This window comes from Phocoena phocoena, chromosome 21 (assembly GCF_963924675.1).
Source record: "Phocoena phocoena chromosome 21, mPhoPho1.1, whole genome shotgun sequence".
Classification (NCBI taxonomy): domain Eukaryota; kingdom Metazoa; phylum Chordata; class Mammalia; order Artiodactyla; family Phocoenidae; genus Phocoena; species Phocoena phocoena.
This window is the reverse complement of record NC_089239.1, coordinates 24,034,926-24,179,104: the sequence shown is the minus strand read 5'-3', so window position 1 is coordinate 24,179,104 and position 144,179 is coordinate 24,034,926. Positions and strand designations below refer to the sequence as shown.

The 144,179-nt window shown below is 41.2% G+C and overlaps 2 protein-coding genes across 3 annotated transcripts; one reads left to right on the top strand and one right to left on the bottom strand.

Moving 5' to 3' along the window:
• Positions 1 to 48,085: 48,085 nt before the first annotated feature.
• RWDD4 (RWD domain containing 4) lies at positions 48,086 to 63,121 on the bottom strand. 2 transcript variants are annotated; one of them, XM_065899955.1, is made up of 8 exons: positions 62,919 to 63,121; positions 60,316 to 60,396; positions 56,158 to 56,263; positions 55,907 to 56,054; positions 54,449 to 54,566; positions 52,442 to 52,491; positions 52,304 to 52,306; positions 48,086 to 48,960 (listed from the first exon to the last, which is right to left on the bottom strand). In XM_065899955.1, the coding sequence occupies exons 3-8, from the start codon at positions 56,181 to 56,183 to the stop codon at positions 48,928 to 48,930; spliced, it is 378 nt and encodes a 125-aa protein (XP_065756027.1). In that variant the 5' UTR covers positions 56,184 to 56,263; positions 60,316 to 60,396; positions 62,919 to 63,121; the 3' UTR covers positions 48,086 to 48,927. The 2 variants fall into 2 exon arrangements, with proteins under 2 accessions (XP_065756027.1, XP_065756026.1); XM_065899954.1 differs by having other exon boundaries at positions 48,928 to 48,960; positions 56,158 to 56,267; positions 62,919 to 62,942.
• A 315-nt stretch (positions 63,122 to 63,436) lies between these two features.
• Positions 63,437 to 104,231, top strand: TRAPPC11 (trafficking protein particle complex subunit 11). Its single transcript, XM_065900063.1, has 30 exons — positions 63,437 to 63,558; positions 65,978 to 66,202; positions 68,044 to 68,213; positions 68,872 to 68,942; positions 69,755 to 69,869; positions 70,835 to 70,934; positions 71,306 to 71,379; positions 73,195 to 73,291; positions 74,972 to 75,105; positions 75,764 to 75,911; positions 77,798 to 77,891; positions 78,832 to 78,911; positions 79,010 to 79,088; positions 79,171 to 79,225; positions 79,570 to 79,715; positions 80,379 to 80,440; positions 80,532 to 80,664; positions 81,245 to 81,375; positions 84,771 to 84,926; positions 86,646 to 86,833; positions 86,938 to 87,086; positions 87,269 to 87,390; positions 87,908 to 88,027; positions 90,709 to 90,774; positions 90,884 to 91,040; positions 91,856 to 91,967; positions 95,425 to 95,516; positions 96,745 to 96,878; positions 98,566 to 98,733; positions 103,241 to 104,231. Exons 2-30 carry the CDS (start codon positions 65,999 to 66,001, stop codon positions 103,283 to 103,285), a joined length of 3,402 nt encoding a protein of 1,133 aa, XP_065756135.1. The 5' UTR covers positions 63,437 to 63,558; positions 65,978 to 65,998; the 3' UTR covers positions 103,286 to 104,231.
• Positions 104,232 to 144,179: the final 39,948 nt, after the last annotated feature.

Genomic DNA, 144,179 nt, shown 5'->3' with positions numbered 1-144,179 from the left:
GATCCCACATCCCGCGGAGCGGCTGGGCCCGTGAGCCATGGCCGCTGAGCCTGCGCGTCCGGAGCCTGTGCTCCACAACGGAAGAGGCCACAACAGTGAGAGGCCCGCGTAGCACAAAAAAAGAAAAAGAAAAAAAAAGTGCTCAACAACATTAATTATTAGAGAAATGCAAATCAAAACTACAATGAGGTATCACCTCACACCAGTTAGAATGGGCATCATCAGAAAACCTTCAAACAACAAATGCTGGAGAGGGTGTGGAGAAAAGGGAATCCTCTTGAACTGTTGGTGGGAATGTAAATTGATACAGCCTCTATGGAGAACAGTATGGAGATACCTTAAAAAAACTAAAAATAGAATTACTGTATGACCCAGCAATCCCACTCCTGGACATATACCCAGAGAAAACCATAATTCAAAAAGACACATGCACCCCAATGTTCATTGCAGCACTATTTACAATAGCCAGGTCATGGAAGCAACCTAAATGCCCATCGACAGACGAATGGATAAAGAAGATGTGGTACATATATACAATGGAATATTACTTAGCCATAAAAAGGAACAAAATTTGTAGAGACGTGGATGGATCTAGAGACTGTCATACAGAGTGAATTAAGTCAGAAAGACATAAACAAATATCGTATATTAATGCATGTATGTGGAACCTAGAAAAATGGTACAGATGAATCGGTTTGCAGGGCAGAAATAGAGACACAGATGTAGAGAACAAACATATGGACACCAAGGGGGGAAAGTGGTGGGGTGGTGGTGGTGGGATGAATTGGGAGATTGGGATTGACATATATGCACTAATATGTATAAAATAGATAACTAATAAGAACCTGCTGTATAAAAAATAAATAAAATAAAATTCAAAAAAAAACCCCAAAGATCCAGAGTCTTTACCTGGCAGGTGTTCCCTTCAGTTATGAAAGTGAGGGACTCAGGCAATTAGAGCCTTATGTTATAAACATTTGGATCATAACTTCCCTTTCTCTGAATCCATGTTAATCAAAAACTATTCTGTGATTTGGTTTCTCAAATCCACAGAGAAAATAAGAACTACATAAACTCTGGGCCTACTTGTCAGTAATATTTCTTATTGAAATGAATACATTGGAATTTTGATTAATATCATTCAATGACTCGTCAGGCTTTTCCCCAAATCTGATCAAACCCGGAACATTGACTCAATCTAGTTTCTAAGTTCCAAAAAGTTGTGGACTGCCTTGGGAATTCATTTGATCATTTCTTCATTCAGTTGAATATTTTGGAAGTGTCTTAAAGCCCAACTACTTTCCTTAGGAATATAGCATTGAGCAAAATAGATGTGATCCTGACAGAGAGCTTTCAAGACCATAGTTATAATAACATATGACAAGGGTTTCTTGGCATCAATGTTTTAAAAAAAGAAAAATTTTGAGTCTAGAAGAAATGATTAGGTTCAGGAAGTCTTTCTGGGGTAAACAGTACCTCAATAGAGACTAGAATTAGGAGTTAGTGCAGTGAATGGGGCAGGAAGAGGTAGAAGACAGCAGAGGAAATCAGGGGAAGGAGAAGCACGGTGAAGTCAACAGAGAGTTCAGTTAGGGTGGCCTTTTAGTTTTTTGATTTTTTTAATTTTTAATTTTTAAATTTTAACTTTTTTTATTGAAGTATAGTTGATTAAAAATGTGTTAATTTCTGGTGCACAGCAAAGTGAGTGAAATAATGCCATTTGCAGCTCCATGAATGGACCTAGAGATCATCATAGTAAGCGAAGTAAGTCAGAAAGAGAAAAACAAATACCATAGGATAGCAGTTATATGTGGAATCTAAAATATGATTCAAATGAACTTACCTAGGCTGGAATTTTAGATGCTTGCGGGAGGCTCAACGGATGCTTGCAGAGGGCCGAGAGATCAAGGCTTTGGGATGTGGGGCTTTATCCTTCGGGCAATAGGGAGACACTGCATGACTTAGCAGTAAATTAGCATGATTGGATTTGCATTTTGGGAAATTCTCTGGCCACAAAGAAACCGAACTAGAAAAGAGAGAGGGTGAAAATGGACGAAACCTGGGCAGGGAAGCCTATCTGGAGGTAATGGTTGTAATTTGTGTGAGTAGCGATGGTGGTCCAAGGTAGAAACAGTGGGATTGAGGGAGAGGCGTAGGGATCGGAAAGACATTTCAGAGGTAGAACTTGTGGCTGAGATGAGAGAGGGCCTGTAGATGGATGAAACCTGGGCAAGTGGTGGGGAGATAGTAATGTTGAGAACAGCAGGCTGCTGTCAGGGGCAGCCGAGTGGGTGGCCAGGGAACCTCCTGACCTAGACGCTGATCTCTTATTTAGACTTTTCTTGAACATACCCAAAAGGAGGAAGATATGCACATGTGAAGGGAAGGGTCATCTCCCAGCACAGGATACAGAGGACGGAGCAGAGCTCAACATGAAAATGGCCAGCTCGTGCTGGATGTTGCCTAGACGTCAACAGTGAAGGTTAGAATGGAAACCCTGGGTAGAAGATCCCTCACTGTTTCTCTGCCCAGGACCCCAGGAACTTCCTAATAGTGAGAGACCAAGTGGTACAATAAGTGTTGGTACATTTAAAATATTCTCTGTACTTCCTGCCTTTGTTTCTTTTTGTATTCATACCCCTCCCAGAATGTTTGCCTTCATTGTTCACCATCTCCCCTCCTTGTGGATTTCATTGCTTTTCTCACCCTATCAGCCTTCAGTCGCTCTCATGCTGCCCCTTACTGCATGCCTTGTAAGGTCCTTTTCAAGGCCACATAGCTTCTTTGCTTTCACACACTCAAATTCTTAGGTTTATTTAATTTTCTGGGTTTGGTTTTCCATACTATATCCTTAATTGCATCTTAATGACTTTTGTTATTCCTCATGAATTATTGAATTCTGCACACTTTTAGCTAATTCCTCTGGCAGCCCGTCTTGCTGTTTTTCTGATATGGTTTTATCTGTGAAGCCTCATCCACCTTCTAAAAATGAATTCTAAGATTGATATTTTTGGAGGTTTCAAGGATTAGCTTTTCAGCCACTCTGGTATGTAATTTTTTTTTTAATTGGAAAGAAAAAAAGAATGAGATTCAGGTACCTTAACTCTTTCTCATGGATTTGAAGTTGATGTTCAAGAATGACAAAAGACAAATATAGACAATAGAATATGTGTGGAAGAAAACAGTATGGTGCCCTTATTAAGAGTAATCATCAAGAAAGATACTAACTTCTTTTTTTTTTTTTTTTGGCCAGACCAAGTGGCATGCAGGATCTCAGTTCCCCGACCAGGGATTGAACCCGTGCTCCCTGCAATGGAAGCGCAGAGTCCTAACCACTGGACTGCCAGGGAATTCCTGATATTAACTTATTTAATGAGTTTCTGGCAGTCTTTTCACAAGGGCTGTGAAAAGGGGCGTTTATAAATTAATCATCACCGAATTCAAATGGACTCTCAGTGCTGCCTGGACGTCCTAATACGTTTCTCTGCTTTACTCATCTTCCCTGTCTACTCAGTGACTGTTTTGAAACTTTCCCACTTTCCTCCAGCCTCTAATCTTTTCACCTTCCTTCTTCAGACTTCTTAGAGTCAATTGAAGTCATCAGCCAAGAACTCTCTTGACACGCTGTGAATTAATCACCTGCCCCCATATCTAGCCTCTCCTGCTCTCCATTAGGAGGTATTCTTTCTTCCTGACCTGGAGACCTCCATCCCTATCCCTTTTGCAAGGATCCCTTTGCCCTTCTGTTGGCTCAGCCTCTTGCTTTCAACTGCAGCCTTTCCATGACATGCTCTGCCATCTTAAAACAAAGCAAAACCAAACCAAAAATCTCTGCTTTGATTTGCTCACTTTCCAATTGATTTGCACCCTTTCCAACAACCACCGCATTTCTCTTCTTGCCTTTATAGCTAGATTTCTAGACAGATGTGTATAGACCCGCTGCCATCACATCCATGTAGCTTACGTCAAGGTTTGCGGTGCCCTTGATATCATTCCATGCTCATTACCTCATTTTGAACGGCATTTAACACAATAGCTATTTCTTTTGACACTGTCATCTTTTGGTCATTAAATTTCAGGACTCCCTAAGGCTTTGTCCTAAGCGCTGTTCCCCTTCTCTACTCTTCTGGGTAAATCTCAGCTCTGCCAATATCTTCATTCACTATCTATGCTAATGACTCCCAAATTGACCGTCTTCAAGCTTCTCTTCTCAACTCGAGATCTTGCCTACTTTACTTCTCCACTTGAATATCTCGAAAGTTTCTCAAGCTCAACATGTTCCAGACTGAGTTTATCTTCCTGCTGAAAGCTCGTTCTTTTCCACAGTTTCTTAGCTTTGTGATTGGAACCACCAGGCAGGTATACAAGCGAGAACCTAGGTGTCATGCCCAACCTGTCACTTATCTTTATCTTCCAAATGTAATACAACAGAATTCTGCTGATTTAACCTCCTAAATAGTGGATTTTTCCTCTGTTTTTCCTCTAGCATGACTGTCACATGCTAGTCTAAACAACTTCTAAGGAACTTCAATGAAACCAGGTAGCATACAGGTTTTTTTGAGGTCCCGCTCTCTCAAAACTATCCTTCTACCCTCACATTTAGCTAGTACTAATGGTCATGGGTTTCCATAGGATCTAATAATGAACCCTGGGATAACAATAAAGTCATTGCATAATGACTTTATATTATGAACAAATTGAAAAATTATAAACCTGCAATAACTAAATCCTTGCATTATTCATTGGTTACATTTTACTTAAATTATATTCTGAATAAGGCTGACATTTGAAAAAACTAGTGTTTGATTGACAGCAATTAATTATCAGGTGGCACGTGATAAGGATTATAAAGCTTAAATAGGCTGAAAATCGTACACAGAGCAGGTTTTTTAAAAAGGGAAGCCACCAATAAACAGCACTTGAGTGCAATATCCTATTTTCCAAATCTTCAATTTTAAAGTAAATAGTAAGTGAAAACCTGATACAAAGCAGGCTCAAATGAGAAAAATATGTGTTTTCAAAGGGGCGTCATCAAGCAATGCTATCACAGTCTACAGTAGCACAGACAATTAAATCAGTCTTTTCATATCTCAAAGTGCTCTCTTGGAGGTAGGTTATCAAATGTGAGGGAGTGTTTTTAACATGAAAAAACCCTCTCTCTCCCTGCCGTACAGCCTGGCCACCAAAAGCTCTTCACTATTGCACTGCACGACCAGCCATGAGTAACCATGACAACAGCCTCTGTAAAGGTTAGCAGTGCGCCTCTTAGAAAAAAATATACTTCAAGGTCAAACTCTACGTTTGTGAAGAAGCCTTATCCTGGTCCTCTCACGAAGTTGTCATTGAACAGCGGCCAAAGTTTGAGCCTCCCTCAACCTTGGGGGCGTCAGCCAAATGCCCTGCTTAGCTTCCTTCCGTGGGTCCCACCAGGACTGCCTGTGTCTGTCCTTTCTATCTTGCATCAGCGGGGTTCCTCCATTCCCTGCAAAGTTCTCTGTTGGGGCCACTGCTGGGATGGCAGCCGTGAAACCCTTTCACTTCGTCCCTCCATCCTGGGGCCTGATGGCTCCTGGTGCGGGCCTCAGCTGTGAACAAGGCCCTGGTTACGGCCCTTCTTCCCAAAGGTAGGATCAAGTCTACTAGGGACTGAAAAGTAACAACATCCCGTGGATCCTTCCAGGTCATCTTCTGTATCCGTGGTCTCTAAATGTATTTGATGCTACATCCCTATCAGCGAAAATGTTTTGAGCAGGTACCCCCGATGTATACAGTTGACCCTTGAACAAATAGGTTTGAACTGTAAGGGTCCACTTATATGCGGAATCTTTTCAACAAATACGCACTACCTACCTGATCTATGGTGGAACCCCTGGATGCAGAATAGCGACTGTGAAGTTACCCAGAGATTTCTGACTGAGCAGAGGGTGGGCACTTTTAACCCTGAGTTGTTCAAGGATTAACTGTATTTATTTCTAAATTATGCATACATTATATGCTGAAACCTGTACGTATTAAACTTTAGGGAAGCTTAACGGTTTCCTTCTTTAGAAAAAGGAGATCTCATATTTTCTTCCCACTCTTCAGAAGACTGCTCTGCACACCTCGTAGGCTGCTTCTGCTGGCGCTTTAAAGATCATTGCGGTTCGCGTTCGCCAGAGTCAACATTCTGAGATACAAATAAATCTCTCCCTGCTTAAAATCCTTCAGCCGCACCACACTGCTGTCAGGATAAAGTCCAAATTCCTTGACACGGGTTTGAAAGCCGGTCTGGCTCTGCTCTTTACCCTCTCATAATTTAGAATCCCATCCCTTGCCTTCTCTCCACGTCCTACATTTTTTCCCTTCCGGGACATTGCACAGACTTTCGACTGAAATCCTTTCTCCCCACACGGTCTTCCCCAGTGACTGCCATTCCCAGGGAATTCCCCAGGCTGTCCTGCTCCACCTCCCACCTCATCAGAATGTGGGACCAGCCTGTGCTTCCGCAACACAGCAGGGTTTATTTTACTCTTTATGTGACGTCCCTCCGAGCCCGTTGCAGTTATGAACTCACCAGTGAGCTTGCTGAAGACCGGGACGGGTTTTTAAGCAAAGGGCTTGTGCTTAGCAAGATCAGAAAGGAGAAAATTCTCCTGGTTTGAGATGGTGCTTCACACCAGCGACAGATGGTGTGAAAGAGGTCCCCAGCCTCCTTGTTGATTTGCAGGACTTTCTAAAATAGTTAAGATATCAGTATTAATATTGTACACATTTTCTTCTAATTCGTGATCTGTCTGTGAGTTTTATTTTTGGTGTTCTTTGTTGAACCGAAACCTTTAATTCTGATGTCCCCAATTCCATCAATTTTTTGCCTTATGGCTTAAGCTCTTGGGGATTTGCTTAAGAAATTCTTTCTCATCTCGAAGTCACAAAGATATTGTAGATAGCTGTATAGCTTTTATCATTTACACCTAGGACTTCTTTCAATATGGAGTCTACCTTAGTATATGGTCTAAGGTTAGAACCCAATTTCATTTTTCTTCATAGATCCCTTTCATTTTCTATGCAATATTCTGCCACACACACCAATTTCTCAGCCCTCTGCTAGGTTCTTTCTGTCTTAAAAGTCTAAATACTGAAGGCTCCTTCTGTCTCAGGAGTAGAACCAGCAAAAAGAAGTCATCCACGGTCAAGCTTAGAGGCTATGAATTGGTCCCTGCCTTTCTGGGTGAGTCCCTGACCCTTAAAAATAAATAGCTGGGGTCAATGACAGTGATAACATCCACTTAGAACTTTTCCTCTCGTTTGGAACACTGGGAGGAGGGCCCACTTTATTTTCTAATAGAGGTAGTAAGTAAGACATGCTTACTTGTGCTTACAAAGTAGTACTTGGGCATGGCTAGGTGAAAAAGTTTTATAGAGATAAACCGTAATGGAAAAGAATATATGCATAAAAAATGAATGTGTGTATGTATATATATACATATATATAAATAACTGAATCACTTTGCTGTACAGCAGAAATTAACACAACATTATAAATCAACTATACTTCAGGAAATAAATCTAAGTTCTTTAGAATTAAAAAAAAGTTTTGCAGAACCTCGAATACTTTGTACACCTTCCTTCGTTAAAAATTCTGTTAATCATCTTTGGGAAGTGGTACAGCCCATGCCTGGCAACATCTTGTTCTCAGAACTTTAGCAACACTTTATCAAGCCAAGGTTTTCCCCGATGAAGGAGAGAGTCACAGAGGGCAAAAGGCTTAGGAGCCCCTAAAAGGGCTTTTCCTTGGGTTCCCTGGCCATATACTACCTTCACTATTTCCCATGCAATGGGACTAGTTGGGCGCACTTCTCTTAAGATATGGCCAGTTCTTGTACTTGGCATTTCCCACGAGGAAATGAAAGAAGGAGGCTTGTGCCTTTTTGTCTCAGCAACATCACAGGACTAGTAAAATAATGACACTCAATCCACTAATGACAATAGCGCCCAGCAAGCCACTATTCACAAATGTAAAGCAGATGTTTGTATTAAATTTTAACATAACACTGGGTAAGATTGTTCTAGTTCTGTTGGATCTTGATAAAAATGGTTTTCAAACTAAATTAGCTCCCAATTTGCCATAGTTCATTGAGTCCAAAGATGACACGTCCGGTCCTCGTGAATTTTACCTAAGCATTGTATTCTGATACATGCTAATTTTCTTCAGCCAAAAAAAAAAAAAAGTGTCACTACTTAGATTTTTCGTAGCTTGGTAGTCTGTGGCCCTCAGAGGGGCACTGTTGGCAACTTCATTAGGTTTAATTTAATTGGTGCAGATACTTTCTTGACCACAACTTGGAATTGCCTGGTCTTCTCAGACTGTCCGGCAATGGGCTGACATGGTACCCCACTACTCCTGCAGGAGAGGTAGATGTCTTCTCCTGAATCTCAATAAATAGGATGCCAGGCATGAGAGTACATCTTGTAAAACACACTCGTTCGAAACTAGTAGTGTACACACAGTGTCGCAGATGTGCTCAGTGGGCCAGTGGGAGGAGGGCACGGTTATGAATTTAATAAAACTAAAATAACAAGGATGAGCTGACCCTTGTGAGAGTATATCTGGGTATTGTAACTTTCCAGGTAGAACTTGGTTCTTAGCCAGAGGTCAGGCTCTGTAAATGTTATTAAACCATAAAGCTTGGGAAGAGTTTCCTTCTGATTCTCTCTTAATAATTCCCTAGCTATTACCAAAAAGCTATTCTTTTTCCTCCTAGGACTTACAAATTATATATTCAGCAGGACCCACGTTTATAAGCCTGTATGAACAAGTTTTGTCATTCCTGAGGTTATTTATATCCAGTGCACAGTCCTCTGACCTAAGAGGAGAAGGCTTAGCTCGCGTCTAACACTGACTAGAGTTTCCTTCCTCATCTCACTATCCACAAGACAGAAGTGAATGTGTATTTAATATTGAATGTTTTTCCTTGCTAATAAAAATATTTGATTTGTACTGATGGATTGCTGAAAGTTTTCTGGGTTTTATCTATACAATTCCACCATCAATCATTTAAAATGTGTCCAATATGGTAGCCAATATCTTCATGTGGTCGCTGAGCACGTGTAACGCGGCTGGTCCAAACTGAGATGTGCTTAAAGCATAAGGTACACACCAGATTGTGAAGATTCAGTATAAAAAAGAGCGTAAAAGATCTCGTAATGGTTTTTATATTCATTACTTGTACAAGAAGTAACATCTTGGATATATTGGATTAAATAAAATATATTATTATAATTAATCTTACCTATTCCTTTTTACTTTTTCAAGTATGCCTACTGGAAAATTTAGAATTACTTTTGTGGCTCCCATATTTCTAGTAGACAACACTGATCTAGAAGCTGGCTTTGGGTGTCTTGGCATCAATTCCTTGCCCGGTTACCTCAGTCAGAACACTTGATCTCGTCCACACTGGTGTGAGTTCTTTCATGTTGGCTTAATCACCTCTGTCAAACATTGTCCAAGCAAGCAACTGGGTGTTAGTAGAGATTAGAGCCCATGACTAGCTTCTGGTTCCAGCCTACCTGGCATGAGATGCCAGTTGCATAAGAGGTTACTGGACATGCTGTAAGTTATACAACCACCAGGGGAACAAAATTAAATTCCAGGGCTTGTGCATGCTGGAGTCCAAGGCATTCATTCTACTCACCTGAAAGTATAACTCTAGCCTAGAGCAGAAAGCTTCATTGTCAGAAGTAACAGGATTAGGGGATCAGTGTGAAAAACATCAACTAAAAACCATTTAATTTTATAATTCCAGGGTAAAAACGCTATTTCCCCTGTCTCCGTTTGGCTACACAGTTGGATTTCTTGGGCTTTCAGTCACAACACCTCCTTTTTTTTTTTTTTTGCGGTACGTGGGCCTCTCACTGTTGCGGCCTCTCCCGCTGCCGAGCACAGGCTCCAGACGCGCAGGCTCAGCGGCCATGGCTCATGGGCCCAGCCACTCTGCAGCATGTGGGATCTTCCCGGACTGGGGCATGAACCCGTGTCCCCTGCATCGGCAGGCAGACTCTCAACCACTGTGCCACCAGGGAAGCCCTACACCTCCTTTTCATGGCTTGATCATTGGGAGTTTTTCTATACTTTACCTTCCATTTAGTCGGAGGGACTTTTGTTTTACTTTAATCTTGCAGTGACTTGTAGAGTTATGAGTTCTTATAATATTTAAATCAGTGAGTTAACACCAAATTACCTCCCTGTAACAGTGCAAAAGAATAATGCATAGAGTGGGCTTCCCTGGTGGCGCAGTGGTTGAGAGTCTACCTACCGATGCAGGGGACACGGGTTCGTGCCCTGGTCCGGGAGGATCCCACATGCCGCGGAGCAGCTGGGCCCGTGGGCCATGGCCACTGGGCCTGCGCGTCCGGGGCCTGTGCTCCGCAACGGGAGAGGCCACAACAATGAGAGACCTGCGTACCACCAAAAAAAAAAAAAAAAAAGAATAATGCATAGAGAAATTTATTCCCCACTCCATGTTCACTTGTTTCCCTAATAAACCATGTACTTTAAAATTTGAATCTACATCTATTTCCTAGGAGGAAAGCTTATTTTATTTTATTATTTAACTTTTTATTATGAAATCTTTCAAACATACACAACAGAAAAGAGAATAGTATAATGAGTCCCCATATATCTGTCATGATGCAGTTCCAACTATTGTCACAACATTCCCAATCTTACGTCATCTATTTCCCCATATATTTCTCTTTTTCTTTTTTCTTGAGCATTTTGAAACAGATCTCAAACAATGTGTCCTTTTATAAATACTTCAATGTGCATGTCTAAGCGATAATTTAAAAGGACTTTTAAAAAAACATAACCACTCTGACATTTACCACATTTATTAATAACCATTCCTTAGGAAAAAAATTCTGTAATTATGTACGGTGACAGATGTTAACTAGATCTATTGTGGTGACCATTTCACAATCTATGCAAATGTCAAACCACTATGTTGTATACCTGAAACTAATATACTGATGTATGGCAGCTGTACCTCAATTAAAGAAAATAACCATTCCTTAAGATAATCTAAATTCAGAGCATACTGGAAATGCCCCACTTTATCTTAAAAATGCCTCTTTTTACAGGTTATTTTTTGAATCAGGATCCAAACGAGTATCACACATTACATTTGGTTGCTGTCTCTCTTTTATTCTATAGCCGACTCTTTTCTACATGCTATGTATGGTACGTAAAAGACAATGAGTCATTTGACTATAGACTCTCCTGCAATCTGTACTGGCTGACTGTTTCCTCATGACGTCATTTGATTTGCTCTGCAAACTCGTGTATTTCCTGTACATGAACTTAGGTTCAATTTTACGGTCAAGAATCCTTTATTCAAGGTGCTGTGTACTTCTTTTGGCATCACATTATGTGGTACATAATGGCTTATTGTTCCACTTTTAGAAAGGCCAAGACTGATCATTATGGGCCAGATTGTCAGACTGATCCCTCCATTATGAAGTTTCCTACCAACATTTCATCTAATGATTTTGGCCTCTGTCAACAAAGGACCATTTTGTACTCAGATTACGAGGATAAGCAGGGCCAGTGTTTTCAGCGCAGAGCTGTGTCAGGTAGTGTGGACACGGCTGTAGGAGTAGTCTTTGCTTGGGTGTAGGAAAAATCTCTTTCTCCGCAGCCTCTCTGTCCCCTCACCCCTTTGCCTGCCTCCAGATGGGTGTACTTGTCAAAAAAGGCACCGGCCTGCTAGAGTAGCAACAGCATTATTCTAATGTAAGTCCTCACCAGGGGTTTCATAGGAATCCATATGGGAAGCTAGCATTTTAGCGCTGGAGATGAAGGACAGTAGGGTGGTGTGTGTGTGTGTGCAGGTAAAATTGGAAAGACTATCTTTTAGCCTGAAGTATTTCTTCTACTGTTTTGAGGGTTAAATTGTCCTTTAATTGATGAAATTATGTTTACTGTATTTGATAATTGGCCAAATACAAAGTTGGCAAATTTGTTTTCCTGATCTTTGAAATCAGAAAGTCTCAGATATCAGATTAAGATGATCCTCAACCTAGGAGGTATATGAGAACCTTGGGGTGTCATGAGCTTTTATATTTTTCCAAGGGGGCATAGGTCAGGAAAAAAAAAAAAAAGATTGAGAAATGCTAGTCTAAAAGACGATGGAATCAGCACAGAGAACATAAACTCTACCAGATGACAAAGGTGATCATAATCGGCAAAGTCTCTTTTCTTTGTACTTGCTTTGGTCTGCTTATTTTTATCAACCCATTAAAAATAGTCACAATGTCGTACCCACTAGGATGGCTACAATGAAAAAGAAATAATAACAAGTGGTGGCAATGATGTGGAGAAATGGGAACACTCAACCACTGGTGGTAGGAATGTAAAATGGTGCAGACTTTGGAAAATAAACATAGAGTTTAACATAGGTTATAAACATAGAGTTGCCGTATCACCCAGTATTCCATTCCGAAGTATATACCTAAGAAAACTGAAAACATATGTGAACACAGAAACTTGTACACAAATGTTCACAGAAACATTATAATAATAGCCCAAAAGATTGAACAACCCAGTGTCCGTCAACTGATGAATGAATTAATAAGAGGAGATACAGCCATACAATGGCACATTATTCAATAGTAAAAAGTAATGAAGTACTGACACATACTACAACATGGATGAACCTTAAAAACATTATGCTCAGTGAAAGAAGCCAGTCACAAAGGGTCACATACAGTATGGCTTCATTTATATGAAATGCCCAGAATAGGCAAATCCATAGCAGTACAAAGTAAGTTGGTAGTTGTCTAGAGCTGGGCGGGGGGCCAGTGGGACGGTTCTGGGAGATGAGGCCAGGAGATGGGAACTGACTGCTAATATACATGGGGATTCTTTTGCGGTGAGGAAAAGTTCTTAACGTACTTAGTGATGATTGTACAACTCTGTGCCTATATTAAAACCCACTACATTATACACTTTAAGTGGGTGAATTATGTGGTATGTGAAATGCATCTTGATAACGCTATTGTAAGAAACAAATAACAACCAGCCTTTTGAATAAGCATTGCTTTAAAGACACGAAACGTTCCACTCGTCCACTCTTAGGGATTAGAGAATGTCAAGGTTAGACCGGATTTTTTAGTCAACTGGTCTTTTTATCTCTTTATTGTCCTTCACATCTTCTTTCTCCACTTTCTAAAGTTTAATTAACAAGACTCCCCATGTACTAACTAACAATGAAAGATAAGTCTAATGTGATGGCGTGAATAAACCCACTCAGAAGATCAAATTAGATTAGAAGTTTGTTTAATAAATAAAGGTTTGGAGTAAACAGTGTTTAATCAACCCATCTGCTGAATTAAGAATAGGGAACATGGGCTTCCCTGGTGGCGCAGTGGTTGAGAGTCCGCCTGCCGATGCAGGGGACACGGGTTCAAGCCCTGGTCCGGGAAGATCCCACATGCCGCGGAGCAACTAAGCCCGTGCGCCACGACTGCTGAGCCTGCATGCCACAACTACTGAAGCCCACACGCCTAGAGGCCGTGCTCCGTGACAAGAAAAGCCACAGCAATGAGAAGCCTGTGCACCGCAACAAATAGTAGCCCCTGCTCGCCGCAACTAGAGAAAGCCCATGTGCAGCAACGAAGACACAACACAGCCATAAATAAATAAATAACATAAATAAATTAAAAAAATAAAGAATAGGAACACAAAATCTCCTAGGGCATATATAAAATAGTGAGCTATATTTTAAATTTTATGACCAGTTTTAAAAAAAGAGGCAGAGGAAGAGAATGAGGGCTGTACGCATAGGAGACAGGGAGACAGAGGGAAGAAGAGGATTGTCGGAATCTTGGAATCCCAGTGTTCATCAGACCTGAAAACACCGCTTAAAATATAACCAAGTCAGGGCGGAAGGAACATGAATCTGTGAAAAACAGCTCTCAAATTTCTTGTCAGAGATAGTATATAAAGAAAGCAGACTGTCCTACTAAATAACTCAACCTCGTGATTGATAGCATAAGACCATAAACTAGTTTAAACTACAGAAAGTGAAAATTTGAAATGCAGGCTATCAAATCCTAAGACCTATGCCATGAATTCAGGATGCAGAAGGACTGCATGAACAAAATTAGATCTGAGGTCATTATTCAAAATACCAGAAGATTCAGAGGCAGAGGGCGGAAGGTTCCATGGAGGCCCTTTCTGATTTAAGCGGAGCTGCTGCTCATGTGACTCTTGCCTATCATGAGGGGAGGCCGGGCGTCACCAAGAGACGCAAAGGCACTCTATGGATGGGACGGAAGTCCCCCCAGAAGTGGGCCAGAAGCAAAGGCACTCTATGGATGGGACGGAAGTCCCCCCAGAAGTGGGCCAGAAGCAAAGGCACTCTATGGATGGGACGGAAGTCCCCCCAGAAGTGGGCCAGAAGCAAAGGCACTCTATGGATGGAACGGAAGTCCCCCCAGAAGTGGGCCAGAAGCAAAGACCAGAGGGTGTGGGCTCTTAGCCAGTTCTGAATGGCTCATCACAGAGAGAGTTCACGCCCTCTTGACCTAGGATTAGGAGAAAAGATCTGCTCAGAAAATGGGGATTCCTGAAAGATGGTTGGAACTCCAGCTATTTCAAGAAGGAATTTCAAACGCTGTAATTTCCATTAGAGAAACAGAAGGGGAAAAAAAGAGTGATAGAGAAAGACATTCACGATTCCTAATTTGTTCAACCGTCCTCATTTGTGATCCTTTCTCATCGTGTTCAAAAGATTTTCAAGCCAAGTTGTGCTTTCATAAGTAAAGGCATAGGGTGCCTTTACACTTGTCCTAAAGGGTTAAATGAAGTTAAATTTAAGGCCAAAATTTCTCATCGCTTTTTTATGGACTCCATGCATTAATTTTTTCAAATCCCTTCTGCTGTTTTGGCTGAAGGCATGTGTTGGAGGCTCTGTCCATCTCTTCTGCAAGCTGGTTGGAGATCATTTTGAGCTGCATCTGAAAGGCTCGTCAAGTCTCCAGACACTCCATTTCCATTGAACATGCTGCAGTAAATTCTCCCAAAGACCGCCTGACAGTTTAAGCGGTGTTATGTAAGAAGATGGAGCTCAGTTTGGTGTGGTATCAATTTGCAGTTGAGTTAGCATATTTTCACATGAGCTATAAATCTCGTGGATTCACCAGCTCTCAGCTTGATTTACAAGCTTCAGTTGCCAGGCACACGCCACACTACACCAGTCCACCTTCCCCAGTGTCCCCACAGCTTTCACGAGATCCTCACGCTGGAATTTGACAAGACGTCAGGGAAGAACAGTAGTAAAGTTCCAGAGAGGGAGGAGCCTGAGAACCAGCCTATTTATAACTTTGCCCTTTTTTTTGGGTCATGTTCTGTACTATGAACATGGCCTTAACCTAAGTTATTGGTCTAAAGAACCCAGTTCTGAAGTGAGAGTCTTCTAATATTTAGAGTTATACAAGCAGACCTCGGAGATATGGCAGGTTTACTTCCAGACCATCGCAATAAAGCCAATATGGCAATAAAGTGAGGCCCACAAATTTTTTGGCTTTCCAGTGCATATAAAAGTTATGTTCACACTATACTGTAGTCTATCAGGTGTGCAATAGCATTATGTCTAAAAAAACAATGTACAGGGGACTTCCCTGGTGGTCCAGTGGGTAAGACTCCACGCTCCCAGTGCAGGGGGCCTGGGTTCTATCCCTGGTGGGGGAACTAGATCCTACATGCATGCCACAACTAAGACCCAGCACAGCCAAAATAAATAAATTGATTTTTTAAAATGTGCATGCTTTCATTTAAAAATACTTTATTGCTTATAAACGCTCACCATCATCTGAGCCTTCAGCAAGTCATAATTTTTTGCTGGTGGAGGGTCTTGCCTTGACGTTGGTGGCTGCTGGCTGGTCAGGGTGGTGGTTGCTGAACGCTGGGGTAACTGTGACAATTTCCTAAAATAAGACAACAATGAAGTTTGTCCCATTGATTGACTCTTCCTTTCACTTGAACACTTAGAGGCCACAGTAGGGTTATTAGTTGGCTGAATTTCAATAGGGCTGTGTCTCAGGGAATAGGGAGGCCCAAAGAGAGGGAGAAAAATGGGGGAACAGCCAGTTAGAGGAGCAGTGAGAACACACACAATATTTATCAATTAAGTTTGCTGTCTTATACGGGTTCGGTTCATGGGACCCCAAAACAATTATATAGTACCATCAGAGGACTGATCACAGATCACCATCACACCTATAACAATAATGGTAAAGTTTGAAATATTGTGAGAATTACCAAAATGTGAGACAGAGATACAGAGTGAGCAAATGCTGTTGGAGGAGTGGTGCCCATAGGCTTGTGCCATGAAACTCCAACCTGTAAACATTGCAACGTCTCCAAAGTGCAATCAAATGAGGGCTGCCTGTAATTTGTAATAAACCATGAATACTTTAAAACCCAAATACAAAAAGTTGTATAGCTTTATTGCGATATGATTCACATATCATCCAATCCATCCATTTAAAGTCTACAATGCAATGTTTTTTTTGTACCTTCACCAGATTGGGCAACCATCACCACTATCAGATTTTTGAATATTTTCGCCCCTTCTAAAAGGAACCCTGTACCGATTCGATGTCATTCTCCACTCCCTCCACTCCCCCATCCGCCGCCCGCATACTCAAGCCCCCAGCAACCACGAATCTACTTTCTGTCTGTACAGATTTGCCCATTCTGGACATTTCACAGAAATGGCATCATACAATATGTGGTCTTTTGTGACTGGCTTCTTTCACTGAGCGTAATGTTTTCAAGGTTCATCCATGTTGTAGCATGCGTCAGTATTTCATTCATTTTTATCGCCAAAATAATAACTGTTCTGTTTTGTGGGTACACACATTTTATTTCTACATTCATCAGCTAGTGGACAGTCAATAAAAAACTCATATAAGAAAAATAGTGGCGCATATGTAATCATGAAATTTATCTTGGTCGTCTGTTGCACATGTTCTGCAAGAACTTCTAAATCCTAGTTGAAGTGTAACTTACCTGGAAGGCTGGTTATGAATTAGGATACAGAAAATGAGTTGTAGAATGCGTGGCGTTTTATCCAGGCATTTCTGAGTTAGTAGAGTCCTTCCTCTGACATTTGCACACCTCACTTGCAACGAGTCTCTGGTTCTAGTTTACAAAACGGGGTGATCGTGTTCTAAAGAGTACTGATGTGGGTTTGACAAGCCTGTCAGTAATGCTTCAGCTAAGTCCATGCAAGTTTTAACTGGTGATGCTTCATCAAGGTTGTTCTAAGTAGCCAGGAACTTCCAGACTCTCCAAAACTAAACCCATTCTCTAGATTCAAGCCTTTCAAATGCCTACCCTGCTCTGACCCTGGTGAGGGAAGATTTGCGTGGAATCTTAGGCTGCAGAGAGATGCAGGGTCTGAATGGGGCCCTTCCAGAAGTGATGACTCACTGTCTATCAAGGGCACTTTGGGGCTCATTTGCAAACATAACCTCAAACAATTTTTTGCAGAGAGGTGTAGCCTACCTGCCAATAATCATTTTCACAAATGATGCTACTTCATTGACTGAAGATTCGTACTTATGGCACTGGCTGTAGCGGCAGGCGGAGCAGGTGAATAGCCATCATTACAATCCCCAAGTGAATGGCATCACCTGCTGTATGAATGAAATGACACCCTCAAAGCAGTTAGAGGCTTCTTGGATTAATTTGAAAGACTTATGAATCAAATATTGTAGCCTAGGCTATAGAGGCAAGCACAGGGGGCTGCCCAGCAGCTCTCAGGCAATGAATGCCCTAGAAACTCGAGCGCTATGCTTTCATGCCTGTTCTGTTAATGACATGGTGACACCAAGCTGTCATGTCTGTTTACTCCGCTGTACACTTGGATGGTGTACTGATTGTCAGAGTGGTGAACTGAAATTATATATATAAAAGTGCCTGAAATCTGGCCAGCGTTCTGTAAACCATTAACTGAATCGGAGAAGAGCTACATGATTCCAATTTGGCTTATGCAAAGACCAATATGGCAATCTCTGTTTTACAAAATAATTTCTAAATCCTGATTATTGCAACAGTTTCCAGCAAAACAATTTCTACACAACATATCACATCATTTAGAGACACCCGTGAATTTCACTAGAAGTTAATTAGGATAAACAATCAGTTCAATCCAGTATGGAACCAAGGATACATAGTAAACAAAGCAGACAAAAATTCTATTCTCAAGAAGCTTATAGTCTCATAGAAAGTCAAGGTTATTCCTACTATGTGCACATTCTGGGCAAATACATTTTTCCAAGCTCCTTGTCTATATAAACAATTTGATTTTAAAAATGTATTAGATGGGCTTCCCTGGTGGCGCAGTGGTTGGGAGTCCGCCTGCCGATGCAGGGGATACGGGTTCGTGCCCCGGTCCAGGAAAATCCCACATGCCGCGGAGCGGCTGGGCCCGTGAGCCATGGCCGCTGAGCCTGCGCGTCCGGAGCCTATGCTCCGCGGTGGGAGAGGCCGCAGCGGTGAGAGGTCCGCGTACTGCAAAAAAAAAAAAAAAAAACATGTATTAGAAAATTTATGGACCCATATGAGCTACAGTGATTTATTAATGAAGATTCAGAATAATAGTTGGAGGAGAGATATTAAAGTATTTGCTTATTGCCCAATCAGTGCACATAAAAATTCTTAGTGTCCAAGCACCATCTCTTTCTGTTCATGTCCGGGAATCATCTTTTGTGTTCTTTATTGCCAGATGCCCCCTTCCTGACTACGTTCACATCTCTCATCGTGAGAAAAAGGTAACAACACTGTTCTTATTCACGATGCACGGCTCTTCAGAACCGGATGCACTGAAACCGCATAGATCTTCAGTCTCTGCTCGTCCCCACAGTGAACGCTGGCTACGTCATTACTCACGAGGCTGCCTAATCCACTGGGCTTCCAATGACCACCTTAAAGGTTGTCACTGTGCTTCATTGATGATGACCACAAATGCCAGTCTGATCCAGAATTTGCAGGAAAATATGAACAGTGATGTGTTCTCTGACCAGGTTGGCTTTTCTATTTGGAATGCTACAGCTTAAACATGGAACAACGCATCATCTGAACAGGTCTTCTCTTGCACTCCTTACACTGTAATCCCTGCGTTGTTAGAATGTGATCTCTTTGAATGTCGTCTGCACCCCTACCTTCCAGACACTGCCACCAGCAGGGAGGGGCCGTGGGCAGGAAGAGAAGAGCGGACCAGTTCATGCCAGGAATGTCAGTTCTTTATCTGGCAAAACCGGCAGGGTGTGGATTGCATGCACGAGAGAACATTGATGGGAAGGGTCGTCGTACTGGGGGGGCCCTTTGGCACCATGGAGTCATAGTCTTGAAAGCCCGTGGGGAAGATTGGGCACGAGAACTCTGGAGGACTGCCTGACACGTGGAGCCTATGGAGGAGACAGTGTGACTGCCCTGGGGGACAGAAGAAGTTTACACAGGGTAAAGGATGCCTGCCACCAACCCCGTGGCCCTCCGGTGCTATTGATGGGAGGTGGCACCACATTGGGAAACAGTCAAGCAAAAGCCACTGCTGCCTTCCTGAGTTCGCGACTTGGTTTCATACGATACGTGGTCTTTCACTTAGGGTGTGGGCTTTACGCTCTGCTGTTGCCACCTTGATATTTTTGATAATTGCATCTTTGAGCTTGTGTTTTGCGAGGAAGTCCTGTGGGACAATGGAATACGCGTGTCAGCAGCAGAGATATGCCGGGGGCCAGGCTCTGAGCCTCACGGCCAAGCACACATTCGTATGCCTTGTGGATAGTTGGGCTCCATGGGGTCCTAATTTGGCCAGGCCAAGACCTGGCCCTGATCGGTGGTGATGAACAGTTGTGACAGAAGCAGTGGTGGCAGTGGTGCCAGCGGCAGCCGTGGGGAAAAAATAGTGGCTCGGTATGCAGGCAGTGCCAGCACCTGGGGTGGGAAGCAGTAAAGTTTGTCAGCAAATTATTACAAAAGGAAATCATAGACATGGGAACTGCAGCAAAGCATATCAGGAAGTTATTAGAATTCTCAGAGTTTAGGATCTCCAGTTTTTAAAACTGCTGGAACATTTCAAAGCAAAGTAAACATCCACAGGCTTGAAAATTAAATTTAAAGGTCATTGCGTTCAGCGGAAAAGAACACTGCTTTCGTAAGAAGCTCCAAGTAAACCAATTATCAATAAGGGAGAAATTCTTAAAATTAAATTTTATTGTAATTGAAGATATAAGTATAGAATGCATAAATAAGTGCTTTAAGTTATATAAGAATCATGAAGGCAATTTCAAAAACCTCCACAATTTAGAGGAAATACCAGGGAAAACCTTAAAATGCCAGTGGGAAATTTAAAACTCAATAGAATTCAGACTTACACAAAATTGATTTTGTATTGAGTAAAATCTTTTTTAGAAAATTTATCCTGTGAAAATAATCTCTAGATGTGCTAAACTTTACATTTCAAAATAATGTATCAGAAATTTATCATGTTGTTACAGACTGCAAATTCTCTTAACAGCTCCAGAAATAATTTCTTCTTTCTCAAAATAAAAAACCATCAAAAATTATTAGTGATCTTGCCTCTGGTAGTAGTGACTGATGTTGCTTTCAATTATATCGATTGAAAGTGAAATTGCTAAAAGGATAGTTTTTGATGATCTAATCAATGAATTTACAGAAAAGCAAGCCAGAAAAATCTTAAGTCAACGTATCACAGTTTTAAAGTATCATTATTTACCATACTATATAAAATTATGATGACAGAATATTACTCAGGGCTAAAAAGAAATGAGCTCTTAAGCCGTGAGAAGACATGGAGGAAACTTAAATGTATTTTTACGAAGTGAACAAAGCCAATCTGAAAGGGCTACATACATACTGTGAATCTAAAACTGCTCTAAAAAATAAAGTCTATTTAAAAGGGGGAAAAGTGGGGAAAAGATCTGAACTCCTCATCAAAGAAGACGACGTACGGATGGCAAATAAGCATATGAAAAGATACTCAGCATCAGATGGCATTAGGGAATTGCAAATTAAAACGGCATTAGAGACCACCGCACATCTATTAGAATGGTAAAAATCCGAAACACTGATGACACCAGCTATTAATGAAGGTGTGGAGTAACAGGATCTCTCATTCATTGCTGGTGGGAACGCAAAACGGTCCAGAAACTTTGGAAGACAGTTCAGCAGTTTCTTACAAAGCTAAACATACGCTTAACATATGATACTCAACACACGATCATGTTCCTTGGTATTAACTCAAAGGATTTGAAAATTTATGTTCACGCACAGATCTGCACATGGATGTTTATGCAGTTTTATTCATAATTGCCCAAACTTGGAAGCAACCAAGATGTTCTTCAGTAAGTGAGTGGATAAATAAATTGTGGTACATCGAGACAATGGGATATTATTTAGTGCAAAAAAGAAATGAGCTATCAAGCCATGAAAAGACGTAAAGGAATCTTAAACGTATATTACTAAGTGAAAGAAGCTAATCCGAAAGGCTACATACAGTATGATTCTAACTATACGACATTCTGGAAGAAGCAAAACCATAGAATTTTAACATAAAACAATAAAGGGATCAGCGGTTGCCAGGGGTTGTAGGGAGGGAGAGATTATTAGAGGATCTTCAGAGTAGGACGCTATAATGGTGGATACATATCATTATACATCTGGCAAAACCCACAGAATGTACAACACCAAGAGTGAACCCTAATGCAAACCATGGTTTTTGGGTGATACTGGTGTGTCAGTGTAGGTTCCTCAGTTATAACAAATGCACCACTCCGCTGGGGCATGCTGATAGTGGGGAAAGCTGTGTATGTGTTGGGGCGGCTGGGGGTATGTGGGAACTCTCTTTACTTCTGTAAATCTAAAACTTCTCTTAAAAAAAATTAGCCTATTTTGGGGACTTCCCTGGTGGTGCAGTGGATAAGACTCCGCACTCCCAGTGCACGGGGCCCGGGTTCAATCCCTGGTCAGGGAACTAGATCCCATGTGCATGCCGCAACTAAGAGTTCTCATGCCACAACTAAGGAGCCCGTGTGCCTCAACTAAGGAGCTGGTGAGCTGCAACTAAGATGCGGTGCAACCAAATAAGTAAAATTAAAAAAAATTTTTTTAAAATAGTCTATTTTTAAAAAGCTGGTTAACAATGACAGACTATGAGATACACAAAAAAGCAAGAAAAAGCAATCTGTTAAGAGGTAAAGTTATGAGAAAAACCAGATCCAGATATAGCCCTGAGGTTGGAACTATCAAACAGGTCTTTAAAATAATTATGATTAATATGTTAAAGGAAAGGAACTAGAGGAAAATGTGGACAGAATGCATAAGCAAGTGGGAAATTTTTGCAGAGAGATAGAAACTATAAAAAAAGAGTGAAATGGGGGACTTACCTTGTGGTGCAGTGGTTAAGAATCCGGCTGCCAATGTAGCAGACTCAGGTTTGAGCCCTGGTCCAGGAAGATCCCACATGCCACAGAGCAACTAAGCCTGTGCACCACAACTACTGAGCCTGCACTCTAGAGCCTGCGAGCCACAACTACTGAGCCCTCGTGCCCACAACTACTGAAGCCTGCGTGGCTAGAGCCTGTGCTCCACAACAAGAGAAGCCACCGCAATGAGAAGCCTGTGCACCACAATGAAGAATAGCTCCCGCTCGCCTCAACTAGAGAAAGCCTGTGTGCAGCAACGAAGACCCAACGCAGCCACAAATAATAAAATAAAATAGATAAATAAATAAAAAAGAGTAAAATGGAAATCCGAGAAATAAAAAACCATGATATTAGAGATGAAGAATTCCTATAATGGGCTTATCAGCAGATTGGGAAGAGCTGAGGAAAGGATCAAGAAATATGAAGGGAATTTCACAAAAATTATCCAAACTGAAACATAAAGAGAAAACTTTTTTTTTTAAGCCTAGAGTAACAAGAGCTGTTGGACAATACCAAACAACTTAATACATGTGAAGTTGGAGTCCCAGAAGGAAAAGAAAGAGAATAACAACAAAAAACGTACTTGAAGAATAATTGTTGAGAAATTTTCAAAATTAATGCAAGACAACAAATCTCAGATTCAAGAAACTCAGAGAACTCCAAGCTGGAGAAAGAAAAAAAGATCACCCAGGCACTTCATGGTCAAATTGCTAAAAAACCAGGAGAAATATAAAATCTTGAAGGTGGCTGGAGGAAAAAAAACCCGAACTATTTTGTTATTGCTTTAATTTGCATTTCCCTGATGACACATGATGTGAAGCCATTTTTTTATATGCTTGTTTGCCATCTGTATACCTTCTTTGGTGAGGTGTCTCTTATTGTACTCTTATTGTTGAGTTTTAAGAATACTTAAGAATATTTTGTATATTTCAGAAACAGTCATTTATAAAATGTGTCTTTTGCAAATATTTTCTCCCAGAATGTGGCTTGTCTTCTCATTCTCTTGATACTATCTTACACATAGCAGAAGTTTTACTTTTTATTTTATTTTATTTTAATGAAAACCAGCTTATCATTTCTTTCATGGATGGTGCCTTTGATGTTGTATCTAAAAAGTCACAGCCAACCCAAGGTCATCTAGGTTTTCTCTTATGCTATCATCTAGAAGTTTATAGTTTTACATTTCGGTCTATGAACGATTTTCAGTTTTTGTGAAGGGTATGAAGTCTGTGTCTGGATTCATTGTTTTGCATGTGGATATCCAATTGTTCCAGCACCGTTTGTTGAAAAGACTATATTCTGACAAATTTTTAACCGTTTTCTCATTGCTTTTATAGAGGAAATAATTTTCAGAGGTCTTACTTTATTTTCCTGATGTCAACCCCCAATAAGAAAGCACTGGTTTAGATATCAACACATTCACCCCCATCTCATGTTCATGTCAATAAATTTAACATTTTGCATTATGATACCTCCGTTTTCCTGAAGGTTCTGATGAGACCTATACCATGCACCACGGGCAATACAACCCAACACATTTGCCACATACATTTCTGAGCAAGCTGTTCGGATTTCTTATTTATTTATTTAGCCATGCCGCGCAGCATGCGGGATCTTAGTTCCCCTACCAGGGATCGAACCTGTGCCCCCTGCAGTGGAAGCTCGGAGTCCTAACCACCGGACTGCCAGGGAAGTTCCTCAGATTTCTTTTTGCACTGTAGTTCTCACTGTTGTAAAGCATCTTGGGACAGTCTGTCCTCAAGGGACCAAAACAAATAAATAAAAAACAAAATGATCTCTTAGTAGCTTTAATTAATTTTGTTTCATTAGTTCTGCATTTTTCATGCCCCTGTCACATAATTATTTGTAAATTATATTCATAACAGTTTCTTAATTTGTTGTAATTTTATCACTCAGAGAATAACTGTTAATTATCTTCCCCTATGATTATCACAGAAGAAAAACAAGAGTTTCAAAAACTGTGAAATTAAATTGGAAGGGAATTTCAAGCAGTCACATTCTCCCTTGTTCTGACATCCCAGATGGTGTCTACGGTTTGTATTCATAGTTTTGCAAAATGACAGATGTCAGAAGCAAATATTTTCAGCGTATTAATAAGAGCAATGCACTGGCCCTTTCTGTAATAGCAGGGATGGCACTGATAAAAAATGCTGAGAACTCTCTCAGATAGAGCAAGAAAAAATAGGCTCATTCACGGTCTTCAGTTAGTTTAGTGTCTGGATCAGTAAATGGGAAATCAAAAAATCGAAGCAATACCCCCTACTCCACCAGAGACTTACGATGTGACCTCATAATTCTCAGCTATGTTCCTCCTGGAGTGAGACAGGGCTATGGGCCAATAAATAGGCTAATTAGCAGGTACTAACAGCTCATGGGGTCAGCTTCACAAACAGGCTATGATCTCCCGGATATCTGAAGCTTATCTCTGTAAGCTCTGACATGTTAATTTTATCCGTTTGAAGGAAATTTCTCTAAAACATCACATAGGTAACTGCTTTCATTTATTTATTCTGAGGTGTATTTGATTTATAATGCTTGTTAGTTTCAGGTACACAGCAGCAAAGTGATTCAGATGTATGTATATATATTCTTATTCAGGTTTTCCAGAGAAACAGAACCAAGAAGATGTGGATATATAGAGAAAGAGATAAGAGATTTATTATGAGGAACTGGCTCACAAGATTATGAAGACAGGCGGGTCCACATCTGCAGTGTGGATCAGCGGCCTGGAGACCCAGGTGAGCGACAGTGTAGATGAAATCCGAAGACAGTCTACCTGCTAATTCTCTCTCACTGGGAGAGGGTTGGTCTTTTGATCTATCCAGCCCTTCAACTGGTTGGGTGAGCCCATCCTACATTACGGAGGATGACCTGCTTTACTCTGTGGATTAAGATGCTAATCTCACCCAAAAGCACCCTCCCAGAAACCTTCCCAGAAAAATATTTGACCAGATACCTGGGCACCCTGCAGCCCAGTCAAACTGGCACATAAAATTAACCATCACAAAAATATACGAATTGGTGGGACAAATGGAAAGGTAGATTTAAACCCAAATATGTCGTCATTACATTACACTTAAGTGGGCTATATGTTATAGTTAAAGGACTTCTGTGGCCCAGAACTCTTTGCCCAACTTGACCACTATATCCTTTGGAGGTGAGCTAGCCTACTAACAGAGGCCTCCGGGCCTAACTTCTCTCCCACATGCGTGAAGTTTAGTGTGTGGATTCGCAGGTCTAGGAGTCAGAGTACTGCTCCCTCAGGTCCCCTCTGGAAGGTATTGTTGGATGAGTTAGGCTTTCTCAACCCAGGAAAGCAATACTTCAACTCTAGCACCTTATTTTGGCTACCACACTTCCCCTACTCCCTGTTCAAACCTCATTTCTAGTGGAATGGACTGGTTTTGAAATATTTTGTGCTTGGAAGCATTGGCTGATAGCAGCAACCTCAATTCATTAATTTTAGCTCCCTCTGCTGTTTCAGCAACATAGATCATTTAGGGAAAAAACAAAAACAAAAACAAAACCCCAAAACCAAAAAAAACACACCATGCACACACAGACACACACAGCAAGTAACACTTAAGGGGAGGAAAAAAAACAGAAACTAATTGGAGATTGCCATGGTCTGAACATGTCCCCCCAAATTCATGTGTTTAAATCCTAACAAAGGTGATGGTATTGGAGGTGGGGCCTCTGGGCGTGATTAATTCAGAGGGCAGAGCCCTCATGAATGGGATCAGTGGTTAGAAAAGAGACTTAAGCAAGACCCCTCACGTCTTCCACGTTAATACACAGTGAGAAGGTGCCACGGATGAGGAAGCGGGTTCTCACCAGACACCAAATCTGCCGGCACCACGAGCTTGCACTTGCAGCCTCCAGAGCTGCGAGGAATAAATTCCTGTTGTTTACAAGCCAGTCAGTCTATGGTGTCTGTTGCAGCAGCCCGAACGGACTAAGAGTGGGACAGTGGGGCATATCCCTTAGATTTAGATGTTTTAAAGAAGTAATCTTCGTATGAAAAACGAAACAAGAAGTTATGGAAGGTACTTTTGAAAAATGGCTACTCTGGGCTTCCCTGGTGGCGGAGTGGTTGAGAGCCTGCCTGCCGATGCAGGGGACGCGGGTTCCGTGCCCCGGTCCGGGAGGATCCCACATGCCGCGGAGCGGCTGGGCCCGTGAGCCATGGCCGCTGAGCCCGCGCGTCCGGAGACTGTGCTCCACAACGGGAGAGGCCACAGCAGTGAGAGCCCCACGTACTGCAAAAAAATAAAAAAAAAAAAGGCTACTTTTCTCTTTCACGACTTCTTCCTTTTCATCACGACAAAAAAGTATGTCAGCATCAATAAACATTACCAAGCAGATTATAATAATTTATGGCTTGGGGTTACTCATTTATTCTTCAGCAAGTATCTCTGGAATGCTCACTTTGCACATGGTGCTGGGTGCTGAGGATACAGCGGTGCCGAAGAGAGTTTTTTTAAAATAATGCTCTTTTACCTTATAAATCTGCAAGGCTTTCTCCCTAACGCTTCTCTTGATCATACCCCTTTCCTGGGTAATAGATTAAATCATGAATGAAGATTAATGCAATTTACTGTGGATTTATTTTTTAAAATAAGACCTTCTGGGCTTCCCTGGTGGCACAGTGGTTGAGAATCTGCCTGCTAATGCAGGGGACACGTGTTCGAGCCCTGGTCTGGGAGGATCCCACATGCCGCGGAGCAACTGGGCCCGTGAGCCACAACTACTGAGCCTGCGCGTCTGGAGCCTGTGCTCCGCCAAAAGAGAGGCCGTGATAGTGAGAGGCCTGCGCACCGTGATGAAGAGTGGCCCCCGCTTGCCCTCGCACAGAAACAAAGACCCAACACAATAAAAATAAATAAATTAATAAACCCCTACCCCCAATATCTTCAAAAAAAAAAAAAATAGGGGCTTCCCTGGTGGAGCAGTGGTTGAGAGTCTGCCTGTCGATGCAGGGGACACGGGTTCGTGCCCCGGTCCGGGAGGATCCCGCATGCCGTGGAGCGGCTGGGCCCGTGAGCCATGGCCGCTGGGCCTGAGCGTCCAGAGTTACCTGGAGTTAGCATCAGATTCCGCAGATTTAAGGACTCAGTCCAAGACTACTCTCACTTCAGACGCTAGTTGGAAGTCCTACCCACCTGTACTTCTGACTGACCAGCTATAAGTCAGGGCTCCCTATGACCCTCTCTTCAGGTTTAAGCATTTGGTAGAACAGCAGAACCCAGGGGAACACTTTCCTTAGGTTTACTGGTTTATTATAAAGGCTACAACTCAGAAACCGCCTGATGGAAAAAATACACAGGGCAAGGTGTCGAGATGGGGGATCCAGAGCGCCCTTGCCCTCCCTGGTGTGTCACCCTTCCGATGCCTCAGTATGTTTACCAACTGGAAAACTCACCAAATCTTGTTATTCCAGAGTTTGTATTGAGCTTGACCTCCAGCCACCATTCCCCTTCCCAGAGGTTGGTGGGTGGGATGAAAGTTCCAACCTTCTAATAACTTGGTCTTTCTGGTGACCAGCCCCATCCTGAGGCTATGTGGGGGCTCCACCCTATATCACCTCAGCAACATAAACTTAGATAAGGTGGCAGAAGGTTCATTACAAATAACAAAAGACATCCTTATCATTCAGGAAATTCCAAGGACCAGGGACAGAGACCAAACCTATTTCTTATTATACCACAGTCTCCAAGCCAGACTGCCTGAGTTTGAATCCAGGCACCACGATTTATGAACTGAGTGACTCCGGAGCATTAAGTCATTTCCATGTACCCCAGTTTCCTCATCTGTTAAATGGTCATAATAATAATAGAACCAACCTAACAGGTTTGTTGTGAGGTTTAAATGGGTGAACAAAAGCACTTAGAACAGTGCGAGCCGCACAGGAAGCAATCTGGAAGCGCTGAATTGCTATTCACACTCCCTGGTTCACCCCATGGTAAGATAAAATTCTAACCCCTCTGTTGCCCACAGATTAAATTCCAAAGGGCTTTTGTAAAAGCCTCAATTTCATATTATTCACAGCAAGTAGTTTAATAAGTGTTAGATAGAGGTGAGTTTGGTTAGCGTGTCCTTTCTTCTAAATGGGGAAATTGCATAGCGTAGGGTGTGTGTGTGTGTGTGTGCAGGTGTGTGTGTGACATTTAGAAAACCCCACCCTCCATTATGCAAATATTTAGATAGAGTATATCTAGGCTTTCAGTTATTACTATCAGTACAGTAATATGTACAGATAAGTTCTAAACCCTTGCTTTCCATAAGCATGAAGAAAAAATATCTTTCCAAATCAGAAATTGATGAATGATTTTTGGCCAAGATATTTAAGTGAATGATGTTCCTGGTTGCTGGCAGAGTGTCAGTATTTCCATTAGAAGATGTTATCAAATCCAGATGACATAGAGTAGAGATCACTGCGTCCCATTAATGCCTTTGAATTCAAGGGTACATGCACCTTGACTTCTCCCAGGGTGTGACACAACTCTCACTGAAGCAGGGATAGAATCGGCTGATTCATTACACTCATGATGATACTGTAACCGAAAGTGGGGTCTGGCTGCTCGCTGCTCAAAAGCCAATAACGAGGCCAGTTTGGTGCAAAGGAAAGTTTGCTTTATTTTGGATGCAAAAAAAAAATTATATTTGGGGGGGTGACGGAGGGCAGAAGCCTGTCTAAAGGCCAACTCCCTCCCCCATCCCCCTGACAATCAGGGGACAGGAGCTTTTATAGACGGAGGGAGGGGCTAAGTGCAGAAACAGCCCAGTCAGCTCTGACAGTCATCTTGAAACTGGTCATTGGTGCTCCGACCAGCATCATCTCCATTGTTTTAGGTACAGTTAGTCTTTAGTTCCAGGGTTGGTTTGTTTCCATTTCTTTGAGGCCGATTCTTGGAATTGTGGCAGCTTAGGTCATGGCTACAGCCTGGTCATCATGTAGTTAACTTCTTCCACCTGGTGTGGGTTTCAGTATCTACAAGACAGCTCACAGGATACGGTCCAGAATATTATCTATAGCCCTTGAGGAGAAACCAGAGGTCCTTGACTATGCTTAATGACTAAACTATTATTATTTGGTTTCCTTTGACTGTGTTCCTCTGTTTCCGCATTTTCTCACTTCTCTGATTAAACTTTGGCTAAAGTTTTTCCACAGACAAAAGGCGGGCTGAGGACACGGAGAGGCAAGGACCACAGGGTCCTGCTCCATTTCAGTATGACAGCACGCAGTCAATTCAAAGACGAACCCATGCAGGAAAGTCAGGTTGTAGACACGGATATGTCTTGCACGCCCATGTGTCTTTCCTGTGAAGCTATTTTTGGGTCCACACAGCAGTTTAATTTATGAGGACTCAGAGCATCTTTTTAAGGATGTTCGTGGAATTCCATCCTTCAGGCATCCTACGCTTCCTCTAAGGAAGTTCAAGTCACACTTATCAAGAATCTTCTGGGACTTCCCTGGGCGCAGTGGTTAAGAATCCGCCTGCCAATGCAGGGGACACGGGTTCGAGCCCTGGTCCGGGAAGATCCCACGTGCCTCGGAGCAACTAAGCCCGTGCGCCACAACTACTAAGCCTGCGCTCTAGAGCCCGAGAGCCACAACTACTGAGCCCGCATGCCACAACTACTGAAGCCCGCGCTCCGCAGCAAGAGAAGCCACCGCAACGAGAAGCCCATGCACCGCAACGAAGAGTAGCCCCCGCTCGCCGCAACTAGACCCAACACAGCCAAAAATAAATAAATTTATTTTTTAAAAAAGTCTTCTTCAACAACCTAATTTAGCCCTAGCCCACTGTTCCTACAGGCTCATCATCATAATCACCAAATGAGTTTGGGAGGAAAAAAAATCCCAGGGCATACTTGTTGAGACTCCCATAAGGAGATATTGGGGTGGAGCACAGTCATTCATAACTTTTAGAGTTTCTTAGGGGATTATGATCAGGCAGAATTAGAAGTCACTGGTCTTTCTCCATGATCTGTTACCTGACAGAAGTGTAGTAGGTGAGGTCTAGGAATATCCAGCCTTCCTGAGACCCCCTTTACTGAGGACTCTTCCCTTATCCAGAAGGGGTGGGTCTTGACTAGTATAGTTTCAGTACTGGACTTTTTTCTAGGCCATGGTGATTTGACCAAGGGAAGGACTGTGGCATAACTTGGGCCAGATTTTCTTCTCTCATTTTATTTAAATTGAGACACGGAGACTGAAAGAGCTGAAGCAGAAGACACAGAGGAGCGCGATCCCGAAGGTCCATGTGCCTGCTGCAGGGGCCCGGCTGAGGTGACCCTGGTTCCCACCTTTCCTGACGCCCATTCTGTTCAACTTTTCTTTGAATTCTGCAAAACACTCTGCATTAGTTTCCTACCAGCTGAGCAGCTTAAAACAATAGAAATTTATTGTCACACAGTTCTGGAGGCCAGAAGCCTGAAATCAGGGTGTTGGCAGGATTGGTTCTTTCCGGAGCTTCTGAGCAAGAAACCCTTCCTTGTGTCTCTCCCAGCTTCGCCAGCAATCCTTGGCGTTCCTTGGCATGCAAATGCAGCTTCCCGATCTTTGCTTCCATCGTTACATTACCTTCTTCTCTGTGCCTAACCTCTTCTTATTCGGACACCAGTCCCTGGATTTAGGGCCTCGTAAATCTGGTGATGGTTAATTTTATGTGTCAACTTGGTCAGACCACGGTATCCAGATATTTGTTCAAACGTGAGTCTAAATGTTGCTGTGAAGGTATTTTTTATATGAGATTAACATTTAACTCAGTAGATTTTGAGTAGAGAACATTAACCTCCATAATGTGGGTGGGCCTTGTCCAATCAGTTGAAGGCTTTAAGAGTCAACAGAATGAGGTCCCCTGAAGAAGAAGGAATTCTGCCAGCAGACTGCCTTTGGACTTGAGCTGCAACATTAACTCTTCCCTGGGCCTTCGGTCTGCTGGCCTGCCCTGCGGATTTTGGACTTGCCAGGCTTCACAATGGTGTGAACCAATTCCCTGAAATAAATTTGTCCCTCTATATATCTGGTTGGTTCTATTTCTCTGGAGAAACCGACTAATATGGGAGGGGTTGGGTGGCCTCGTTTCCTACAGCACATACGTGCACGCACTCCTCTGGCTGCCATGTGACACCTACATGTCCCCCACCCTCCTTTCATGGGTACCTTTGTTTCCCCGGCCACCACCGGAGTATGGGGTCTGCTGTATCTTCTCCACCTCAGTGAGGGCTGGTCCTGTGCATAAACAGGTCATTCTCACGTGTGCTGTCACTCTCTCACGTCTCTCTGTCCCCTGCTCCCATATCTTCTGCTACCTGGACAATGCCCCTTGTCCTAAACACCATCCAGCAGTGCTGACCTGCGCTTCGTCTTTCAGGGCCGTTAGCATCGGTCTTATGTCCTCTCCCCAGGCTTTGGAACACATTTCTAAGGGAAGCCGTTGTTTCTAATCACCTTCAGAGTTATCATAAAGACCACCTTTTGGAAAAAATCAGTACATTTTTATGTTCAAATAAATTCTCTTTCTAAGGCACAGATATAAAGACTTCATAGTATGAATTTTCGTTCTCCTCAAGTTATTTCCTGAACTCTTGTACAGACTTTCAGTCATGTGCCTTAGTTTTAATTTTTGATATTCTAATCTTGATGTCAAGTTGACCATCATTTGGAAATTTTAACATCGGACCCACTATTAGTATCCCAGGGATGTTCACATTTAATTAAAAACAACCGGAGAAGACATTTATTTAATAATGTATTAGTCTATTATTAACCACTTGAGCATATAGTAGCCTTTAGGATGAAATGACTTTTATCTTCCCTCTTTTCTGAAAAATCCACAAATTAGCTCTTCTTGGTATTTGAACTACTTTCCTTCTGGGGGTAACACTCCATTACTGTACTACACGACTTCAAAATGTGCTCTTGACCATGACTCAAGAGACTAGGGGGAAATGCAGAGATAAGGGCTACATCGCCAACCTCATTTCCACCTTTTATGAAGGAAGAAAGGTAAGGGTGACGTTCGAGGTGTCACCTGTATCAAGAAAACAAAAGCTTTTCCACAAAGCCTCAGGTTACATCTCATTGCCCAGAATTGAGGCTCACGCCCAGTCCCTGCTGCAAAGGAACCCAGGCTGCACGCAGGTCTCCACTCTAAACCCAACCAAGGTTCTTTTGGAAAGGAAGAGAAGGGAACAAATATGGGGGTACACAAACATGCTTCCTGCAGAAAGGAAGTGGAAGCATGTGACCAGGCAGAGGGCTTTCCCTGGGGAGGGGTATAGATTTCCCTTTTATTTGACACACTTCTTTTGCTGCTGATTTTAAAATAATGTCAAACATACAGAAAAGTTTCAAGAATAGAAGAAACTTTCCTGAACCACTTGAGAGTAAGATGCTGTTACGATACCCCATCACCCCTGAATTCTTTAGTTTGTAATTCCTACAAACAAGGACATTCTCCTACCTAAGCGAAATGACCACCATCAAAACCAGGAAATTAACAGTGAAATCTTCATACCATCTACTCCACGGATCTCATTCAAGTGCATTCTTTTCTCTATGATTCATATATTGAATTCTCATTGATGATTTTCCTTGATGTCAGCTACTTGGGAGAAAATACAGATTATTTTTATTAAAAATGTGTCCTTCACATTGTCCTTGAGCAAACAAGGTGAGAGTTTTTCAGAACACGTGGGAATGTGTGGGTAAATGGGGGCAGATGCGCGGTCTGTGATCTCAGCGCTCTGTGGAGGGATGCTTGGGCTGGGACCCCAGAAGAAGGACTCAAGTCTCCCACCCCCACTCAGTTGCGTTCCCTTTTTATAGAGCAGGCATGAGAGTGGCCTTGCCAACTGGGATGCAGTGTCTGCCTGGGCATCGGGCAGTCTGAAGTTAGATGGCAGCTGTTCAGGAAGTTAGTTGTCTGTAGCGCCTGCTGCCAGCACCTGTTGACCTGTGGGAAGTTGCCTTTGGGCACAGCCCCTCCTGCTGGGGGACGGGGAGGCTCTGGACCCATTCAGACTGTTGCCAGGCAACCTGAGTCTTCAGGGTCAGACAATCCTGTTTGTCTTTCCCCAAAGTATATAGACGATTCGTAAAGAAAGCCTATCTTAAGTAAAGTTGAGATTGTTGAGGGAACATTAAATAGGACTTTTTTGTTGCCTCTCTCCCTTCCATTACTGCTCGCAGAGGTTACAGATTTGAAAGAACTTTTAGATGATCTGCACTCACGGTCACTTGAAGAGAGGCCACAGCGGGTGGGGTGATGTGCATATAGGCTACACTACTGACTGCCTCATACCATGGTCTTTGGCCCTTGTGGTGTTTTTGATTCCTAATAGTTCGTGTTTTAATTTTAGTGTGTTTATAGTTTTTGAAGCTATACTAGAAGGTGTAAAACTGGTATGGGAAACAGTCTTACCTAAATGCAAAAGGAGGAATGAAACCAGACGTTTATCATTGTTAGAAATTCTAAAAAAAAAAAAAAAAAAAAAAATGGACCCCCTGAGCCTATGCTGTGATGATATGGTCCCAAATTAGGAGTAGCCTCAGTGGGGCACGGTGATTTTACTATCCACTACTTATAGGATGCATAAATAGAACTACTCAAGTGGTTTGAGTTGAATAACTTTGCAAAATTAACTATTTAATCATTTAGGGCCGCGTTTCATCATTTTGTCTGGAACATATTTAAATCCATCCTCTATCAATGCCATAGGAAACCTTCCCTCTAGACCTGCGTGTCCAATATGGTAGCCACTAGCCACATACGGTTCTATACACTAAAGTTACAATGAACTAATTTAAATTAAGAACTTAGTTTCTCAGTCACACGAGCCACATTTCAAGCGCTCAATAGTCACCTGTCTCTAGTGGCTACCTCACTGGATAACGTGGCTATAGAACATTTCCATCATCAGAAAGTTGGACAATTCAAAACCTTGAATTGTCCAATGTCCAGATCTTATCAAAAGCCTGTTTAGAGAAGCAATATTTACAGAAGGTTGGTGGAAGAGGATCCATTCCTATGGTTTCTTTCTTTTTTTTTGCGGTACGCGGACCTCTCACTGTTGTGGCCTCTCCCGTTGCGGAGCACAGGCCCCGGACGCGCAGGCTCAGCGGCCATGGCTCACGGGCCCAGCCGCTCCGCGGCATGTGGGATCTTCGCGGACTGGGGCCCGCGTCCCCTGCATCAGCAGGCGGACTCTCAACCGCTGCGCCACCAGGGAAGCCCCATTCGTATGGTTTCTTTGAGCTTTAGACTCGAATCAAGCAAGACCATCAACAGCATTTTTGGATGCCGTCGTCCTGGCTCTCTACAGAGCTGCTTGCATTGAGCCACGTTTTGGGATTTTGTCCAAGAACTCATTAAGCTATAAACACGTGTATTGCTGTGCCAGCAAGTGAAGAATCACTCAGGTATGATGAGTGCCAGTTTGAGGGCATTCACCAGCCAAATCTGGGAGAAACTGAGCAGTAAATTAAACAGGATAAAATGGATTAAAGAATAAATCCAGCATGGAAATGAGTCCACACTGAAGTGTGGAGGAAAATGCTGGACCATAAAATGCCAACAAATAAATGCAGAAGGAATGATGGAATGAGAACATCACCACTTGACACCCTCCATGGTCAGAGCTGTTTCAAGCAAGAATCAGCAGTAAAAACTAGAGGGGGAAAGTTGGAACAAAATATTTGCTTAATTTCAAGATATCTATTTACAAAATATTTCTCAATTATAAGAAACAGTGACTTCAGGGACTTCCCCGGCGGTCCAGTGTTTAAGACTCTGCGCTTCCACTGGAGGGGGGCACGGGTTCGATCCCTGGTCGGGGAGCTAATATCCTGCATCCCACGTGGCATGGACCAAAAAAAAAAAAAAAAGGAAAGAAAAGAAATACTGACTTCACAGTGGGGAAAACCTGGCAGACACTACCTTAAGCAAGTGTTCAGAGTTGACATCATCAGGGTGAGAAGAGTAGGTACGCTGTGTCTCCTGACGGGTCACACTGAGAACGCGATACTACCAAGATACTCGTGCCAGGGGCTTCCCCGGTGGCGCAGTGGTTGAGAATCTGCCTGCCAATGCAGGGGACACGGGTTCGAGCCCTGGTCTGGGAAGATCCCACATGCCGCAGAGCAACTGGACCTGTGAGCCACAATTACTGAGCCTGCGCGTCTGGAGCCTGTGCTCCGCAGCAAGAGAGGCCGCGACAGTGAGAGGCCAGTGCACCGCGATGAAGAGTGGCCCCCGCTTGCCACAACTAGAGAAAGCCCTCACACAGAAACGAAGACCCAACACAGCCATAAATAAATAAATAAAAATATTAAAAAAAAAAAAAAAAAAAAGATACTCGTGCCAAAACATGACCTGAATATAATCATGAAGAAACACTGGACAAACCAAAACCGAGGGCCATTTTACAAATATCTGGCCCGTACTGTTCAAAAATGTCAAGGTCGGGCTTCCCTGGTGGCGCAGTGGTTGAGCGTCTGCCTGCCGATGCAGGGGACAAGGGTTCGTGCCCTGGTCCGGGAGGATCCCACATGCCGCGGAGCGGCTGGGCCCGTGAGCCCTGGCCGCTGAGCCTGCGGCTCCGCAACGGGAGAGGCCACAACAGTGACAGGCCCGCGTACCGCAAAAAAAAAAAGAGAACATCCTTGTCCTTGAAAATACACACTGAAGTATTTAGGAGTAAAGGGGCATAATGTCTCCAATGGTTTAGAAATATGTATATATGTATGCATATATAGAGAGAAATAGAGAAATTGGGGTGAGGAGGGAGGGAGGAGTGGGGAGAGAGAGAGAGAGAGAATGATAAAGTATATATAGTAAAGTATAACACATGCAACATTCGGAGAGTCTGGGTGAAAGTGTAAAGGACTTTGTACTGTTTTTGCCATTTTTCTCTAGGTCTTTTCTCTAGGTCTCTAGGTCTCTATTTCCATGTCAAAATGGAAATAAACAAAAAAACGATCTCATGAAAATCCATTACTATTTTTGTTGTGGGAGGTTTAAGCTTCTCTGCATCTCTGCTGTGAAACTTAATATGAGAAAATTCTTCTAGAGTTAAAAGCTAGAAAAGCTTTGCGTCCCCCCAAAGACTTTTTTGTTTCTCTTTTTGCCTATTAAAAGTGTACCTGGGGCTTCCCTGGTGGCGCAGTGGTTGAGAGTCTGCCTGCCGATGCAGGGGACACAGGTTCGTGCCCCGGTCTGGGAAGGTCCCACATGCCGCGGAGTGGCTGGGCCCGTGAGCCATGGCCGCTGAGCCTGCACATCCAGAGTCTGTGCTCCACAACGGGAGAGGCCAAAACAGTGAGAAGCCCGCGTACCGCAAAAAAAAAAAAAAAAAAAAAGTGTACCTGTTTCTCTTTTCACTTTGAGCTGCAGAAAGCTCAGAGCTAAATTTCTGGCTAACTGTAGCCACGATATAAGACCCTATAGGAAATTCTCTGTGTTCTATTTATCCCCGTTGGTGCTGTGCTTTTTATATTTCCCTCATCTTGATGTCTTTTTGGTTGTCTGTGTGTTTATTCATCTGCCACGAATCCTCTGTGGACCGAAGCAGCAGGTACATAACAACTCCAATTTCAGCATCACTAGACTCTAGGCCCTGCTCTCCGTACTGCCCACCCTCTGTCTTATTTAATGTACACACAACTCCACCAGGTGGCTGCTAATACTTCTCTCCCCATTTTGCAGATGGGGAGACTGAAGCCCGGAGGTATTAAGGAGAACACAGGCTCACGAGTTTAGGAAGCGGGGGGACCACGGGTTGAACCTAGGCAGTTGGTCCCCTCAGCTGCAACTGTTAACAAAGTGGAACTGTATTGCTTCTTGAAAGGTGAGAATCAGAGGGAGGGAAGTCATTTCATTTATGCACAAAGGTCCTCTCCGCACAGAGTTTGTTCTCAGGCAAGGGTTAAACCGTCTGGGAAATAAATATAAAATTAGCATGTGGAAATACATCATAAGAGAGAGGGAACTTTAGCAAAATAAAGAGTATTTTCCCTGAAATTTTTATATAAATAGTTCAAGCCAATTACATTCACGGATGATGCACTCATGTATCATATTGGAGAAGAACTGGGTCAGGCTAGAAAAAATTTGTAGGGAGTCACAAATGCTGTAAAGATGTCAAAGTGGTAGAATGAGTGGTGATTTTTTTCCCCCCTCATTGTCCTTTGGGGAAAACAGACTGATACAAACTGCAAACTTAAAGCCAAGAGACTGAGTAGAGAAATGTGGTTTTGGGGTCAACCGTTGGAACCTATAATTGACAATTGAAACAGCCAATGCATTTACTAGTTCATCAGCTCCGGATGTCTCCCCCAGCACCCAGGCTGGCACATCTGGAGTCCCAGGGACCCACAGAAGAGGCTGCCTTCCCGGTGTAAAGATGTGTAATCCAAGGGCTGGGCAAAGCACCTATTTCTCTCTTCCTGGAGTGCAGTTACCCTGCCACCTGGCCATCGCCTAACAAGAGCGGGACCCTCTGGTCAATCTAGCTCATAAAACCCTGATTCTTCCTCTAAAATTTACTGTAAGTTATAATTATAAGCAAAAGCACTTCTATTCATTTCCAACATAAAAGCTTGTGCAGATATAAACTAAGCTATGCTCAGCACCAAAGAAATTAACACCAGGAACAGAGGCTGGCCACAGCTGTACGTAGGGTAACCAGTTTGTGAATTTTCCAGTTGTATCACTGAAGGTCCTGTGTCCCAAAGTAGCTTTACTATTCTGTTGTTTATCTTTGCTGCAGGATCACTGCTGATACATACAGGCACCTTTGTGCAAATGAGGAAAAGAGGATCCCTCCTTTTGGCAGACCGACCAGAAAAGCGTTTTCCTTCTCCCGCGCTGGCGGAAGGCAGTCTCAAGCCTGGGCATGCAGCTTGGCGATTAGTGTGTGACACGGATTTTAACCCCACTTGAGGCCCTGTGAAAAGCACAAACACACATGATGGCTCTGCTTTGCTGGGATCACAAACTCATGGCCCAGGCCCGAACCCATGGCTAGGTTTATTTGGTCTGTTTTAAATATATTTTACTTACTAATGTTTGAAATTCAGGAGACCCTACGTTAAAAATACAGACTTCTGCTTTTCTTCAAAGATCTAGTAATACTGCACCTTCCTTCTCCCCTGGCAGAAACAGGCTGGAGTCAAGCCGTGCTAATGTGTTGCTCTGCAGACCTCCGTGCTCCCCATCAGCCCAGTTGTAGAAGACTCAAAGGCCAAGTAGAGAGCGTCCTTCCTTAATGCTTTGTGTTGTTTTCCCTAAAGCCAATCAGCTTCATTCATATTGTGACCGCCTAGCCCCCGCAGGCTTTTAAGCATCCCGTCTGTGTTACAGTCTGTCTCTCTGATCACAAGGTGACACACAGCAGCAAGTTCGAACCTTACAGGCTCTTGGTTTTAAGCTAAAAAGCAAGAGCATCTCTGAGTCCTGCCGTATCTCGTTGCATGCTATTGGCTCTTAGTAGGGCCAGACCAAACCTTACAACAGCACGTGAAGGTCTTGAATGTTGCATTTCTGTACTTCCATTTGTTTGCAATCTCACATTTTTCATATCTTTAATGTATGGTGGCTTAAAGGAAGGATAATGGATTTACACTGTGTTTAGATTTCAGGGAGAGTAAAGTTTCTAGGAGGGCATTGTTCTTGAGCTATATTTAGGCGAAGGTGAAGGAACCTAGGAGCTGGATGATTATTTCAGACTGAGGGGCTGGGACGAGGAAGCACAATCTGTGCGCAGGGTGGGGAAGGAGAACAAGCGCCCGGCACTCCTGAAGACTTTCCTGGCTATGTCTTTCTCCCTCCCTCTACAGAGACTGAAGCTATTTGTGACGCACTTCTTCTGTAAGCCTCAGCCAGAAATATTTGCCGAAATAAAGGCCATCTGTCCCGATGGCTGAATGCCAAGTTGTAGGGATCTCCCGTGGAATATGAAACAAGAAAATGAATTTATTCTAGAGAAGGAAGACCTGACTTTGACCCTCTATGGGCTTTAACACTCCCTGGCCTTCAGGGGATATCCAGAAGCCAGTGAGGTCAGGCTCCCCAGTATTCCAGCGCTCTCAGTAGAGCACAAGCCTTCCAGGAGCCACTGTGTATGCAAATGTGTCTCTTTTTGAATCAAAGAAGATGTTTGCTGGTCAGCATGGTGCAGTGGGCACCCAGTGAAATGGCCCAAGGGAAGGATCTGGTAGATAGCAACTGATGACGCAGCGAGCAAGGGGTGACAGCAAAGTCCTGGAGACTGTGAGAGGCAACAGGATTTAGAACCCAAGTGGGGAGGTGAGCCTTGGCTAGAACGGAGGTCTTTTACTCAGTGAACATAGGTGAACCTGAGTATACTCGCAGCCCAGGGGGTAGTGTGATGGTGGGAAGATGAGTTACTTTAAGCAAGTGGTTTTCCCCCAAACTGAGGAGTGGCATTTAATCAGAGGCGTTAATGTGAGTTTTCATGGGGAATGTTGACACGGAACTTAGGATATGGGCAGGTATGAGGAGGGGGACGGGAAGTGGGAACTTTGGGGTTTCCCCAGTAGCATGTGGGCGCTGTCTATGGAACAGAGGAGGGAGACAGGGAAGGGGGGACCCCAGGGGGAAGTACAGTTCTCTCTCTGTGGTTTTACTTGGGCTGCCGATGCTAGGGCTGAGCTAATGAATATTCGCCAGAATCTTTGACCTAAGTGCCCACAGACTGCTTTTTCCTGACCTAAATCCTTGCAGAAACCAAATTCTACTGAGTTAATCAACAAGGTCAAGAAAGTATAGTCCTCTCAGGGGAGAGAAGATAAGACAAGAGCTGGGGAACATGCCTCAGCCCGATGGCCCAAGGAGGAGGGACCAGAGTCCATGTCACCAGGTATTGACACAGATTCAAGCGCTTCCTTTGCAGACAGGCCTGGGACAGCTGTCTGAGTGGAGATGCCCGACAGTCCTTTCCTACTAAAACACTGTCACTCAGCATTCCTTTCACTAATCAATAAAGCCAGTGAGTATGGAAAAAGCACACTGTTGAAGGCTGAGATTTAGAAAGACGGAGAAAGAAATGTTAAACTGATTATCAGATTGCTTTGGAACGACATTCTCCTTTTGCTTGCGGAATCACAATGTGGGTGGCAGAACGGAGTATATTTTTGTTTTTTAATCGCTGACTCAACCCAGTAGTAAAGTAACGGTTCTGCCATAAAGCATGATGTGGTTAGAATGACTCAGAGGGACAGCTCAGGTGGGAAACCGCGGGACACTAGCTAATTCTGCAGCTCATGAAGGACACAGGAAGCTTAAATAAAATGCATGATTCTGCTACAAATTTGAAGGAAACTAAAAATTCAAAGCAAGGATCCATTTGCTGACAATGAAAGTGGTAGAATGTTTCTTGCGATCTCTTAAACTGAACTCTCAGGACTCTGTTAGACGGACTGGTATCGGAATAAAGCACCCCAGACATGCTCTGGTCAGCTGGTTTGTTAGAATTCACTCCTGCAGACTTTCTGCCATCTTTGGTCCCAACTAAGCAGTGTTCTGGTTAAACACAGGATTATGTGATCGAATTCCATGGAAATCCTCACAGGCGTTTAAGGCAAGCAGCAATTTAGGATTTAGAAAAGTGGTTTTCAATTTCTAGAAAACAGAACTCACAGAACATCTTCCACCACAGCCCAGAATATAAACACACACTGGTTCTAAAAGCTGGAAACGTTTCACAGAACTTTATCTACTCTTACGATGTATATTGTATTCTGATCTATTCTATTCTGCTCTATTCTGTTCATTTAAAAAAACTTGCTGTTGGAAGCCCACAATTGAATTTATACCCACTCATGCGTTGGGTTGTGAACCAGTTAGGAAAACACAGGTTTGGAAAATGTATTTGTCAAAGTAAACCAAACCAAACACACAGATATTGAGATCAGAGTAGTGGTTACCAGAGGGGCAGGGGCCAGGGTGGGGAAGGCAAAATGGGTAAGGGGGGTCTACTGTATGGTGACGGATGGAAACCACATTTTTGGGGGTGAGCAGGCTGTAGGGTATACAGAAGTAGAACTTTAATGTTGGACGCATGAAACATAAACCAATGTCACCTCGATAAAAAATAAATTTAAAAAATGCATGTTTCTCTACTACATTTATCTATATAGGGGAGTGATAGACAGCCAAGATTATAAACTAGAAAACATTTGATATTGATCTTCAAGGACATCTGATTTGAAGAACCAAGTTGACGAAGTATTTGTTTTTAAAATAATAACTGCCACTTACCGCTTACTCTGTACCCATTACGATTTTAAGCTCTTCACAAATGTTTCCTCTCATCTTCATAACAACTTTTCAGTTCAAGGTACTATTTATTACTCCTGTCAAGGGAAGAGCCCCAGCCTCATAGAGGACGGCAAGAAGTAACGAGGCTCCAAAGGAAGTGACAAAGCAAGCCAGGCGATCGACTGGCCATAACGCCGTAGTTTTGGGAAGTAAACAAGACTCCGTGGACCGGAGTGAGGTAGTCTGTTACGCTCAGCACAGCAAGTGACAGCAGCTCAGCGTGATGGAACCAGTGTCCCTGACCCTACATCCCATGGGATGGGCCCGACGGCAGCTGTGGGTTGTGCTGTAGCTGAGGTCCAGGGCCAAGGGCCCAGCACCCTTTACAGCAAGAGAGGACAAGCCAGTCCCACGACCAGCAGGGCGAGCAGGGTGCACTGCAGTCATGCTGTGGTTGCCTGTATGACTCAGCTACACAAAGGGCTCGGGATGGAGGATGGGAAGGCCTTGTAGGTTGGCATCTCAGCAAAGACACGTGGGGTCCTCGGGCCTCATGGTGGTCTGCTTCTCCCAGTAAGTCCCCATCTTACAGTTGAAGTACTTGAGGCTGAGAGACATCATTTACTTAAATTCACACGAATAATGCAGAAGGGCATACCTTTAATACATCTGCTTGATTCTGATGCAAATGCCCTTTTCTCTCTGCCACTGAGTTGACCTTAAATTTATAGGATAATTTAAGGAGAATTAATATCTCTAACAATTGATTTTTTGCAGTTGCTAAGGTCAAAAGCTTAAGAGTCACTCTACCACGTTGGATTTGATCCCAAATCCAATCTGGTGCCTTTCATCCAGGATATACCTAAAGATACTGACACTGATTACGGACGAGTAATAATAAAGGACATTATCCATGCACACAGATCATTTCACACATAGACAAGCATAGAAGTGGGAACAATTCCTAGAAGTGGAATTTCTGGAATTTCTGGTATTTGTGATTTTGACAGGCACTGCTGAATTGTCTTTCATAAAGGTTGTATAATTTACACTCAAAAAACTTTGTAGGAGAAAGCCTGTTTCCTCACACCTTCCAAAATGGTATTAACAAACTTTTCAGTCTTTGCCAACCTCATAGGAGAAAAATGGAATCTCACTGCAGATTTCATTTCTCTTATTATGAGTGAACATCTTTTTCTTTAAGTCATTTACATTTCCTTTTCTAAAACTGTCACATTCTTTGCTCATTTTTCTATTGATAATTTCTTCTCTTGATAATTTCTAAGAGTTTTTTCTATGTATATATATTGAAAGTAATTTTTCTTTCAAAAAATAATTTTTTTTCAAAAAGAAAAATAAAGTTTGTTGTCTTATTTATGGAAATTATTTCTATGCAGAGCTTTTTCATTTTTACGTCATCCAACTTAGCATTTTCTTTATGGCTTCAGGGTTTTGTGTCCAACATAAGGAAGGTCGTCTCATTCTGAAATTATATACTTAAGAATCATTTTTTTTTCATTTTTTTTTCTTGACCTATGGAAATTACTATGATGTAAATAGTGAGACAGGAATGCCTTTCCTTTCCTCCCCCCAGGTGGCTATCCAGTCGTTCTAATACCAGTTATTGAAGAAACTGTATTTTCTACAGAGATATCATAAATTACTGTATATATTAGGTCCATTTCTGGATTCTATTTTATTTCATTGAACACAGAAGGTGCCAGTACCTTATCACTTTAATTCCTGTTGCTTGAAGTATGTTTTACTAATGGGTAGAACTAATCTTGCTTTATTACTCTTTTCAATATTTTTTTCTGGCTGTTTTAGTGTGCTTGGTTTTCCTTAAGAACTTCAGAATAAGCTTTTTTTTTTTCTTTTAAAAATCAAGTTGCAAAAAAATAAAAAATCAAGTTGTGAGTTCACTGCGATTACCTTAAATTTTTAGGATAATTTAGGGAGAATTAATGTCTCGGACAAAACCGACTTTTTGCAATTGCTCAGGTCAAAAGCTTAGGAGTCATTATTATATGATTTCTGGCTGGCGCCACACGGCTTGTGGGATCGTAGCTCCCCGACCGGGCCCTCAGCAGTGAAAGCGCAGACTCCTAACCACTGGACCGCCAGGGAATTAACTAGGAATCATTGTTGATACACATCTAGTTATTTCTCCCACATCCTTCATGTGATCTGTCAGCAAATCCCGTGAGCAGTTCTCTCAACACACATCCAGAAGCTGATCACTGCTCACCCACCTCCACCTCCCATCCTAGTTCAAGCCATCATTATTTTCACCTGCATTTCTGCAACAGCTTCCCCACTGGTCTCTCCCTGCCTCCCCTTCTGCTTCAGTCCATCCCCAACACAGAAGCCACAATAAACTGTTGAAACAAAAGTCAGATCGCCTCACTCCTCTGCTCAAAGCCCTCTATAGGATGGAATATTATTCAATCATGAGAAAGAGGAAATCCCGCCATCTGTGACAACATGGATGGAACTTGAGGGCCTTGTGCTAAGTGAAATAAGCCAGACAGAGGAAGACAAACACTGTATGATGTGTATGTGGAATCCGAAAAAAGCTCAACGCGTAGAAACAATGTGGATGGTGGCTGCCAGGGGCTGGAGGGTTGGGAGATGCTGGTCAAAGGGTACATACTTCCAGCTATAAGATGAATTAAGTTCTGGGGATCTAATGTCCAGCATGGTGACTATAGTTAACAATACTGTATTTTATGCTTAGCAAGGCAAATAGATATCCTAACTGTTCTCACCACACGCAAAAATAATTATCTGAAGAGATGGAGGCGTTAAATAATCAGTGTGATAAGTGTATCAAATCATCACATGGTACTTACACGATGTTATATGTCAATTACTGCTCATAAAGCTGGGGGAAAAAACCCTCTAGAGGCTGTCCACCTTACTCAGAGTAAAAAAAAAAAGACTTGGAGAAAAAGATACTAAGGGAAAAACTTAACAGATGGCATTTGTCAGCATGTAGTGGGAGTGAAGTTTTTCTCTTAGCAGATGGATGGCCATTCTTGTAACCACTCCATGATTTCTCCGTTATCATGAGAATTTTAAATAAATAGCATCCGCCAATTAAAATTTTATCTTTGAGCAGCCCCTGGAAGCCGAGCAATATTTAGTGTGTTCCGCATTTATCGAATGAAACGGCCAACTGACAAATCCTAGAGTTAGTCATCTTCAGAGAAATAGGACAGAAAAAGGAGGAAAAGTTTTCACTTTTAATTTTTCACATTTGTGTTAAAAAAAAATCACACTATTGGGTAGAATTTGAAAAAGGTGTGATTTTAAGAATTCAAAACAGTGAAAAGAATGTAGGAATTAATAAAGTGTTTGCATCCACTGAAACCTCAGAGGGATTCAGATTTTCCGAGGATACAAGGGTCCAAGTCTTAGTATGTTCCTTCGCAAATGAGGTGGGCGGTGATCCAGAGCACCTACTGCCCTCCGTAAAAACACATGCAGTGTCACCCTGCGGTAGCCGCAGAATGAAACTCTGGAGCATGTAAGGGCAAAGGATTCTTCAGTCTACACACAGTGAGGCTGCTGAAGCTTGTCCTCTGTAATTCCATACATGAAAACCTTTCTCATCTCCTTCTGCACTCTAAACACGGTCATAGATTAAAACTTTCAAGGCTAATTTCTAACCACTTAATTATGAAGCAAAATGATTTCATCTGCATCCTCCCCCCAACCCTGGGGACAGTTTCCTCCGTTTATAATTTGCATTCTCTTTTATGAATGAAATAAGAAAGAACTGATCATAGAGATGGTTTGTTGTTTAAAGCATCAAGAAGAGTGTCCCAACAGGCCAAATCTAAAAAGACCTCTTATAGCACCAGAAGGCTGCAGAGAAAACGAGGAAGGTCACTTCAAACTTCCCAGCTGCCAGCAGTAACAAATAGGGGAAAATGGGCAGGGGTGGGAGTGTTTCCTGTCTATCTTATCACCACCATCAGCAGGTTATAATTTATTTTGGAAACTGGATTGATACAGCAAACCCAGGAAGAAAATGCTCACACCTCTAGAAATGGTGGGAAAATTGAACTAATTTTCTTATTTTGGGTTCTTTTCAGTATGAAATTAAAGCTATTAAAATTATTTATTTATTTACTCGGGTATTAGCTCTTAGGTGTTCTCTTCAGTTCTTCATATAAGCAAAAACTGTAAATCTGTAATAGTGAAAATTCTTGCGGGACAAAGTCATTAAAAAAGTCCTACTCCAAATCCAACGTTTTGCTCCTTTCCCATTATACTATGCAATGTGGCTTTAACTTGTCTTCGGTAATAATGCAAAATTAATGACAAATGTTATTAGCACTCTGAAAGGCATATTTTGTCTTTTTAAAAATTAACAGTTTTCATATAAAATTTGTTCCATCTTTTGTATACTTTCATCAGCGGCTTTCAAACTTTTTTTCACCATTACTCACTTTAAGAAATAAATTTTATATAATACTTACACATACACACCCCAAAATACCCTTACAACATGTAGTATATACTGGTATTTTCTGTTTAATCCTATTCTAGTCCATTCCATTAGAAAAACTGCTGGTAAAGACACTCAATTAATTTCTTCACTAATGGATCACAAACTGCAGTTTGAAAAACACTTTAGACCATACATCACTTCCTGATTTTGTCAAATAATCAAAAACACTGAAATTCAGAATCATAGATTACCAGGTAATTCCTACCAGATAACACCTCCTGTTCTGTTTTCACTCCATGGGGCTTCTTTGGAGGTCTGGACTGAAGGTGGGCTCAACATTTCAGAGTGGATTTGTGGTCATTTCTACCACTTGTCCAGAGGTTCTACCCGCCTGGTACCATCCTGGCTTGAGGGTTTTTTTGAGATTGCCCACATGGGGGAGGAATTTGGGCTGAAACCCAAGTATGAGATGAATTGTTATGGGTGCAGGAGAGTACATGTATGTATACTGACATTTTCTGCTATAGCCAGAACCAAAGTTCAAGACCAGAACTCTTCCTTAGGGCCCCCACGGGGGACAGGTCTCAGCCTCACACATGCTGTACATGTGTGCGTGTGTTATGTCTCCCTACCCTGGGGTGACCCTGGACTTCATCTCCTGTCTCTGGGCCCCCTGAGGCTGTGAAAACTGAAGCTGTCCTTAACCTCCAACTTTCATTTAATTTTGTAGACTCTGGGTATATCTTACCCTCATCAGTTCATTTAAAAAACCTTTTTTAGTCCAACATTTGGAACAGTTTCTAGCTGGATGGTACATCTTGTACCATAAGTCTGTGCAGTTACAGAAGCAACAATTCTCTCTCCAAGTGATGTGAAATAAAACATGCAGAAACATCACTGAGTGTAATTCAGATTTATTGCTTATTATGTCATTCCATACAACTTTAGGTAAACAGACGTTGAGAAAATATACTGGGAGTATTAAACAGATGATGGCAATATTGATGAGAACGTTCAAGTGTTTTACATAAGGTAGTAAGAGGCACCGCTGTCACCATCACCCCACCCCCCGCCCCGAAATTTGTACATTTCGTATAAAAAGAGTAAAAATAGTTCATTGGCATTTAACTAGCATTATTCTTTGTCATCTATGAACCACAATATGCCTGAATAATTTCAGAATCTTCAGAGCAAAACAAAGCATCTTCTTCCACTAGCAGACATAGCAGTTTCAGTTTCTTTAAAAAACAAGCAAACAAATCAGCACAACAAAAACTATACACACAACCCCAAAACAAGAACGTTGGCATATTCCAGTGGCCCTGAATTTCGATGTTTCTATCGTATTAATTCAAGAAATAAAATGTGACTCAGCATTTAAAAATGAGACAAGCTTCTTCACCATAGTTATACTTACTTTATAATTGAAACGATTTAACTGAAGCCAATGTTAACCCAGCAAAAACCATGGATATAACTCAAACTGCTCTTTTGATAAAGAAATTTCTTTAAAAGTTAACTATTCTTTAAAAACCCAGACCCGAGCTGCACAGGTGTAATTGAGGAACGAACAACTAACTCTTCCAGAAACCACAGCAGTAGTTCTAAGTGCTTTTCAAGCTGGGGAGTACATACAGAGTCACTGTAAATCGCACATACACATCAGTAACTTCCTGCTAAAACAGCATCTGAAAGACTTCTATGTCTATTTTTACAAAGATGAGTGGGCTCAGACATACATTTGGATACTTGAAAAGAAACAATGCTTGAAATGTGGTTTTATGTGAAACCACTTAGAAGGACTCAGTTATCAAACAACTAAAAATACACAACAACGGATAAATAGGAATTTATGAAAACCATTGTCTCTAACAATATAAAAATTAAATATTAAGGCATCTTTTACTCCCATTTTGGTATATGCAGCAAAGGGAACGGTTTTAAATAGGAACCAGCACTTCCAGTCAAATGCTTTCTAATGTATTTGGCAGATTTGGTTTTTTTTTTTTTCTTTCTCCTATTCCACATACCATTGAAAGCTCTCATGATCAAACATAACCCAAACCAGGAGGAAAGTATAAACAGATATTCATTTATTAAAAAGCAGTTCACCCTTGAAAAATAAAAAGGAACTACAAAGAATATTATGTATAAAGTTCAAATACTAGTATTTAAATTTCTCTGAAGCAATTTATGCTTCAGTAATTAAGAGAAAGAAGGGATGAAGACATAAAGATGAGAAGCCTATTAATATGGATCACGCTGTGAACTCACTGTTCACTCAGTCTTCTGCTCCATTGGGATGAGAATTTGAAAAGCGCTTCATACTCCTTAAAAAAAAAATCACATCCACCAGAATAAGATCACATAAATTAACACTGATGATTTATAATTCTCCATATTTGTCCATTTATAAAGGCCAATTGGCTTTATAAAGTATACTAAACAGTAACATTTTCACCTTTTATTAAGGCAAGTTTGTGAAAGTAATTTAATACAACCAGATCTCTTCATGAACTTTCAGCTTAAAACATGTTTTTACATAAGAAACATACAAAAAAAATTGTTTTATAGAAAGCCACCTCAATACCAGAAAAGAGTAATGAAAGATTTTGAACCCAGTTTACTTTTTAAAGGATGCTGTTCCTCCCTCGTCTCAAATTCCAAGTGCTATTCATCATCTTTAGAGCCAGTTTTGCTTAACTATAAAAAAAGATGAAAGAAATATTCAACAAACTTAAGCTTTCATATTATCTGAGTTCACTATTTCCACATCATATCAAGTCAACATTTACAGTTAATAGAACAACAGGCAACAAGGTTCAAGTAACTTGCACCATCTACAGCTTCCACCGTATGGAAATACTTTTCAACTTTAGCCTCAGCTACTTTAAACAGGATTCTTTGAAAACATAACCTCAACAGAACAAGAGGAGTAAAAAAATCCCTTGAAGCTTTCCAAGAAATAAATTGGAACCAAGAGTATACAAAAGGTACCATTTATAAAATGAATGATATTCTTCTATTTTTGTTTTTTTACAAACAATAAATTCTAAAATTTTAACAATGTGTAAAACACTTAAGACTTATCATCTTAACTACATAATTCTTACAGTTTTGGAAACGTGACACAAGTCTCAAACTGCGCTTCTCAAACATTTTGGCTCCGGGACCTCTTCCCACTCTTAAAAATTGAGGATCCTAAACAGATTTTTTGTTTTTTAAAATGTACATTATACCTACCTGCATTTGAAAAATGAGAAGTTTAATTCATATAAAAATAACAGGGGCTTCTCTGGTGGTGCAGTGGTTAAGAACCCACCTGCCAATGCAGGGGACATGGGTTCGAGCCCTGGTCCTGGAAGATCCCACATGCCGCAGAGCAACTAAGCCCATGTGCCACAACTACTGAGCCCATGTGCCACAACTACTGAAACTCGCATGCCTAGAGCCCATGCTCTTCAACAAGAGAAGCCACCGCAATGAGAAGCCCACGCACCACAACAAAGAATAGCCCCCACTCGCCACAACTAGAGAAAGCCCACGTGCAGCAACGAAGATCCAACGCAGCCAAAAAAAAAAGTAAATAAATAAAATAAATTTAAAAATAAATAAATAAAAATAACAATAATGATAACCCAGTCACATTTTAAAAATGAAAAACTGCATTTTCTAAAACAAAAAACCAAAACTTAAAGTGACGAGTAGTGTTGTTTTACATTTTTGCAAATCTCTTTATTATCAAGCTCAACAGAAGATAGCTGGGTGCTCACAAATCTGCTTCTATAGTAAGGCAGATATAATGGAAAATGGCCAACAAAAACACAGTCCAAGTACTAGGAACAAACGGAGTGAACAGAGAAATGAACGTACTTAGATCCTAAACCCACTTACTATCTTAGAAAATTCTGGAAAACGCAAGAATATAAAAGCACACATTCCGTTAGTGCTCTAATAGAGAACGTAGTGATGGCATCATCACACTTCATGCAGCCTCTCATAAATGCCACTGTACATGTGCGAGAGGAAGTGTAAAAAAGGCAAAAACACCTTACTATTTTGATGCAAATAGTCTGAACCTGACAGTCCCTCCAAGAGGGCCTCCAAAGACCACATGTGGAAACCACTAGCTTAGAGTAATGGATTCTGAGTCCAAACCGTGTCTAGGTGGTAAGCTCCTTCTTAAAAATCTCTCTCCCATCTCCCAAGATTACTGGATTGTTTGAATTTTACTTTCTTTTTTGGCTTAAAATTCTAATTTATATTAAGAAAGTCTCTCTTAAAAACAAACTGGGGGGCTTCCCTGGTGGCGCAGTGGTTGAGAGTCTGCCTGCCGATGCAGGGGACACGGGTTCGTGCCCTAGTCCGGGAAGATCCCACGTGCCGCAGAGCGGCTGGGCCCGTGAGCCATGGCCGCTGAGCCTGCGCTCCGCAACGGGAGAGGCCACAGCGGTGAGAGGCCCGCGTACCGCCAAAAAAAAAAAAAAAACAAACAAACTGGGGGCTTCCCTGGCAGTGCAGTGGTTAAGACTTTGCCTTACAATGCAGGGGGTGTGGGCTCGATCCCTGCTTGGGGAACTAAAATCCCACAGACCTCACGGCCAAAAAAACCAAAACACAAAAGCAATATTGTAACAAATTCATTAAGATTTAAAAAAATAGTCCACATCAAAAACAAAACCAAAAACACTGAAAACAACACTTCTGGCTCTCGGGAAAGAGGCGCATGGTCACTTGAGATGATGCATACTCTTCTCCTTTTCATGCTTGGCTGCGATGGGCCACACCCAAAAGATGGATCCTTACTCTGATTTGGGAGACAGCTCCTTCTGGAGCAGGCAGCATTTTAAGGGGAGAGCAGACTTAGCTGGTGAGATAAATACAGGTGCACCTGGGACAATGGTAAGTATCTATGAAGGATCAGTGGCGGGGGCCCAAGTCAAATGAGAGAACGCCAGAGAAGCTCCACCCACACAGATCGCTTGTATAGGGTCAGCCTCTTCCCAGGAAGGCAAGAAGTAGTAAAGGCCGACCTCAAAATTTTGTGGGTTGGGTTCCAGATGACCGCAATAAAGCAAACATCATAATAAAGCGAGACACACGAATTTTTTGGTTTCCCAGTGCATATAAATGTTTACACTATACTGTAGTTTATTAAGTGTGCAATAGCATGATGTCTAAAAAAAGATGCACATACCTTAATCAAAAAATACTGTATTGCTAAAAAATGCAAACCATCGTCTGACAATGTAGGATTGCCACAAACCTTCAATTTGTACACAACAGTATCTACGAAGCAAGATAAAGTGAACTGAAATAAAACAAGGTCTGCATGTACTGTGTTTCTTTATTCCAGTTGTGGCTCATGGCTCCCTACTCTCAGGTAATATTTTTGTACTAGATTTTAGAAGCACAAAAATTACTTCAAATAGGTTCTATAGAAAAGGCATCCTATGGCCCAAACAGCTGGCTTCAAAATAAACTTTAAGAATACATTGCTTTGGGGCTTCCCTGGTGGTGCAGTGGTTGAGAGTCCGCCTGCTGATGCAGGGGACACGGGTTCGTGCCCTGGTCCAGGAAGATCCCACATGCCGTGGAGCGACTGGACCCGTAAGCCATGGCCGCTGAGCCTGCGCGTCCAGAGCCTGTGCCCCACAGCGGGAGAGGCCACAACAGTGAGAGGCCGCGACCACAAAAAAAAAAAAAAAAAAAAGTTCCAAGTGGAAAGTAAACAATTTTCAACAACAAAACCAGAAAATCTTTCTTGACGATGGTGGGAAATTTCATTTAGGGTCTGCCGTAAAAAAAATACTTAACTTCTACTAAGAAATCAAAGCACTCCTTTTCATGACTTGTTTCAAATTCCATATTATCTATAATTTAGAGTCATATTTTAGTACATCTATTCTTAAGATGTACTTACATAAACAGGCACACTTTACTGCAGTTATAACTCATTTCTACTTTTTCATTATTAAAAAAAGAAAACCTAAAACTGAGGGTGTAGGGAAGAGAAAAATGTGAAAGATATTTCAAAAATACTTACATGCTGAACGTGAAAAAGGAAACAGACATCCCAGTAAAATCCAAAGGTTGAAGGGGAGAAAATGGAAGATATAAATTTCATTACTGATGGTAATAACTGTAACAATTTTTTGAAGACTGAAATATAAATATTACATACCTTCACCACATCAACCCAGTTCCAACCTCGAGGAAGTTCTCCTTTGTGATCTAAAGGATGAAAACAGTAACTTTATATCTAAGACCAATCGGTAATATTTAAATTTAAATACGATTTTATATACTACTCTACATAACAAATGTTATTAAAAATTTAAATAATAAACGGTCCTTGCTTACTGAAGTGAGAAGTTGGGTCAGTTTGCTCTTTTGTGAGTTAGTGTTCATACCAGGAAGCAGGCTCAAGACAAGAAGCCTTCTCAACACGTCTGCCTGCAAACCTAAGAGGACGCCGGGCCAACTTATTTATTAACTGCTGTGCTCTGATAAAATAACCATTATTTAACCTGACATTCTTTAATCAGGGCTTTAATCTGTTGGGAGCGCTTAAAAGCGAGCTCAACCCTTTTATAAGAATTTATAGTTTATGAAGTAATTTCACTCTTTTATTCAAATTTGAAAAATAGTTTAATAAATGTAGTCTAAAAATTTTCAATCTAAAATATCTTGATTTCCTCTTTGCTTCATGTATCTATATATGTCTCATTTTATGAAACCTTCAAAATCTGCATTCAAATCAAGGACATTAATTGTATAGTAAGAGAAACAGAAACTAACCCTGTGATTCTTACAGGAGAAAAGCTGTATCACTGGAGCTCAATTTTAGATGCTAATGGCTCTTTTCTCCTTCATGCCAATAAGAATCTTATCTCACTGGTTATAAGGGGGAACGGGGACAGATAAGAAGCTTATCTCACTGGTTATAAGGTTATAAGGGGGAACCAATAATTGGTTACCAATTCTGGTAACCAAAACTCACCCACAATGCCACGACTGTCCCATTAAATTTTTATTTAGAATGCAAGTTTCAAGTCACAAGCTCCTGCACCACACTGATAGGAAGATACGGACTTTAGGGGGGCGTCACCAAGGAGAGGGAGGTAGGGAGGTAGTAATGGAAGGGAACAAGTGTACGTCATTATGTATGAAAGCAACAGTAACAAACTAACTGACATATATGCTAAAACATTCTGGAAAGAGATGAACAAAAATTCTAGAAAACAGATTATAATGGCTAACAATTTACTGCTTCAGTTGTTTATACTTTAATGCTGCTTTGACAGTAGGTATAATGGAGTCCCAGATTTCCTATTTCATAAACCAATACGATCTCAAAAAATGTATTTTGAGGGCCAACACGGCTGCTTTCTTTTTATTTTGCCACAAATGACATTGAACAAAACATAAACAACCAAAAACTACCATAACTTTATAAAAGAAAGGGTGTTATTTTAAACCTCTTCACCAAAGTAAAAGGGTCACTTCTTTTAATAAAGGGCAGCTTGTAACCATACAGCAATAACACACACATACAGACGTCAGTATACGTACACACTTGTGTATGTGGATAGAAATAGCTATACGCACACATGATAACGTCCTCATTTTCCTTAACTGGAAAAAAGTTTACAGATTGATGTCAATTTGCAAAGTTTTAGGTTAAATAAAGAAAAAGGACAAAATATATATTCTTAAATCTTGTTGTATAAGTAAGTCAACTACAGACGAAAACATTTAAATTATTTCTTGTGTTAAGATTTGATGGTATACCAGACTTCATTTCAGATAAAAGCTATATTTCAAAAAAATTTCAAAAATACACTTATCTGTCATAAAGGTAAACAAACAGGAAAATTCCAAACATGTCAGAGAGGGTACCAGTAGGACACACATCTGTACACTATTCTAATGGTCTACAATCTTCAGATTCATTTATAGTTACTTTGCCACTTGACCTTCTTCTCAAATGTTTATCTCTTGTGGTAAAGTAGTAGTAAATATTTTCAATATACATCTGTGACCTAAAACAGTCTCTGATCCAAATGTTCCAAGAATGAAGAGTATAGAGAACTAATCTTCTAAATCTAAATATACTTATTAAGCATCCATATGATACCAAAAAGCAACCCAGTTACGTGTGCTATCAAAGAAAAAAAATAACACAAACCTGTTTTATCTGCCAGTTTACGTTTCTGGGCTTTTGAGAGTTGTTCTTTTTTGTCTTTTTTCTTACTTGACGGGGCTGTGTTAGGAGTTTCAACTGAGATGATATTGCTTATGGACGCCTAGAAAAAAAGAACAAATTCTTAGACTCAAGCCTTAAAACTTACTGAATTACACTAAATATGGCTATATCCTGAAATGAGTTGACAATTTTTAGGTTTGTGAAGTAAAAGAATCCTTTATTATTGTATTCATTTATTAGATCAGGAACCTTAGCACATTATTGGTTTCACTCTCCTAAAAGTTCACATTGAAGGCCATAATATTAGTTATACTGTTATAACCAGGTCCCTGAGAAACAAGATCTGATCCCAGGATTATGCTGAAGCTCTGAAGTGCCAAGGTAATTTTACAATTCAGTTAATGCGCTAGTATTTGAAAGTTAAATGTCTTTAGAAACATCACATATGCCTACTTAGAACCACCTGGCTCCCAGAGGAAATGAAGGAAATATTTTAAATATCTGGGGTCATGTAGTCAGATAGACAAAACTTAAAATGCTCACTACGTGCCAAGCACTGCCGTAAATGTTGTACAGCTATCACTCATTTGATCCTTAGTACAATCTCACGAGGTAGATACTATTATAATCCCCATTTTACAAATGAAAAAACAGAGCACAGAGAGACTAAGAAACTGCCCGAAATCACACAGCAAAGGAGTGCATGCTCAGGGCCATGCGGTCTGGCCCCCGGTCCAGGAGCTCTCACGGTCCAGGAGTTCTCGCCCTCCACTGCTTCTCCAGCTGCCTGTCAGCGTCCATTTGTGTTCATGGGGAACATGGAAGCCAGAACTGCTCGTGGCCTTTGGTTTACAAGACAAAACTCAACTGATACTGACCACTGAAAGTCTTGGAGTGCGTGACTTGGTGCAAAGGGGTCTAACACATACCTGCTTAAGGTCATAAAAGACGATTATTTCCTAAAATAATTCTACAAATAAAATAATTTTTTCCTATTTAATGAAGTCTCCTTAAGCTGCAACACTTTCCAATTGAACTGTGGCAGGACTACTTCCAGCTAAATAAGCTTCGTGGAGAAAGTACGTAATTTCATATGTATTTCAGCACTAGGTAAGAAATCTTCTATCTGAGCTTTATGAAGATGTTAAATACACTTGAAAAAGTATTTGGTTCTACACAGCTTAGTTCTGGCACACCCATGAAGTATTCTAGGCTTATGTGAAGGGTAAAATCTAGAGAATATAATTTCATTTTTAAAGATAAGCAGACACTAAGAAATCTAAAATTCACTGCTCTTATTTAACTCAGATGTGACTATCATTTAAAATCTAACACAAAGTCTCCCTCCAATTTTTAAAAAATAATAACTAGCAAAAATGAATTACTAGCAGAGTGAAACCAAAACAAACAAAGTATGGTGAAACTGAATGCCCTGCTCACAGCCGAATGGACAGGATGGTGATTCTCCATGAGCTGCTCTTTGCTGTCCTTGGCATATTCAAACAACGTGTAGGTCATGGCCGTCCCGAGATTGACGTCCACTGCTTCCTGTAACTTGGCTAATATGCTCTGCTTTACAGCTGATGGTCTGCAATGCACAAGATATACATCGCTGAGAAAAGTAAGAGAGACGGTTACCCTGCCCCCGCCCCCCGACCGAAAACACCTCATGAAAACGGAACACTACTCACATGGTGTTGTTAAAAAAGGCGTTCATGGATATGATTGGAGGTGTCTGGGGATAGGTTTCTGTCCAGGAAATCTCTATTAGGAAGGCTTTGGGATCACCGTTTTCACCTATCTGAAGAAAAGGGAAATCTTAGGCTTGTAAAAAGTGCTACCAAGGCAGAATATTAAATGATGAACTTTAAAATGCTGACTTCTTTCCAATGCTCGTGATCAGATCAGTCGTCATATCTTGAAAAGTTCAGGGTTTGGGCTAAGACCCAGCAGAGGGTGAGGGCTCAGTCTTTGATTAATCTGTCTTTTAACTCACTCCTAGGCTGTTTTAAACAGCTTTAGCTGATGTCCATGGCCTGTCTCTCTCATCAGCCCTCCAATCTTTTCGAGCCCCAAGATTATGTCTGACACATGTATTTTTTTGTTTCATCAAAGCTTTCTGAGGACAAAGATAAGACATCAACTATGGGAACAAGAAGAGAATGGACAAAAATGAAAATCCACGAACTTGAAACACCTCATTTTTGTCTTAAGTTTTCCAATTGCTAAATCATAAGAGGCTTTAAGAACAGGTAAACTGATATGCATTAGCACGATCCCAACAAAGTAGAAAATGAAATGTAAAATTTATAGAAAAAAGGAAAGGGTAGAGAGATAAGGAAAAGGAGTGCCTTAGGCTGGACAGAAACTCCTGAAAAAGTTTTTAAAAATTTTAGGGACTTCCCCGCTGGTGCAGTGGTTAAGAATCCACCTGCCAATGCAGGGGACACGGGTTCCAGCCCTGGTCCAGGAAGATCCCACATTCCGCGGAGCAACTAAGACCATGTGCCACAACTACTGAGCCTGCACTCTAGAGCCCGTGAGCCACAACTACTGGAGCCCACGCTCCGCAACGAGAAGCCACCGCAGTGAGAAGCCCACACACTGCAACAAAGAGTAGCCCCCGCTCGCCGCAACTAGAGAAAGTCAGCGTGCAGCAACAAAGACCCAATGCATTCAAAAATAAATAAGTAAATTTACTTAAAAAATTTTTTTTAAATTGAGGTATAATTGACATACATTATATTATTCAGGTATACAATATGATTCAATATTTGTATATATTGCAAAATGATCACCACAATGAATCTAGTTAACATCCATCACCACACATGGTTACAATTTTCTTTTTCTTGTGATGAGAACTTTTAAGAGCTACTCTCTTAGCAACTTTCAAAATACACAATAGGGTATTATCAACTGCAGTCGCCATGTTGTACATTACATCCCCACAACTTATTTACTTTATAGTTGGAAGTTTGTATGTTTTGATCACCTATTTGACCTGAATTAGGTATCTTTTCTATTTCTTTTGCTCTCCCCAGCTTTTTATTTTGAAAGCTTTTACAGGAAACCTAGAACAATGAACATTCACTGGCACGTATCTTATTCACCACATACCTATTATTCCACCTGCCTTCTCTTTCTTCCACTATAGGACCAACTCCCTTTCCCCAATGTATGTGATTTTTTTCCTTTGGCATTTGTTGAACCATTTGAAAGTAAACTGCAGACATCATGAAATGTCCTTAAACTAAAGTATCCTAAGAATAAGGACCTTCTCCTTTATAACCACAAAACCATTAACACACCCAAGAAATTCAACATTGATACAAAAATATTATCTAATTCATAACTTATATTAAAAGTCACCAATCGTATCTAAAGTGTCCTTTAACAAAGCACTCCCTCAACCCCCAAATCCATAATCCGTTGAGGATCGTGGATTACATCTGGTTGTCAGATCTCTTTATTCTGTTTTAATTTAGAACAGTCCCCAGTACCCACCCCACCTCCTAAATGTCTTTCATGACAAAAAGAACCTAGGCCAGTTTTCTTGTATAAGTCCCCAGATCAGGACTGACTGTTTCCTCTGTTCAGATTCAGACTAAACGGCTTTGGTAAATGGCTTTGATAAAGATACTGGGGAGGCGATGTGGTGCACTCCCCCAGCACCAAATAATGAGGCACGTAAGATCTTCCAGAATCATTAGTGGTGATACCAAGTTTGATCACTTGGTTAGGGTGATATTCTCCAGACCTCTTCAATGGAAAGGTATCTTTTTCATTTTGTAATTACGAAGAAATCTGTGGGTGGTACTACAAAACCATGTGCATGGCTTGTTTCTCAACAACTTTTCACCCAAAGGTTTCAGTATCCATTAAGGATCCTTGCCTGACACAATCATCACATTGGTTGTTGCAGAATGATGATTTTCGAATAAAACTATGGAATGATTCATGAATCGGCATCTCATTCTTGCACAGGGCAATGCTAATCTCTTCTGTAGTATTTTTGGTATATGTGCTGCTTTGTGGGTTTTTAAATACTTAATATTAAACTTCAGTCAAGACTTAAAAAATTTTCACCCTGAATTGTTACTTGACTCACTTTTATTTTCTGACCACTAATGTTTTTATTCACATCTCCTTACCCTCAATCATACCCCACATCAATATAAGGTGAGGCTTAGAGATTATGTCAAATAAACTTCGGGATCTGTTGCTATACTTACATAAGTTGATTACCTGCATAATGGACGTCATCGATTTATGCTTGTGTTTTAAGTAGAGATAATTAAAAAGTAATAAAAGTGGTGGGTGGGATGAATTGGGAGATGGGATTGACATATACACACTAACATGTATAAAATAGATAATTAATAAGAAGCTGCTGTATAGCACAGGGAACTCCACTTTGCTGTACAGTAGGAAAAAAAAGTAATAAAAGTTACTTGCTTTATGCAGTCACTAAACCCTTACTCAAAGTGTAAGTAGAAACAAACTGTCACACGCCTCATACTGTGCGTCACCCAAGAGACAAGAGCACTACTGTCTTCAAGGGAGACAGACCTTCAGACAACTCACTAAACTGCAGCACTAGGAAAAGTTCCAAAGCGACAGAACATAGCATGAGGAAATGGGGACTAGTCGATCCTACTTTGAAGTCAGGGGACAGAGAGGAGACATGGCCCACGTATGCCACAGAGGAGGCTTGGGGTAAGCATTAACGGAAGAGTAGGATGCATGATGGAGGAGAGGCGAGGGCAGGAGCAAACAACGTGTCCCAAGACAGAGTAGTAACGACAGTGCAGGGAAACATTTAACAAGGTATCACGTCTAACAGATGCCAGTGCCAGGAAAGTCTGGAGACACAGTCCAAAGCAAACAGAAGGCACTGGCTGTCAAGCTGAGGAGTTTAGTCCTCATTCTATAGGAATGGAGAAACCTTTTTCTTTTTTGGGTTTGCGGGCCTCTCACTGTTGTGGCCTCTCCCGTTGCGGAGCACAGGCTCCGGATGTGCAGGCTCAGCGGCCGTGGCTCACGGGCCCAGCCACTCCGCGGCATGTGGGATCCTCCCGGACTGAGGCACGAACCCGCGTCCCCTGCATTGGCAGGCGGACTCTCAACCACTGCGCCACCAGGGAAGCCCATCAAACAATTTATTTTAAATGGTGACAATGTTAACAACCATAAATCTTGCATAAGTCTTTTATAAAAAAAGTTTTCCATACCACCCACTACTACTTAAAATCATTCAGATAAACGGTTTATGTTATTTATTTATAAAATAAAATACTGGTACTGTTCCACGTTGAAAAAGAGTTATAAGCAACCTTTATTTTAAAGAAAAATTGACATTTCACATACTCATAAAATATTCACGCACATTGGTAATACAGAATTAAGAAAATATCAACTTTTCTTGACTAAATTATAGGGTAGTAAAAAGAATGCTAGACTTGGACTAGAGACCTGGATTTTAACCCTAACATTTATCAATATTGGCTGTGGGAGCTTGGGAAGTTAGGACTGAGAAGTTATCTTTAAGATTAGAAGGTAAAACCACATAATTTCTAATGTTTCTTCTGTTTCTAACATTTTAAAATTCTCTTACAATAAAAACGTTTATCTTAGTTTTTAAAAGTTTCTGAATTAAGTTTTCAAAAGTTGAAAATAACTCATGTCATAGTGATGAGTTTTCATATAAATGCTTCAGCAAATCCAAAGACATAATAAGTATAAACCACTAAATTAAAAACAAACAAAAAAACCCCCCAGCATTTTAAAAAGCAACTTTTGTCTTTTCCCACAAAGTAGTAAGTGCTTCTATTCATGCCAGGTCTTACCCTATATTGAAATGAAACCGGACTTAATTCCCGGAAACTTTCATCTCCTTCATAAATGGAACGCAATGCCTCCAGTTCCATCTGAAAGAAATGAATCACAGGAGCGTTGTTTAGTCATATAAATGGATTAGAAATAGAGGATCTTTTGTTTCTGGTTCAAGTCCACTCAACAGCGTAAAACTTGGCTGACTTACATGGCGTTCGACGTTTATGACCCAGGTGCTATGCTAACACATCACAACCCTGATCCTTTCTTTAACACTATGCGCCAGGCACCGCTAAGCATTTTGCAGTGGATTATCTCACTTAATTCTCACATCAATCTCACATCAAAGATCTTACTGTTTTCTCCTTCCTACTAGGGAGGAAAATAAGATTCAGTTTAAAGCAACTCCAGAGCCTGTACTTTCTCACTCTGCTAAAGGCTAGCCTGGGGTAGAAAGAACATTAAACTTGCAGATGAAACACAGTCATTCCCCATGATTTACACATACTATTTATATTTGTAATCCCTACCACAGAAGGACACAAAACTTGAAAAAACACTTGCGGACAATAAAAAGAACTTTTAAAAAATGGTAGTTAGAAAGAGGTTGACAAGTATCTATCCAAGATGGGAAAAAGGACTGCAAGAGAAAATGTAACTAGCAATCCTTGGCTGGAAATACTTCTTAGAATGCTGTGGGCTTACAACTGAGAAGACCCAATCACTGTCGTGATTACTGACAAAGACCTCAGAAGAGGTAAAGAAAAGAAAGACTGCACTTCCGCAGATATTTTAGTTTTCAAAAAGATGCATGTTGAGAATTCTACAAACTACAGGATGGTGAGTTTGACCTACATGGACAACATTTTAAGACAGATCACTAAAGAAAGAGTTTGTGAGGACCCAGCAGAGTTAAGGAGTAGCCCCTACGACTTGGCAAGAATATGAAAAACAAGGTTCACAACCCTTCTTAGGGAGGGTGACTGGATTGGTACATTAGGGAAAGAGACAAAACAGTCTACCTGGATTTCAGCAAGGCCCCATGGGTTTCTCTTGCTACCTTCACAGAAAAAAAAATATAAGAATTCAAACTGGATCAAGGAATAACTGAGATGGGATTAGAAAAACAACATTACTCAAAATGTAGTGTTACTCCTTCTGTCCTTAATCCTTCCCTATATCTCAATTAAATGACTTGGACAGGAACAAAAATTGGAGGCAGGCTTATCAAATTTGTGGATGACAATTTGATGGGATAGTGAATCATGCTGGCAGCAGCAGCAGAATTTTAAAAGCCCTTTAAAAACAAGCTAACAAGATGAAACTTTACAGGGTAAGAAGAACTTGTCCTTAGGTACCTAAACATACAGAGCAGAAGACGAAAGACAAACTGCTCTGCATAAAGCACTTTAAGGGTTTTTGACAGTAAATCTAACTGTAGAAAACTGGAATGCCCCAATTTTAAAAAAAGAACATAAAAAAACTTATAATGTGTCCACAGATACACAATTCCAGAAGAGTGAAGGAACTAAAAAGAATGAACAAATGGAGAAGAGCTAAAAGGAACCAGTTGGCATGAGAGGAGGAGGTCTGAAAAACTGGGCAGGAAAATGGTCTTCAAACATCTGAAAAACTGTCCTGTGGAAGAAGATGCTATTTTACTGTTAAATGGAGATGGCTGGTTCTCACCGCAGGAATTTCAATTGAGTAAATCTGAGCTAGAGTGCAGGTAACTGTTTTTCTAACAACCACCCAAACGGTTCTAGGCGGTGGTCCATGGGCCAAACTTTGAGAAACCTTACACTATACGCTCTATGCTACACAGTAAGAACTGTTCACGCCTTAGCTTAGAAACTCAACTGACAAGAATATTTTAGAAGGATTCAGACATCACAGCTTGTTGAACTTTGGGTCTTCTTTAAAGGTAACTTCCAATACCGCGATTCCATGACATGTGTCATGTAAAAGTACTAACTTTCAAGCAGTATACTCTAAATGAAAAGTGAACACCTACTTACAACTCTAATATCATATGATTCAATGTCAAAGTGGCATTTCACGAGAAAATATCTGAGTGTAAACCATACAATTCCGGTAGTACATGGATGGTCAAAACAGACTTCGTATCCACTGGACAACTATCAGATGGATATATTAAATGATTCCTTCCACCACGCAATATGGCCAGAAGACACTAGTGTCATTATTTCCCTGCACCAGAAATTTAACTAACTCAATTAACTTTCTCTACCAGCCAACAGATTTTAAAATGTAAAGGTGATTAGATTCCCAAAGAGCCTAACTCAGAACACAGGCGCTGAACAACACACGGGATTTAAGGCGAGCCAAGTGCACCGGGTCGCGGGCCAAGGACACTCGTCCTCGTTATCAGGAGACCTGGGGGGAACCCTAGGGTTTGCAAAACTCAAAACTGCAGTGCGGGGGAGGAAGGGCAGAGGTGGTCCCCTACCCAGGTAGGCGCGCTGGGCCTCTCCGCGCAGGACACCCGCAAACATAGGGCACCTCATTGAGGCTGCCGCCGTAGAGGCGAGGGTACGCGCGGGGCCGGGGAGGGGCACCCCGCCTGCGCGGGAAAGGAGCGTCCACCCGGACTCACCTCCTGGTCCTCGTTGGCACTCATCGCGCCGGTCACGGGGCGCCTCCCGGGCGGACGGCGTTCGCGACAACGAAAATAATGCGAGGGCAGTGGCCCCAAGGCCGGGGCGTCCCTCTTCTGCGCCTTGGGCTGCTGAGGCACACCCTTAGCACCGCAGACGAGAGTCTCGCGGGTTCCCGGTCCCCGGGCAGCGCGAAGCCGTCAGCGGAGGATTGCAAGCGAGGAGCCAGCGGCCTCCGAAACAGTGGAGCCAGCGAGCAGCAGGAGAGGGAGAAAGACGGTAACGGCAGAGACCCCGCCCCCTCCTTCTCGCTTCTCCTATTGGCTCCTTCTCTCCCCGCCCCCAGCTCCTGCTCCTCTAGGAAGCGGAGCGTCTTCCTTACGCTTAGTGGAGCAGCGTAGAGTTCCGGGACGGCGATTGGCCTAGGGCGCTGTCGGTCAAGCCCAGAAAGTGCTTCCTGTGCCTGCGCGGATGGGCCCTGGGAAGTCTCGCTTGTGGGCACCGGAACAGGGGCGGTGGTGGTAGGGACGGCCCCCGGCGTTTTGTGACACCCACACCCCCCCCGCCTGCTTCCCCTGGTTCTCCCCCGGCTGGCGGCGACCGGCCACAGCTGCAGCGGGCTCGGGGCGTGCGGCCTGGGTGAGTCCGGGTCGGGAGACCAGTGGGGCCGGGCGAGACCGCCGAGGGAGATTGCTAGCGCTTAACGATGCTGGTTTGGGGGGGCCTGTGATTTCGTACAGCATCAGCGAGTGCATTTCTCTTTTAGCTTCTAAAGAAAAGACACACCTATTTCTAGGGCCTCCAGGTTTAAGGGGTGGTAGGGGAGGAGAGGAGGAAGATAGCGTCTGCCTTTAGAGCTGCAGCGTTTCTTCATTGGAGCTACCGGAGCAGGATTCTGCGACCCTGGGGCGGTATCCTTTCCTAAGTTGGGCAGTTGCTTCGCATCCTCAGCATCAGCTTTTGTTTCGCCATCCCGGCCCCAAACTGTCCTTCCTCTTTTGATTGTTTTGTAGTTGGACATCTTTGAATCCCATCCTTACTGGCCTTGTGTCCTGCATCCCGAACCTCCGTTAATTAAAAAATAGTGACTGCATTATTTTTTTTAACCTGCCACTTTCATTAGGTCACCTTTCTTTGCAGTCCGTCATTCTTTCTAAGAGTCTTCCTTATAATTTTATGACCACGCCAGCTTCCAGACGACTTCCATTGCACTACACGATCTCCCATCCAGAGTGTTCGCTTCCTACTTCTGCACCTCCTTCCAGGTCATGGTTTGGTTAGTTGCTTCATTGGTTTTTTTCCAGGAGATCTGGAAATTTCTCCTATAGGCTGTCATCGAGATCCATACAACCTCTGCACTTGTCCTTTGCTGATATTCTTCCCATTTTTTGCCACCGAATAGGCACAACCATTTCAAATGCCAACGCTTTTAAGGTACAGTGTGGCAAGAATTTCTGATACAGTTTTCGTACAGTTATTTTGGGACAGAGTTACCGTAATTTAGAGCTGCACTGTCTGGTATAGTAGCCAGTCACCATAGGTAGCTATTGAGCGTTTGAAATAGGCTAGATGCGCTCCGAGTGTACAATACACACCAGACTTTGGAGACATAGTATTAAAAAACGTAAAACATCTCACTAATAACTTTTATAGTAATGTTGAATTGGTAATATTTTGGACATATTGGTTAAGTAGAATATTATTAAAATGAATTTCATCCCTTTCTTTACTTTTTTAATGTTACTAGAAAATTTTAAACTATTTATGTAGTTTATATTATATTTCTCTTGGACAGGATTGTGATTTTAAGTGATTTAAACGTAATTTCTGTTTCCCCTTATTTCCACTCCATATTCAAAGGACACAGCGAATTCTCTTGAGCCTCTGGGGTTATTAAAGGAAGTGAGTATTTAGGGCTCTAATCTAGACTCTTTGGGATCAAGCAGTGGTACCTAAATTGTGTTTTGACCATCTCTTTTTTATTTTCACCCCAAATTCACTAGAACTAGAATCTGTTTCTGAACATGCAGTCCTCTGCTCTCGTACCTTAATCCTGTCCTCAGAATATCTGTTTAAGCATTTCTAAAACTTCTGTCTATTGTGGACATTTGTCGTTTCTGATAGACTTTCCAAACCAATTATCTAGTACCCATCGTTCCGTCAGTACTTAAGTGTGAGAAGCCTAATAGTCTTTACTAAATTAACTTTTCAGTTAAAAATACTGTTTTGCTGATCAAGTGGTGGCCTAAGTGCTCCTAACTTCTCACAGAAGTTGTATTTGAGTCCTGTATGATATACTGGTGGAGATCACCTTTTAAACCAACCATGTGATACATGTTTTTGAAAATGAGAAATTATTCTTAAAATATAATAATTTTGTTCGCAATAAACACTTTTATATAATTGCTTTTCAAAACGTAGTGCATCTTGGATTGATATAGACCGCTTCTCAGCTAAAGGGCGCAGTAGAAACATGTCCTCTTAGAGGTTTCCATTCATTATTAGCTTTTCCCTTGTAGATTTTCCTTTAAGTAGTACATTTGTATTAATTGTGGAGAAATGAGAAAACATAGCTACTTAGATAATTAGCATATTATCTTAATGCTATCTCAGGAAATCAGAAATTAGATGTTAGCAATTACAGAGAAATTAGAGATAGTTGCACTTTATTGTATATGTAAATCAATCGTTGTTTTTCTTTATAACTGAAATCAGAAGTTTGATCACCCTCCTGCTTTCCTGGTCTGTTTATCCCAAAGTTTTGTGTGGTTTTGAGATGTTACTGGAAATAGGGATTTGTCTTAAAGTTGACTGCAACCCTTGTATATGAAAGATTTTTTAAAATATTATACCAATAGTTAATAAATTTTAATAGGTCCAATTCAAGAATTAAAGTTTGCCCTTTTGCTCTCTTCTTTTGGATTTGCTCGACAGTTTGTAGACACTCAAAGACTTTCGCCTTTTTGTAATGTTTTTCAAATGGTGGAGGTTCATATGTTAGATGTGGATGTGGGCTTTTAAGAAATTAATTATTAACGTATTAACATTTGTATTTCAGAATTTTCCTGACACCTTGACCATGAGCCCCACACAATGGGACTTCCCTGTGGAATTATGTTGTCGGCCTATGGCTTTTGTTACTCTCACAGGCCTGGATGTGGTTTATAATGCTGTCCATCGAGCTGTCTGGGATGCTTTCTGTGCCAATCGGAGGGCTGATCGGGTACCGATTTCTTTCAAGGTGCTCCCAGGTGACCATGAGTATCCCAAATGTAGACCCAAGGTAATGACATTATGATTGCAAGGGGACTCTCCTTCTCTGTCTGTCTCTTTCTTTGCATGTGTGTATCTTTTCTGTTCCTATATCTGTGCAGGAAAACCCCTGAGTTTATCAAGGGTATGGTTACAGAGGTGCATGAAGAAAACTCCAGACGTTTTCCTGTATGTAATATACTACAGATGTATCTAATAATCCCCCCTTTTTTTTTTTTACTCCAGAAGAATAATTACTTTATAATTATTAAGCTTTCTATCCTATGAGCCTAGGTTTTCCATTTTTTATTTGTTGTTAAAAAGAGACCCCAAGGCTCCATAATTTTAACAAAGCCCTCTCTAAAAGGAAGGTCTCACCATTGCCAGTATCATTATAAAATCCATAGTCTCTGCAGTTTGGTTTGATTTCACAGACACATTTTGAGCACTTGCTTTGGTTTAGAGTACCTGGAACTATGCAACAGGCTGGTGATAAAAATCTAAATAATACATACTCTCTGTCCTTGATGAGTTCTACATAAACTAAAACAGTTTATTCAGTGTGGAATAGGAGGGGTATTAAGTTCAAAACTGACTTTTAGAATGAACATCATGGTAGAGACTCTGATTTACTTAGAAAAAAATACTTAGAATGATGATAGTATGAATTAATAATAGCAACTCATACACGTGTATTGCTTATTATGTCAATTTGCTTTTTAAGAAAGTTGTGTACATTGACTGATTTGTCATTTATTGTAATCTTTTCAGGTTGATCTGAAAGTCAGTTAATAAGACACATTGATTAAAATAAACTGCCTACTTTTTCTTCCCCCCCTAGAGCAATGTTTCTGACAGACTGGTCTTTGGACCAAGTATGTCATCACCTGGGGTCTTTATTAAGCATGTCAATACTGGCTGTCCTCAGTTCAACTCGGGGGAGCGCAGGCCCTGTAGATTTGGTCACCTGCTGATTCTTTTGCATGTGTTTGAGACTCACACACCACAGACACAGTTTCATATATCCAGCGCCAGGAACTATGAGCTTTCTCTGAAACTGTGGGAGCAGTAGCACCCCCGGCTCTTACACACTTCTTTTAATGTGGTGTTTGTGTCAAGGAAGCCCAGCGACCCAGCAGGACTCACCCCTTTCCTCCTGGATTCATTCTTCAGAATCCTCATTTTCCTCCTGGTTCTTTCCTGAGTTCCCAAGGTGTTTTGTGTCAGATTTCCTTCCTGTCCTCTCTTTCCTCACGTGGAATAACTGTTGGACCAGCGTGAACTGGAGTAGTCTGGCCAGTGCGGGTGCTTTGGGGGTAGTTTGAGATTTCACCCGGCTTCTTCAGGGCATCCCCTCCCCACGACCTGGCACTTAGCACTGACCCCCAGTGACTGCCCTTACGCTTCTGTATTTAAGAATTGTCCTTCATTTTTTTCTTTCACCCACAAGTGAGGTGTAATGCCATCCTGGTGACACGACTTTGAAGCAGATGAAGCCATATTGGGTTTTAGAGAATATTTGAGCAGCTTTTACAAGAACGGAATCTGGGATGGTGAGGAATATAAGTAGAATTTATTGGGAAGAAGGCTGTTTACTTCCAGGGTATTTGAAAGCCTTGACATCATTAGAAATGCTTTGGCTTTGGTCAGTCTTTAAATGGAAATGGTACTGGCTCTAGGGTTGAGATGCTACCTCCAGTACTTGCTAGCTCTTACCTGATCTCTGTAAGCCTGAATGTCCTCATCTTAGAAATGCGGCATGTGTATACTGAATGAGATAAATACAGAGAAAGTGCCTGCACTCCATAACAGGTGATTTCTGCTGTTCTTGTTGTCAAAATACCTCTTTTAAACTTTGGCTAATGTTTGCAGAGAACTTCGTATGAATGGTACATTCCCAAAGGGATCTTGAAGACAGGCTGGATGAATAAACATCTGAATCTGGTGCCAGCCCTGGTGGTTGTGTTCTACGAACTAGACTGGGATGAGCCCCAGTGGAAAGAAAAGCAGTCTGAGTGCGCGACCAGAGTGGAAATAGTTAGGTATGTCCCGTTTGTCAGGTTGACTGTGTTGGGTCAAACTCACATCTGGAGTTTACTGACATTTATTGAAGGCAGCTGAGTGCCGTTAAGTCTGCAGTAGTCATTTGGGGATCACTGGCCTCCAATGAAACCTGTTCACTTCCAACAGCTAGCATTAATATTAACTTAAGGAATGGTAAGCAATGTGAAGAAATTTCTAAGACAAATTGACCTGAAGTTCCAAATGCTTTTTCTTGCATTTATAATTTTTTTTTGGCGAGGGGAGATATAGTGATTTGCTGTTTAGTCTCATAAAACACTTTTTGCTTTATCACCATTTATTTCAAAGTAATTCTTTTGGATGACTACTCTATCACTATAAAGAAATAAGTTGCAGTGTAACTTTTAAATTGAAGTATATTTTAAACTTTTGCCTTTAAAGCAGGTTTTTGTAAGGAACAGAAGCTTGATCTGAGATTATACTTTTAAAATTTAAATCCTTGTGGCATGTGTGTTTCTTTGTATGTAGGAAAAGAGTTCCCCCAATCTTGGGGTTTTTAAGTTGCAATTTGTCTTTCTTTGAATTGTCAAGCTTGTATTTTATGTAGTCTTGAATACATTTTTTAAGTTAAAACAGTTTAATTACTTAATTAATTTTATTGTTATTTTTCCACTGCAGGCAGAGTTTACAAGGGAGAAACACAAAAGTTGCAGTGGTTCTGATTCAGAAGAAAACCCCTTTGCCCCCAGGTAGCAAAAGGTTAATTAATAACTAATTGATTGGTTTATCCCCCCAATTCTTATTACCAGGAGGCTTAGTTTTTAATGTTGAAATCTTTCACGCATTCAGTTATGGGAAATATGGTGTGTTAACTTTAAAAAGTACCAATAATGCATGAGTAAATGCTTATTGTAAAAATTAAAAACATTAAAGAGTGCAGATCTTCTCAAGTCCTGCTGCCTAGTTCCCCTTCCCTCCAGGGAGGCACATGTCAATTGACAAAAGAGTTATTCACTTGATTTTTAAAAAAGAAGGTTTTTTGCTTATCTGAGATCTATTTGAAATTATATTCCTTACGTAATATTTTTTTCTTAATTTGCAGTAGAGCAAAGAAAAATGCTGTAGGATTTCTAGTTTCCTATAAGAAAATGTCCTGGTTTCAAATGCGTATTTCTTCTACCATCTCAGACTTCAGAAGCCAAAATACTATTTTTGTTTCTATCTTGAAACTTGAAGCATCTTAAATAGTTTTGGAAACAACTTTCATGAACTATTGCTTCCATTTTTAGTTACTGTTTTGAAACAGTTATGCAGTATATCTGTTGGCATTACTTGGCCTGTCTTGGCCTAGTAGAAAATTCCACAGTGTTCTCCTAACATATATGTACTGTGTAACTTCTAAGCACCCCACAGAGCTCTCAAGGATTCCAGGGGTCTTATAGACGTGGTGAAAAGTGGTTTGGGTTTTTTTTCTTAATTATATTGTCCTGATTTGGGGAAATGTCCATTTAGAAAAAATGCATTAATTATTTTCTCTCTTTATGGCACTTGTTGTCAACAGGAGAAGATGTCATTGCTTCAGAAAGAGCTGCAGCCTTGTGCAATGCGTGTGAACTCTCGGGGAAGTCTTTGTTTGTACTGCCCCATACAGACCACCTTGTGGGCTATATTATAAGGTAAATAACCTAGAATATATACTGAATCTTTTAAGTTTTGACTATTCCATTTTATTTCATTTTTTTTACATATTTTTCTTAGATGTATTTAAACCCTTTGAATGCAGCTTCAGAACTCTGTTTTATTCTGAGGAGGAAGAACCTTGAAGTTCAATCCTTATCTGACTTTGAATTCAGCTTTCTTTCATGCCCTAGGAAGATACTTCAGATATGTACTTATTTTCACAAACAGAACTTTGAGTTGTTTATCCATCTCTGGGCAAATTTTCTTGGTTCCTCTGTAGTCTCATAGTTATCTTCATTTATACAAATGTTATTTTCACCTCATTTGCCAGTTCTCATTTTTGGTCCTTTTCCCATTATTTTCCTTAATCTTTAAACCCTAAATGTCAGAGTCACAAAAGATAATTGAATCTAGTTGAGTATTAGATATTTGTTTCTTTCATACTTATAAAATTATAAAATAATAGATTATTAGTGATTACCTAATTTTTACAAATTATAAGAAAGTTATTTTTATCAGTTATTTCTTAGATTGTAAAATTTTAAATGGCTTTTGGTGGGTCTTCTTTTTAGATTTTTTTATCTAAAAATTTAGCTTATATTTTGCTTTACTTTTTATCTTAATCATGAAGTAAAGCAGACATTATCTCTGTCAGGATTTTACTTTCAGGTCTTATAAATATGATTCTTGAAAACACTTTGGTTTAAAATAACTTCAGTGTTTGAATGTTGGTCTTTTTTTTTTGCGGTACGCGGGCCTCTCACTGCTGTGGCCTCTCCCGTTGCGGAGCACAGGCTCTGGACGCGCAGGCTCAGCGGCCATGGCTCATGGGCCCAGCCGCTCCGCGGCACGTGGGATCTTCCCGGACCGGGGCATGAACCCGTGTCCCCTGCATCTGCAGGTGGACTCTCAACCACTGCGCCACCAGGGAAGCCCACTGAATGTTGGTCTCTTTTAACAGATTAGAAAACGCCTTTTATGAACATGCACAGACTTATTACTACACTGAGATTAGAAGAGTGAAATCTCATAAAGAATTTTTGAATAAAACAACACACCAGGTACGTGTCTCTTCCTAAAGAAGGAAATAATAGCAGCATTCTAGAGTAGGTTATTCATCATTGATTATTTTTGAGGAGATGATTTAATGTCTTTAATACTTTGATATTTTTAAATGGCTTCTGTGCTTCTGAAGTTTTTTTTTAAAGCATTTAAAAACTATTTTGTCTTTTGTCCTCTTTGCCGTTAAAGCTCTTGAAGATAGATTTTGGTAGCCTTCTTAACTACACTTGTTTACTGGAATAATTCTTGAACTTTAATTTTGGATATTTGCCTTCATACTTTTAGGTCTCCTCTCAAACGTTATTGTAATTTTTACATTTTTAAGAGAATATATGTAATAATGATATTTTTTTTCCATTCTTCTTTTCAGCTTTTATTTGTTAGACATCAGTTCAAAATAGCTTTCTTCAGTGAGTTGAAACAAGATACACAAAATGCTCTGAAGTAAGTTTCTAACCGTTGTCAAACTTTTTCTTTATGTTAACAATAACATAGTAGTGGCAATTTCTGAATCTCAACCAAACTTTAAGTTTAAAATGTTTATGTTGGTTAGAGTCAGGTTTGTAATATTCACTTTAATTTTTCTAGTTAAATGGAATATATTTGAGTTTTTAAAAAAATATATCCATTTTATTATCAGAAGTAAATTTTATAGTGTCCGAAAGCTTTCTGGTATAATTTAATTAAATTTCATGATCTAAAGAAACATATTAAAATTTTTCCCATTCTGTTACCTACTTCTTCTTTGTATGCTCAGTAAAATCCTTGTTAAGACTGATTTTCAAAGTTTCATGTGTATTAAACATTATCTGAATCAGACTGAATTTCTTAATTTTTTTTTAGTTTATAATACCTGCCAGTAGCATCATTTTTCATTCTTTTTAAAATTTATTTAGTGTTGGCTGCATTGGGTCTTCGTTGCTGCACACAGACTTTTCTCTAGTTGCGGCGAGCGGGGGCTACTCTTTGTTACGGTGCGCGGGCTTCTCATTGCAGTGGCTCCTCTTGTTGCAGAGCACGGGCTCTAGGCATGCAGGCTTCAGTAGTTGCGGCACACAGGCTCAGTAGTTGTGGCACACAGGCTTAGTTGCTCCACAGCATGTTGGATCTTCCCTGACCAGGGCTCGAACCTGTGTCCCCTGCATTGGCAGCAGATTCTTAAGCACTGTGCCACCAGGGAAGTCCCATTTTTCATTGTAAGGCTCCACTTAGAGCTTTGAAGAGTAGTTGCAGATGTGTTGGCAGTGGTTAGGCATTTTATCCCTTTGCTTTTATTTTACTAAACACAATTTAATAAAACGCCTCTTTCTAGCTTTACGTCAGTTTTTTAAGATTAACAGTGCCAGAGGAGCAAAAGGATAAAAACCAGCTATAGATCCTAAAACTGGGGAGAGGCTAAATATACATGGGAGGGTGGGACAGAGAAATAAATAAGTCCGTCATTCAGAGGAATATTGCAGAAACCTCGTCTCTTTTGTTGCTAATGAAGTGCTAAGCACCAAATTGTGCTCTAACCTCAAACTTCATGTAGTTTTCGTTGGTTTTAGTGTAGTTCACTTTTTATCTGTGGTATTAGTGAAACACCCTCAATTCCAATTCTGTTCAAACACAGTTCTGGAAAGAAAAATGTTACGTGGAGAAGTGAGGAGCAAACACTTTTCTTTGGAGAAGACTGAGATTTTCTCATTACCTTCCATCTCCTATCAGACTTGCCTTTCTCACACTATTCTCTCCTTCAGCGCTAGCTGCCCTGAGGGCATCCCCACTGCAGCCCATACCCGAGACCAGTGATACCCGTTTCAGTTGTGTAGATACTTGGGTTTAAAGCTGTTGACCCATCTCCGTCTTGATAGCACCTTCTTCGCTAATACAATTTCTATTTGAGAAGCTCAACATGGTACTTTTAAAAAAATACTAATTGTTCTTAACAATGTTAATTTTGTCATGTAACTCTGGACACTTTGCCACTTTTCATTTTGCAGCTGAATTCCTATCAGTTATAGGCAGATGTTAATGACAGCAGTGTACAGTGGTTCTGTTCTTAGAGAAAAGTCATTGATTCCTCCCACACATAATGAATCAATATATCATTTTTCAGGACATCAGAGATTGTTATGTAGATGTTATTATCGAGCTGTTGAGTGCTAAGAAATGTTGAGTAAATATTGTTTCTGTTATTTCTAATAATTTTGCTCTTGGGAATCTTTTCTTAAAATTAATTTATATCATAATTAACTACCTTCCCCATGTCTATATTAGGAATTACAGGACCGCCTATAATCTTGTACATGAATTGAGAGCCCATGAAACTAATATTCTGGAAATTAAGACCATGGCAGGATTTATAAACTACAAGGTAATAGTTCTACTTCCAAATAAACAAAATTTGGCTTTAAATATTGGAGTATCTTTTTAAAGTTTGGAAATCCAGATGACTCACTTGCTCTGAAAAGTGAGTATTTGATGAATTATGCTATGCTATTTTATGTCCTTTATCTCAAGGAGCACCCTGGTTCTTAGCAGCCTAATTGTAATGCTTGGTTTTGAGCTATGGTCCCAGAGTTCTCATTTAGAGGAGTTTTATCTTGGTAAAACTCCTTGAGGAGGGTCTTTTGTTTGTTTTTAAGTGGGGGCAGGAGGGAGTGAGAAGAAAGCTGCCTACAGTATTGAATTTTAGAAGCTGCAACTTATTAGAACTGGGTAAGCCTTCCTTGGTTTAATGGCCAGCCATAGAAAAGGTGTACCTATTCCCCTTAGAGAAAACTTTTATATCTGTTATGTGAGCATTTTAAGGTTGTATATGGTAGAAATAGACACCCCTAGAAGGCAGATGAAGCTTTGTCTTTTGCTTTTAATCTTTCCACACTCATCTTTTAAAGAGGCTGGCACTGGGTTAGTGATGTAAGGGTAGAGGGACACTTTGTTCACTGCGTGTGTAAGTGTAAATTGGTACAGCTTCTATAGAGGCTATTTTTGCAATGATAGTGCAGATTTAAAGTGGATATTCCTTTTGACCTAGCAATTCCATTTTGGGAAATTTATCCCACATATGTGCTAAGACTTGCAAATCACATATGTAAGGATATTTATTGCCTCTTGTAATAGGAAAAGGTTGGAAACAACCCCACAATAACTGACTGGTCAATATAAATTATAACTCCAAACAACAAAATATTATACAACTATCAAGAATGAAGCAGCTCCATGCATTGAAATGGAATGATATCCAAGATATATTGTTAGGTGAAAAAAGGAAGGCACAAAGCAGCATATTCAGTGTGATGCTATCTGTATAAAAATACTAGTTTATTTGTAAATGCACATACTTGTCTGTGGACAGAATATATCACCAAATGTATGCTGGGAGCTTGTTGCCTCTAGAGAGGGAAATTGGATGGCTGAGGGACAGGGATGGATGAGAGATTTAACTTTTCATGTATTCCCTTATACCTAAAAAAATAAAATTAAAAGTGGTAATAAGCATGTGGAAATAAATTTAGGCTTTGTTTCTTCTTTTTTTTTCATTTACCCTACATACATATAGATTATTACTTTGAAATAACATCCCAGATAATTTTTCAAGAATTTCTGTAATCCTTGTTTGATATGGAGGCTACTGTGCTCTAATTGTTCTACAAAAAATCTTTTGCTTTCTGACAGTTCTAAAACTGAGAGTTAATCTGTCCTTTCTCAGTTACCTGTTGGAAGTACTTCATTTTTGCCCATCTTTATGCTCTTCATTGGGTTTAATATGTCTTTATTCTATGCTTTAAAAAACTTTGTAAGGTGTAGAATAGATTCATCACAAATAGTGAATAATTTTATTTCATTAATCAAAGGGACATAACCTCTGTTTTTAGCATATCCTTTGTAATAGAGAAAATCAGTTCTGTTGCACTTAAGTTCTACTGAACTTCAGAGAAGGAAATTCCATACTCTTTTTAAAGTTAGTCTCAATTTTTATATATTTTTAAATGAATACACCTTTTGACTTTGGTTTTCTTCTTTACTTTGGGGTTGATTTTACATCTTCCAGATCTGTAGGCTGTGTTTTCAGCACAACACCCCACTGGACGCAATTGCTCAGTTCCGAAAGCACATCGACTTGTGTAAGAAAAAAATCGGAAGTGCAGAGTTGTCTTTTGAGCACGCTGCATGGATGTCTAAACAGTATGTTTTAAATTATATTTTCAGAATGTTTTTTAAACAAATTTACTTGGGGTTTGGAGGAGTGGAGTTAGCATGGACTTTTGTTCTAAATCGAACTAAGATTTTTGTCAGTAAGTAGGTTTTTAATGATCCACCATAAGGATGTTCCCAGTAATGGTAGATACTGATTCATACAGTTTCTTAATGGAAATTAGCTAGTTCCTGGGACCATCTCTTTCATTCAGTATATATATATCAAGTTTCCACCATGTGTCTAGATACTGAGAATATAGCAGTGAATAGACAGTATCCCTACTGACGTGGAACTTGCCCTCTGAGACTGATGACTAAAAATTGCTAGAATGAGAAATTTCCCAGAAACATGGATGTATTTGAGTGGTGGGAACTATGTTGACATCTGGCTTGATGGTATATTTATAAAGACCTGCTAACACAGAAGAGTTGACTTAAAGAATTTTTCTGTAACCTACGATTAGTGTGTGTTAGTATTTACAATGAAATCCCCACAATTAATAGTTCAGCAGTAGCATTATTTTGATACAGTCTGCTGAGGTTATGGTTACAGGATGAATAACTACTAGAAGTAAGCTGCTTTTTCTTTCCTTTTTCTTTTTCATTCCATTTTTTTATTTCTTGATTTTTTTTTTTTTTCTTTAAGATTCCAGGCCTTTGGAGATTTATTTGATGAAGCTATCAAGTTGGGGTTGACAGCTATTCAAACTCAGAATCCTGGTTTCTATTACCAGCAGGCAGCATACTATGCCCAGGAGCGGAAACAGCTTACGAAAACCCTCTGTAACCATGAAGTAAGTCACTGACTCCTGTATTAGCTGGCATTTAGGACATCTATTAACCTTCTCTTGAAAGAAGAAATGCTGATGGGTGTTGATAATTTTTTCCAAGCCTTTGCATGTAACAAGTTTTTATCTTTTATATTTTCAGGAATTAGGATTATTTTCAGTTTTAGCCTGAGTACTCTATTTTCACCTGTGAATTAAGCAGAAGTTTTTCTTTGAAGAACTGATTTATGATTAGCGATAAGTCAGTGATTTAGAGGAGAGAAAGTTACTTTAAAATAAAAGCCACAGTTTAGTCCATGCCATACTGTAAATCCATTGTTTTGTTTCTGTGATCACTGCTAGAGTTTGAAGGACACTGAGAAATGTGCTTTATGTTGACCCACTGGAGAGCATAACATTGGCCTTCTTTCTCTTCCTGGGGTTCTCCTTCATGGAAAACTCTAAAGAATCTATTTGAGGATGTTAACTGCATATTTTCTTAAACTTGACATTTCATTTTGCCTTTCTCTTGGATGATTATATTTAAATACCAGTTTCCCCGTAAGCACCTTTAAAATAAGAACATGGTATGTGTATATAGATAGAGATATTTACATTCACATAGTTATATCAGTTTATTTTCACTTAAAACCTCAGATTTCTTCTCTGAAGATAGGTGAATTTTAACAACAGTGCTATTTCAAAAACTGTTCAAAAAAAAAAACAGTTTGCATATTAGTACTTTAGATGCTTGGATTTTTTCCCCTTAAATCATGATATACCTAGACTATTTTCTACCATGTTATTTGTATATGATGTATAATTTCATTACATGTATTATATTTTAAAAGTTTGGCATATTATATTTGAGCACAATATTTTAAAAGGTGATTAAAACTGGGTCTTGTATGTATATGAGAAAATGGGCATTAGCAAATATTGGCTAGAATGTAAAATAATATTCTGTCAAGTAATAAATAAAGAAGCCTCAAAATCATGCCTTTCTTTTGACCCAGAATTTCATATTCAGGAAGCCTAAGACAGATAAGAGATCCTAAGAGATAAGTATTAAAATTTATTTATAGAGTTGTTCTGACAGATTTATTAATAGTAATGTAAAATAAAAATAACAATGTGAACAGCTATAGGGAATCTGTTACAATTTGGAACAGCAGGCAGCCAAGAAAAATAACATTTTGGAAGAATCTTTAATGATATGGTGAGATATACAGAATGTATTTAAAAGAAAAAAGCAGGTTGAAAAATTATTTCAGCTGTTGACGAATAAACGTTTGCATACAAAATCTGGAAGAATAATGTATATACACTGTTAACCGTGGTAGTAGGTCTATAGGTAATTTAAATTTTTATCATTTTCCTTTTGGACGTTTTCTGCATTTTTTAAACAATTACTTGTATTACATTTTGGTTTTAGAGGGAAAAGTTGTAAAAAAGAAAAGTGGTATAAATTTGTAAATTCTGGTGCCAAAAGTATCCTCCCCCCATCAATACCAAGACTTAATACACATGCGATAAAAAAGGAAAATAGTGTCTTCTTTTCAAAACTCCTATAACATTATTTTTATTTGCACAAAAAACACTTCTACATATGGAATAACCATCAAATTTAATTTGTAATGTAGTTTTACTGGTTTATAAATTAAAAGAAAATGTAGAGCAGTTAGTTACTATGAAATCATTTGTCAGAATCAGGTTGATTTATTCAATTTAATTTTTATAAGACTACCTAATATTAAATGAAACATTCTTGTTTAATTTTATGGAAATTTAATTTATGTTAAAATATTCACAACTTTGATATTTGAATGTGTTATTCATATTTATGAAAGCTTTTTTATTCTAACAAAGATCGAGGGAGAGTTGGTCTTGATGGGCTGTGTTTTGATTTAAAGGCTTCTGTAGCGCACCCCAGTCCTGATCCCCTAGAAACACAGACAGGAGTTCTTGACTTCTACGGACAGCGACCGTGGCGACAAGGAATCCTAAGTAAATAATTTTTTCCTCTTTCCCTTCCTCTCAACCTCAAAAGCACAAGGTTGCTATCATAATTTTTCCATGGCTGCACAACATAATAACAAATTATGTTGAGGTAGGGCTTCCCTGGTGGCGCAGTGGTTGAGAGTCCGCCTGCCGGTGCAGGGGACACAGGTTCGTGCCCCGGTCCGGGAAGATCCCACATGCCGTGGAGCGGCTGGGCCCGTGAGCCATGGCCGCTGAGCCTGCACGTCCGGAGCCTGTGCTCCGCAATGGGAGAGGCTACAACAGTGAGAGGCCCGCGTACCACACACACACAAAAAATTATGTTGAGGTAAAAATATGTGCTTTTTAAACACTTTTTAAGACTTACTTTAAAAATGTGTTGTTTTTATCACTACGTCTTAGAATGACTTATAATTAAAGATGTAGATGTGACTAAAATATTTGGACATCTGTTGTCTTAAATGACACAGTTAGTAAGCCACTCTGGTCTATTTAAATATTTTAATTCCAGTTAAGTTTAATGATTTTTTTATGTTTGACATTTTAGAACATCATTACCTGAACCACCTTAAAAATGATTTCTCTATCTTTTTTGTTTTATACACACTTAATCTGAGCAATTTCTATGGCCACTAAACTTTTTGTTAAGAAATTATTTACTTTAATCTACAGGAAATGTATTTTGTCTAGAAAATGATATTGGTATTACTTTTGAGGTGGTTGATTCCACTGGGCAAAAGAGTACAGAGCTCAGTAACTACCCTTCAGAACAGAGAAGATTCCATGCTAATAAAGCTGTCTGTTAGAATCTTTAGAATTCTAGAATGTTTAAGAATCTTAAGTACATTGTATGCAAAGGATTCAGGGAGTGTACACGTCCAGTGTTCGTGTGAAGGATTTGTGTTAAATGAGCTGTCTAAAATGGGTTGTGTCCTATCTTACACAGGTTTTGATCTTTCTGATCCTGAAAAGGAGAAGGTGGGGATTCTTGCCATTCAGCTGAAGGAGAGAAGTGTTGTTCACTCTGTAAGCCTTTTTTCCAGTACAAACTCTTTTTTACAGTATTCCAGGAAAACATGAGATTATTTTTATTGGAATGTTTCCCATTTTATCTTCTCTAACAGGAAATAATAATAACTCTTCTGAGCAATGCTGTTGCACAGTTTAAGAAGTATAAGTGTCCAAGAATGAAAAGTCATCTGAGTAGGTATCCGTGCCCTGCCACAACTTTGTGCAACTTTGCGTAATTTTAAATTATGTTCATACAGTCTGTTTTCCTTTATAGTGGTTCAAATGGGAGAGGAATATTATTATGCAAAGGATTATACCAAAGCTTTGAGGTGAGTTCTGTTCACTATTTTTACAAGTATTCTGATTCTCTCGCAGCAGAATTAGCATGGAAATCTGTATTGAAGGATTTATTATTTCCATATTTATTCCTACTTCTATTAAACACCATTTCCGTGATATTTTTTCAAGTATTGTCTGCAGGTACAGTCATTATCAGAGTCTGAGGAAACCTCACATTTACCTAATGTGAAAATACCTGTTAAACTATTTCAGTAAGATTTTCTGAAGTTTATATAAAATGAGTAAAGCACTTTTATTTTAGTTTCTCCATGAACTTTTCAAACCCTTCCTCGTGAAGCTGTCTCGGCCTGTCTGACATTTTGTCCTCTGTCAGGTTGCTGGATTATGTGATGTGTGATTATCGGAGTGAAGGATGGTGGACCCTGCTCACGTCTATACTGACCACAGCTCTGAAGTGTTCCTACCTCATGGCCCAACTGAAAGATTACATCACTTATTCCCTAGAACTTCTTGGAAGAGGTAACTCGATGTTCTTTCAGTAAAATTCTGAATCTTTACAATTACATAGCATCTTTAAGCTTCTTTAAATTGGAAGAATAATTCAGTATCAAATATCTGGTAGTACTGTTATCACATGCAAGTCACTTTGCGGAGTGAAGAGGTTTTATACTTTATTGGAACTTATTAGAGTTGAAGGTCTTACGGTAGTTGAGAAAAATCTGCCTTACTTTTAAAAATATGGCATAAAATAATTTTTCACATAGAGTTCAAACGCACACACATAAAGCATTGGGGCTGACTTTTAGCAAGCTGTGCTGTCAGTTTTCCAGTGTTGTGCTTAGCCATCTTAGAAGAGAGATTTATCGGGCTTCCCTGGTGGCGCAGTGGTTGAGAGTCCGCCTGCCGATGCAGGGGACGCGGGTTCGTGCCCCGGTCCGGGAAGATCCCACATGCCGTGGAGCGGCTGGGCCCGTGAGCCATGGCCGCTGAGCCTGCGCGTCCGGAGCCTGTGCTCCGCAACGGGAGAGGCCACAACAGTGAGAGGCCCGTGTACCGCAAAAAAAAAAGAAAAAAAAAAAAGAAGAGAGATTTATCTGCAGGATTTTAATACCTGAAATGAGGGTAGTGGGCTTACTTGCCTGTCTTATAGTTCTAATTTTCTTCCTTCTTCCTTCCTATTAGCTTCAACTCTGAAAGATGACCAGAAATCTCGGATAGAAAAGAACCTCATAAACGTTTTAATGGTAGGCTGGAATTCTTTATATAACATCTGTATCTGGATGTGTGTATTTTATAAAACTAGCTGAACAGATGTTTAACTCCATGTTGGCACAGAATGAAAGTCCTGCTCCTGAACCTGACTGTGACATATTAGCTGTGAAAACTGCTCAGAAGCTGTGGGCGGACCGAATTTCTCTGGCCGGCAGCAATCTTTTCACAATAGGCGTACAGGACTTTGTGCCATTTGGTGGGTAACCAACGTCTACAGTATTATTTTAGAGAAATCGTCCTTATTTCTACAAAATAAATAGACACAGAATAATAAAGTCAAAGAATTTTCCAAGTACAGTCATTTTGTAGATGAACTGTGTGATTTTTTTTTTTTTTTTGAATTTTCTGCCCATCGACTTTAAAGATGGTCAAAATTTTAAATACTTCGTTGAGGTCATAACATTTACTCTGTTCGTTTGTAGTTCAGATGTTATTTGAAATGCATTTGGAAAGACAGTTATTTAAAAAGTTTATTGTCTAGGCAGGTATTTTGAAATACGTTAAAAAATAACAAAATGGTTCTTTTTTCTTTAAGATCCTATGTCAGTTACATTTTAGGAGGAACCATGTTTTTAAAATTAGAGAGGTTTTGGAGCTAGAGTTTGTTTAAATTTGGCTTGATTTATGTCTTTTGAAATGCCTCAGGTGCAGAAGTCAGTAAGAATATCCAGTGTAGCTGTTTCCTTTCTGGAGAGCATATGTGGATCAGAGAATAATGTGTGCGTGTCTAGAGTGTCCGGTGGTGTCTGACGCGGCCCTTTTTGTTTTATTTCTAGTGCAATGCAAAGCCAAGTTCCACGCCCCAAGTTTTCATGTCGACGTTCCCGTGCAGTTCGATATTTATCTGAAGGCTGACTGCCCACATCCCATTAGGTTTTCTAAGCTCTGTGTCAGCTTTAATAATCAGGTAATGGCACCTTTTAAGGTGTTTTTACCATGTGTGTATCTTATTGTAGCTTGCATTAAATGAGGTAAAATGTGTTTAGTGAATTTTAGGTCTTAATGGTTTCATATTAACAAATGTATTTTGATAGAGTCTATTTAAGAATAATTGTATTTATAGTTCTCAACTTCTGTATCCACAATTCAAGTTTTACACTTTTCTATTCTAATTTTTGTTTTCACTCCCTGCTTAGGAAACCTAAGAACTTTGTCTACACATAGACAAAAAGTTTTGTAACATGTATCTTGAATTTCAAATAAGATATATTCAGAATGAATATAATTTTCAAAACCATTTGTGTTATTCTAACATTGGTATCAGCTTTATATTATAAAACTGTTATATGTTTGATGTTAAAGCAATGAAAGTGGAATAGATGGATATAAAGGAGAAAGTAAATGTGTGTTCCTCCAATTCCATTCCTTAGGGGGCGTCACAATTAACTTCGTGAATAGTCTAGACATCTTACGTGCTCGCATATATAAGCAACTTTTTTCTCCAGAATTGGGATTGTACTGTATTTCCTCCATTTGAACATTTTTATAGTGTGATACAGTCAAGTGCTTGATTACATTCTGTTTCAGTTATAAGCTCACTTCTAATTTTCTGGTCACACTGAAAGTGTACTGAGCTGTAACCAGCAAGCATTTATTGAGAGTTACAATATTCTTAGCATCATGGTGAACCTGAAAAAGTTTAGCATATATCAACCCCACTAAAATATAAGTGTTTTGGGAGCAAGGCCAGGACTGGCTCACAGATGGCCTAAATGTGTGTGTAGGCTAGAAATACTGTTATGGCAGGCATGCTGGAGAAAAGAGGAAGTTTCAAAATTGAAGATGCAATTAAGATAGGTTTAAAAAGATGAGAGGGAAAGGATGTGTTTGGCAATGAGGAAACGCTGAATGGAAACAGGAGTGAATGTTCTGTGTTTTGGGGCAAGTGAAGACAGCAGCCTCACGAGAGCAGAGGGATCATAGGTGGGGTGAGTGGGAGTCAGGCTGGGTGGCTTAGAGGAACCTGGAGAGTTAAGCAGAGTCAGTCTGGGAAGTATCAACAGAAGCCTTTTAAGATTGATTTATTCATTCATTTATTCGTTATCTATCTGTTTATTTATTGAATGGTGGTAAAGAAAGAATGTTGTCTGTTTAAATAGGTTTTTCTTGACTCATAAGAACTGAGCAATGTCCCTGTAATAGAATTGGTTAAATGAACCTGGGTCACTTGAAGATTAGTATGTTTTATTCAACTTGAAACCATTACCCAAGGATTCCAATTATTTTGAGAATTTTAAAGCAAGAGCATGAAATTTATGTTTAAGAAACTTTATTCCAGTAGCCAAATAGAGGGAAAGAAACGATATTTTAGAAACCAGAGGCTCTTTGTATGAACCCAGGTACGAAAGTATGAGGATTTGGATTAGGATGCTAGTGATGGGAATGGAGATAAAGGGATAAGAGGCATTTAAAAATAGGTACGTTTGGATTGCTGAGTATATATAGAGGATACAGAATGGGGATAGGATGGATAAAGGATGGGCTATTTGGTTTTTGCAGGCCCAAAACACTTTATTTTTCCAGCTCTATTGAGATATGGCAGATAAAATTGTGTAAGTTTAAAGTGTACCTGATGATTTGATACACATACTTTGCAAAATGACTACCATAGTAAGGTTAGTTAACACATGCATCACCTGACATAATCACCTTTTTGTTGTTGTCTTTGTGAGAACATTTAGGATCTACTCTTTTAGCAACGTGCAAGTAAATAAATAATACAGTAATTATAGTCCCCATGCCATACATTAGATCCCCAAAACTTATTTGTCTGATAACTGGAAGTTTATACCCTTTGACCGACATCTTCCCATTTCTGCCAACGCCCAGCATATGGCAATCCTCATTCTACTCTCTGTTTCTATGAGTTCCGTTTCTGTAAGTTGTAGATTCCACATATAAGTAAGATCATACAGTATTAGGACAGCAGCTTTGTATGTGCTGTTTCTTATGCTTGGATTGGTCTTCCCTCCTCTTTTATTTGCTTAGTTCCTCCTCATGTTTTATCCCCTTAAAAGCCTCACTTCCTCAGGGACACCTCGCCTGACCTACATGACTGATTGACCTAGCCAGGCTCACATAACCCTTCATAGTACTTGTCACAGCTGTGGTTTCACTCTTGTCATGTGATTATTTGGTAAATTGCTTGTTTTTCTTACTAGAATGTAAGCTCCAAGAGGACAGACATTTTTTTTTTCACTCACTGTGAAATATTCTAAATCTGGAATTTAGAGGGTCAAGGAAGGCACTCTCATTTTACCTTTCACATCATAGCCTACTATTGCATTTCTTTTCCTTCCTTCTTTTTCCCTTTTAGCAACACAGACCACATCTATAATTAAACTAATAAAAATATTAAAATAAAATATAAAGCAATTTGTTTTTAAAGTTGTATTCTGAATATATGTTATTTGAAATGCAGGATGCAAATCACAAGGGAAAAAGTAGCGGGTACGAGGCTTCATAAGCCTGGAATAGAAATGAAAATTAGAAGGAAGGTATAAAACTTAACTGTATTAGAATCTTCTGTGACGATAATTCACCTGCTGGGATAGAAGATGGCTCTTGGAAAGTTCTCAGTATTTATTGAAAGGATGAGAATGGCGATCCCTTAGATATGTATATGAAAGATGTCTCTGTTTATTCATCTGTAAGGAGTGTGCTTTTCTGGGAAGGTAGCTTGAAGTGATAGTGGAATTATCCCTGAGACAATTGTGGATATAAGCTTTTAGTTAAGGAATAGGTCAGAATTAGAAGTTTTTATGTGGGAGATATTAGCACAGAGGTGCCGAATACGTAGACATGGATAGACTTTGCAGTGAAGTAAACATAAAGAGAAAAGCAGAACCAAAAGCCAAGGACTGAAACTTTTGGAACCTCTGAATGAGGGGAACAAGAGGGAAAAAAGACCTTTGAGGGAAAAGCAGGAGAGTGAGAAACGGGAGCTATTATAGTGTCACAGAAGCCAGGTAAAAAGGAAGCTCTTTAAGAAAAGATGATAGTAGCAATCCGACGCAAAACAAAGAGTAAGTCTTTGTTTCTGTCTCCAGGAAAGGGATGGCTAAACAAACGTTTTCAGAGGCCAGCTTCTGTGTGAAGCGTCTTTATCTTGTGGCGACAGTGAGTGGTTAACTGCTACCGTCTGGCATAAAAATACTTATTCTTTTATTAATGGAAAATTCATAATGCTTCAGTATCAGTGCAGTTAACCTTAACAAGCTCCAAGTAATTCGGTGTTTAGTGTTAGCAAAACATATGACATCTGAGTTCATAAACCGTGACCCTTGCTCACCTCTTTTTCAGGAATACAACCAGTTCTGTGTAATCGAAGAAGCATCCAAGACGAGTGACGTTTTAGAAAATTTGACTCAGGGAAAGATGTGCTTAGTTCCTGGTAAAACAAGAAAGTTTTTATTTAAATTTGTGGCAAAAACTGAAGATGTGGGAAAGAAAATTGAGGTTAGTTATGAAATGTGTTTAAAGAATATTTTAAGTGATGAAATAATGTGTATGTCAGAAAAAATTATAATAAAACTAATACAGAAGTTTATTAAGTAAAAAATGAAAATCTTCCACTTGGACTTCCCAAGGGAACCCATTCATTATGGTTTTTAGGTAGGTTTCCCCTCAGTGAGAATATGTTTTTTGGGTTTTTTTCTTGCGGTACGCGGGCCTCTCAATGTTGTGGCCTCTCCCGTTGCGGAGCACAGGCTCCGGACGCGCAGGCTCAGCGGCCATGGCTCACGGGCCCAGCTGCTCCGCGGCATGTGGGATCTTCCCGGACCGGGGCACAAACCCGTGTCCCCTGCATCGGCAGGCGGACTCTCAACCACTGCGCCACCAGGGAAGCCCAGTGAGAATATGTTATACGTAATATTCAGTAGTTGGCTTTTTTTGCTTGATAGTGATATATTAGACATCATTTCCTGTTAGTACATGAGACCAACCTCATTTTTAATGCCTGCATAATCAGCTAAGGAATTTTAAACTGTGTATATATATATATATATTCTATAATGTAGTAATTATATTTTGTAAAATATGACATAATTCACACTAAAGAGCTATATCATTTTGACCGTTAAACATTGCTGATTGCATATTTTTAAAGAAAAAATGAAGATGTATGCTTCAAAGGATTCATTTAATGTAGATAATTAAAATGCCTTTCAGAAATACGTGATGGACGTCATATTTTTATTGAGCATAAACTCTGAGCCAAGCTACGTGGGTTTCAACGCCAGCTCTCTGGCTCACCTGCTTGTGGCCCTGGGCAGTTACTTGACCTCTTTGTGTTTCCGTTTCTTCGTCTATAAAGTTGGGATAGTAACATTACCTACTTCTCAACGTTGCATGAGAATTAAATCAGTTAGTTAACGTAAATCTCCTGGAATAGTGACTAGGACGAGGTGAGCACTCATGAAGTGCTGCTCTCCTGTGGCTGGAACGGGAATGGTTGGCTAACGCGAACTAGAGACCATTTCCAAGACAGAAACTTAAGGCTGTACCCCCTATGTTCTCATAACAATTTCTGTGAATCTGTTGATTTTATTATTTACCAATATCCAGAGTTTTTGCTTATTCATTAAAAAAAAAATTCTGCATGATTTTGGCTAAATCCCTCATGACATGTTTTAATTTTTTACAAGGTACCTAAGGAAGCCTACCAGATGTAAATCATAATTAATAATACTATTTTGAGTATATTTGTTAATGGATTTAGTGGAAAGGACATTTATTCAGTTAATAAAGAATTTCATTGCTAATACTGTTGATGTCGTCGGGAAGAATATGTGTGGCCACTAGGAGTTAGCTTGTGAGTATGTTAACGGTTAGCAGAACATTCATTGATTTCACTCAGCAGCCACTACTGCAGGGTCTGCTCCTTCAGGCACCACGCCGAGCACTGGGATAGCAGTACCACTCCGTCGTGTCCGAGCTGGGGAGTCAGCTCATTATCCTTGTTTAAAGGTGAAGAGGTTGAAACCCCATACACGGCTAGCCAGTGTCACAGCTGAGAAGGGTCTGGGATCGGACTCCCACAGCAGGTGTTCTGACCTGTGTCACGTCGTGGGTCCGAGGAACGCCACAGCCCAGCAGCCCACTCTGTAATTTGTTGGGAGGGGATGGTGACGAACTGGTATGAGATGGCGTTTCTGACGGACCTCCTCCTTCTAGATCACATCCTTGGATCTGGTTCTGGGCAGCGAGGCAGGAAGATGCGTGATCTTGAATTGGCAGGGGGGAGGAGGAGATGCCGCTTCCACCCAGGAAGCCTTACAGGCCGCCCGTTCTTTCAAAAGAAGGCCCAGGCTCCCCGACAGCGAGCTTCACTGGGACAGCATAGTGATCCAGGCGAGCACCATGTGAGTCGGCCTGGTGGGCAGATGGGAGAAGGTCACCTCACTTCTTTGGAATACTTTGTTTCTTTTAAAAAAATCAGTGACTTAGCTAACATTTTTTCCCAAAGGATCATTTCCAGAGTTCCAAACATTTCTGTCCATCTGCGACATGACCCTCCTGCCCTGACTAACGAAATGTACTGTTTGGTTGTGACTGTGCAATCCCATGAGAAGACCTGCATCAGAGACGTGAAGCTCACTGCTGGTTTAAAACCCGGTAAACTTGCCTTTTTAAAATTTGAGCCGTGTTGATCCAACATAAAATAAACATCAGTGATATCAACTGCAGGAAGTTTGTTTAAAAATTGGTTATGATCTAGTGCTCTCTATGCAGTATTAATTGTCAAGATAGCGTTTGAATTTCCTGTATTTTTAAAATGCTAACATTCATACTTTTAGGACAGGATGCCAATTTAACTCAGAAAACTCATGTGACTCTTCATGGAACAGAACCGTGTGATGAGTCCTACCCGGCTCTACTCACTGACATTCCTGTCGGAGACCTACATCCCGGGGAGCAGGTGAACTTGGCCAACTGTGATTGGAGAGGAAATCGGTTAGGCTGTAGTGTTAAATATGTAGTGAGTTTTAGTTTTAGAGCACTTTAACAGCATATCCCGAGACTAAAAATGTGATTCAACTAATGCACATTTTATTCACATTTCACATATTTAATGTGTAAAATGTCTTCAGTTTTTATACAAGGAATTTTAGAACAAACAATGCGAATATGGAGAATTCATTGCCTGATAAAATAACTAAATAACACGAAATTTGTAGCTTAGTTAAATAACCTTTCGGTCAACTTTTATTTCCAAGACAAATACAAAAAATTCTTGGGAAATTGAGAATGTAATAAAAAAAAAAGATGGAATAGTAATGATCCCACTCATGCTGCGACAGGAACAGCTAAAGTGTTCAAGAGCTTAGCCAGTTGGTACAGGAAACTCTAAAAGGTGGGAGCATTATCCTAGAATATATATCAGGAGGCAATCTCTGTAATAGTAATTAAACTAAAATACTTTTATTTTGTTGCAGCTGGAAAAAATGTTATATGTTCGCTGTGGAACAGTGGGCTCAAGAATGTTTCTTGTGTATGTTTCTTACCTGATCAATACAACTATTGAAGAAAAAGAAATTGTTTGCAAGTGTCACAAGGTATTGATTTCATAGCTACTTCGAGAAATACCATATTTGGAGTGTTTCCTATTTTGTATTATCTTAGTTAACCTGTAAAATAAACAGCATAGGTGATTATAGTCCATTACAAGTTTTAATGAAACATCTGTTGATTTTTTTATCATTTGTGTTTATTATAAGTGATGTGATATGGTATTCATCGCTCAAACATTAGAAAATTGGCCTATATGGTATTTTTGTACAGAGAACCAAAAGGTTTGAGATCTCATGCAAAACAGTCTTGAGACCCTAAACCTAATCTGCTTCTTTATAAAATCACACATTAGATAAAATCTGTAAGTTGGCTAATATGAAGAAGGTCTTGTGGGAGGGAGGTCTCCCTTTGTGGAATATTTATGTTAGTAAAAAAGGTTCTTTTGAACATCATTTTTTGGTCAGTGCACATTGGTGAGGAAGAAGTAAGAAGGCTATCAGGTCCAACAACTCCGAGGCAGCTGCTATTAACTCCTTGATGTATTTCTTATCGGTCTTTTTTGTTTCAAGAGATTGCGGGGGGACGTGTTTTTATATAGACTTAACCACATTGTATATAATGCTTGTATCCCCTTTTATTAATGGAAAATGATGATATTTGGTATCTTCTGAGACCTGGCAGCCTTTTCTTAGGAACGGGGTCCTCAGTCCAGCAGAGGAGAAGCCCTAGGAATTTGGGGGTTTGTAGTTTGGTCACTGCACAGGACTGGGCCGCAGGCTGTTTTATAAGTCACTGGGAAAGGAAACCATCCTAAGAGAGTTCAGGAGGATTCCCCAAGTAGCAGGGAGGAAGGCATATAATACGCTGTCAAAAATTTCACCAGCCTGATGTAATTAAAAGACCTTGCTGGTGAACTAGGAGATAAGGGTGCCAGTCTCAGCACTGCCTCCTAAATTCTGAACTCAGGTCAGCCAGGTAACTCCTTTCGACCTCCATCTCCTCATCTACAAAATAAGAACGTTAAAGTTCTGTGCACATTTAAAGTCCTAAGCCTTGGATGTTGTTTCTACTTCTGATAATGAAGCTGATGGTAGACTTGGAATGTACTTTGAAATAACCGTTTGCTACCTCGTAACTATCCTGAACTCGAGCGAAACCAGTGTGCTGCTACATCTTTAAGCAATGTTCTCAAGACATGAGATCATCGAGGTACATGCCACTTTTTTAGAGAAGAATGTATTTATTCTTCTATCAGCCAGTCCATTACCAAGATGTGCTTGTAAGGGACTCTAATTCTGAGGAATAGAAATAGATATTACACAAGAAAAGAATTAATTGGTCAAATATGTTTGGAAAATACTGGGTTAAAGGGTGTTAAACCGATATTTTTACTTCAGGACTTAGCACAGCATTTAAATTTGCTAGTGTGTATTGTGAAGCTTCGCAAAAGGCTGTAATGATTATTTTTCAAAATTATTTTACCCAGGAGGGGGAAGGGTGAGCTGGGACAAAGTGAGAGAGTGGCATGGACTTACATATACTACCAAATGTAAAATAGATGGCTAGTGGGAAGCAGCCGCATAGCACAGGGAGATCAGCTCAGTGCTTGGTGACCACCTAGAGGGGTGGGATAGCTTGATAATAATTGAGAGAGGAAGTAATTTGAAGCATATAATAATAATAAAAATGATGTTGGCATTTCACTGAGTGTTTTGTGTGCGTTATCTCATTTAATTATCACAACAACCTTGGGAGGACTGAGACTTAAAGAGACCATATACCCTTCCCAAGGTCACCTCACTGTGTCCAAGGTCTACATGGCTAGTAAGTACGTATCCAGCCAGGAATAAAATCCAGATCTCTTTGGCCTTACAGCCTGAGTCTTAGCCCAACGTGGTCTTTTTTAAAGATTTCTCACCAACAGTGTGGGTTGTTTTTTTAAAAGATGTAGTAAGCCCACTGTTTGTTCTCTGTTGTTTTTTTTTAACATCTTTATTGGAGTGTAGTTGCTTACAGTGGTGTGTTAGTTTCTGCTTTATAAGCCCACTGGTTTTTGAACAGCCCTGTGCAGAGGAGATGGAGCAGGATGGTTAAGAGTCCAGGCTCCAGGGTCAGATTTGGTTCAGTTTCTGCCTTTGTCACCTACTAGCTGTGTGACCACTTCATCTTAAAATGGCGGTGATACTGGTGTCTGTTTCCTTGAGTTACTAGGAGCATTTCCTAATATGTGTGCAGTGATTATAATGCTACGTCATATTACATTATTATTATTACTATTATCATTATCATTGTTTTAGTTGTCTTGAGTCAAGGTGAGGTGAAGGACTTAGACAAAAAGAAGACCCAGATTCTAGGCTTTGCACCACTAGTTTTGTGGCTTAAGGCCAATCACTTAACCTTCCTTACTTCTGGTTCTTCTTCTGTAAAACGGTGACAGTGCCTGCCCTGCCCACTGTTGCTAGATCCTGAGATAGATAACATATGAGAAAGCTTTGCAGTGTGAACTGTTACAAAACCATAGATAATTAGAACTATTAGTCTGCTCTCTACATAGATTCTTACAAATACTATACCTAAGTGAAAGATCCTGGCTTCTTAATTTTTAAATTGGAATTATTTATTGATCAGTAATCGATTGTGTTTTGTATGCCTTCTGTTTTTAAAACGTCATTTGTTGTTAAGATTTAGAAAAGCTGTTGATCGTGCCCTTTACATTTCCTTGCAGGATGAAACTGTAACAATAGAAACCGTCTTTCCATTTGACGTTGCAGTTAAATTTGTTTCTACAAAGGTACGTTCCTGTGAAGCATACTGGAAATCGTTGAGGTTGTAGAAATTAACAGAAAAGAGAAAATGGATTAACTTACTTCCTGACAGACCTTTGTCTCCATCCGTGACAGTTTGAGCACCTAGAAAGGGTTTATGCCGACATCCCCTTCCTGCTGATGACGGACCTGTTGAGTGCCTCGCCCTGGGCCCTCACCATCGTCTCCAGTGAGCTGCAGCTTGCTCCTTCCATGACGCCCGTGGACCAGCTGGAGTCCCAGGTGGACAACGGTGAGAATGTGGATCATCCCCCTTAACTAGCAGAAAACAGTAGTGTGTGTGCGTGTGTAGGCTGGTGGTGTAAGAGTTAGCTTTTTGCTAAGGAAGGGAATTTGAGACTTACACTCACAGAGAGCAGGTACATTTAGCATTAAGTTAGAATTAGCATCATTTACAGTTTGCTTGCATATACCTTATTTTTTAAAAAATCAGATTCTTGATACTGTAAGAAAGTGACTGAAAAATGTAATTGAAGATAAAGTGTTTTGTCATATTTGGATTTTTTATAGATTGTTTTTTATAATTTTTAATTGATGTTTACTGTTGGTCATAATTTGAAATGGGAAAAGATGTTTACCAAAGAAACTTTGGAAAATACAGAAAAGCAGACGATAAGTTTTCTAAATTATCCAACTAAAAACAGTTTATAGAGGCGATATTACCTTTCTGGTTCAGGATACTTTGGGCTTTTGTATATTTCTCGAGCTGTTAGAGGGAATAAAAATTAGTTTGAATGTTAACCCAAGCAAACTTGTGCTCAACTAGATTATAAGGGCAGATATTGTGAGGGGAAAAAATCACGATGTATTCTTAAGACCAAATATAAGTGAGTCATTTTATTTGCTCTGTTTAAGTGAGTCATTTTATTTGCTCTGTTTACCTGTCTCCTTGAAAGAAGTCATTTAACATCTCTGAGCCTTAGTTTCCAAGTCTCTACAAATAATGTGTAATCGATAAAGTATTCTTTTTTGTTGTATTACTTGGATGTAAAGCTCTCTTTTTAGAGATGAAATCACTATGAGGATCATGAAGTCTCTTTCTTGTAGTTGTCTTACGGACTTCAGAGGGTGCCAGTGAATGCTTTTGTCTTCGTTGCCCATCTGTTGGAAATGTTGAAGGTGGAGTAGCAACTGGGCATTATATTATCTCCTGGAAGAGGTAAAATTGTATCAGCCCTACCTTTTCTTCATTATTTGTGTTATTCTAATGCCTTTATTATGTGTCATTGTCATTTATTTATTTATTCATTTATTTATTTATTTTTAATAAATTTATTTATTTATATTTAGTTTTGGCTGCGTTGGGTCTTCGCTGCTGCACATGAGCTTTCTCTAGTTGCGGCAAGCAGGGGCTACTCTTCGTTGTGATGCACGGGTTTCTCATCACGGTGGCTTCTCTTGTTGCGGAGCGTGGGCTCTAGGCATGCTGGCTTCAGTAGTTGCGGCACACGGGGTCAGTAGTTGTGGCTCACGGGCTCTAGAGCACAGGCTCAGTAGTTGTGGCACACAGGCTTAGTTGCTCCGAGGCATGTGGGACCTTCCCGGATCAGGGCTCGAACCCGTGTCCCCTGCATTGGCAGGTGGATTCTTAACCACTGCGTCACCAGGGAAGTCCTTCTCATTGTCATTTAATAGTTGAGAGCTTCTGTCAGCCTGGAGAACAAGCTAGAAGTCACATGCTGTCATTGACCTTTTGTCAAAAACACAAAGATTTAAAAGGATAAACTTTTGTTTCTGTTTGTTACAATTTGTGAACTATTGCAGATGCAGTTTTAGCCAAATGAATTCTGATGATAGAACCAACCACTAAAAACGTTAGGAGAAACTGCCCTCATTTACAGTGAATAGGATTGTTCGCATAGAAAACCCAAGGGGATCAACAAGTTATTGGAATTATAAAGAGTCTCAGCAAGGTTGCTGGATATAACATCAACATACAAAAATCAGCTGGATTTCCGTATATCAGTAATAAACCTCTAGGGAAAATATTTTTAAAATAGGTGTCATTTACATAACAACAAAATGGTAAGATACATAGGAATACATCTAGTAGAAGATGTGTATTACCTTTATGGAGAAAATTATAAAAATTTAAAGCATTAAAGGAAGACCTAAATAAATGGGAGAGATACAAAATAATCTCTGATAGCGTTTGGATAAGATTTAATATTGTAAATCGTTCTGTAGATTCAATGCAGTGTCCTTCAGGATCTCAACAGCTTGTTTTGTTTTGTTTTTGTTTTTGTGGAACTTGACACTCTTTTTTTTTTTTTTTTTTTTTTGTGGTACGCGGGCCTCTCTCACTGTTGTGGCCTCTCCCATTGCGGAGCACAGGCTCCGGACGCGCAGGCTCAGCGGCCATGGCTCACGGGCCCAGTCGCTCCGCGGCATGTGGGATCTTCCCAGACCGGGGCATGAACCCGTGTCCCCTGCATCGGCAGGCGGACTCTCAACCACTGCGCCACCAGGGAAGCCCGACACTCTTGATTCTAAAATTTGTATGGAAAGGCAAAGAGGCAGTAATAATCAGAATATTCCAGAAGAAGTACAACTAGGCAAGGGTACTTGCTCTTCCAAATTCTAAGACTTATTGTCAGTAGTCATCACTATGGTATTGGCTCGGGGAGATGTAAATAAACCAATGGAACAGAAGAGAGAGTCTAGACATAGTTCCACAGATCCACACATGGAAATTATATTTCTCAGAGGTAGCATTATAGATCAGTAGGGGAAGGAGGAACTGCTTTATAATTGGTGGTAAAGAGTTGGGTATTGACTTGGGAAAAAAATGGGATATCTGCTGTACCACTGTATAATGTGTATGAAAATTCCAGGTTTATTAAAGTTTAATTGTAAAAAGCAAAACTTTGTTACTTTTAGTAGAAAAATAAGAGAATCATTTTATGACTTTGGCATAGGAAAGAATTTCTTTAAATAAGACCCTAAAAGTACAAGCCACTAAAATGGATAAATTTGATTTCTCAAAATTGTTTCTCAGTTCATTAGAAAACACCATGAAGAAAGTGAAAATACAAACTGGGGGAAGCTATTTGCAACATCTAAAACTGACAAAGGATTCGAATTCAGATCAAGAACTTCTTCAGATCATAAGAAAAACACAAGTCTCTTAACTAAGAGTTGAGAAAAATACTTGAGTAGGTAGTACAGTGATCAGAAGAAGCTGGATGGCCAGTAAACATAGGGGGAGAGAAGGTCAGCCTTATAAGTTTATCTGAGATTCAGCTGTACTCCCACACATGAAACATATGTTTCTTAGGGCTGTACGTATAATTTGGAAAAGCATAAAGAAACACGTAGGAATGATAGAAGCCAAATTCAGGCTAGTAGTTACTTCTAGAGTGGAGGTTGGGGGATGCAAGTGGGAAGGGGTACACGGGAAGCTTCAGCTATGTTCTTATGTTCTCTTAGGCCAGGAGGTAGATGCATGGTATTTCATGTGTTATTTTCTTGGCATGGCTCAATTATTTTATAAGTCTTGAAACTAATTAAGATACTAAAAATGAGAAAGGAAAAATAGGTAATTTTATTTTTAAAAAATTAACTTGTCTTTCTCCCCCCTTGAATTTACCATATTGATGTTTAGTTTAATTCACATGTTTATAGGAATTAAAACAGCATTTTGAAGGTGCTGCTTAATTACTCTGCTGTGTTACTATAAAGACATGTATTTCTTGGGGCTTCCCTGGTGGCGCAGTGGTTGTTGAGGGTCCGCCTGCTGCTGCAGGGGACACGGGTTCGTGCCCCGGTCCGGGAGGATCCCACGTGCCGCAGAGCGGCTGGGCCCGTGAGCCATGGCCACTGGGTCTGCGCGTCTGGAGCCTGTGCTCTGCAACAGGAGAGACCACAGCAGTGAGAGGCCCGCGTACCGCAAAAAAAAAGACATGTATTTCTTAATGGTGAGAGGTTGGGTGCTTTTGCCCGTCAGTGGTTTGCACTATTGTAATAGTGTCACAGCTGTTCCACCTCTACGTACATGCTGTTCGCATGGATTGTCCTCAGCAGTCAGATAGATGCCAGCTGCCCCTGGAGTTCCCACCCTGACTGTACTACAGGGAAAAATATCTGACAGTCTCATAATGTAACTCACTTTATCTCAGTAATGTTGGAATGCCACTGTCTACTGATAGTAAAATGTTTTTAGTCTTCAGTTTCTCCTGTGCGTCCACAGTGCAGTTTCAGCAGGGCATGTCCAGTGGTCTGTTGCTCGTCTGGAGATGGTCCTTGGTGTGAGAAGGTGTTTGTGTCATAATGTAAAGCACCGCACTGCTGCCGACATTGAGAACATTTTGCTACCAAAACACTATGTTACGTGGTGTGCTCGTGGTGCGGTTGACTTACATTCTGACGCAACTCCTTACTTCATCACTGGGACCAAAGAGGAGCCTTGAGTTATAACATTTGTTAATCGGAAATCCTCAAAACAAAAATGGGATTGTAAAAGCTCTTCACAAAACTCCTTCCATTAATAAACTTTTAGAAAAGGGATAATTTATATTTCCTTCGTAATTAGTTGGTGAATATACGTGTTCCCTGGTTTTGATTTATTAACTTCTCACATGAAATGTGGATTTAAAAGGTACCTTTTTCTGCTGTAGGACTTCAGCCATGGACGACATCCCTGTCATCAGCACGGTCATCACTCTGCCACACGTGATTGTAGAAAATATCCCTCTCCATGTGAATGCAGGTGACGGCACTCACATTTTATTTGATCAAAAAAATCCAGTAAGAATATTTATTTTAGCTCCTAAGATTTTTTTTAACTTTCTATTATGAAAAATGCCCACCATTTATAAAAGTAGATTGTGACCAGTCTTGTTTTATCTATACCTCTACACACTCCTACCCTCATTATTTTGAAGCAAATCCCAGATATTATGTCATCTATAAAGATTTCAGTATGCATCTTTAACATTACTGGCTATTTTTCTAAACGTGATCACAATACCATTATCATAACTTTAAAACATAGCAGTACTTTTGTAGTATGATCGAATTCCAGTATTGAAATTTCCCTAGTCAACTCTGAATGTTCTTTAGTGTGTTTTAAGGTCCCTGCATTGCCGTTCATGGATGTCTAGACTTTTGAAACCCATGGGCAGGCAGACTCCCTCTCCCCCAGCTCCACGCCACCGCTTCATCACCTCCCGTGCCACCTCCACCTCCTCTCTCGCTTCCTTGGTGTTCATTTGTTAACGAAACTCAGTGCCTACAGCCTGGATTTACTGATTGCGTTGTATCATTTTTTTAAGTGTTTCTCTGTCCCTATAAATTGGTAGTTAGATCTGTTGGCTTGATCAGATTCAGGTTAAAGTTTTTGGCAAGAATACATCACAGTTCCCATCAAGGGGCGCATAATGTCTGTCATTCCATCTTCAGCCATTATTGATATTTAGGGAAATCTTTTGTAGATTTAAAAAATTATTCCTAAAATATAATTCCGCTCTTGGTAGCCAAGATCCCTATCTAAGTCAAATCAATTGTAGAAGGAGACTGATTCTTCTTAGTCTGTTTTATCGGCACCCTGTGGCTATTGTCCAATCAGAGAATTTTCTTATTTAGCAAAAGTGCAGTACTATCTTTAATTTAAATAATCCCACGTCTATAGTGAGATTTATTTACAAAAATAACCCGTAGGGGCTTCCCTGGTGGCACAGTGGTTGAGAGTCCGCCTGCCGATGCAGGGGACGTGGGTTCGTGCCCCAGTCTGGGAAGATCCCACATGCCGCGGAGCGGCTGGGCCCGTGAGCCATGGCCGCTGAGCCTGCGCATCCGGAGCCTGTGCTCCGCAACGGGAGAGGCCACAACAGTGAGAGGCCCGCGTACCGCAAAAAAAAAAAAAAAAAAAAAAAGAACCCATAAATGGTGAGCTTTTTTTTTTTAAACCAAGAGTAATGTGTCACCTTTCTCTGCAGATCTGCCATCATTCGGGCGTGTTAGAGAGTCGTTACCAGTCAAGTATCACCTCCAGAATAAGACCGACTTAGTTCAAGATGTGGAGATTTCTGTGGAGCCCAGTGATGCCTTCATGTTCTCAGGTCTTAAACAGGTACAGGTCATATTTCTTGGGGTTGTTTATGAAGACACACAAGTATGGCCAGGAAGTGGAAAGCTGTACATTTCGTGTACAAATGAATTGATAAGGCTGACTGTGGTCCCTGTTGTTTTGATAGTGGTGAATCTTCAGTCACTTTTGAAGGTTGATTACAACTTGCTATAGAACTGGGTTAAACGGGCAACCCATTTTGCTTTGAGATCACACATATAGGTTCTTTCTCCGTATAAAACAGGAGTTCACAAATTCTTGGACTACAATAGAATTCCTGAAAATTTTTAAATGTCCCTTTTATTACTAATGAGTTTGTGAGTGTGTGTGTCTTTTAATTTGAGGCCTTGAGGCATGCCTACACAGATCAAAGCTTAATTCCCTTCTGAACTATCAATACAGTTTTTAAGAGATTTTGATCTTGTATAGAATTTACTTATCTTTGTTTTGCGTAGGCACAATTTTGTATCTATACATAAAAATAAGTGATTCAGATGTTTTGATTCATCTATTCAAATCAGGGGTAGAAAAGTTCATCAGATTTTTGGGTGGGACACTCTCAGGCAAAACCATGTTGCAGTGAGAATACTGTCCTCCTCTTCAAAGTGGCCACAGAGGGGATCTCTCTTGTGGCCTAGTGGTTAGGACTCTGGGCTTTCTGCCAGGGCCTGGGCTCAATCCCTGGTCAGGGAACTGAGGTCCCGCAAGCTGTGCGGTGCGGCCAAAACAAAAACAAAAACAAAATAAAAAAGAGTGGCAACAGGGACACACCTCAGTGGTCAGTAAGATAAGGATGTAATTAGAGCACAAACTTGTCATAACACCTAGTAGCATCCACCCTGACTCACCAGCCATGCCATGGCTGGGCATGTCCTGAGTGCTGTGTTTGCAGTTAAATGAAAGTAGAATTACACATGAAGTATACTGTAAATCTGTACAGTAATTTAAATTTATAGTGTATACCAAATATAATATTAGCTGTAATATGTTGGTTACACACACACATGTATTATCTCTGACGCAACACGCACCTATATGTACTCATTTGCAAATGAGTAAGCTTTTCTTGATTGTTTTGATCTCTTTCACATATTGACTTAAAAATAATTAGATAATGTAAGATACCAAAAATCTTACCTGTTGGTGTTCTTTCCTAAAGTACAAACATCTTTTCTTCCCCTGAAGTTACTTACCTTACCTCAAAGGTAGAGTCCCTAACACAAAACACAGGAAACAATCTGTCTCGTGTTGACATGATGTTTACATAATGTTTACATAATGTTACATAATGTTTACAAAGATGCTTTTCTGCACGTTATCCCATAGCGCCCTGTGCCTATAAAGCCTGCCTGGTCTAAGCCACAGGAAATACTGATCCACCCTGTGGTCCACCCTGTGGTCCACCCTGTGGTCCCATTGTTAAGCAGGTACAGGTTGCCTTTTAGATGTTGGTAGAAACTGAGAAATCATGCACATGTTTTTGTTATGTTTGTTAACTGCATGATCCTGACCTCATTAATTCAGCTGTATATTTTGGTATCTGTCTGGAAGAAGGGATAGGAGAGGGTGTGAATATTTCACCAGAAAGATTTAGGTGTCCTGTCATTTGCTAGTAATCTATGGGTAACGTCGTATAGATATATTTGATATCTATATTTGATCATCTTCCTCTGTAACTTTTGTGATTTAGATTCGATTACGTATCCTCCCTGGCACCGAACAGGAAATGTTGTATAATTTCTACCCTCTGATGGCCGGGTATCAGCAGCTGCCATCTCTCAACGTCAACTTGCTCAGGTTCCCCAACTTCACAAATCAACTGCTCAGGCGTTTTATACCCACCAGTATTTTTGTAAAGGTGAGGCTTAGACATTTTCTGCTTTTTAAATTCACTGTCTTGAAAACTAACAAAAGAAGGTGTTTTTTCATGTAAACTTCACTAAGTATTTGGAGACTAACAGGATAGGGCTTTGGCTGTTACTGTATAAATTTGGCAATATTGCTATTCATTTCTGTAAAGTTATTATTTTATAGATTTTTTTTTTAGATTTCTATTTTATAGATATTTTTAGATGTAACTTCAAAGATTTTTATTCCCTTGGGTAAAGGTTTATCTTTCTGGCATCCTTAAACATGGTTTTTCTTTGGCGTTTAGTAAAGTATATTTCTATTTTTGTTTTTCTTTTTTTTATTTCTTTATTTTAATATTTTGTTTACTTTTTAAAAATATGTTTTAAAATTGTAGTTAATTTGTAACTATTTTTTAATCAAAATGGATTAACTTTCTGAATACAGTCCCTGAACTTTTCTGATTCTAACTATGTAATACTACTGGATTTGGGTCTTTTCTGTAAACGATCACCGGTCAGAAACTATACTCTGGTTTAATGTTTTGATTTTTTAACAGTGATACGATTTCCAGGTTCCTTCAGTAAAGGACCCTGTAGGATTGTCATCGCTTTGCCTCGGGTTAAGCCACTCTTGATGCCTAAATTAAGGCTGTTTCTCCAGATAGTTCTGGTTTCCCTTGGTAACCAGAGATACATGAACATATATGAATCCTGTGTGTTCTCTTTTTTTATTGTTGTTGTTGTGTTTTTTTTTAAGTAATTGATAGAGGATCACACTGGGTTTTTTTTGTTTTGTTTTGTTTTGTTTTTTTATTTTTGGCTACACTGGGTCTTCGCCGCTGTGTGTGGGCTTTCTCTAGTTGTGGCCAGCGGGGGCTACTCTTTGTTGCAGTGCGCGGGCTTCTCATTGCAGTGGCTTCTCTTGTTGTGGAGCATGGGCTCTAGGCGTGTGGGCTTCAGTAGTGTGGCATGCGGGCTCAGTAGTTGTGGCTCGCTGGCTCTAGAGCGCAGGCTCAGTAACTGGCGCGTGGGCTTAGTTGCTCCGCGCACGTGGGATCTTCCCAGACCAGGGCTCAAACCCGTGTCCCCTGCATTGGCAGGTGGGTTCTTAACCACTGTGCCACCAGGGAAGTCCCTTGTGTGTTCTCTTTTTATTTTAAGTTTATACCCCCTTTTTGGATGACAAGTTACAATTTCCGTTTTTGTATCTGTCAGGCTTTGGGGAAGCCTTGTTTATATAATCTGGGATTTGGTAAATTGTAAGTTAGCCTGTGTTCGTGTATGTGTCATAATCATCCCACCTGTTACCTTTCTAGACTTACACAGTTTTGTTGTGTTTTGCTTTTGCATCTGCAAAAAAAATCATTTTTATTAACCCTCTAAGCTTCTATTGTATACCAAACTTTTATTTTTTTATTTTTATTTTTTTAACATCTTTATTGGAGTATAATTATTTTACAATGGTGTGTTAGTTTCTGCTTTACAACAAAGTGAATCAGCTATACATATATCCACATATCCCCTCCCTCTTGCGTCTCCCTCCCACCCTCCCTATCCCACCTCTCTAGGTGGTCACAAAGCACCGAGCTGATCTCCCTGTGCTATGCGGCTGCTTCCCACTAGCTATCTGTTTTACATTTGGTAGTGTATATAAGTCCGTGCCACTCTCTCACTTCGTCCCAGCTTACCCTTCCCCCTCCCCATGTCCTCAAGTCCATTCTCTACGTCTGCATCTTTATTCCTGTCCTGCCCCTAGGTTTTTCAGAACCTTTTTTTTTTTAGATTCCATATATATGTGTTAGCATACGGTATTTGTTTTTCTCTTTCTGACTTACTTCACTCTGTATGACAGTCTCTAGGTCCATCCACCTCACTACAAATAACTCAATTTCGTTTCTTTTTATGGCTGAGTAATATTCCATTGTATATATGTGCCACATCTTCTTTATCCATTCATCTGTCGATGGACACTTAGGTTGCTTCCATGTCCTGGCTATTGTAAACAGAGCTGCAATGAACATGTGGCACATGACTCTTTTTGAATGATGGTTTTCTCAGGGTGTATGCCCAGTAGTGGGATTGCTGGGTCGTATGGTAGCTCTATTTTTAGTTTTTTAAGGAACCTCCATACTGTTCTCCATAGTGGCTGTATCAATTTACATTCCCACCAAGAGTGCAAAAGGGTTCCCTTTTATACCATACTTTTAAATTATTATTTTTTAAATCTCATAATTTTGGATCTCCTGTGTTTAAACAGTGGCCTTTTTGTTTTTTTAAGACTTTATTTTTTTCAGAGCAGTTTCAGGTTCACAGCAAAATTGAGAGGAAGGTACAGAGATTTCCCATATACCGCCCGCCTGCACACAGCAGTGGCTTTTTTTAACATTTCCACCTCATCACATTCTAAAGCCATTTCCCTTACTGTTCCTCACTGTCATGTCTGAGGTTACCCTGCAGGGGAGAAGTCATGACTGGGTTGGGGAGCGGCGGTGGGATGGGTGCTCTCTGATGTCCTTTTAGCTGTTTGACCCTCCGAAGTTTGCTCTTCCTAAACTCAGAAGTATGGCTTTCATCAGCCTGAAAGTATTTATCGATGTACAGACCTGATCGTATTCTAGCCGAACAAACAGAGCTTGTTTGAGATGTGAGAGTTGGTCATGTTGAGGAACCAGCGTTTTGTTCCCATCAATTAATCTCTTTCGTTCTTTTCCCTGAAGTGCTCAGAACACCCAAACTAATCCAGATAAATCTAGTTCCGTCTTCTGATTTTCTTTCACAGTAAACCTCTTCTGGGTGGTGGTGTTTTAAGTCCATAAGGAAAGGTTCCAGAAAAGTAAACATTCATAAGTTTTAACCTAATCAGCACACCCTTTTCTAACTGCCACGATCTTTTCTCTAAATTTAAGAACCATCTTCTAGTAACTTGACTGCTGCTAAAATCATTGACTGCACTATTCAGAGCCAGCTCCTTTATCAACTGGGAAAACTCAATAATTAAAATTGTTTTACCTGTCACACTAAGGGCAGTGAATGAGGATTACCCTTTTTCCACTTCATGAACAATCACCGACTAAAATTTTACATCCCGTCATGCCTTTATTAAACTTTAGACCTGTGCTATTCCAGTGTGGTAGCCACGAGCACATGTGCCTATTGAGATTCAAATTAATTAAAACTTAATTTAAAGCTTAGTTACCAGCTGCACTAGCCGTATCTCAGGCGCTCAGTAGGCGTGCAGGTAGCAGCACTGATGTGGAGCGTTTCCTCTTCACGGAGAGTCTTGTTGGACAGTGCCGCCTAGAGCACGCTTGGATCCATATTTTTCTTCCTTCGCAAAATAGATTTGTTTTCTTATTGCATGATAAGAAGACAGATTTATTGTTCTCTGTCCCTGTTTGTAAAGCTGTGTTTGTTAAGGATTTGGCCTGGTGGAGCCATTTATTCTGTTTCTAAAACTAAACGTCCTCCATGAGTCCTACAAATCACATGACGTATGAAAGACCAGCAACCTTTTCTTTCGTTCATCCCATTCAGATGGCTGTTGACTCACACACACATGCACACATGCATACATACGTACATAAAGCTGCCCAGCAACAGATCAGAGCGGGAGCGCCCCCTTCGCTGCTCCAGGGAACCCACAGGAATCAGCTGCTTGAAACACAGCAGTGGGCTGTGGTGCTGAGGTTGCAATGCTAATCTAGTTCATGTCCCAGACACCGTCTCTCATGCTTTTCCCACAGAGGTCTGCTAACGTACAGCAGTAAAGTAGTCATTTGCAAGAATTTCATTCTTTTAGCTACTCGATGACGCTCTGGGGTGTTGCTGACCTGTCAGAAATTTTACACCTAAAACCAGTCATGATACCTTTTAATCCCTCTTAGTTTTTCTTCTTCTGATGTGATGTTTTAAATTTTTTCAATCACTGAACTTCGAGAAAGGGAAATTTTGTTTTTATCTGCTGCTTCAATCCTTGCAATCTTCGTTGTTAATACCGTAGAGTTCATTGTGAATCACTTTTTCTCAAACAGGAGATTGGGGAGCCTTGAATCCCAAAGAGCTTGCTGTCAGCTGAGGTTTGTGGCCTGCTTAAAGCTTGGGACACAGGCCGAGCAAGGGAGAGAGAGGATAGAGCGTTACCGCTTGAGCAGGAATGGTGGCCATGTTCCCTTTCACGCGCGGTGCATTGATAGATTGGTGGTAGCTGCCAGAACACCGGGTTAAGAGAAAAGTAGTGACGAGGTAGATTCCTCGGGTGGGTGTGATCGGCTGGTGATGTCTGCCACTGGGCACAGAGGGAGTGTGGCAGCACGGAGGCTGTGCCGTCACCATGCCCGGCTCACGTGAAGAAAGAGGGTGGGGGGAAAGGAGGAAAGCAACACAGTTTGTTTGGGTGCTTGCACACGTCTATTCTGTTTTCGTGAAACAGTTCCAAGAACGTCAAAATCTCTTCAATTAATAGCGCTACTGTTGCCATTACCATTTTGTAAACCCGCTTTGTTTTCCACTCGGCAGCCCCAGGGCAGACTCATGGACGACGCCTCCACTGCTGCCGCGTGATGTTCAGGACGGGCCTTGGCTGTTCCTACGGAGACGCCAGACGGAAGTGTCTGCCTTTTCCGTGGTGAACCGTAGCTTGATCGTGGTGCAAGTTAATCTTTGCTGATTATTAATGGATGTTATAGCAACTCTTCAGAGGAACTCATGCTTAAAATATTAGGAAAATCCATCCTCTTTTATAGTTTTCACTAATAAATATTTGAAATCTGTCAGTGTGACGTGAAAGGATGTCAGTCCTTTGTTACTGTTGAAAGTCATTTTATGGATAGTAACGTCTTTTCGAAGTAAGGGATTTGCACTTGCAGTGGCCGAGGAAAGATAAGCATCTGAAATATGACTGGACAAGGGGAACACGCGCCAGTGTCTGCCCCAGGAAAGTTCTGAATCCCCAGGTGTCTCTTTCAGAGTTGGCTAAACCGGAGGTAAATCCATCCTCATAAATCTAGTGTGTGCTCAGAATACATACACAGGAACCGGAAAGTAGTCACGTGATTGATGCAGAAAACTCCCAGAAAGTTTTAATCAGAGCAATTTAAGATGTCTAAAAAATATCTTTGCTTACCATCAAAACATGTCAAATAGGTTCAGCTTGCAGCCAAAACACGGATCATTTATGAAGCAGGTTTGTATTTATAAGTATGTTAACAAGATCCTTACCCATCAGTATCTGAACTGCAAGATTCTGATTCTAAGCATAATTCCCTAAACTAAAAGTTTCTGAGAAAGGTGCAATGTCTAAATAAGAGATTTTAGTTATGTTGTGCGATTTGAAAAGAACTATTTAAAACTTCTGAAAATTCATGTAAATAAAAATCATATTGTGAAAATCCTCTTTGTTAAAATATCTTAATTTAAAACTACCCCATTTCCCAGAGATTTTTATTGTTTAAAAGTCTAGGAGTTTCAAAAAGGAAAAGGATCATGGGAATAAATATGTTCTCTTTCAGATATGCTTTTATGTATCTTTTATTTATTTTGCGCTTGTTTGATTTCAGCTTCGTGGAGCAGCTTTTACTAAGAACACGGTTGCGGAGGTATGGTGGGGTATGTAGGACTGGAAATAGATCCGCCTTCTAGAGCCGGCGCTGCGCGTCTGCGGGAAGACTGGGGCGGTGACGGGCTGGGAGGACGTGAATTCCCTGTTATCACAGCTTTACAGGTGGAGACCACAGGAGTTTGTCGGATTGTCTAGGGCCAAATCCCAGCCCCGGTGACTTTGTTCATGTTGCCCTTTGTTTGTCTCTGCTCTTACCTGTAAGATGTGGTTGATGGTAATACTGTCTCATAGACTTGGTATGAGAATGATAAAAATGAAATACACAAGAGGAACCGTAAACGAAAATTTCATGAACTAATACTTTCTGTATGCTCTTACATTTTATATCCCACTCTGTTTTGTTAAAAATATTCCTGGTTTAACCTGCTGAATTGATTGCATGACTCACTAAGGGGATGTAACCTGATGTTTGAAAAATTCAAAGGTCCATCTCATGCCGTGCTTATGTAATAAAGGTCTCATATGTTAACACGGCCATCGTCAAACACAGAGTACTCAGTGCGTGTTAGAACGGATGGATCATTGGCGTCCACTTTAAAATTGTTTGCCTTGATGTCAGTGTGATTTGTGTGAGTGTAAATACACCACATAGACAGGTCTGCGCTTTCCCTCAATAGCGTAATCCTTTCTCAACCAGGAATTCTCCCATGTCGTTCATTTTACTGTGAATGTATTCTATTCACTTGTTTTTAAATTGCAAGTCTTAATTCAGAAATACATGAAATCATGATCTTCCTGGGTCCCCAGAACAAAACTGTCACAGTATTGCAGGAGCTGTTGACTCACTGAGGTTACAAGTGTCCAGCAGGAACTCAGAGTCTTTCCCTTCCCGCCTCTGCACCAGCCACAGTCATCTGTCCCTCATGAGAGGACCCTGTCTTCTGTCTTAGTACCGTGTTGCCATTTGATTCTCAGTATTACTCCTTACCAGTATTATGCACCACTCAGGGGTATAAATTTTTAAATAAAGCATTTAAAATTTGGAATTTGGGGGAGCTATGTATTAAAGTTTGGCCCCTGATTCTTGAAGGTAAGAGCCGGTGGATAATCAATGTTGCGTGTTACCAAGAGGATGAGGATGGTATTGACTTTGGCATAAAATTAATTTTCCAATTTGCTTAATTTTATATATCTGTGATCCTAAAAGTGCAACTTCAACTCAGTTTTCCTCAGAAAGTCTTAGATTCTTTATGCTTGACTTCTTCTTTTTATTAAGAGGCTTTCCAGAGCACAGCTCTTACATTGAATTTTTAAAAATGTCTTCACATTACTTGAAAAAAAAAAAGATTCTTTACGTTCATTTTCATTCAGTCATTTCTTTCATGGCCCATTAATAACTCCACCCAGAATATTAAAAGCCTCTTTCTTGATACTGTTCTTAACAATACGTGTTAAGGAATCTGAGCTGTAGGGCTTCCCTGGTGGCGCAGTGGTTAAGAATCCACCTGGCAGTTGGAGCCTTTGGTGTGCGACCAAGCTTTGCTCCCTTCCAGTTGCCATGGCCGTGGGAGGGACGTCATGGCCCGTTACCCCTGTTCTCTCCTTTGTGCCGGCACAAATGCCATGCCACGGCCTTGGCACCGGGGCTGCAAGGGATTGGGTTTGGTGCCCTAACGGAGCCCATGGCTTCAGGACAGGGGTCCCCACCCTCAGAAGAGGGAGTGAGACAGGTGGGCTATAAGATGTCAGCAGAGGCAGGAACGCGCGGTGGTTAACGCCGATCTTCCAGGCCCCAGACTTCCTGGTTTTTCATCTTGCCTCCTACTCGCTCCGTGAACGCGGACTGTTTGTTTAACCTTCCCCCTGTAAAGCAAGGATGCAGATATCCACACCACTGTATCAGTTATCTGTTGCTGAAGAGTGATGCTACTACACACACAGTGGCTTGAAACAACACGTATATATTGTCTGCAGTTTCCGTGGGTCCGGTATCCAGGCACAGCTCAGCCAGGTCGTCAGCAAGACTGAAGTCAAAGGGTCTGGCAGGGCTGAGGTCTCATCTGAGACTTGACTGGGGGAGGATCCACTCTCAAGCTCACCGAAGGTGTTAGCAAAATGTGTGACCTTGTGGTCATAGGACCAAGGGACTCATTTTCTTCTTGGCTGGTGACCAAAGGCCACTTGCTTTCTCAAAGCCAGCCGGGGGGGGAGAGGCTCCAGCAAGCCAGGCACTGTAATCGCACACGTTATCATGTCCCCCCTGCTGTATTCTAGTGAGTAAACGCAAGGCCCAGGTCCCACCCACCACTCACTCCAAGGTATGGGTGGGGTCATGACACAAAGGTATGAACACAGAAGATGGGGATCCTGGGGTCACCTTTAGAGTGTGTCCACCACAGTGCCTCATAGGGTTCTTGTGAGGAGGCAGTGAGTTGATACACATCAGGCTCTTAGAAGAGGACCCTTTCTCAGGAAGCACAGTGAGTTGGTTGTGGTGGAGCTGCTGGTGTTACCACCATCAGAAGAAGATGCCTCTAACTTGTACTTGCTCTTGGAAAGTCTTTGAACAGTCTTTAGGGAATCTGGGATGACGGAATTCAATTTAAACAAACAACTGCAATAGTTAATAAATGATATAATTCCAATAACCACTCTCATTTAATTTCATTTTCTTAGTTGGAGATTGCATGGCGAGTGGGAAATATGCAAGGTTTGGAGTTTGAAAAGCAGTGAATTCACAGGCAGCTTTCTCTGCACTACACAAATGTTGGCTGTCATCTTCACTTCTTAAACTGGATTTTACAAATGATTGGGTATTTTGTAATTACGAGGTTTAAATATTAAAATATGTAAGGTACTATAATTGCCACTGTTTTATTTTTTTTATTGAGGAGGTATAATTGACATATAACATTATATTAGTTTTCAGGTGTACAACATAATGATACAATATTTGTATGTATTGCAAAATGGCCACCACAATAAATCTAGTTAACATCCATCACTAAAAAAAGAAAGAAAAAAAGAATCCGCCCGCCAATGGAAGGGACACGGGTTCGAGCCCTGGTCCAGGAAGATCCCACATGCCGTAGAGGAACTTACCCGTGCGCCACAACTACTGACCCTGCACTCTAGAGTCCGCGAGCCACAACTACTGAAGCCCACCTGTCACAACTACTGAAGCCCGTGTGCCTAGAGCCCATGCTCCGCAACAAGAGAAGCCACTGCAATGAGAAGCCCGCACACCACAACGAAGAGTAGCCCCCGTTCACCACAACTAGAGAAAGCCCATGCGTAGCAACAAAGACCCAACGCAGCCAAAAAAAAAAAAAAAATTCTGAGCTGTGATTTCCACATTGGCATTGCAGTGAAAGAGGGGGTGCTTTCAAGGACAAAACAAGTGGAAAAGTTAAGGTTACTCTTGTAATGGGGAGGGTCTGTGTAGTCCCAGCACACACCTTACCTCTTGACCTAAAACCCCAGAAAAGGCACTAAAAGTGTCCCAACTCCTAGTGTAAAAAAATACTTGAGATGGGTTGTGTTATTTAACGGTTGAGTGAATAAATAGTAATGACTATAATTGTCAAGAAGCAGTTAGGTGCAGCATTAGTGATTAGAGATTGCTGAATGGACACGATACCGAATAGAAATGTGCACTTTCTCTTGCCTGTGGATTTGTTCTGAAACATTTCTACCAAGGGCTCCTCAAGCCATCCTGTGGTGAGCCCCATCACCATCTTCCTTTTCTTTCAGCCAACGACGCCATTCTCAGACACAGCTACTAAAGAACTGCATACGATTCACCGAATGAGTATGAAATCCCATGTTTTCATGCATGAGAAAAGAAATTTGTAGTTTAAGTATATTCAGGTTCTCTTCGAAGGTCATATTTATGAGAAACTTTCCCTTCCACTCAATTTACTTGTGCCTGAGAACAAAAGAAAAAGTGATCACCGGGCCTTTTGTGTCTGCTTTCTGAAGCGTGTTTTACCAGAGGGGAACATGTAACCAAAGTCAACCCTGCCAGGCACCCCTGCATTTCAGGTGACATATACCATGCAAGTGACAGGTCGAGCCATGTTTTAAATTGTTTTCTCCCCAGTCGTTGAGAGGATGCAAAACTCACAGCCACCTTGAAGTAGTTTTTCATTTATAGAATACGCCCTTACCCAGAATGTATCAGCCTGCCTGGCAATATGAGAACTGGCAATATGTTTATTAGGTTGGTCAGGATTTCTAAACCATGTATATTTCCCAAATGATAATTACTGATATTATTGAGGGCTACAGTGTGCCGGGCAACTTTGTTCTTACCTCATTTAATACTCATAAAAGTCCACCGTGGTGTGGATACTGTTATTATCCCCATTTTAAAGATGTGGAGACTGAGGCACAGAGAGGTTAAGTAACTTGCCCAATGTTCTGGTTATCACTGCAAAACAAATCATCCCAGTACTTGATAGCTTAATGCAGCAGTTATTTTTTATGGTTTCAGTGGGTCAGGAATTCAGGAAGGGCTTGGCCAGGTAGTTCTGGTTTGTGGTCACTCAGGCAGTTGCTCATCTGACAGTAGCTGGAGTTAGGATAGTGGGGATTGTGAGAACGAGGGAGCTGAAGCGGCATGGGGCTAGCCAGGCATCCCTCCATTTAGTCTCAGGACCTTCCCATGTGGTCCTGACAGTATGGCGGTCTCAGGGTAGTTGGATGCTTACATGGCAGCACAGAGCTCCAGTGTGGGTGGTCTAGCCAGCAAGGAGGAAGATGCATTGCCTTCTGTGACCTGGCCTTGTATATCACATAACATCACTTCAACTATGGTCACAGGCGCATTTACATTTAAGAGGAGGGAATATAAACCCTACTTCCTGATGGGGAAATGGCCACATCCTAGAAGAACAGGGGGGACAGGAGAGATCATTGCAGTCATCTTTGGAAAATACAATCTGTCCTACCCAATGACACGGCAACTGGTGGAAGAGCTGGGATTCAAATCAACGCACTGCCTGCAGAGCCCACGTGCTTAACCACTATGCTACACAGCCACCACTCTAATGCTGCCAGTGTATGCTCCTAAATAAATGAGTTTGGGCTAAATATGGATTTGATGATTGAGGCGTTATGCATTCTGTGAATTAAGACCTGTTCTTGGGACTTCCCTGGTGGTCCAGTGGTTAAGACTTTATGCTTCCAATGCAGGGGACGTGGGTTCGATCCCTGGTCAGGGAACTAAGATCCCACAAGCTGCACGGCGCGGCAGAAAAAAAAAAGAGGGAAAAAAGACCTGTTCTTAAGTCTATGGCAATAAAGCTGTTGACAATTCAATTACACATTGAATTCCAAGTGTTTATCGAGCGCCTGCCATGGGCCAGTTTCTGTGCTGGTTTTGCTAAAACATAAAGGAATCCTCTCCTGAAGATCAGTGGTCCAGCAGGAGACACTGGCATGAAAACACATTCCACTGCCATGAGATTGCTGCAGTAAAAGTGGGTACAAGACTGGTGAACTGATGGGATGTGTGGGAATTGCTTTAAAATGCTCCAGAAGACAAAAACAAAAAATAAACCAGGTTGGGGAGAAGTGGATGAAACAAGATTTTTAAAATGTTAATCATTGTTAAAAGTGGGTAAAGGGTGCCTGGGGGCTCTACTTTTGGATATGTCTGTAACTTTCCATGATAAAAATAAGTAAATAAAAGATACAAGGTAGAAAGGAACCCCAGTGGAGGTGATTATAGGGTTTGAGTGATGAAGCAGCAGAGAGGCACGGCTTCCTCCAGAAGTGACCCTGGAGTTGTTTTCATGATCGTCATGAAATTACTCTGTTTTTCTTGTATGGGAATGTGTTTCCATCATCCTTGAACAGATCCTGTTATGCGAGCTGGGTTTGGAGGGCACATAAAATTTGTAAAGTAAACATATCAGGGAAGAGCTTTGCAGGTGATGAAGGGGTGCTGGCTGGCGTCCACACCAGACGGCCCCCAGGCTCACCAAGCATTCATAGTGTAGACAGACCTGTCCAGCGCTGAGTAAAGCTGGCTCTGCTTTTCCTACCCGAGAGGTTCCTATTCAGTGATAAGAGAATTAGGGGAGGCCTGAAACTCACTTACAACTGAAAGAATGCTTGCTGCTGTCAGCACCGCTGCTTCTGGAGGGCAGGGCTTTTTCTGTTGGAATTCGAGGATTTTTGAACGAAGCGCGCCTTCTCGTTAGTTGTCTTATGCTATTTAGAGTATTGAAGAATTGTAGCTTGAGGAATCTTTGACCCTGGGTGATAATCAAAAACCACTGTCTCAGCAAAGGACTGAATCCCAAGTGCCAAATTTAACAGGAAACAATAAGAAGCCCTACCTTCAAGATGTGTTTGAATATTGAATCGTTTAAGCACAGGGTGGGAGGAGCTCTGTGATAGTTCATGTGCTTACCAGTTGCTCAGAGTACGTTTGCAATATTTTCTCTACTTCTAATCGCTACCCTTTATTTTGTTTCATTTTTATAGTGAAAATTTTCAAACATACACAAAAGTAGAGACAATAACACACATTCATGCTTGTACTCAGCTCTGTAGCCATTCATACTTTGCCATCTACATGATATTGCACCCACACCTATTCCCCCCTTACGTAATTTCACCCATAAATAAAAGGACTTTTTATAAACATAGCCACAATACCTTATTACATCTCATAATTACCAGTAATTCCTTCAAGGTTGCCTGATACACGATCTATGTTCAGTTTTCCCTGATTGACTAAGGAGTCTTTTTACAGTTGGTTTGTTTGAATCAGCATCAAACAAGGTCCATCATTATATTTAATTATGTCTCAAGTCTTTTTTTGAGTTTCATTTAATGTAGAACAGTCCCTTCCTCCTTTCTATCCCTTATCATTGACCTGTTGAAGACATGCAGTCAGCGTCTTGTAAAATATTCCCCATCCTGGTGTTGGCTGACTGCTGCCCCAAGGTGTCATTTGGCTTGTTTCTCTGTCCCCTGGATTATCTGTGGACTGTTACAGTTTAAAGCTTGTCTGAGTCCCTTTCTGCCTGCCGGTAATCACTGCATGATGGCTCTTTCAACACAGACACAGATACTGTTAAAAAATTTTTCAGGACACCTGTTAAAGACAGTTAGCCAGACTTATTCAAGAGGGGCCATTGCAATGCGGTTTTGTAGGGGAGAGAGACTGATTCGATTCCAACACCGACAGGGACAAATGTGGATTTGTAGGCAAGGTGCAGGCGGGAGTCAGTGGATGGGAAATTACTGAGATGGGAATGGGGATGGGAAAACCTGAGGGGTCAGGGGGCTCTTGCTAGACCAAGTCAACAGAATTCTGGCTGAAGGCAGCCCAGGGTGGTCAGGTACCAAGGTGGGGATTTCCATGAAACTGATTTAGCAGGATTCTCCAAGGACTGGGAGAGAAGCGCAAGTCGGGCCTGGCTGAGCAGAGGTGCTCAGAGGAGCCTGATCAAAGTTGGGTCATAGGAGAGAGCCTGCGCCCATTCCCACCTACAAGCATTAACCACAATGTTTTACTTTTCAGGTTAATCATTCCTCCTCCTCTATCAGGTAGTAGAATGTTTACTGTTCTCAAAGTCAAGTGTGTCTGAGCGCGCTGGGCAAGCTGAACCTTTCAAGTGTTGCTTCCCCCTCCCGCATAGAAAACGAAAACCAAGGCTGGTCCTTCGAGGCTCGAGGTTCCGTGCAAGAATAACTCCGGCTCACCAGCCAGGACCATGTTGGATGACTGACTCCGGGTTCTGCGAAGCAGAAAGAAATTTCCAAAGTGGTTAGACAGGCTGGATGACTTCAGGACAAGGAGCCTTTATGTTTTAAAATCGGAACCCAGCTGTGACGAGCAAGCAAAAAGGTTTTCTTGTACCTGCTGGAATGACCGGCAGAAACATTGACTGTGCGGGCAAGCGCTGGACTCTGCACGCACGCTCCCTGGCACGCATCCCCGCATCTCCCCGGGCACGCGCTGCATCCATGCGGGGACCCGGCTCCCGGCTGGAGCGGCAGCGGGCTGAGCCTGAAGGAGTTCACCGGCCCCCAGCGCCTCTGAGATGGACGTTCACCCCGCTGCGATCACCCCTCGCTTAAACGTGGTGCAGCCACTTCCAGAAAGCGGGCGGGATGCCACTCTCAGAGAGGCCTCCACAGCGAGTTTCTAAAGCTAATGCAAAACGCCTTCTAAGGATTTTGCAAAGCCCACCTAGGAGGTGAAGCGGTATCAGTTTTACCTCTTCTTTGCAGGAGGAATCATAGTCCGGAAAGACAGAGGATGTGTCTAGCTCAGAACCTCCAGGCCACTTGCAGGTGTCTGGGGTCTGCGGGGGTCGTTCCACCCCGGAGGCCTAACACCCTGGCATCCCCAAGCCCCCCTCACCCCCACCCACCTCGGATGCCGATGAGAAGAGTGGAGAAGCTCTGTGTCCAGAAGAAGGTGGCTGGTATCTGAAAGGGAGGCCAGGGGATGAGAGCAGTGGACTCAGGTGCCTCTGGAATGTCCTCGCCCGGAAGGGAGAGTGGCCTGCACTTTAGATGCCAGCGCTGCCAGACCCAGGTCCCTCCTTCATTCTTTATTTTCTGTTTGGTTTGGCAGAGCTGCAGAGCTCTCAAGTGGGGCCTGAACCCCAACAGACAAATCTTTCTTTGTAAGAAGGGCCCTCCTCCCTGGTGAAATCACGTTTAAAAATGGTTGCTCTAGGGCTTCCCTGGTGGCGCAGTGGTTGAGAGTCTGCCTGCCGATGCAGGGGACATGGGTTCGTGCCCCGGTCTGGGAAGATCCCACATGCCGTGGAGCGGCTGGGCCCGTGAGCCATGGCCGCTGAGCCTGCGCGTCCGGAGCCTGTGACCCGCAACAGGAGAGGCCACAACAGCAAGAGGCCGGCGTACCGCAAAAAAACAAAACAAACAAAAATGGTTGCTCTATACTGTTGCAGAAAAAGCAAGGTACAAAACAGTGTGTGTGATACAATCTTGTAAGACAAAACAAAACAAACACTACAAAAACACAAATACATACTCAAAGAAAAAGGACTGGAAGTATATGCACCAAATTCTATTTTTGGATTATTGGATTATAGATGATTTTAATTTTCTTCATTTTACTTATCTGTTCTAAAGTGTTTTCAGCAGTAAATGGGGTTTTTTCTAACAAGAAAAAATGACAAATGTTATTAAAAAAAAAAAACCCACAGTATCACAGCACCAGTGGGAAGAGAGTCCATGGATGGGCACACCTGGTGATACGATACCAATATACCCCCCAGAAGCCCCCGTGTGGATTCCTGGAGAGATTCTGAAGATTCTGTTTTGCGGCCACTCAAGGAAGCAGCAGATGAGCCGCCGCTGTAGTTATAACCATGATGCTTTTCTCTTTCCCAGAAGGTTCCTCAGGTTGTTGGTGACTCTGATCTGTTGCTTGGCACCATGTTCATTGACCTGGCTCTCTTCCAGTGGCCAGTCCTCTATGGCTGGGGGAATTCTCTGTCGTGTCTCAGCTTTTAGATTGTAGGAAGCAGGTCTTGATTTAGATCTCCGACTAGGGGATGATGTCAAAGGGACCCGAAGAGCTTCAAAGTCTTAACTAAACAAGACCTAATAGCTTCCTTCTTGCCACAGAGTCCTAAGTGGGCCTTCCAGGGGAACCACGAGATTGTAAGTGCCCCAAAGATATGTCTCCTTCGCTGATCTGGCTCTAGCTCCTAGAACCATTCCTGACGCATTAGAAGGGACTGGTAAATATTTATGACATATGTTGGTAAACTACAGACCTACTCTTTGGCAATCTCCCAGCTTTTGAGATTTCTCTTTCCTGCTCTTTCTTACTTCTTGCCCTCTCTCCCTCTCCCTCTTCTTTTTTTTCCCTCACTTTTACATCTATACAGGAGAACATCTTCCTCACCCACCCCATGCCCATTTGTCATTTGCCCACTACGGATCCAGGCATTCACTAAAAAGATGGGCCCGTCTGAATGACAACGAAACCCACAGACCACAGCCACGCCTGATCCCTAGAAGCTTCCAAGTCCCATCCCAACAAAGTCTTGAGGCACGGAAGAGCCGAAACCCAAACCCAGATGATTCCAGCTGTGCCCATTATTCTCATTTCCAGCTCCCGGTAAGTGTGAGAGTGACCGGAACATCGATAACCCACACTAAGGATGCCAGCGATCTCTGTCAAAAAGTGAGAAAAGATTTATGAGACACTGCAGGCCGAGGGACCGATGTAATTTGTGTAATTCAGACACCAGAGGCACCGGCCTCTGTTTCCCTTTGCAAAGTCCTCTTGTCTTTCCACAAGCTCTGCTTCTGTGTCCTGTGCCCCAGTGAAAGCTCTAGACAGTAGAAAATGCTATGTTTGGGGAAGGGGGGACTCTTCTAGAAAGGTAAAATACGATGCAATTGTAATGATATTTTGTTTTTTTGGATGTTTCTTCCAAAACTCTGTATGGCATTTTCATCACCACAAAATGAAGAACGGAGTCACCAGCCCCAGGCCTCAGTAAAGCAGGACAGTCCTAGGAGGAGCTGGACAGAGGCCCTTGCAGACGTCACTCTCCCTCCCGCATCCTGAAAGCAGGACAGTCCTAGGAGGAGCTGGACAGAGGCCCTTGCAGACGTCACTCTCCCTCCTGCGTCCTGTTTTTCTTTTTCTTGTGTCTTCGGGACCCCAATTTGTAAGAAAATTGTATTTCCTGAACTTGGAGTCCAGGTCGCCTCCCTATGGATACAAGGAAGGGGAAGAGGCGTGGTCGGACTGCCGTGCTGCCCAGCTCCATCCACATTGAATTTTGTGACTGGTGGTCCCCAGAATGCCCTAGAAGGACAGATGCTGGGACCAGTGAATCAGAGCATTACCCTGAGACATCCAGCTGGGTCGTGTCATTTCCGTATCCCAGTGAAAAAAGCTCCCTGCAAGATTTGCTATATGTTATTTTCTCTGCAGTAAAAGATAGGGTGATTTAAAATTTTTTCTCATCAAAATGAAGGCATCAGGATGTGAGTCACGGATACATAGAACCTAGAACTTTTCACTCTCTGATGTTTCCCCCTTGAAGGCCCAAAGAGGCACTGTTGTTGACAGCACTTTTTTTTCTTTTTTTTTTTTTGCTGTACGCGGGCCTCTCACTGCTGTGGCCTCTCCCGTTGCGGAGCACAGGCTCCGGACGCGCAGGCCCAGCGGCTATGGCTCACGGGCCCAGCCGCTCCGCGGCATGTGGGATTTTGCCGGACCGGGGCACGAACCCACGTGCCCTGCATCGGCAGGCGGACTCTCAACCGCTGCGCCACCAGGGAAGCCCAGACAGCACATATTGACAGCCTATTCTGGGCGCCCTTCATGAGGAGCCGGCCTGTTCTCTGAGTCCTAATCAGCCTGCCTTCCCAGAGAGGAAGCTCCATCTTTTCTGGAGGCAGCTTGTCTAGCTTCGCCAGCATCTCGCGCTGACAGCAATGGCAAGTGGGCGTCTACCTGCTCACTGGGCCAGGGCGCCATGGTGGTGCTCTGGGGGTTCCTGTTGCGCCCTGGCCTCCTGCCGCAGAGCCAGGGGACCCCTGGGAACCTCATGGAGCCCACACTCACTGTCACCCTGAACAGGCCCCTGAGGCTGATGGCTGCAGGTGGCGGGGGATGGGGTTGGTGGGAGAAGTCTGCCACAAGTGTTTTAAGGTCTGCTTTCCCACTGGTTGCTTGGAGATACCGCCCCCGCGCTCCCCCAGGAGATGAGGACTTAACATCCTGCAGGGTAAACTTTGGCAGGTGAGAGATGGCAGTGATGAGCAAATTCTTCTCTCTTCCTCCCCCCATGGACTGTTTCAAGACATCTGTTAGTTTATTCAGCCCCTCTGAAGACCTTCCATAAGATGGAGAATCAGCTGTGCTTCTGAACGGCTCAGTACTGTTCTTCTAATATTTGTTCTCTCTCCTTCCCGTGATCGCTCTCCCCGATGAAATGTTAGCACAAATGCATTGTCCTTCATTCTGATTTCTAGACAACCTGGGCTAAGATAGGTTTATACCAGAATATCTTTTTTTTTAATTAAAAAATTTGTAAAATTTTTACCTAGACTACTCATTTTCTTATTTTTACTATATTATTTTTAAGAGTAATATACATGCAGAGCAGAAGACTTGAAAAATGCAGAAAAACAAAAGGAACTCATAATCTCGTTACCTAATGATAAAGACTTTGCACATCTTGGAGAATTTACTTCCAGTGTTTATTCTTTACATCAGGGGAGTTTGTTTCCTAAATAGTCTTTCCCTGAAGCAGCCAGACCTATTATTTTCAGACTATTTCTCATGCCTGACAGCGGATCCTTTCGCAGATATTTATGTGGGCAGCTTAAATTGGAATAAGATAAATTCATAAGGTGATTCCTAAGTGTATTCTCAGAAATTAGTGGAAATTCCTAAAGCATCTAACATGCTTTAAACAATGCTCTAGTCATTGGTAGATTTTCTGAACACACGTAAACTAGTCTCCTTTTCCCTTCACATGCAGTGGCACTAATAATAATCTCTCACAAGGATGCTCAGAGAACAAGAAGACAGGGAGGAGGGCTGAGGATGCATCACTATAAATAAGAATAGTCATGAGATTCAGCAGAGAGATGCTAGGCAGTTAAAGTGGTGATACCAAAATGAAGAGCATTCATGTTGGTTTATTGGAACTTACCCTAGCGTTTTGGGAGACTGACGTCGTTATTAATAGCAGACTTTGTGATCAGCCGATCCTAGCATTTCTCTTTATAAGCTGTGTGATGCTTGGGTATTACTTAACCTTTTTAAGTCCCAGCTTTCTTATCTGAAGCATGAGAATAATAATAGGTATCCTGCAGAATTGTTCATTTATTCCACCAGTATTTGCTCAATACCAGCGATTCAATGAATATTTATTAAATACTGTGCTAGTCTTTGGGGTGCAGTGGCGACTAAGAGGAAGCCTCAGTTCTCTTGGAACCTGCACTGACAGCTCAGTAAATGGTAATTAGTCTCATAATCACCACTGTCACCATGACTACCAGCATCCTCGTCATCGAAATTTCCTCTGTGTTGACTGATTTTGAAACATTGGTTAGCTCAGAGCAGTGCACTTTTTAAATTAAACTTTTTATTTTGAGATCATTATAGATTCACATGCATTTGTAAGAAATAGTACAGAAAGATCTTGTGTACCCTTTACCAGTGTCCCCAAAGGTAACATCTTATAAAGCTAGAGTACAATGTCACACCAGGATTTTGACATTGGTTCAATCTACCAATCTCATTCGGATTTCCCCAGTTTTAACTGTGTTTTGCATATATATGTGTGTGTGTATTCAGTTCTATGCAATTTTCTCGTATCTTCACCACCACACTCAAGACACATATCCACAAGGATTCCTCATGTTGACTTTTTATAACCTTGTCTACCTCCTACCCACCATGTGGTTCCTAAACTCTGGCAACCACTAATCTGTTCTTCATTTCTATTTCAAGAGTGTTATATAAATGAAGCCATAGAATTTGTAACCACTGGGGACTGGCATTTCTCACTCACAATAATTCTCCGGAAATTCTCTGGAAACTCATCCAAGCTATTGCCTGTATCGATAGTTCATATCTTTTTATCCTTGAGTAAATTTCCATGGTACAGATGTACCTGGTTGTTTAACCACTCGCTGGGGAAGGGCATTTAGTTGTTTCCGGTTTTGACTACTGTGAATGAAGTCTTTATGAACATTCTTGTGCAGAGTTTCATTTCAAATTTGTCCTCTTTTCCATCAAAAAATTGATATTTGGTGGTGGTGGGTTGTGTCTGGAGACCGAAAAGAATTTATCTTTCAATTCCAGTAGCTTAATTAGAATGTATCTCACTGTGGATGATTCTGGTTGAGTTTCCCAGGTACATACTGACCCCATTCAAAATACAGACTCAAGTGTCTTTTTATCTCATCACAGATTTCTTAAGATAGTGTTTGCTCTGATCTATTGATTTAGTTTCCTTCTTCAGAAACTTCAGTTGTACGCTGTTGGATTTTTCTTTGCCTGTTTTCTACATCTACCTTTATAAACGATCTTTTTCTTTATTTCTGTTTAATTTCCTCCTTCATAACCTCAATCTCCCTTGTTATGCTTTCTGTGACGTCTAATTTTTCTTGTGTAACTTCTAGCTTAGGCTTAGTTCATAAAATATTATGTTTTAATTTTTTCCTGAGCTCGCTTGACTCTTATTTGACACATCCCTCTTGTGTTACTGTCTAATTTTTGAACTTTCATATGTCATATTTATGTCATGTTTCTGTAACTTATTACAGTTTTTAAAATTATTGTTAGTTCATTTTCCATTAGGAAACATTTCTCAATCTGCTTTGTGGCCATGTTTTTCTGGTATGCCTCTTTATCTGCCAATGCAGTATTTAGTTCATTTTTTCTCATTTTCCTTAAAATATCTTCATATTTGATTTACATTTCTTTTCTAGTGTTTATACTTCTATAAGATGGGTTTTCTTATAATTTGAAAGCAATATTGTCATGCAAGGAGTAGGGGCTAGACCAAGGTGCCTTCTGTCTTGAAGGCTCCCTCCCTATTGTCACTTCAAAGTACTTCATTCCATGGATTCACCTCCACAGTTATAAGATCTTATTCCTTTGTACCTTCTTTATATCCAGTGCTCGGACCTGAGCAATTCATTCTGCTACTAGAAGATTTTTACTCAGGGTAGGAGAGAGTTTTTCCTCCTAGGATAGAGTTTTTGGGTTTTTTTGTTTTGGGTTTTTTTTTTAATTAATTAATTAACTAATATTTGGCTGCATTGGGTCTTAGTTGTTACACGCAGGCTTTCTCTGGTTGTGGCGAGCAGCGGCTACTCTTCTTTGTGGTGCATGGGCTTCTCATTGCGGTGGCTTCTCTTGTTGCGGAGCACGGGCTCTAGGCACGGGGGCTCAGTAGTTGTGGCTTGTGGGCTCTAGAGCGCAGGCTCAGTAGTTGTGGCACACGGGCTTAGTTGCTCCGTGGCATGTGGGATCTTCCGGGACCAGGGCTCGAACCTGTGTCCCCTGCATTGGCAGGCAGATTCTTAACCACTGCACCACCAGGGAAGTCCCTAGGAGAGAGTTTTTATGGAGTATTTCTGGGGTCCTTGAAGGGTCCTCTCTCGTGAGGGTGAGCTTTTGTTGCAAGGTCTATGTTCTAAGGCTATCAGCAGTGGCTCTAAGGCTCATTCTAAAGCTGAGATTCTTGCCAAACTTGATTGTGTCAGCTCTCCCCAGATCTGCAGCCAGTGACATTAACTATGGTGGAGTATTTATACCCTGAAGATCAGCAAACACTACAGGTCAAGTTGGTTTCTGAGTTTTGTTGTTTATTTGTTTTGGTGGTTTTTAAATGTTTTTGAGAGCTAACTTACGAGCACACCACCGGCTCCTAAACCATCAGAACTCCCTCTCATCTTCCCTTAGATCCTCACACATTTCCTAACCCATAAAGATTGTGAGTAGGTTTTGTGGATGGTGGTGGTTTCGTCCTACCCAGACCACCAGAGCAGAGCAAACCGTATCACCTAATTTTATTGAAAATATTGTCGGAGGGTTGTTTAAATGTTGCTCTCCTATTGTGATGGGGATTTGAAAATATTTATAATGGTCTTGCCCTGATAAGCTTATTTACTCTGAGCGTAAATATTAAATAAGACAGAGACAATAAAGCGCTAGGCCAACATAAATGTTAGCCTAGAGTAGTAGATTTTAGAGTTAACCCACCTCGGGCTCAGTTATAATCTCTTCTATTTACTTGCTTTGTGACCCTGAAAAAATTACTTAACTTCTCTGAGCCTCAGTTCCTTCTTTTATAAAAGAGTGCAATGCGTAAGATTGATGTGGAGAATAAGTAAGAATGTACCTGGCACATAGCTCTAGAAAAGAAGAAATTTATGTCCCTTCCCTTCTCCTGGCTTTAAGCCAAAGCAATAAGTTATGGAATTTCAGGCACCAGTGAACCAGGAGTAATATGTATGGAGGATATGAGGAAAAGAGAATACAATGTTCTGGCATTCCTGAATTACGCACGGAGGGAACACCTCTTTTGCCCCACTTCCCCTTTTAATGAGTGTTAAAGTCTCCAATGAAAATTACACATCTGTTCAAGAAGCCTTTAAGTTCTATCAGTTTTTGCTTTGTGTATTTTGAAGCTCTGTTGTTAGATGCATATTCATTTATTGTTGCATGTGAGCTATGACTTGAAATATAAGATGCGATTTAAAATATGCCAAAGCCAGGAAGAACATTCCAGGAAATAGGACTAAGTATGGCAAAGGCACCAGTGCATAGCATGACATGGTCAGTGTATAAATGGCAAGCACCATATTGATAGAGTAGAAGATGGATGGCAGAGATCACCAAATGAGCCAGAAAATTCACTATATTTCATTTTGCCAACTTTTGACCTGAATTCACCACAGTGAAGCTGAGTGAATTATCTGGACCATTTACTCTATGAAAACAATTGGTTTGGATGATTTAGCCTCCAAAGTGTGTCATATGGGCGGTAGAGCATGATTTTGGAACCAGTCTACCTGACTGCAATTTCTTATTTCAACATTCACTAGCTGAGTGGACTTGAGCAAGTCCTCTGATGCTTTTTCTACCTCATTTTCTCATCTGTGACAACAGAGCTTCAAAATACACAAAATTTTCTTACATTATAATAACAATATCCACTTTAGAGGTTTATCGTAAGGATCAGGTGCGAGATGCTTCGAATGGTGTCTGGAAAATGGTAATCACTCAACAAATGACACTTATGTATTTCAAAAGCAACTGTCTCAATTAATGGAATGAACCAGGGAGAATAGGATCCCTGTTTTAGTTTCCTGGGGCTGCCAAAACTGGGTGGCTTTAAACAACAGAAATTTATTCTCCCATAGCTCTGGAAGCTGCAACTGTGTGATCAAGGTGTTGGCAGGGTCATGCCCTCTCTGAAGGCTCTAAAGGAGAATCCTGCCTTGCCGCCTGAGCTTCCGCTGGTTGCTGGCAATTCTCGGGGCTCCTTGGCTTGGGATGGCATAACTCCAATCTCAACCTTTGTCTTCATGCGGTCTTCTCTCCTCCAAGCCTTTGTTTCCAAATGCTGCCCTTCTTATAAGGATGGCAGTCATTGAGCCACCCTAATCCAGCAGGATCTCATCTTAACCTGGGTACATCGGTGAATACCCTATTGCAAAATGAGGTCACGTGTACAGATTCTGGGTGATACATGTTTCAGGGAGACATTATTTAACACAGGGTAGATCTCAACTTGTCCACATCTCTTGACCACTTGCTCTAGGTAGCCAAGTTTCTGTTTTTCTATAACCCCTTTGCACAAAATATTTCCAAACTTCCTTGCTTACTTTTTGACATTTAACAATCAAATATACTCCGCCCCCTCGCCCGTCACGCACCGCACGTTCGTGGGGAACCTGGTGCTAAACCATTCGTAGATGACCTGCTTCTGGGTCGGGGTTTCGTACGTAGCAGAGCAGCTCCCTCGCTGCGATCTATTGAAAGTCAGCCCTCGACACAAGGGTTTGTAAAAAAAAAAAAAAAAAAAATCAAATATACTAATTCCAATTGTACTTTTTTGGTAGACTTAGGCCGTTAACCATCTGTCACAAAGACGTGTGACGGGGTTTGCAGTGTTGCTGCATTCTCTGATACTTGGGCTGACAGTTTAGAGTTTACCTGTTTTCTTTCTCTTTACTGTTACTATCTGTCACTTCTCGCTGCTGTTAGCATTTATGTTTGCGTAAACGCTCTTTCACTTCTACTTCTGTGAGTTTGCTGTAAGTGTAGGATTTAGCCTTACAGCCTTGATAACAGACCAAGGGGCTTCTCTTGAAATTATACTGTATGCAGTGCACACAGAAGTAAGCCGATATTCTAAAAGTTTACTGTCTTCGAACTTGTGGAGACAGCTTGAACATAATGAGACAATATCATAGCTTATTTGGATAGGGCTATAAACAATTCTGGGTACTGATATTGATTTCCTATTCCTTGTAATTAGGGATCCGCTAATAACAATTCAGCCCTAGCTAAGGGCATGGTCCACGTCCCAGCCACCCAGAGCGCCTGACATTTTTGCGCTGTCCCTGGGCTGTTGGCTCTTCTCTTCTGCAGCAAATTCTTCCTTTTTCTTTAAAGCTTGTATCACTAATCACAGCTCTATGTGCTTGTTCAAATCAAGGCCTTGAAGCATACAAGTTTGATTTCTTTAGCGGACTTTGCTTCCCTCCAATATACTCTACAAAATGTGGGCTGCCTGCATTGCAGGTTAACAGGAATGGCTACGCAATGCTCTGTCTGTCCATCTTTCTCTCTGTCCTTCTCTCTTTAACTCAAGCACTGTCTTTCCAATGCCTGAAATCTCCATCCCATCACAAGGGCCCTCTTCTGCTTTCCCGATTCCCACTTATGCACTTGCCATACAGTTGGATGGTAGATGAGTGAGGCTTTGCTGCTTTTATTTAGTCTGATAACGTGTAGAAGCTTAAGTGACAATGGAATGTACAGTTCTTATATTACTGAGCCTTGGATTCTCAAGTCCATTAACCTCAGGCCCCTTTTATGCCAGGATTCAACAAAAGAGAATTCAAAAGTTTCACTCGGGAGTAGGAGGAAATTGACTGTGTAAATGCAGTTCTTCTAGGCATTAAAACAAAGGCTCATCATCAAAAAATCTACAAACAATAAATGCTGGAGAGGGTGTGGTGAAAAGGGAGCCCTGTTGCATTGTTGGTGGGAATGTAAATTGATACAGTCACTATGGAGAGCAGTACGGAGGTTCCTTAAAAAACTAAAAATAGAACTACCATACGACCCAGCAATCCCACTACTGGGCATATACCCTGAGAAAACCATAATTCAAAAAGTCATGTACCACAATGTTCATTGCAGCTCTATTTACAATAGCCAGGACATGGAAGCCACCTAAGTGTCCATCGACAGATGAATGGCTAAAGAAGATGTGGCACATATATACAATGGAATATGACTCAGCCATAAACAGAAACAAAATTGAGTTATTTGTAGTGAGGTGGATAGACTTAGAGTCTGTCATACAGAGTGAAGTAAGTCAGAAAGAGAAAAACAAATACCGTGTGCTAACACATATGTATGGAATCTAAACAAAAAAGAAAAAGGTTCTGAAAAACCTAGGGGCAGGACAGGAATAAAGACACAGATGTAGAGAATGGACTTGAGGACACGGAGAGTGGGAGGGGTAAGCTGGGACGAAGTGAGAGAGTGGCATGGACATATATACACTACCAAATGTAAAATAGATAGCTAGTGGGAAGCAGCCGCATAGCACAGGGAGATCAGCTCGGTGCTTTGGGACCACCTAGAGGGGTGGGATAGGGAGGGTGGGAGGGAGACACAAGAGGGAGGAGATATGGGGATGTATGTTTATGTATAGCTGATTCACTGTGTTGTAAAGCAGAAACTAACACACCATTGTAAAGCAATTATACTCCAATAAAGATGTTAAAAAAAACCAAAACAAACGAAGGCTCAGACGCTGACTGACCCCATTGTGTCCTGCAGTCATTTCTTCTGAGAAGAGGGACAGTAGACTGTTTGCATTGAGCGTATATTTAGGCACTTTGCCGTTAAATCCAGTTTTGCAGGTGTAGGTCTAGCTCTGGGTAAAACTATGATCATGGCCAAGTTTTACTTTGCTGCCAGCACAGCTCGCCTCTGATTCCTCCACCTATTTGCCGGTCTCTTCTCTGCCCTGGGACCCCAACTGGCTCTCGCTCCCTTAGCCAGCACCTCCTGCTCCATATCCCCCCATTTCTCAGCGCATAGGGCTGGCCTGGGTTCTGTTCCCTCAGGTCTGAGCTAGACACTGACACAACACAGGGTCCAGGAAACTTCAAGCTGAAAGAAGTCTAGAGATAACTTAGGTGGGTTAATTTTAGTTAAGCGCAGGATAGGGGACAGACAAGCGTATCTCATTTTATTGTGCTTTGCAGATACTGGTTTTTTTCCCTTTTTTTTTACAATTGAAGATTTGTGGCAACCCCTTCACTAAGCAAGTCTATCGGCACCATTTTCCCAACAGCATTTGCTCACGTCATGTCCCTGTGTCACGTTTTGGTAATTCTCGAAATATTTCAAATGTTTCATCATTAAAATTTGTTATTGTAATCTGTGATCGGTGATCTTGGACGTTGCTACTGCAAAAAGATTATACCTTGCTAAAGGCTCAGGTGATGGTTAGCCCTTTTTAGCTGTACAGTATTCTTTAGTTAAGGGAGTGCATTGTTTCTTTTAGACATAATGCTACTGCGCCATTAGTAGACTGGAACGTAGTGTAAACGTAACTTTTATATGTACTTGGAAACCAAAAGAATTTGTGTGACCTGTTTTATTGCAATGTTCACTTTACTGCAGTGGTCTGGAATCGAACCCACAGTATCTCTGAAGTATGCCTGTGTGTGTGTGTGTATAATACACACACACTCACACATACACACAGATACAATATAGGTATAAAGTAGCACAGGGGTGCTATGGGAGGAGTCCTCCCAATTACTCCTTATCAAAGGTTTACTCCCTCAAAAGACCTGTCCAGTAAATGATGCACAGCTGAAATTATCTCTTTGGTTCAATGAGCCAAACCCAAGATATTATGCCAGCCAGGAGGGATTAGTGAACCATTATCTTCCTAAGGAATTTTTGCTGTGAGGGTTCACTCATTGTTTACAAGGCCACAGTTTCTATAAAATCTTGGAATTCAGAATTTTTTTGTAATCAGAATTTTTATTCTGAAATAATGAGATATTCCCGTGCATTTGAAAGAAATGCATGTAGTACTTTAAATTCAGGTAATCATTTCATAGTGCCTTACACACTGTGGGGTATGTTCAGTGTATAATACTTGGTGGATAGATTGATAAAATAACTATCATTGGAGCCTTACAAATGGTCTCTTGAGGGAGGTAGGTTTGAAAATTACTAGGCCCAGGGATAGGATGTCAATTTCCTAGGTTATTCAGTGGCTTTGTGAGTGTTCGTTTTTTATGCATTTCTCATTTGTAGGGTATTCTTATTTAGTTTTTACACATACAATATGCACTTGGTCGCATTATGTCTTGCTGTTGTTAATTAGTGAGCATGAGGAAATCTGATTTGAGAAATGCTAGTACTTTCCTCACTGACCTGGTCAAGAGTGAGGGGTGAGCAGAGGGGTGCAGGGGCTGCGTGGAGCTGAGGGCTGGGCAGCTGCACTTTCCTGAGGTTTTGAGGCGTCTCTGGTCCTGGATGCCCCGTGGCTCCCGGATACCGGTCCCTCAACACGGAAGGAACGGCACTTCTTTAGACCAAACGCACCCACAGTGAATTCTATATCATTCTTTCGTCTCCCTCTAGAATCCTGGCAGGGAAAAATGCTGCCTCAGGTTTGCCGTGCTGCAAAGTACAGTGGCCCACTCTCAGGGAAGCATAAATATTTGGAATTTGAAGTGGATTGGGAAACTAAAAAAAAAAAAAAATAGAAAACGAACTAAAGTTTGGGAACAAGTTAGCCAAGCCCTGGATTCCTTGAAATGCATCTGATATGCATTGCATTAAAGCTGACTTTTGGTAAGAGTTTCTCTAGAACCGAGAAATCGGATGTGAAATCAAGATCTTCTGATTGTACAGCAAAATTGTTTTTGTTTCTTTAAATCACATCCTCTACCTGAGGACCACTGTCACAGACAAGGCTAGTCCAAGCTTTAGGTCATGGGTTAACCCCACTGTGTTATTTCTAACATTTCATAGAGGGAAAATCTGGTGACAACCAACATCAAGAGGAGATCTCAAGGGAAAGAGAAAAGCCCCAGGGAGTATGGAGTGCAGACATCCAGCTCTGACCACTCCCACCTTGTATTTGTGTGTTTTGTGTATTTCAGGTTATTTCAGGTCCTTTTTACTACCAACTGGGGCACCACCTCTTTCTCCATCCTTTACCTCTGACTCCCGGCAACTTCTTCACTAACTGCCCCAATCCTGTTGCCTTGAGGGTAGTTCTGATCCCAGGTCTCCAAATGCAGAAGAACAAATTCTGAGAGTACATACAAAGGAATTTGAAAGAATATCTACAGGGATCAGTTCGGATCTGAGTCTGGTAGTAAAGGACAGTTGTTGGCCTTACACCAGGCAAAGTGGTTTTATTTTATGTTGCCGTATGATTAGGGTTGCCCGATTTAGCAAACAAAAAACACATTCGGGCTTCCCTGGTGGTGCAGTGGTTGAGAGTCCGCCTGCCGATGCAGGGGACGCGGGTTCGTGCCCGGTCCGGGAAGATCCCACATGCCACGGAGCGGCTGGGCCCGTGAGCCATGGCCGCTGAGCCTGCGCGTCTGGAGCCTGTGCTCCGCAATGGGAGAGGCCACAACAGTGAGAGGCCCACGTACCGCAAAAAAACAAAAAACACATTCACTGATACACACAACAACATGGATAAACCTTGAAACCATGCTAAGTGAAAGAAACCAGTCACAAAAGACCACATATTATATGAATCCTTACATGTGAAATGTCCAAAATGGGCAAATCTATAAAGAGAGAAAGTAAATCACTGGTTGCCTAGGGCTGTGGAATAAGGGGGTAGGGAGGGCAGCGACTGAAAATGGCTACAGCTTTTCTTTTTAGGTGATAAAATATTTTAAAAGTAGATTATGATTGTGGTTGTATATCTCTGTGAAAAACTAAAAACCATTGAATTGTACACAAAGGAGTGGAATTCTATGATACATGAATATCTTAATAAAGCTGTTTGAAAAAATATAGGAAGGCAAGTTAAATTTGAATTTCCGATAAACCATGAAAAAATTTAGTATATCCTACACAATATTTGGGACGTATAATAAAAATATCTTCACTGTTTAAAATTTAACTGTATGTCTTGTATTTTATTTGGCAACCTTACTTACATTTTAATTCGATGTCTCAGAAACCACTAATCCACAGCAAAAGTAAGAAGAAATAGTTCATGAGATGCCATTTAAATGAGATTTAAGGGGACCCCTACATACTTCGGGCATCAAAATGTTTAACAATTAACTAAGATCAAGAACTTCTTGATTTAATGATAATCATTTAAAAAAAAAAATCTAACTGTAGCTGCCAAAGCAGAGAGATCCAGGAAGAAAAGAAATAACTTTAAATGGTATTATTAAAAATTTCCCCAAATTATAGAAAATGTTTAGAAGAGAGAAGAATTGGATATTTTATAAGAGCCTTCTAATCTCTACATTTTATAAATCTTGCCATTTGAATTAGAAACATTCTGGGGGAAGTTCATGAGTGTGGAGCTTAAAAATTTTGACTTGTTCAAGTAGATGAGAAATTATTATAAAATATTTACTACATAACGATTATTACACAATGAGATTTACCATAAAGCAAAGACTGTAAGATTGTTATACAATTGTCATGCTTTATGAGAGAAAATCAGGGCTCCTTCAAGTAAAGTTCTTGTATTTGTTTTAAGGCGATGTCTCAGTTTGCAAATTCTGGTGAGCAGGACTTCCCTGGTGGCACAGTGGTTGAGAGTCCGCCTGTCGATGCAGGGGACACAGGTTTGTGCCCCGGTCCGGGAGGATCTCACATGCCGTGGAGCGGCTGGGCCCGTGAGCCATGGCCGCTGAGCCTGCGCATCCGGAGCCTGTGCTCCGCAACGGGAGAGGCCACAGCAGTGAGAGGCCTGCGTACCGCAAAAAAAAAAAAAAAAAAATTCTGGTGAGCAGAATTCTTTATGTCTGCCCTTGCATAATGCTCATCTTTACAGAACGACCAAACCCCTGTTTTTGTTTTTATTCCTTAGACCCATGAGGGCTTTTTCTGCTGAAACTCATGAGGACTGGAGTGTTTCTGGGGACAGGAGCCGGGAGAGTGCTGAAGCCCCCAGAGCTGGCACTGGCTCCTCTATTTTCCTCCTTGTTTAGAGATGGCTCATGCGGTCTGTTGGATTCTGGCCCAGACATATTAATTAAAGCCAACAAAGACATGAAGAAGTTCACATTTCCCTAACACACAGAGAGGAAATTTGGGGTCATAACTGAAAGTCACAGAACCGGTGGAATCCGTAGCTCTTAGGGCTGGGAGAATGCTTACTGGACTCAACAAAAGGACCAACTCCATGGGAGAAAGGACAACAGAAAAGAGAAGAAGGGTTTTGTGCTTTAATGGCTAAATGGTTTAATTAGAATCTCTCATTAAAATTAACCACATCTCCCAGACTTTAGCTGGCAAGAATATTTGCAAATTGCAAATGGTTCACTAGGCTTGGCAAAAATGATCCATGATGTTCAGACTTGGAATTAGTGTAAAAAGCAGAGACTAACTTCACAAGGGTTGAATCTCTTAGACATGGTTAAGATGATACCCGTTTCTTTTCATTCGTTCTTAAAGACTAAATGTGTCTGAAACTGGTATTACTTTTTCCCATCTTCCATTCATTCTGTACCAGAAGCTTCTGTTTGCTATTTCTTTAAAATTTTAGTGTCATTACCTTTGGGTCCAGGCACTCGTCAATCAGAGAAGGGAACTGTTAGGGCCACTCCCAGCCACTTGAGCTAACACACTGAATCAAGAACACTTAGTCTCTGTTTTAATCTATATAACATAACACACATTTTAATGTATTGTTATTAAAAAATTCCATCCAGTTCAATACTGTACTCCTTCCGCTATGATCCAACACCCTTATTGGATTCCCACACATGTCCCCCCCAATTTTTATTGATATAAATTGGTAAAATCTTGCAGTTTGTCTGGTGTGCATTGCAACCTCATAGGTCATATTTTGTATCTGTTGGGACTTGCTGGAATTTGAGTCTGGTCTAGAATCAATGAGTTCACCCTGCAGAGGGTGACCAGTCTTTTGTGAGGCCTTGGAAGAGACCATTGCAGATCTTCTGGCATAAGGACAATCACTTCCTTAGACATGGGAGAAAGAATTTCTTCTACTGGCATAGAAGACTTGACAGAATCTGGGAACTCAAGGTCCCCAGCCATACTGACTATGCCTATATGTCTCCTCAAATTTGAGGGTCCCACTCCTTTCCAATCATTGCCTTAACTTTAGCAAAAGAGATAAGATTGGGAATTCAATTGAATTGGACTTTGGGCTTGGTTTCCAGAAATCTTGGCCCTGCAACTACAGAAAAAAGTTATTTATTTTTAGGGCAATCATAGAATATTTCTCATCCTTTGCCCAGAACTTCAGCTGGGGATTTAAAGCCCTGAGCTCATCATTTTCTTTCCCCAACTTCTTCATTGTCTATAAAGTGTTTTTTATTGAAGAAACTACTTAGTCACCCAAAGTCTTGCTTTCTATGGACATTTGATTGCAGGTAATAATTAAAGTAATTTTTGCCACTGCATCTCATGGACTACCGTTATTGGTTATTATTAATAATTCTGGATCATTAATACCTTTAAATTGAATCAGATCAGAGGACTAATTTCAGGTAGCCTAGAACTGGATCTGAGAACACATTCTCTGGAACCATTTCTGGTACTAATTTCCACATAATCTGGATTCAGTTAGAGAAGAAGGATCACTGTAAGTGATGCAGAATAATGGATTTGTTTTAGGAACTAGAGCTTCCCCAAGCTGCTGGAGAGAGTCCATGCAAGGCTGTTGCCTCTGCATCTAGTGATGAGCCTGAAGTCTTCACAGGTTACCTAGGTAACCTAGGTTACCAACAGTGAGTCAGGAAAGCTAGACAAGAAATGGGATCAGCACAGGCGGATTGCGACCCACAAGAACAAACCAGAATCTCTGTATCTCTACTGCGTGCAGCCCTGCCAGCACAGGTAACCTGCTGGAGAAGCCGGTGGTCTTCACCACGGAGCCGTGCCTGGCCCGGGACTCAGAGAAGGTGAGCAGAGAGGTCTGTGGGGAAATGGACAAGCACGAGGCTGGCTACTGCCCCCTGCACCAGGCGTGCCAGTGACAACACGCGTGAGCTGACTTGACGCCTGGGCCCTGCACCTGACCTTCAGAGCCTGAAAATATGGTAGAGGATTCGTTTTTGACTTCCAGATATCATGCAAATTTCTCTTGTGGTCAAACCCACCCCAGAAATATGCGGGGAAGAGGATGCTGGGAAAGCCATTCCAGCCTAGCTAAGCTGACACGGTTCAGTCACTCAAACAACAAATGATCAGTATTCCCTGTGGTCATGGAGCTTCCATTCTAGTAAGAAAATAGATTTAAACATAAATATATATACATAGATAGTATAAATACGTGTGTGCATTATTTATTACAATCTTCTGAGAAAAGTACTTTATTATCTCCATTTTACAGATGAAGAAACTAAGGTAGAAATAGGTTAAGTATTTTTCGCTGGTTCCCACAGCTAGTAAGTGCCAAACCCAAGCTTCTGAGGAGCCCACAGCATTAACTGCTCCTCTGCTTTGTTTATTTTGCATAAAGCCTTCCCCAAACACTCACCTCAAACTGAACACTCTTTCGGGTGATATCACAGATTTTAGCAGTTCATGGCACTCACATTCTTTTAACTGTCATACTTATTGATAATTATCTCCTCCAGTTGAATATAAAACTCTCTGATAGCTGATACGCATTTTCTTTTGGCAGGCTTGCCTCCACTGCTAATAGTGAGCTGGCCCCTTGGAACCTCTCGTTGTACTGACTTAACGCCTCCGTCAGAGCAAGGTGTGTGGACCTGGGGCCCAAGCAGCACTCAGTTGGAAAGAAAGCTTTTCTAAATTGCTTGCGTCCTTTCTTGGAAATGTGCTGAAGCAAAGAGAAGGCCGTCAGGGTGCCTTCAAAGATTCCCCAGGGGGCTGGTCTCATGATAACCGCATAATCCAGACAAGTCAGGGCAGGGGAGCAGTCAGGGAAGAAAGAGGGGTCAGAGCTGGAGCTGGTCAGATGGTGCCCAGCGTTTACATCTGCTCTGAAGAAGGATTATTGCGAAGGATTATTACACAGATTCCTGTAGCTCATTCAGCCGATGGAAGAGACAAAAACGCCAGGTCTAAATCCTGCGTTTTCCTTTGTCCCCAGAATGAAAAGGACCTTTGTTGTCTCTCGTTTAGATTTATTTAACATTCAGCCCAAAGAAAACGGAAGGTGGCGGGGGTGGGGGGGTTGACCTGGAGGGGAAAGAGGCCGCCACCCATCTCCCATCATTTTGGCTTTAACTGTTATAGGCTCCCATGAAAATGCTGGAAAGGGATTTGTTTTGTGGTTGGGTTTCCTTTTTTTAAAAAAAAGAATCATGACTAGATCTGCAGTATTTCCTCAAATATGTGAGGGGAAGGGAGCGGTGACTTCCTAAAGGAAAGTATTCATACTTTTAGACTGAAATGTGCTTTGACAAAGCTTGTCTCAAAAAATACATAAAAAAGAGAGTTCTGAACAAAGGAAAATACCTCTTAAACCATAGTTAAGGCAGTTTGGCTTATAAACTATATTTTAATGTCATGAGAGAGAGAGATGAGGAATTTTGTTTTATTTTCAAGGATGACCAAAAAAGAAAAAAAAAATGCTTCTGGATTTTAGGCTCTCTGCCTTGATTCCACTTTTCTTCTGAACTTCCCTGCTTTAGGCTCACACATCGGCGGGGTCCAGGAGAGACAGCCCTTTGGGATGATAGGCTCGGGATTGCGTCCACACTGTGAATAATGAACTGGGGATGAGGGAGCGGGGTCGGGGGAGAAGAGGGAAAGATGCTTCTATGCGGACACGACCCACTCTGCTTTGTCATGAACTTACGGTGTATTACGGGTCAAGGGAGTGCTGGAGGTCACCCAGTCCGGTGTTTCTGGCCTCGCAGACCATGTGCACCAGGGCGTGGGGCGCAGGAATCCACACCCAGGGGGGTCAGCCCCGTCCCCAGCTGGTGCAATGGCCTTACTTCCCAAAGGAGCAGTGGGTGGTGCAGAGAGGGGACAGAGCTCAGAACAGCAGCCAGTTTAAAGCAGAACCCACTTTGAGACACGTGGCTTAAGCAGGGACACTTCTGTGCCAACCTGGGTGTAGACAGGTGGACCTGGCCTCTGTGATATGCCTTCTGGGCTCTGGGAAGACATCCCCCTCGCCACCCCCTCTTCCTCTCTTACGTGTCCATCCTGAAATCCATGAAGGAAGTCACAGAACCTTTCCGCCACAGTGGGAGATAAACCGTGAATGCTCTTTGAAAAGGTGAGAAGGTAGCATAAACATGTTGACAGTGAAGGCAACATGGAAATGGGAGGCTGTTTCTGAGCAGATGGTCACATGGGAGGAAGAGGGGGTGTGAAAATACACAGGACCCGAAAGGGAGCCTTGAACAAAGGGAAGGCCACAGATCACAGATTAAAGGTTGGCTAGAAGATTAAATGTTTTCAAATTTTGCATTATCAAAGTTTGCAAACATTCAGGAAAATTAAAAGGACAGTATACTGATTACCTAGACAATGACCATTTATGTCAAAAAAGTTTTTTAACGTACCTCCACATTTGCATCAGCTACCTGTATATATATCTGTGTGTGTGTGTGCGTGTGTGTGTGTGTGTGTGTAGTCAGAGATGAACGTTTCCTTAAGAATACAGAGTGCAAGACAGGGAAAAATGACAAGGTGCACTGCAGAGAGGTTGTCGAATTTACTTCAGGTCACAGAAGTCAGAGAAGAGGGGCTACACCCAAGATTTCAGACTCTGCTCCTTCCACTGGGTAATGTATCCTATTAGTAATTGTGACTATTCATCCTTCACCCTTGGATCATACTTCCGAGCGTTCAAGTTGCTTTCACATAATGCATATTATTTTCAGTGTCGTTCTACCCAGTGTGAAGGAAAGAAGAAAATCACAGGGAAAGGGAGAAGACATCCGGTATCTGCTGTCATCCTGAAAGCAGAGTATCTTCCAGGAGTTAAGCTCAAAAGGTGAGGTGTGAAAAAAAAAAAAAAAGAAAGATGAGGTGTGGCCTTTCTCGTGCTGATGTTTAAGGTTCTTTTGAAATTTTGAACAGGAAAAGCTGGAAAAATTAATGTGGGGCTCTCATCTCCTAAGGCAGGGCCATACCACTTCACAGGGAAACCAAAGAGGCAGTTCTATCCAGAACCTGCATTTCCCATTCTGTACACGGATGCTAGAATCTTGAGGAATACTTACCTGCTTACGCTCCCTGCTTTAGCCGCCTCCTCTAGGCTACCCCCATGCTGTTCCCTCTTCCCCAAATACCTTTCTTCCCATCTTTTCAGCTGGGTTATGTGCCCCTCACCCCACCCACTGCTTACTCCTCTGGTTGCATTTTTACTCTGGTTGTAATTTCCTGTTCATTTATGTGTTTCCTCCGCTGGACCACAGACTTCACAAGGACTGAAGTTGTGTCTTAATTGCTTTTACAGTCTCAGTGCTAAACTCAATCCCTGCCAGTAGCAGACATGCAGTAAGATTTGTTGAATGAAACCATGAACTCACAAAGATTTGAACTTTAACTTGGTGTAGTAAGATTTCAACGCAAGGGGAATAAAGTGTAGCAGGGTTTGTTTTTATTTTATTTTGTGGTTTGTTTTCAAGGGCGAGAGGCAAGTGAGGGCTTTGGCAAGTGTCTGAAGAAGGGAGGAAACAGACTTCAGTGCAATTAAGACAGAGGCTTAAGAAGGTTGGATGGTAGGTCCAAGAGAATACTTGCAGAGCTAATGACCCAGTCTTGGGGGCAGAAAATATGGAGGTTTTCAAACAAAGAGTTTCTTGAGCTCTGTGTTATAGTCAGCTTGGATGGAGGGTATAAGAGAGTAGGTGGACAAAAGCACCAGGGGCGAGAGGAGAATCTGGGCATGGCCACAGCACTGCCCGGGGAGCCACTGCCTTGCTGGGTCTTAACAAAGGGCAAATGGGATTCGTTCAAAATAAGCTAAAACTCTATGGATAGCCTGAGCAGGACCTTTCCAGTTTCCAAAGGAAGAGACTTAAGTTTCCAAAAAAAATTTTTCAATGTATATTTTAATTAAGAATGTACATAACATAAAATTCACCATTTTAAGCAATTTAAAAGTATATAGCTCAGCGGCTTTAGTACATTCCCACTGTTGTGCAAGCACCATTGCCATCCGCCCTCAGAACTTTTCTCAGCTTCCAAAACTCTGTACACATTGAACAATCACCACCATTCTGTTCTCTGTCTCTGTGAATAAGTTCTATATTAGGTTAGCAGTATTATAATGGTCGCATTAAAGGAACTGATGTATAACTATATTGTGGTCGACAAGGTCAGCACCAAAATGATTAGAAAAATGTAGGTATGTTTGTAAGAAATAAGGATTTTTTTTTTTAGGTCAAAATAATCAGTTCTCTTCTCCAAAAGAAGATTCCTATTAGGTGAATGTTTTGGTAACTCTGAACATGGGCAGCAACTCACTTCTGCTCAGTCCGGTCGGAGAATATTGATTTGAGGATTTTACAGCACTAACGTGTGAGTGTGTGACGATTTTTGTTTTGGCTCTTCTGGCCACTGTCTAGACTGGGCTTCTTGCTCCTTCCTTTATATGATCCAAGGAAGGTCTTTCCAGAACCAGTTTCTTTTGTAATGACACGTACTTGAGACTCTCCTGGTCCCTTGTCTGTCTTGTGGTTGTGTGTTATGGACTGACTTTCCCCAAAGAGCATTTTGCAGTTACAGAACACCATCCATCCCCAGTTAAGACAATTATTTAGTCATTTCCTTTAGAATCAGGTCCAAATTCCACTACCTGGTTTTCAAGAAGGTCTGTAGTATAGCATCCAATGCAATTCCCGGTCTTGAGTTACATTTTGGAAAACATTAGCCAAGACCTGTAAACTGCCAGGTGCTGGTAGATGGTGGGTGGGTGGATATATAGGTCGTAGAGATGCAGAGAAGATGCACGACTCTCCAAGATGAACTGGTTTCACCTCCTCACCGATCCAGCTGCAAGCTGTTGTTCTTTTTTTTTTTTTTTAAATAAATTTATTTATTTATGGCTGTGTTGGGTCTTCGTTTCCGTGCAAGGGCTTTCTCCAGTTGTGGCGAGCGGGGGCCACTCTTCATCGCGGTGCGCGGGCCTCTCATTTTCGCGGCCTCTCCCGTTGCGGAGCACAGGCTCCAGACGCGCAGGCTCAGCAGCCATGACTCACGGGCCCAGTTGCTCCGCGGCATGTGGGATCCTCCCGGACCAGGGCTCGAACCCATGTCCCCTGCATTGGCAGGCAGACTCCCAACCACTGTGCCACCAGGGAAGCACAAAGATGTGTTCTTGTCACGTTTCTTTCACCAGAAATATCTTGCCCTGTCCATGCAAGGCTACCCATGTTCCTTATGACCTAGCAAACATTCCTTTTCATCACAAAACTTTCTCTGACCATTTCAGTCCTCACTGATCTCTTGTTCTGAAATTTCAAAGCAACCATACTCTCTTCCATATAATTAGGCAAGGTAATATCATCTTTTTTTTTTTTTTTTTTCGGTAGAGGCGGGCCTCTCACTGTTGTGGCCTCTCCCGTTGCGGAGCACAGGCTCCGGACGCGCAGGCTCAGCGGCCATGGCTCACGGGCCCAGCCGCTCCGCCGCACATGGGATCTTCCCGGACCGGGGCACGAACCCGCGTCCCCTGCATCAGCAGGCAGACTCTCAACCACTGCGCCACCAGGGAAGCCCTCATCATCTTTAATGTTTGCTTTATTTCAGATATATTGATCTTCTGTCTCCAATATAGTGTAAAGCCCTTTTTCCAACAGTGCTGCACCCTCATTAAACATTTGTGTGGTGAGTGATAATGAAAGACTCCTCCTTAAAATGAACAAATAAACAAACAAGAACAATGCTTTCTCCCCTGTGTAAAAAGAGTATTGATTCTTCTTCTTTACTGAAGTTTAGTGGGATTTGGGGAAGATGTGTTCAGTCAGCTATCTTTGTCCCTAAGTCCAGGTAACTTTTCCAACATCACCAGCTCTTAAGTGGTGGAGCCAGTACCCAACCTTAGATATTCTGACTCCAAGTTGAGTGTTTTTTCCAACACAGCAGAGCCCTTTGGTAAGAGAACAGAAATCCAGTTGCCCACAGCCAGTGGTAGTCACTGAGGACATAAATGGGAATCCAGAAAGGATGACATTTTTTCTGGACGGTAGGAGTTTGCCAACTGTCCAGTATTCTTCTCAAAGGGATGGAGACATTCAAATATCTATCCTAGAAGATCTGTGACTGGACAAAGGAGGAGAGTACCAATGGCTTGTCTAGAGATAGAGACAGAGCTGTGAGGTAAGCAGGGCAGCATCTTTTTCAGCATTTCCTAATCCTGGGGCCAACATCTGGCTTCTTCAGAGTCACAGGAGGCCGTGACGTTAGGAGCAGAGACTATGGTGTCTAACCACGTTGATTTGGATCCCAGTGTCTTCTACAAGCTTTGTGACCTTGTGCAAGTAACTCAACCTCTCTGGGCCTCCATTTCCTCATTTGTAGGAGATCTGTGATACGAGAGCCTCCCTGCTCTGAGAAATAAATGAGTAAATATTTGTCAAGTACTTAACATAGTGCCTGGTTCATAATAAATAATAAATAGGTGTTTTCTGAAAAACAGGACACAGTGTTGTTTGTGGATTTCGTTTTTCAGAAATGGCACAATAAGGCATTATGGAATTTGCTTTTTTCATTCAACATGTGTTTTGAGACGCATTCACTATGATACCCAGAGATCTAGTTTTCTATTTATTATGAGTGAGGAAGAACATTAACTTGGGAAAGTGATGCTATATCACTTTCAAAATATAGATATATTTTATAGCACAGGGAGTTCAGCTCGGTGCTTTGTGACCACCTAGAGGGGTGGGATAGGGAGGGTGGGAGGGAGACGCAAGAGGGAGGAGATATGGGGATATGTGTATATGTATAGCTGATTCACTTTGTTATACAGCAGAAACTAACACACCACTGTAAAGCAATTAGACTCCAATAAAGATGTTAAAAACAAAAAGAAATCGTTTTGGGGAGGATCTCATATAGCTGCGTCTGAATATCAGTGCTTCACTAATACCCTAGCAAATGCATCTTTCTGGATTTTTTTCAATTTTTCAAGGTAAATTTTTTAAGAGTAAATAGTATGATATTATATCATTTAAATGCAATGTTGTGATTCTTTGTTCCTCAACAGCTATTTTAAAGTTTTCCTTTTGCTCATGAGTCCATACGCGGTGATGAATTCCATTTTTTTAGAGACTTAAAAAAAAAGATTTTTATCAATATAACACAACGACACACACGTATAGGCAAATCTTGACATCATTGAGAACAAACCTACTGTATATATCTTTGAACTTCTTCCCATAGTGACAAGAAATAGGTAAAAATCCTACGTGTTTTCTGTTATGAATAATATTATTTATTTAATTTTAGCTTAGTTTTCCTTTTCTTTTGAGAGTGTGTGTTTAATTATCAAAGTAACACCTACTCATTTTTTGTGCACCCCTTTCCCATCAGTCCCCTCATTTTTAAATATAAAAAACAAATACAGAGCAGGATAAAATAAAATGTTAAACGCTTTATCAATTCTTCCCGGTTCCACTCACCAGTGGTAACTCCTATTAACTCATTGGATCTTGGAAAGAAATGGATGGCATTCTCAAAAGGGGTAAGTGAAGAAAGTTTTATGCAGGAGTATTTGCAAAGGAGGGGGCAGCGTTAAGAGAATCTAACAAGGGGTAGTGAAGCATCCCGGGGGTAGCAGCTGCAGAGAGCCCTGTACTGCTCTCTGAAGCAGCAAGGAGCAAGGGAAGGGAGTGGTCACCAACCCAGCAAGACCTGCCATTGTAGAAAAGGGCCCTGGAGGGGGGCCGTGGCCTTGGGGAGAGGAACACACTACTGCCCACCCCGAAGCCTGACTGGGAATTGTTGGGGGAATAAATACCCCATTCTCTCTCTCCTCCTGGCCTCCCCTGTCTTGCCAATTTCTGGGCCAGATCTAACTGGAAGTAAGAGGGCAAGTCAGCTGTTGGTACAGCCCATGGCAGTCAGGCTCCTGGGTGGAGAGCAAGATAGAGGAGGATGGAGAAGGAGTTTGGGGGAGAAATGGAGACAATCCATCAGCTCGCCTACCCACAGCCTCAGTGACCCCCAGTCTCTGAGAATCTCTCCATGGCCTGTGCATTTGCAGGTTTCCCTGCGTGTCCTTTTAGAGCAGAGGCAACCTCTGTGAAGGATAATCCCTTAAAGAGGAGGGCTGACAGGGTGGACAGGAGCCTGGGGATCTGAGTCTCCCAAATGGCTCAACTCTCTAGCCACAAAAGGGCAGATCTGAGAAACAGATGTTGCCTGTGGGGACATTTTTAATATTTAGAGTCTGACTCATCAAATGCAGGTGGTAATCACTTAGATCCCTGGGCCACCAAGCAAAACTTTGAAAGAGCACTTAGCTTTTAATTAATGCGTGATAAAGCATAGAAGCATTTTCCCTTTCTGAGACCACAGTGTTCGGACTGGTCTGACCATATTCAGAACCACGGCATTGTTTTGTTTAGCTGCAATACTTTCCCCAATTTGAACCATGTAGTAATATTAGTACAGGTATTAGGTGATTTGTAAAGATGCTGAATTATACCGAAATCGTGACCAAGTAAGTTTATTTTTATTTTCAATATATTGTTCTTTAATTTTACCCATGGAATTGATTAGGACAGACTTAAGGGGGTTAGTGATTTAGAAAATGGATGACAAATCTCTGTTGTTGAGTTCTCCGAGTTAGGAGGAAAACAGAGCACCAACAGAGAAATCAGATTTTCGTAGAAAGCATTAATTCTAGCTATGGCCGGAGTAACACTTGTCTGTGATCTTCACTGAAAAAGTAAGTCAAAGCCTGGGTTATGAGAGGATTAGGGATAGTGATGGGAACATTCTGGAGGAAATGTGGAAGTAGATTAATTGTAATATGTTCTGAGCTTGGAGTCTATACACTCAGCTGTGCAGAACTCCTAAGGAAAAGGCAACCCAAAGCCCTTCGTGGTAGTAGGTGTAACACAGCTTCCATCAGTATGATCAGAACTTTCCAAACCCTGTGCATTTTCCTCTCTTTCCTTGTCACGGTTCTCAAGCCAATCACCCACTTCTTGGTGCTTGGTTCCTAATGTGAACCGAGTAATCTGTGCGTGGTCCCACCAGCGACAATGACAGACACGCTGTCCCTAATACAAATGGAGATCCACATACCACATGTTTACATATTCCACAGTTGTAAATCAAGCGAACAAACTATTAAAATATACTCTGAGGACATACTTTACTGGATTATTTGATCATTTTTATTGGGTTTTATCTTTATTTTTAACTGCATTATTGAGATATAATTTATACAGCATAACATTCACTTCTGTTAAGTATACAAAGAATTTTAGTGTGTCTACAGAGTTGTGCAGTCATAACCACAATCTAATTTTAGAACATTTCCATCATTCTGAAAAGAAACCTCTTCTCCGTTAGCAATCACCCCCATTTCCACCCCAGCCCTAGGCAACCACTAATCCTCCTTTTTGTCTCTATAAATTTGCCTTTTCTGGACATTTCATACAGTCAAAAACATTTTCGATCTGTAGTTGGTTGAATCCACAAATGTGGAGTCGGCAAATACGGAGGATCCATTATACTATAGAATCTGGAACCCATCCCCCATGGGTATTGAGGGTTGACTTCATTCCATGGCATGGATATTCAACATTTTGTGTTCCATTCATCAGTTCATGGACATTTTAGCTGTTTCCGCTTTTTGGCTATTGTGAATAATGCTGCTATGACCATTGTGGACAAGTCTTTGTGGGGATATACATTTTCATTTCATTTCTGTCTGGTAGACTACTAGAAGTGGAATTGCTGGGTTTTATGTGGGTCTGTTTCGTTTTCTGAGAACTGCTAAACTGTGTTCCAAAGTGGCCACGCCATTTGAGAGTCCCACCAGCACGGTATGAGGGCTCCAGTTTTTCCCATCCTCAGCAACCCTTCTTATTGTCTGTCTTTTTTATTATAACCACGCTAGTAGGTAAAAAATGGTATATTGTCTGGGCATAGGCTCATGTACTGAGTTCTAATTTTAAAGATTTTACTTTCCTTTTTTTAAGATTTCTGTTTTTTAAAAATATTTCCATTCTCTGCTAAAATTCTCTATTGTTTTTATGCATCTTTTCCTCTATTTTCTTTAGCATACTATAATTATGTTGAAATTCTTGTCTGCTATGGGTTTGTTTAGAGTATATTTTTTCCTCCATGACTCAACAGACTCAATATAGTCCTTTTCCTCGGCATGCCTTGGAATTTTTTAACTGAATGCTGGACATTGTATATAAAATACTGTAGAGGCTCCAGGTAATACTATCTCTTCCTCCAGAGAAAGTTCCTTCTTTCCCTTGTTAAGCAGATAGAGTGGGAGCTGATCATTTTCGTTCAACAAGGGACTGAGCAGGCTCTATTTTGCATTGCAGTTTACCTTTGTCTCATCCATCTTCATGCTGATACTTTCAACTGAGAACCTGATGTACATTCTGGAACTCCTCCACCTGGCGTATCGTGAGCTCCAATCCTTGTCTCATCATTACTGAAGCCGACAAAAGCTTCGCTCTAGTTTTCTGAGGGTTTCAGCTCGGCTTTTTATCCTCCCGTCCTCTGCAGCTATTTTGAACAGAAAATTGCCATGTTTGAGGCCTTGCAATTATATCACTCCAACTGTATGAAACTGCCAGAAAGTCTACTGGTTTCTCTGTCTGTCGGAAGCAGCTCTCTACTACTCAGAAGTCTACTCAGGGAAAGGGGATTGGGGGGACTTCCCTGGTGGTCCAGTGGTTAAGGCTCTGCGCTTCCACTGCAGCAGGCACGGGTTCGATTCCTGGTCGGGGGAGTAAAATAAATAAATAAAAGACTGGCTTTCTGGACTCTTGTTCATAGCCAGGAATTAGATTAACCCATTTCCTTAGGGAAAGCTGTCTGCAGGTCAGATCACCGCTTCACGGGCCTCCCTCAGAAATTTTATTCCTTTTTTTTCCTTGTTGCTTCAGCAACCACGTGATGCCTTTAAGCAGACAATGTTTATATGTTATCTAGTTTTTCTAGCTGTTCCTGGCAGAATCATTGGTCTGCCATAAGCGACTCCATCCTACCTGAAAGCCTAAGGTGAGGGCAAGAGGTGGTATTATATATATGCATCATTTTTAAGTGCTTGTACTGAGAAATTTTTAGGCTATCTAGTGTGCTCCACTGCCAGAAATGGAAGACCTAAATGTACTTTTTTCTTGATAATATGTTTTCTAATAAAATATGTTGTCTTTACTGTATGTATATATTTAATTCTAATATGAAATATAACTTTTAGACATGGAGTGCTTATCTAATTACTTGTTCAATTTACATCCTTTAAAATATTTAAGTAGGATAAACAGAACACATTAAAAGTGGTGCGCTGAAAAGATACTAAGATTCACAATAACTGTCACAGAGGGTAGACAAGTCTTGTTGATTGCCACTTATTTTGCATTTCTAAATTATCAGGACAAGCCCCATTAATAGTATAAATTAATAAATAAATAATTAATAAAATTACAAATAAAACTACTTCAACTTTTTTTTTTGGAAAAAGAGTACATTTATTCATCTAGAATAAATCACCAAGAATGACTAACTATATATAATTTCTAAACTCTGGTGAGTCATATTGCTAAAGTAACTAAGTGGAAAACACCGTAGGAATCGAATTCCATTTATAACTGAATGCCCGATATAGATGATTTTGAAGTTCCACTTTAACAAATACAACATGAATAAGATCATTAAGCTTTCTCTTGTGAATGACTGTGTTTCTGTCTTTTAAAATGCTTTGGTATCTGCTTGTTTCAGATAGCAGTTATCTGATTAACCAGAGCATTTTCCTAAAACTATTTTTAGTTGGCCCTTCTCTTGCCTTTGGAGAGCTGCCATCTGCAGTGATCTCAGAGAAGGGAGGGTCTGTTTACTGGAGAATGCGGCACTTTGGGCAAGATGGTAGTGTCCCGGCAGGTTATAATTTCCACTGTTGGAGATCTCAGACCCTGAGCATTCACTTCCTTATCTGGAGGAGACAAAATCAGGGGTAGAACTTGGCAATTAGATTTTTTAAAAAAAATCAACACATAATGAACTGATTCTATTCCAGTTAGTAGGAGGAAATATGTAAAAGTTGTGTGTATCATGTTGCTTTGTTATTAATATCGGCGATTGTTATTTCACATGAAATAGTAACAAGGTGTTATATATGCTCATCCACATACTTACGAAATTAATGACAGTACAGTATGCTTTATGGTAGCAGTTTGCCATGTCTTTTTTCCCCACCACAGCCTACATGGCAGATGCCATTTACATGAGGGACCCAACCTCATGGGAACACTAGTGAAATGCACAAACCCTGGCAGGGTAGTTGTAACTCCAGCCCTTTTCTTTCGTATCTAAAAAGCCTAGCAGTATGCAAAGGATTGAGTAAACTTACTACTAGAGGAACTTTGAATCTACCTTAATTTAAAAATAAATCAAAAGGAATCAATCCCAAATGGGTACTGTGTTGCTAATAACCGTTTTCTTGGACACACTGCCCAGTGACAGAGACTCACCAGTGGATCACGTCCCTTAGGTTGGAAAGAGCTGTATGTAATACGTCAACCTCGTATAATAAGTACTTACCTTTCAAGTCTTAGTTCAATATTACCCAGCGTATGGAGTCTTATCTCATTCTCAATGTCACCTATTTAATGAACCTCTCCTTCCTTTTATCTCCCTCCCCCTTTTGTACTCCCATATAGTATGTACATGCTTCTACTACTGCACTAAGAAGGCCTAATTCCATTTTGGGGAGGTTATTTGTCTGTCTCCTCTTGCAAACTGTAAGCCCCCCCCAAATAAGGGGGCTACGTCTTATTTATTTCTCTATGTGTCATACTCAGAACACTGCCTAGAGTACAACAGTTGTTTGATATATGATTCTTAATGAACGGCAGCAAGATTTAGTAACTTCCAATCATTCAGAGTTAAAGCCTGAGGCATGCATTCTAAGGACATGGACATCCAATATTTAAAACATTCCATTAAAAAATGCACAATAGTGCTTCCCTGGTGGCGCAGTGGTTGGGAGTCCGCCTGCCAATGCAGGGGACGCGGGTTCGTGCCCTGGTCCGGGAGGATCCCACATGCAAGCGCAGCTTGATGTGGCCAATGAAATTTTGTTCAAATAAAATGGAATTTTGGCATAAAATTTGGGGTATGTAGAGTTGGGTTTACCATTACAGGCAGGAAACTTGTAAACTATTTTCATAGGGAAAAGTAGACTGGTTTCTACCCTTAACTGCTCCCATGCACAGCTATAGGAATCCAACAAGAACAAACCATGAATAGAAACAGAAGACAAAGAAAAATATAGTTTGCACACTGGGATAGGCTTCTGCCTTTGTAATGAGATGCCAGGGCTGGTGCCATATGAAGGCCAGAGTTCAGAAGGGTCCTGGCTGTGTTACTGTCCACAGAAGCATTATGCAGAAGCCTCCAAGAACCAGCCACAGTTCATTATTAGGCTACATGAAGCTCTCAGTTATGGTGGCAATATTAAATTTTGTCTTAGAAGAGATTCGTTCTTTGGGGGGAAAAAGAGTGAGGAATCCGGGTGGCATTTAGAAGCACTGTGAGCTACTTTGGGAAAGTGTCTCAGGCCATCAAAAAGTCTTCCCTGTAAGGAAGATCGACATAGGTCTTGACTAAGGAAAGTGTCTTTGGTATGTTGTGGGGAGAAGTGAGGCATGTGATGTACTTCTGCAGTCTTTTCAACATCAAATTCATTCTCAACCACTGGATGGAGCCAGCATCCTCAAGTAAGTGATTCATACATGTGCGGCTGTGATAACAAGACCGTC

Excerpts from the sequence above, each read along its gene's own strand:
- TRAPPC11 (XM_065900063.1), top strand. The coding sequence starts at position 65,999 with ATGAGCCCCACACAATGGGACTTCCCTGTGGAATTATGTTGTCGGCCT. Across the intron at positions 86,834-86,937 it reads GTGATCCAGGCGAGCACCAT|GATCATTTCCAGAGTTCCAA; the intron begins GTGAGTCGGCCT and ends TTTTTCCCAAAG. Across the intron at positions 96,879-98,565 it reads TGTTCTCAGGTCTTAAACAG|ATTCGATTACGTATCCTCCC; the intron begins GTACAGGTCATA and ends TTTGTGATTTAG.
- RWDD4 (XM_065899954.1), bottom strand. The coding sequence starts at position 62,942 with ATGAGTGCCAACGAGGACCAGGAG. Across the intron at positions 60,397-62,918 it reads GTGCCAACGAGGACCAGGAG|ATGGAACTGGAGGCATTGCG; the intron begins GTGAGTCCGGGT and ends CATTTCTTTCAG. Across the intron at positions 56,055-56,157 it reads GCCTTTTTTAACAACACCAT|ACCATCAGCTGTAAAGCAGA; the intron begins GTGAGTAGTGTT and ends TGTGCATTGCAG.